The sequence below is a fragment of the Schistocerca piceifrons genome, chromosome 2, assembly GCF_021461385.2.
Source record: "Schistocerca piceifrons isolate TAMUIC-IGC-003096 chromosome 2, iqSchPice1.1, whole genome shotgun sequence".
In the NCBI taxonomy this organism is placed as follows: domain Eukaryota; kingdom Metazoa; phylum Arthropoda; class Insecta; order Orthoptera; family Acrididae; genus Schistocerca; species Schistocerca piceifrons.
Window position 1 is genome coordinate 738,372,893 of NC_060139.1, and position 144,179 is coordinate 738,517,071.

The 144,179-nt window shown below is 41.6% G+C and overlaps 1 protein-coding gene across 1 annotated transcript; it reads right to left on the reverse strand.

Annotated features, from left to right (window-relative positions):
* Positions 1-300: 300 nt before the first annotated feature.
* Positions 301-79,462, reverse strand: LOC124776717 (protein takeout-like). The gene is made up of 4 exons (XM_047251831.1): positions 79,314-79,462; positions 55,650-55,742; positions 6,035-6,184; positions 301-877 (listed from the first exon to the last, which is right to left on the reverse strand). The coding sequence occupies exons 1-4, from the start codon at positions 79,399-79,401 to the stop codon at positions 726-728; spliced, it is 483 nt and encodes a 160-aa protein (XP_047107787.1). The 5' UTR covers positions 79,402-79,462; the 3' UTR covers positions 301-725.
* Positions 79,463-144,179: the final 64,717 nt, after the last annotated feature.

A 144,179-nucleotide genomic window follows, 5' to 3' on the forward strand; every position in this document is an offset into this window, starting at 1 on the left:
ACATTCATCCTCCTGTACTGGTATTATGCGTTTCTGTCATGTGTGACTTCTTACATTCGACAGGCACATAAATAGGAAATTGCTTACTGTTAATAACACTGATGTCTCTTAAAATCACATTTTCCTGATTATACAAAATATGATTATTACTGTTACTATTATATGTTACTCACGTAACACACTGTAATGTTTACTCACAGTGGAAGCGCAATTACACGTGAAATAACTGCATAAACAAATGAAACTTAGGTGTGGCATCCAGGAAATTGTTTAGGGAAAATAAAATGTAATTACAGTGTATCGATTACAACAATTTGCATACTTCATATTTTTATTTATACAATTAGCACATTTAAACACCCATATTAAACTAAGTTTTATGTAATTGGTCTGTTTGTCTGAATATCTCATGTTCATTCACTGAACTGACCACTACATAACTTGCTATCCAACGTGACGTGTAAATAAATCGAATATTGCATCAGGATGCAATAAGATTTACAAATTCTTTAGCTTTTTTATTTGTGGCGATAATCGCTTTTACTATTTAGGTATCTCAGGTATACGTCTTCATAGCCAATTACGACTTTCTTTAAAGATACTCATTCCAAAGCTTCTTTCAATTCCGCGCCAAGAGCACATCCTCTCATTCAGTAATGTCGCAGGGAATTTTCTTGACGTAGCCGCCTCACACCTGTGGAACGTGACCGCAGGTGGTGGGCGACTTACTCGAGGACCACCTTCCTGTATGGCACCCCGTCAAACAACGTGTCCACCAGGTTCTGTGCTATGGCTCGGTCCGATTCGTACATTGCCGGACCTACCTCTTCAACGAGTGCTTTCCAGTTCTCGTTCAGAACTTTGTTGGTGTTTTCACCTGAAATGAAATCAAATACATTTCAAACTGAAAAAACACTTATTTGTCAACAGCAAACAATACATTTTAGTAAGAGAGGAAATGTTAATGCAGCTTCTACGAGTATGTCATCTTTTAATCCATGCGCTGAGAATCCTACCGCTGCGAAACTAAATTAAATTTGTGCCGAGTACACGGTTACGTAACGTAAAAACAATCCAACGTCGAAAGTGAATGAAATTATAGAGAATGTTTTACCAAGTGTTCAAAAACGGTTCAAATGGCTCTGAGCACTATGGGACTTAACTTCTAGGGTCATCAGTCCCCTAGAACTTAGAACTAATTAAACCTACCTAATCTAAGGACGTCACACACATCCATGCCCGAGGCAGGATTCGAACCTGCGACCGTAGCGGTCGCGTGGTTCCAGACTGTAGCGCCTAGAACCGCTCGGCCACCCCGGCCGGCTACTAAGTGTAGTGAAATATGTTGGGTCTATTATTATACAGTTTTTGTTGCGATCAGTATTTCGCAAACTGTTAAAGCTGTAGGGTAGACGTAATTGTGTTTTCAAACGGGGTTCACATTCAGTGGTACAGCGAATTGGTGGTATCTGTGAAGGAAGGAAACAAGGAAGGTTAGAGTTTCGCGACATGTCAAAACGAAGTCGTTAGAGACTGGGAATAAGCTCGAATTAGGAAGGAAAGGGGAAGGAAATCGGCCGTGCTCTTTAAAAAGAACCGTCCCGGCATTTGCCTTAAATGATTTAGGGAAAAACACAGAAAACCAAAATCTGCATGGCCAGACGTTAATTAGAACCGTCGTCCTCCAGAATGTTGGCCCGATGTGGTAGCCACTGCACCAGCGTACTCGGATATTGAGTGTATTAGAGGGGCGAACCTGAATGTAGTCATATACACAGGGCGATTCACCTGCAACCCACAATGTCACATCTGGGCCTTCCCGCTCGCTACGACCAAACCATTACCCTACAGAGAAAAATTAACAGGACCTTTTTGTAGGAAATTAAATGTAGTTAAATTTTTTATTAGAATACGTTTTCTTTAGAGATGGTAGTTTTCGAGTTATTCCAAAAATACGTACATAAGCGATTTTCAAACACTCTCACACTCAGTAAGCTTCGGTCAGCATTTCTAGTAAGTTGTTCATCGCACTTCCTCCTGCCACTGTACAAAAATTTGCTATTCTACGAATTACCTCTCACAGTCCATCGTTCTTGGTCTTCATTGGCTGGCCTTATTGTACCACCGGCTTAGTCGAGCGCTTCCAAATTGTAAAATTGACATTTTTTACAATGTACATAACAGCTTTGTGAATATCAATAAACCATTAAATCGTTGTACTCTTCAGGCCTTCTGACAACGAAACTACATTACTTGTAGAGGTTAAGTTTGAATCGAATTGTCAGCGTCGGTAGTTTTAGTGTTACGTTTACAAAAGTCATTTTTCTTTCATTCCTTTCGCGGCTGCGGTTAAATTAGAAATGCTGACGAAAAAGCCGACTACGCTGGTGGTCTAATAGTCCAGTCATTAGAGACCAAAAAAGGTTCGAATATCAGTAATAGTTCGTATATCCGGAAATTCTTGTTCAATGGTAGAAGGGAATTCCACGACCAACATACTAGATACCGTGACTGATGAGGGATGCGTGTGTGGATGGAGTTGCGTTTCAAGGTCACTTTTGTACGTTTTTCTTGAATAACTCGAAAACCGTGGCCTCCAACGGAACCGCATCCTAGTACAAAACTTAGCTATATAAAATTTCCTACGAAAACGTCCTGGTAACTTTTTTGCAGTAGCTAGTAATAGTCTGCGCGTAGCTTGCGAGAGAATATGAAAATCTCTCGCGTTGTTTCCCAAGGTCAGATATAAAACTGCGGGTTGCAAAAAACGACATCGGTACAGGCAGCTGAATCTCCCTGTATGACACGCATTTCCGGCTTTACTCATCTGCAGAAATAAGCAAGTAATAGGAGAGCACAAAGCCGTACCTTTCCTTCAACACATTTGAGCTTATACACTCCTGGAAATGGAAAAAAGAACACATTGACACCGGTGTGTCAGACCCACCATACTTGCTCCGGACACTGCGAGAGGGCTGTACAAGCAATGATCACACGCACGGCACAGCGGACACACCAGGAACCGCGGTGTTGGCCGTCGAATGGCGCTAGCTGCGCAGCATTTGTGCACCGCCGCCGTCAGTGTCAGCCAGTTTGCCGTGGCATACGGAGCTCCATCGCAGTCTTTAACACTGGTAGCATGCCGCGACAGCGTGGACGTGAACCGTATGTGCAGTTGACGGACTTTGAGCGAGGGCGTATAGTGGGCATGCGGGAGGCCGGGTGGACGTACCGCCGAATTGCTCAACACGTGGGGCGTGAGGTCTCCACAGTGCATCGATGTTGTCGCCAGTGGTCGGCGGAAGGTGCACGTGCCCGTCGACCTGGGACCGGACCGCAGCGACGCACAGGTGCACGCCAAGACCGTAGGATCCTACGCAGTGCCGTAGGGGACCGCACCGCCACTTCCCAGCAAATTAGGGACACTGTTGCTCCTGGGGTATCGGCGAGGACCATTCGCAACCGTCTCCATGAAGCTGGGCTACGGTCCCGCACACCGTTAGGCCGTCTTCCGCTCACGCCCCAACATCGTGCAGCCCGCCTCCAGTGGTGTCGCGACAGGCGTGAATGGAGGGACGAATGGAGACGTGTCGTCTTCAGCGATGAGAGTCGCTTCTGCCTTGGTGCCAATGATGGTCGTATGCGTGTTTGGCGCCGTGCAGGTGAGCGCCACAATCAGGACTGCATACGACCGAGGCACACAGGGCCAACACCCGGCATCATGGTGTGGGGAGCGATCTCCTACACTGGCCGTACACCACTGGTGATCGTCGAGGGGACACTGAATAGTGCACGGTACATCCAAACCGTCATCGAACCCATCGTTCTACCATTCCTAGACCGGCAAGGGAACTTGCTGTTCCAACAGGACAATGCACGTCCGCATGTATCCCGTGTCACCCAACGTGCTCTAGAAGGTGTAAGTCAACTACCCCGGCCAGCAAGATCTCCGGATCTGTCCCCCATTGAGCATGTTTGGGACTGGATGAAGCGTCGTCTCACGCGGTCTGCACGTCCAGCACGAACGCTGGTCCAACTGAGGCGCCAGGTGGAAATGGCATGGCAAGCCGTTCCACAGGACTACATCCAGCATCTCTATGATCGTCTCCATGGGAGATTAGCAGCCTGCATTGCTGCGAAAGGTGGATATACACTGTACTAGTGCCGACATTGTGCATGCTCTGTTGCCTGTGTCTATGTGCCTGTGGTTCTGTCAGTGTGATCATGTGATGTATCTGACCCCAGGAATGTGTCAATAAAGTTTCCCCTTCCTGGGACAATGAATTCACGGTGTTCTTATTTCAATTTCCAGGAGTGTAGTTCAACGATCATTCCCTGTATATTCATCCGGGAGCTTCTCCACTAAAAGCAAGTTTAGCTTTTCCCGTTCTATTGACTGACTTTTTTGATAAGACTGCTTGATGTTGAAAGTCACAGACATTGAGAGAATATGGTTATATTGATACTACAGGGGCTGAGTATATTTATCAGATTCACGTCTTTCACATTTATGGCCAAAGCCTCCAGAAAATCACCGTGGCAAATTAACAGTCGCCTTTCAGTGACTGGAATTCAATGTGTTCTGTAGAACGCATTTCCAGTTCGAAAATATCTGTGTTTCGACCTTAACGTAGTTGTACAGTGTGCGGCAGTGTTCATAGTAGGATATTAAAAACACACCGTCAGGCATCAACTATAATTTATTTGTTACGTCTTATGTCAATTAATAGTTAAAGGTATGCCATTTACTAATGTGTAGGTCATTGTCCATTGCGTGGATTACTTTTTGAATATGACTCCTGTCAAATGACGCCCCCTCTGCACAACACATTCCTCTAGGCGGCGTTGGAAGTTTTCCATAACTCGGCGTAACGTATTCCCTGGGACATTGCCGACAGCAGTTCTGATGCAGTGCGTCAGCTCAAGAATGGAGGCACAACGTTTTCGAAACACTTCTTGCTTCAGGTAGCCCCAAATTAAAACGTCTGCACGTGAAAGGTCAGGTGAGCGAGGCGGTCAAGAAGTGTCACCAAAACGCGAAATTAATCTACCGGTAAATGTCTGTCGCAAGAAATCCATGCAATTCTGTCACCATTTCTGAGTTGAAGGATCGCATCAGAACTGCCGTCGGCAATGTTCCAGGGAATACGTTACGCCGAGTTATGGAAAGCTTCCAACGCCGCCTAGATGAATATGTTGTGCAGAGGGGGCAACATGTGACAGGAGTCATATTCAAAAAGTAATCCACGCAATGGACAATGACTTACACATTAGTAAATGGCATACCTTTAACTGTTTATTGACATAAGAGGTAATACATAAATTACAGTAGCTGCCTGATGGTGTGCTTTTAATACACTACTATTAACGCTGCCGCACACTGTATTATATTAAATCCTAACAGCACAGTTTAATTATTATTAATTATTCTTATGTAAATGTCTTAATAATGATTGAATTTTAATTCGGAGGGCGAGATGGGATAAGTACCCTGCACAATAGTTTCAGCGGGCTATTTCAGTAGACTTACTGTTGACATTGACGACACAGGGCGTGAGGTGCTGCCTGCTTGGGAGATTCAGAAACCAAACACGTGTGATTTCTGTCCCACACAACCATCTGATTTCAAAGCGTATGATTGTTAATGATGCGTCAATTAACTGCGACTAATTTACGGTAACATACTTTTCAGAATCTTAATGGAACAAGTACACTGAAAATCATGGATTTGTCGGTCGAATAAATGTTTGTGTAAGAGGATCAAATTATAGTAAGCATCTGCATAACGGAACAGTGTTGTGTTTCACAATTTAATGTACGTTGAATAGACGCTATGAGATTATTTTTATGTACCAAACTTAACCTCATGTACCAAACTTAACCTCATGTATCAGCATGTAATTTGTCTGATGAGCTAAATTTTCAAAGTTTTTGATGTGTCGGAGTAATTCCACATGCAGTTTATTACCACAAGCTATTTCTTAAAACGATATCATTACATAAGTTATTATTTATACTTTTTTTGAGCACTCACCAAGAAATTTGTCACCGTTGAATAAATTCTGCAGGTTTATTGTCAAGTGCCCAACTTCACCTCTGGAATCCACCACTGTTGCCTTCATATAGTCAGTGCCACCCTTATTAAAAGGTTCATAGTTTATTATGTAACTGACGGTCAGATTTTCTGGAAAAATTGCAGAACTGCAGATTATATTCTGACAATGATTGTACTGTAGAAGGCAAAGATAACATGAACGGGAAGACAATGTTGTGCTGGTTATGTAGAATGTACATATGCAGGCACTGAAGTGAATGAGGATGGTCAGGTAAATGAAAAGATGTTAAAGAGTAAATATTAAAGTACAGCATTACGTATAATCGTGAAAATTACACTACGACTTTCAGAGAGGCAGTACAACACAAAGAGATTTTTAGCAACATTAATCACTGTTTGTATGAGATCCGTAAAAGTGATCACCACGTATCTCTTCGTACATCAAGGTGTTGGACAGAGCTGTGTGAGAGGAACATGTCTCTAGCAAACATCGCATCTCGTGGTAGTAATTGGAACCTACAGTACCAGTTTCAGAAGTTGTCATGGTCCTGTCCTATAGTACCACTACCACTGATTTCTATTGGATATTTGGGAATTCTAGCTTTTCTGACTATCAAATTGTGTCTGCTACCACTTCCCAAGATGAAAGGGTGCCTCCGGTTAAATGAACGACCTTCTAGTAGTTGGCAGTCATATATACATATTAATGTTAGAACGTTTCAGAAGTTTTCCTTACATAATATTACGTGATATCAATAACGGTAAGAAATGGATATGTTCGATTCTTCTACGAAATTTGCGTGGAATTAGTCGGATGAGCTTCAGTGGAACCAAGAAAAAATATGCCAGCGGTGAAAACGCTAGGACGCAAATTCAAAATGAGAGCGCTTCATTCTTATTTTAAACGTTTGCGCTATTGGTGTCTGACGCTTTTAGGTTAAGAAGTAACAATACTAAAATTTTGTAAGAAAATGAAACACATGATAGATTCGTTTATTAAAAGTAAAGAGTAATTGAGTGTGTGGGGGAGGGGAGGGTGGGGGGCAGAGTGGTGGAACTGACGCCATAGAAGTCGTCTTTCACCGAATGCAAGAAGTTACCAGTCTGTGGAACGAAACATGGGCAGTGAGGGCACTTAGCGGAACGCCGAATGTACCACAAGGACTGATTTTTTTCTTTTGTAATCCATTTTCTTTCCCACTTCAATATAATTCTCTTTTTTTAATTTCATTTTTTATTAAGGGACTTCTTATCACTCCTTGAGCCCTGTCTCGCATTCACCGTAACATACACCTTCTTCGGATCGGGAATGTAGCCTATAGCAATTTTTTTCAAAAGCATCGTCTGTGTTACGAAAGTGACACGTAAATACTGAAGACAGTCCTCTTCTTGATGAATATGGTAATGTTTAATTACCTCTTCAAGAAGCAAAATACTCATTTTGGGAAAAAAGAAGCCTCTTCTTTGAGAAAACTCTTCTTCGTAAACGATTAAGGATCTAGTTTAAAAGACAATAAAAGAACTGAACTTATTGAAGAGTAATGAACCTGTTCTCAGAACCCAGCATCAACTGCCCATGTATAAATATTACTTAAAATCCATGACGATCGCTTTTTAGAAGCTAATGAAATTCCTCCTGCACAACAATAAAATACTATAGAAATAATAAGACTAACATTGGAATTATGGAGGACTACCACAGTCATAAATTGTGAAATTTTGATTTACATTTGTTGCCGAGTTTATCTTCTATGATTTAATGTTGTTGCCGTAAATAGTCTCGACAATCACCTGTAAACATTCATTTTGAACGTAACGTGAAAATGACCAGATGTTCCATTACTCAGGCAAAAGTATTATTTTTGTGTGCCAGGTAGAGAGACCAGTCCGGACCCACCGTAATAAATTCAGCTGTTGACCTAGGTGTATATACCATATTTTACGTGCACAAGCCCACAGCTGATTGTTATCTCTGCAAGTAAAAATATGTTCTGTGTAGCCTATTAATTGAACCGAAAAACAATAAGCCGACGTGGCAAATTTTACCCAAAAAACCTTGTCTCTGTGGTAAAGAGTTAATAACCGTGGTGTACCAATAACTACGTATGATATTTGACATAGACCGCTGGCCGACTGCAGCAAAGATTAAGTCCAAGTAGTACATTTAAGGTGCCAAAGAAAACTGGCCGTTCCTCGAAATTCTAAGTCTGACTAACGGCACTTTTTTGCAGCAAGATAGGATGCAATAGTTTCCGGAGGAATTGTTGTCTTCCCCTCGAGCCGCTGTGGTGCTGTATCTACTCTTGGTCTAGTGGTAAATGTCACACAGTGTGGACACACAGTCGCGATTTCGCGTCCACTCTTTCGTTTAATTTTTAAACAGCATTTCGTCTGTCTGCCACAGATATCAGTCTGATGGAACATCAAAGGTAATTTTCTACTCATTATGACTCACAAATAACCCAGAAACCTGTCTGCACATGTGCTCGGGGCTGCGACGAGATCAGAACAGTGTATGCTCTAGAGTTTCATCGCCGTACAGTGGCCACCAGCCATCCACCACCCGTCAAGGTAAACGCAGCACAACGCACATTATCACTTAAGTTCTAACATTAGCAAGCATGAAATTGTTTATTATTGTGATTCGATTTCCTGCGTGAAGTAACTTCTATAAAACGAACGAACACAGTTGCACTGACACAACGATCATAGGTTGCTGCGAGCGAATTTATTGGCTATGTTCTTTACCTGAAGTGCTGGTGTTTATCTTGCACTTACGTATTGGACTTTGCATACTTTAATCTAAACAACGCTTTCTGAGCGTTGTAACATAAAGTTTCAAGTGAAAAAATGTCTAACCTTAACAATATACATTTTGCTTTAGGTTTAATACAGAGATGAAAGTAGTGGAAGCTGCACGAAACATTAAAAATTTAAATCATGTTTGGGCCAAGTGCCATCGGATAAATCACGTCAAACAAAGAATTTTCGTTTTACAAGAAAAATTAACGATTTTCCAAATTCAGGAAGTCTTGATTACTTATGCCATGAGCTGTAACCATTTAATCTTCGTGAGACAGGTGCATTCAATACGCAAGGCTCAAAATTCTAGCGTGTTCTGATTCAAGGCATCAAAAATCAAACAGTATAAGTTTTATTACATTTAAACATCATCAATTCTCTTATTGAGAATTTCCATAACATACAGGGCTATTACAAATGATTGAAGTGATTTCATAAATTCACTGTAACTCCATTCATTGACATATTGTCACGACACACTACAGATACGTAGAAAAACTCATAAAGTTTTGTTCGGCTGAAGCCGCACTTCAGGTTTCTGCCGGCAGAGCGCTCGAGACCGCAGTGAGACAAAATGGCGACAGGAGCCGAGAAAGCGTATGTCGTGCTTGAAATGCACTCACAACAGTCAGTCATAACAGTGCAACGACACTTCAGGACGAAGTTCAACAAAGATCCACCAACTGCTAACTCCATTTGGCGATGGTGTGCGCAGCTTAAAGCTTCTGGATGCCTCTGTAAGGGGAAATCAACGGGTCGGCCTGCAGTAAGCGAAGAAACGGTTGAACGCGTGCGGGCAAGTTTCACGCGTAGCCCGCGGAAGTCGACGAATAAAGCAAGCAGGCAGCTAAACGTACCACAGCCGACGGTTTGGAAAATCTTACGGAAAAGGCTAAAGCAGAAGCCTTACCGTTTACAATTGCTACAAGCCCTGACACCCGATGACAAAGTCAAACGCTTTGAATTTTCGGCGCGATTGCAACAGCTCATGGAAGAGGATGCGTTCAGTGTGAAACTTGTTTTCAGTGATGAAGCAACATTTTTTCTTAATGGTGAAGTGAACAGACACAATGTGCCAGAACTGCGAGCTCGCATCAACGATGCTTTCGAACTCATTGATGGGGACATGCTGCGCCAAGTGTGGGAGGAACTTGATTATCAGCTTGATGTCTGCCGAACCACTAAAGGGGCACATATCGAACATTTGTGAATGCCCAAAAAAAACTTTTGGAGTTTTTGTATGTGTGTGCAAAGCATTGTGAAAATATCTCAAATAATAAAGTTATTGTAGAGCTGTGAAATCGCTTCAATCATTTGTAATAACCCTGTATTGTTACAAGTAATAATTTTATACATTAGTGTCAGCGTTGTTTCCATCTAACATGTTCTGATGGCAAATGGTTCCCCTTTTTTATTAGCAGAAGCTCAAATAGAACTTGCACTGCACACATTCACTGGTTTCATTATCTTTGCGCCTTTTTCAGTCATCGCATACGGTTCTCTTTCACAGTAGACTTTGATACGGTTACTTTATTACTGGTAGCTTATAAGGTCTGTGAATGTTCATTATTTTGCAACCAATGTTATGTTGTCTTTTCATATATGTTCCTGTGTTTTGGGAATAATACCAATGACATTCTCCAAAAAGCCATCTTTTAAGTTTGTAATGATTGAAAGATGCGTTGCCTACTCACAGTTTTTACAGTGCAGCCACTGTACATTATCCTAATATTTAATGAGATTTCCAGTTATCACTACGCCTAAGATTGAAAAACCAAAATACCAGAGCCATATACCATAAAGCAATAATTGTGGATTGAGTATGTTACCAAATTATGCCTTCATCTTTCATAAATTAATTATGTAACAAAACATCATTTTTCATTCACATGACTAGAACTGGAATAGTTTTTGGGTTTTGTGAGTACACAATTATGAAATTGTAGCTCTAAATAACATATTAAAAGGGTTTCTTTATGTCTGCTCCACCTGCGACATTTCCATACTACATTTGTATGACAGAGAAAAGCACGTAAGCAAGAATTTTTTCTATGTCCAAACTGTATAATATCATGCCAGTTTGTGTGTATTTAGGCTCCCTTATCTAATATGTTATGTATTATTAAAAAAGACTTTCGTGTTAATGTTATTGTGGTAAGCTGTAATTAATTTACCTTCGTATAGTACATATTTCAACTGCGTTTTCCATTAGTTTATTGAGCACTGCAATAATACATACGAGAGAAATTTGTCCGATTATTTAAAACAAGCTGACGACCATGTTGAGGTAGTTTACTGATCCCATTCCTGCGGAATCCTACTGGTTCCGAGTTAATTGTGTCATCAAGCCAGATTTGAAGTATTTTTTGGTCCAGAAAGGAATTTGCTATGTGGTTATTCGATAAGTATTGAGAAGGTAACCATCTGAGGGCCAAGATCGGAAGAATAAGTGCGAAGGGATGACACTGGAAACAAACTCGTGGATAGCTTTTTTCGTGCCATCAGCAGAATGCATGCAAACGTGATCTTGCAGAAGCAACTCTTGATGCAGTTTTGTTGGTCGTTCCTTAGACCCTGTATATTGTTCCATAGCTGCAGCAAATGCCAACTGCAATACGCTAAGGGATGGTTCGAGAACATTTTTCCACACAGCCAACTTATGATTTGATGCCCCTTTTTCCTTCGCACACTTTCACCCACGTCAGTTTTCGCTACTAAGTACGGTACACACTGCACACAAATCTTGCATTTGGGTGCACCAGACGCTCCTGTCAGCCTGGCACCTCAGGCGGCAGTTATTAATAGTCGAGCGTCCCGTATAGAAATCTTACCGTTGTGGCGCCTCTGTTGCCCGTCTCTGCTTGGCGTCCGGAGCGTCAGCTTGTGTTGATTGGGCCTCAATACACACACACATACACACACACACACACACACACACACACACACACACAAACACACACACTGGAACAGTAGTCCGTACGGCGCAACACTCCTTTTATGCCATGGGATGCAAAATATCTGTTCACACTGCCCTTTGGCCAAGATGATCTTTTGTAAGGGTTCAGCCGTTAATTATTCTTTTTTAAGAAGATAAAAAGAAGCATCATAATTCGTGACCAGTAACAATAACACTTAGGGATTCTTGACAAACGAATAGATGACACTGAAAAAAAATCCCGTAACAGTCACCCTTTCAGTTTCTGTTGTCTTGAATCAGGGCATGCAGTGCTCTTACATTCAACTACTAAACTTTACCTATTGATTGAAACTGTCTCACTAAGGTTAAATGTCGCAGTTCACAGATCAGTTATCAAGGCTTACTGGTGTAGGAAATCATTGATGCCATAACAATCTTTCCGTGAAAACTTAAATTCTTTTTTGAAGTGATTTGTTTCATAGCACTAGCCCCACACACGCTATAAATGTTTCGAGCTGCCTGAACTACCTTCACCACTCTATTAAACCCAAAGAAAACAATCTGTTGCTAATGTTAGAACTTTTCCAACTTACAGCTATTTGCCAACGGTTGAACGGCATTCGCAAGATCAAATAAGCAAAATCCAAAACAAATCCGCAAGATGAATACTAGAACTTCAAATTTAAAAATGGCAGTTGATGAATACACTCATAGCAGCCTGCATGTGTTGTGTTACTGCACTGTATTCACTCGTTTCATCGAGGTTATTTCTCGTGGAAAATCAAACTATAACAATAAACCATTTCATGCTTGTCTATGCGAGTGCAGAAACACGCCACAAATGTTTCAAAAGGTTTTTCTATTACTGGTGAGTTTGATACTGATGCAAATTATTCTTGTCGTCCCATCAAACTGATAGTCGCAACAAATATGCGAAATGTAGTTTGAAAAATAAAGCAACGGATGGACTTGAACTTGTGTTTGCTTGTACATTGAGCGGCAATTACCACCGGGCCACAAGCAGATAAAGCAGTGCCACAGCCTGAAAGGAAGACAACACTTCCTTCAGAAACTCAGTTATCCTACACCCTTTCTCGATTGTGCAGATAACCGGAATTAGGTGTCTGTATTATTGGCATCTAAAGTGAATGGCTCAGACTTATAGTCTCAGCGGCAGTTGGCGAGTGGCCAAGTTTCCTGTCAAAGATTCAACATTAGACTGAAGTATCGAAACGTGCCTATTCTTCCAGATTCTTCTCAGTTTCGTGATGGTTGTTTTATGATTCGTCGATGTGGTGGCAGAGCAGTCATCAGTATTCTACAGACCAGAGCTGCCTTGGCCCATAGGGTCCATATCCTTAACAACTACGATCGACATTGCACCGCTTAATGGAACCTCCTCATGTATAATGAAACTTCCAAGGGTTGCTGTAAGGTACTTGCCGAATAAATGGCACAAAATAGAAGACAGACTTGTAACGAATTTCACCATTAAGGCGACCTAAACCTCAAATCTGTACGGGAAGGGCAGTTACAACGAAGGGGACCTTGAAAATGTGATGGCCAGATCACAGTCGGTACGATACTTATTATCATAGGCTTCGGTGGAGGAAGCGTCGCCGCAATGTGATGGAACTTTGACTGTACATAGCAATTAAAAAACTTAAGGATGAAAGAAACTTTCACACAATACGTCATTGCCAAGTAACGTTCGTAGAAGAAACCTGGAGTATACACAGACAGTATGGTCCTGAAGCTAATTGAAAGAAATACCCAATGAAGAGAACCAATTTCTAATGGTTCTCTGGACGTTACAAAGAGCGTGACTTCGCTTATTAGCGTTTATAGTGACCACAGATGGCAACTCATACTCTGCAATGTGGTCCCATGCTGACCACAAAGTTGATAAGTTGTCCTTGCGGTAGGGCGTTCCATTCCTCCAGCCGTGCTGTCTGAAGGCGCCTTACCACGGTTCACGCGCCTACGCCCGTCGGAGGTTCGACTCCTCCCTCGGGCATGGGCATATGTATTGTCCTTAGCGTAGTTAGTTTAAGTTAGATTAAGTAGTGTGTAAGCCTAGGGATCGATGACCTTAGCCGTTTGGTCCCATAGGAACTCACCACAAATTTCCAAATTTTTCCATTCCTCCACTAGGGCGGTTGACAACTGCTGGATGGTCATTGGTGCATATGGACGTGCTGCTACACGTCTCCCCATCTCATCCTACACCTGCTCGATACGATTTAAATCGGGGGAAAGCACGGGCCAGTTCATTTGCCAAATATCCTCTCGTTCCAAGAGTTCCTCTACCTGCACAGTTCCATGTTTGACAATATTCCTGAGTGCATTACATGTTTCCAGCTCTCGCCATGTGAGGGTAGGCCCAGCGTTGTCGAATATGACCGTTTTGGTGGCTCAGGTGCTATGGTGTTGGGAGGAATGATGTATGGCCTTACTGATCTCCAAATCTTTGAGCACAGTATACTCATCCGCAACGTTATTGTGACACTGCAGTCCTTCCTCAGGTGCGTCTCAACATAGATGCTTCACTTTTATGGATGAGAGTTTGCGACCGCATTGAACAGCGCAGTGGAGGAGTTCGTGGAACGAGAGGATATTGGGTAAATGGACCGGCCTGCCAGTTCCCCCGGCCTAATTCCGATCGAGCAAGTGTGGGATGCGTAGGGGAGACATATCGCAGCACGTCCAAATGACCAGCGACCAGTCAGCAGTTGTCAAGCGTTGGCGAGAAATGGAGACCCCTACCACAAGAATTTCTTACCTATCTTATGTCCAGCATGGAATCTTTGTGCAGAGCATGCACTGCCGTCCGTGATGACAATACACCCGATTAAGAATTATGTCCATTTATAATATCCATGACACGATAAAAATAAAATGTAAATGTTGTGTGACTAGTGCCTCCCGTCAGGTAGACCATTCGCCGCGTGAAAGTCTTTCGATTTGACGCCACTTCGGAGACTTGCGCGTCGATGGGGATGAAATATGATAATTAGGACAACACAACACACAGTCCCTGAGCGGAGAAAATCTTCGACCCAGCCAGGAATCGAACCCGGGCCCTTGTGATTGACATCCTGTCGCGCTGACCCCTTTTTTTCCCCCAATGATCTTTACTGCACAAACTAACAGTACATATATATACACTATGCAAGAGTTCTTCAAAGTACCATTTAAGCATATACAAATGACTGTTAATTAAGAAAAAAATATTTCATAAACATTAAATACAACAAAATATAACATATTCTGTCTTCTTCCTTTTTTTTTTTTTTTTTTTTTTTTTTGGTAGATGCATGAAACGTAGAGAAGGGTGTTGCATCATGTGACAGGTAGGCATGGCACACCCCAACTTTGAGGGGTACCGAGGAAGACGCTGCGGAGATAACCGGCAAAAGTTTGTCGGTAAGATGGTTTTCGGGTGAGGGTGCTATGTACTTTCACAACTTTGTACCAGAAGTCGAGCACTGTATGCGGACCACTCTGAAAGAGGTATTCTAAAGCCTGTCCTCGAAACCAGATTAGGGTATGGTGCTTAGCAAGAGGGCAGTGAAATGTCTGGGGCAACAACAAGAAATCCGGGGCTACCATCGTTGGCGGGGCACGGAGGTAAAAGCCCACGATTCGTTGGATGAGGAGCCATATGTTTCGTTTCAGGGGGCACGTAAGACGGTACTCGTCGGTGTCTTCGAGCTGACAGTCAGGGCAGAGTGGGGAGGTGGCCAGTCCTATGCTATAAAGTCGGCTATTAGTCGGGAATTTTCCATAGACTAAAACATACCAGAGTGCAGACACAGACGACGGTAAAAAGGGTGCATGCACACACCCCCAAACCGTTCGCCAGTTAATGTCAGGGTGCTGTAGCACCATGGGGTCACAAGGGTTCGACAGCATGAACAAACGATAGTAATCTTTTGTATGGGGAGGACAGGTGAATCGAAGACCGGCCCGAACATAGCTGAGTTCTATGAAACAATTGCCGACGTGGCACTATAATGGAGAAATAGGTGCCACATTGATCGGTGGATCGAGAGAAGCTGGTCGGAGGATGTCTAAGAGACTGCGTGTTAAGGACGGGACCGGCCCCTGCCAGTGCCGCAACAGTGTGTGGACAAAGAGTGCAGAAGATCGTGCCCGCACGTTGACGAGTCCAAGGCCACCTTTTGCAGGAGGCAGTATTAGAGTGTTGTAGCGGACTTTGAGAAGTGCCCCTGCTGACACGAAATATCCAAAGGCTGATTGGATGCGGCGGCCATGGAGTAATGGCATTGGGAGGCTCTGGGCGACGTGTACCAGTTTAGGGGCGACACACATGTTGACGTAGGACACACGTTGGAGTTGGTTTAAATTACGGCGCACTTGACCGCGGACATGGTGCCGAATCGACTGCAAAAGCCGTGGGTAAGCGAGGGCCACTGTGCGGTGTGTGGAGCTCGTAAATTCGATACCCAAGTAACGAAGGGTGGTACTGACTGGGAGTGGGGTCGGCACCATGGCCGGGAGGCCACGCCCAATGTGCACCATAGTCGATTTACGGACATTAAGAATGCTACCAGAAAGACGTCCATACTGGTGGATCCATTGGATGGCGTCATTGAGTTCCGTGGAGGAGCAGTTGAGAAAGAGGAGGTCGTCCGCATAAGCCCTGCAGTGAAAGGTGTAGTCACGCAAAGTGAGACCCTGCAGTCTAGAGGTAAGACCAGTGACGAGGGGCTCAAGTGCAATGGCATATAGTAAGGTAGACATAGGGAATCCTTGACGCACAGAGCGGCGTATAGGAATCGGTCCTACAAGCCTCCCATTGACTTGTACCATCGAGACTGCGGGAAGTAGTAACCGGCGAATGGCATCGACAAAAGGTAATGGGAACCCCATACGTGTCGCCACCATGAGGAGGAATGGATGTTGAACGCGATCAAAGGCACTCGTGAAATCGATGGATACCAGTGCTGCACAAAGGCGACAAACCGACGCCAGCGCGATGAGGTCACGGCATTCTCTTAGGGCTGTTTGTAGGGTGGCCCCACAACTACGTGCAGTCTGCTCCGGTGAAAGGACCGTAGGTAAGACGGCGCGTATGCGCGCTGCTAAGAGGCGTGCATAGATTTTATAGTCTGCATTCATCAGTGTAAGGGGGCGATATGCAGTGACATGAGACCGTCCCTTCGGCTTAGGCACAGGTAGAAGAATGCCAGTGACGAATTCAGGTGGAATTGGGAAGGACGGAGTAAAGAGTTCCCGAATCATTTCCGTCCAGCGAGGAAGCATCTGGTCCTGGGGATTTGTTCTTGGTCCCCTTGTTGATCGCATCTACCACCTCTTCTGCGGTGATTGCAGACATCATGGACGTTCACTCCGCTACGGTGAGGGTCCGATCAGGGGAAGGACGGAGATCATCAGGAATTGGCGTTGCCATCGTTTCATCATCATAAAATTGGCGATAATGTTCAGCAAAGGCAGACACCACTGCCGCCTGTGTTGTGTGGTTAAAACCGTCGGAGGTCGTGATGTTGGGGACGAAAAGTCGACGTCGACGACTATGGTCGGATGCGGCATGGATTGTGGATGGAGTTTCGTCGTGGAGGAGGTCTTGTCGACGGGAACGCACCACGACACCATGCAGTCGTGCACGTTGGAGAGAAAGGAGACGAGCTTTAATACGCTGTCGTTCCCTATGGGTGTCAGGCGATGGAGGGAGCGCATCGAGCTCACGGAGGACGGCGTAGTGAAAATTTGTGGTGTCTCGATGCCATGCTGCTGCTTCCTTCCCACATTGCATGAAGACGTTTCTGATCGCAGGTTTGGCACATGTGAGCCACCAATGGAATGTGGATGTGTACTGCGAGAGGCGTCTTTCGCAAGACGCCCATGTAGTGGCAATACATTGTCGGCAGTGTGGATCATTAAGGAGAGAGGTATTAAGCTTCCAGTAACCTCTGCTGCGATACACTGACTGAGGTGGCAGAGCCAGGGAGTAAATGACGGCGCAGTGGTCCGAAAATGCAAGGGGCCATCGTTCAGCTGGGGCGACTTGGTTGCCAAGGTGGGCACAGACATAAAACCGGTCCAGTCTGCTCTCAGAATGTGCTGTATAATGGGTAAAACCGGGGGTATTTCCATGAATTTTCTCCCAAACGTCCACTAGATGGAAATCTTCGATGAAGGTGAGCAGCGCCGGGCATGGCGAATAACCAGGCATTTGGTCATGCGGATGGAGGACGCAGTTGAAATCGCCTCCCATGATAAGGCGATCATAGCGTCCAGAAAACAGGGGCGCCACGTCATGTCCGAAGAAAGTGGACCGCTGCCGACGGTTCGTGGAGCCAGACGGAGCGTAGATATTGGTGACGCGCGTGTCGAAGATGGTAACAGCCATGCCCCTTCCACAGGGAAGGATTGTCGTGTCCTTCAGGGGGATTCCTTCGCGTATGTAGAAAGCCACTCACGCCCTGATTGATCACATGTGCACGTGTATGGGTCGTACCCGTAGGCTGGTGGTAGTGTGGCAACGTGTACTTCCTGAAGAAGGGCGACGTCGACGTCAGAGACCCGAAGCATGTAACATAGGAGCTGCAGCTTGGGTGCAGTGCCAATCATGCTGATGTTCAGTGTGGCGAACCGGTACGTTTGTTTCAGTGGTGGTGGACGCGCATCTACCATCACCAAGGGAAGTATGAGGAGGGCACCGACAGGAAGTCCCGTCTCATCAGCTGCAGTGCCTCGCTTTTGATGTTAACAGGCAGCCTCGTCCGGCGGAGGCAACTCATCCGGAGGAGGGGGCATATCTTCCTCAATGTCGTCGGCCAATGCTCCGGTGCCGTGTGTCTGTCCAATGTCCATGGGAATTGCGTCGTGGTGAGAGAGATCTGGAGTTGTCGGCGGGGAGACAGGCGTCTCAACCAGCGCACCGATCGTTGCATTGTGCGTGGCGACCTCCATGGTGGTCCCATCCTGCAAAGCGTCTTGTTCATCTTGAAAGCTGTCCGCCGACCTCTGTGTGGAAATGTCGGCTAGTTGGGTGTCGTCTTCGTCGTCGCTGGTGGCGACGCTTTGAGAGCCCGTCGGTGAACGGCGGCGGTGTTTGCGCCTACGTGGAGAGCGTTGTTTGCTCACGTGTACCTCAGTGTCGGACGATGGCAAGGAGGAGCGTCGACCTGGTTCGAAGGCGTCGGTGGGTACAATGAAATTGTCAAACAGGTGCTGTGAAGAAGTACTGGTCTCCTCAGCGTCCGGTGCGGGAGCCTGTTCGGCGGCAAGGTTGTCAGGTGGGACGTCTGCACCGTCCGTAGGTGACTGAGGCGGTGGGACATGCCGATCGGAGGGACCGGGCGACGGGCTGGACGAAACTGTAGACGTGGCAAGTAAGTGACCGGTAGGGCGGTCATCGTGGGTGTGACGGACGCTTCCGACAACGGGACCTGAGCGAAACGTCGTTGAATGCATTCAGACCGTAGGTGACCTTCTTTCCCGCAACCGGAACAGACCGAGGTTGACCGTCGTACATTATAATGGCACGGCAGCCTCCGATACGTAGATAGGAAGGTACGTGTTTCTGCGACTCGATGCGGACCTGTCTAACACCGTTTAAAACGGGATAGGTTTGAAATTGTACCCATCGTTCGCCAACATGTTCCAGAACGTTGCCATAGGGAAGGAGCGCCTCGATGACGACGTCTGCAGGTAGTTCGAACGGCAGTTCGAAGATCCTTATCGTTCGTGTGCCGAGACCTGCGTGATCGACGGTAAAGGGTCCGACGTTGCCGTCGGAATGACAGAAGCGCAGTCCACGTTTTGCCTCTAGAACACCTTGTCGCACGCCGCATCGTTGATCATTTTGACGTAGACGGTACTTCTATGGACAAGTGGATACCAATTAGATCCGTTGGTGGTATTTTAACTTCATCACGGATAAATCGTTCTACCTCGAGGGCCTTGGGTCGGGCGAAGTCGGAACAAAAGTTGAAACACAATGTCTTCTTCCGATAGTTGTGCGCCATGGTGGTCTAGAAAGAAAACGGCTCTTACAGCGGCCGAAGTAAACACAAACACACCGTGCGCGCCTCGCCCGTAGCGCTCTGGCACGTGACCGCCTCGCAGCACTGCAGGCGGCAGACTGTTGACCACTCGGCTACCGGGGGCGTACATGACAGGATCATGAACCGCAGTGACTGAATTCAGTTACCGTCTCTGAATAAAAGTGCTTCTGTTCGGCTCACTGAGTATTCCTTTCAGTTATCATCTGTACTGTCCTATATTGTATCCATCTTTTCTATGTATGGTCCCGGTTTAGTCTAGCTAAGTTACTTCGCAGTGACACGCCATACGAAAGTTACTTTCTTTCTTAAATTTCGCACACTGTGTATAAAACGCTGCTTGTAGCTTGTCGATTGATCTCGTCTTCTGCTCTGTAAGAGTACCCAAACTAAGTTCGCTTCGTTGCTCCAGTTAGCCTGAACCAGTGTTAGTAACCAGAATGAGATTTTCGCTCTGCAGCGGAGTGTGCGCTGATATGAAACTTCCTGGAAGATTAAAACTGTGTGCCGGACCGAGACTCGGACTCGGGACCTTTGCCTTTCGCGGGCAAGTGCTCTACCATCTGAGCTATCCAAGCATGACTCACGCCCCGTCCTCAAAGCTTTACTTCTGCCAGTACCTCGTCTCCTACCTTCCAAATTTTACGGAAGCTCTCCTGCGAACCTTGCAAAAAAATGGCTCTGAGCACTATGGGACTTAACTTATAAGGTCATCAGTCCCCTAGAACTTAGAACTACTTAAACCTAACTAACCTAAGGACATCAAACACATCCATGTCCGAGGCAGGATTCGAACCTGCGACCGCAGCAGTCGCGCGGTTCCAGACTGTAGCGCCTTTAACCGCTTGGCCACTCCGGCCGGCGAACCTTGCACAACTAGCACTCCCGGAAGAAAGGATATTGGGGAGACATGGCTTAGCCACAGCCTGGGGGATGTTTCCAGAATGCGATTTTGACTCTGCAATGGAGTGTGCGCTGATATGAAACTTTCTGGCAGATTAAAACTGTGTGCCAGACCGAGACTCGAACTCGGGACCTTTACCTTTGGCGGGCAAGTGCTCTACCACCTAAACTACCCAAACACAAGCAGTAGAGCAACGCCAGTGGGTAACTCAGATGGTAGAGCACTTGCCCGCGAAAGGCTAAGGCCCCGAGTTTGATTCTCGGTTCGGCACACAGTTTTAATCTGCCAGGAAGTTTCAGTGTTAGTACGTTTGCCATAGTCCTCATTCCTAGTTGCTTTCTTTCATCCAGCCGCCATAGCTATTGCTGATTTATACGGCCGTGTGCTCATACTGTTCCGGCGTAACTGCCGCCGGCACGACCATGAAGAACGGAAGAGCAGAGATGGCTCTGGGACGACGTTAACCACAGTACGCTCTCTAGGATGACACCGAGACAGGAGCGGCCCTACACGAAGAGAATGTAAGCGCCGCGCCGCCTAGCCGCGGCCTGAGTGGAAGACCGGCCGTCATACATACGCTACAGCAGTGACTTTTGAACTACATTATTTTGCCTGCAATGAAATTGTATTTACGGAAGCACACTGATTATTTGCAAGTTGCCATGTGCTTGCAACACACCTTTTTGAATACCCAAAGCTAAGTATTGTCAGTTTAACTTATTGTAATAAACTCCACTAATACGATTTGCTTGAATTGTTTCCTAACGATCCGGGAACACAGCTCCGTAGGCACCCTAAATTAGACGAGTGGGCAGAATACAAAACATACTAATTTTGATATAGTAAATTTCTAATCATTGAGTTTAACCTATGTTGCAAATATTCGATGATTATTTCTTACGGCGCTGTTAATTCCTCTTGCTTCTTAATGACAATGCTTACGTTATCTGTGTAGACTTGTACCACTGTATGTGAACTGCGAAAGCTAAGATGTGGTAATTTGGAATTCAAGAGAAAAGGATTTCCGAGCCTATGGCACACAACGTGGCAGACAAAGGGCACCCCTGTTTGAGCCGTCTGTGTAGGTGGATTGAGCTTTCGCGGGTGTGGTTAATTGTAATTCTGCTTTTGGTGTCCCGGAAGCAGTTCTCAATGTCGCTCAGTACCGCATTAGAGCTCTCAACAGCTTTCTCGGAGACACGTTTAGGCCTCTTCTTTGTAGCGATTTTTCGCGATTTGTCAGCCCGGTCGTAGTCGTATCGGTTTCTGGCCTACCTGTTGTAGAAACGGTCTCATATTTTTGCCATGCCCGTCATCTTCGACAGAACTTAGTCTTGGTGTCAATATTAATTCTAGTTGCCACTGCTTTGATTCTGTCAGGTAAGTACTTCTGGTATTACAGGAATGTAAGCACCTCACCACGTATTTGACGAATTCAGCCTCTGACTTGGTAGTTTGTGCTCCCTTGTACGATTATTTATCTGATGGATTACCTTTCCTTAATGGTGCTCTGCAAGTTTAACTGAAGGTGGTGACTTCCCAGTCAATTTAACGGTTGTCCAACACTACTGTTGCATGTTGTCTGTTTAAGTCTGTAACCAACAGCCAGTTTCTTATTTTCCTTGCCTTCAATATGTTTCAAGTCGCCACAGAGTCAGAACGCAATGTATCGTCCTTACAACAAAACCATGAGTGCGTGAAAATGGTGATTTTGACTTATATCTCTCGGCGAGTTTCATTTTTCTAGCTCTCTGTTACGGTGAAACCTCTAATGAGTTGTTTTGGTACTGTAAGTAAAAATTCAAGATATATTACCACGAACGTGTGAAATGAGCATGTTTAATAAAGCCACAATATTGGATATGCCTCATTCGCGAATTTAGCACTCCGCTATGAGCTCTCACTGCTCTGTGCGGACTTGAATATGCCACATAATTTTTTTGGTACCCTTAAAACTTTAAATGTGCGATTATAATCCGGTATTTCGTCATAATTTACAAGACTTTGCCCGTAACAACGTGCCTGATAAACTGCAGTTTTTTGCTTGATGAAACCTTTGCTAGATAAAAATATATTTCAGCAGAGCAACTAGGAATAATACTACACATTATTTGCTATTCTTTCACTAAGAGCAGTAGGAAAGTCTTAACACGATGAGTGGAAGATGGACGCTTGGGTTAACAGAAGAACTATACGTTTACGTTAGTGTGTGTCTCTGTACAAGAAAATTCCAAACTTAGAATCGATCGATTTATCACGAATTTTTTGAAACAGGTCATGCGAAAATGTAGTGTGTGACTATCAGTTTCACAATAGAGAAGACAGGTACATATGTACCACCGTAAAGGATGGGCACAAATAATTCGGAGTATCAGGTGGAATCCGCAAAGTTCCGTCAACAGCACTGTGCAGTACAACGATTTTCTAAACTTCCAAATGATGAGACAGAAACACCCAAAATTGCAGCGCACAATGTTTGTCCCACTATGAAAAAATACATCTCTTTCAGTGTTTTACTAGGCCAAATTTAAAGGTGCTTTTAGTATATTAACCTTGAGGAGGAAGAGACGACCTGCTGCAAATACGTATTCTCCCAAGGCATGCACGAGAAATCGTCTGACGGAAGCAGGAAAGTTAAGGGGCGCATTGTTTGTTCAGTTTTATTGTTGACTCTTTCAATTGCAGTCCTTTTTTTCCTGAAGCAGTAAAGTTAATATTGGCATCTGATAATGTGATTTACTTTCAGTGCATATGATAACCTTTTTCCAAACCCCCCCCCCCCCCCCCCCCCCCCCGCCCCTCTCCCCCGCAGGAGAAGGAAAGAAGAAAGAAAAATTTTTGAATGTATAAAACAATAAATGAGAAAAAATCGATTTTTAAGTTATTATACTTGATTTCTAAGACGTTCTGAAACATTACATCAAATGTATCGCAGATCTAGAGTGATACACATTCATTTTTGTAGCATAAAGGTGCGGTGTGCCCTGTCACGGAGTACTATATTTCTGTATTAAAACACACACCTCTCGCATTCTAGACGTCAAACATTAATACTGAGGTGACAAAAGTCATGGATACCTCCCAATATCGAGTCGGACCTCCTTTTCCCTCCGCATTGCAGCAACTCGGCGTGGAACGGACCCAAAAAGTCCTTGGAAGTTCCCTGCAGAAATATTAAGCCAAGCTGTTTCTACAGCAGTCTGTAATTGCGAAAGTGTTGCCGGTGCAGGTTGTTGAGCATGAACTGACCTCTCCTTTATGACCCATGAATGTTCGATGGGATTGATGCAGAACGATCTGGGTGGCCAAATCATTCGCTCGAACTGTCCAAAATGTTCTTCAAACCAATCTCGAACATGTGTGGCCCAGTGACATGCCGCATTGTCACCCATAAAAATTCCATCGTTACTTGGAAACATGAAGGCCATGAATGGTTGCAAATGGTGTTCTATTAGCTGTAAATACAGCCTCTAACATAATGGAGCCACTACCAGCTTGCACAGTGCCTTGTTGACAACTTGGGTCGATGGCTTCGAGGGATCTGTGCCACACTCAAACCCTGCCACTGGCTCTTACCAACGGAATCGTGACTCATCGACCAGCCCAGGTTTTCTAGTCATCTAGGACCCAGCCGATGTGAGCACGAGCTCCTGGGCGATGTCATGTTGTTAGCAAAGGAAGTCACGTTGGCCGTCTACTGTCATACCTCATTAATGCTAAATTTCGTCGCATTGTCGTAACGGATCCGTTCATCGTACGTCTCACGTTGATTTTTGCGGCTATATCCTGCTGTGTTGCTTGTCTGTTAGCCCTGACAACTCTAAGCAAAGACCGATGCTCTCGGTCGTTAACTGAAGGCTGAGGGCCACTGCGTTATCCATTGTGAAAGGTAACGCCTGAAATTCGGTATTCTTGGCACACTCTTGACACTGTGGGTCTCATAACAACGAATTCTCTAACGATTTCCTAAATGGAATGTTCCATGCATATAGCTGTAACTACGATTCCGCATTCTAAGTCTATTAATTCCCGTCGTGCGGCCATAATCGCGTCCGAGACCCTTTCACATGAATCACCTGAATACAAATGATAGCTCCGCCAATGCACAGACGTTTACACCTTGTATACACGATACTACGCCATCTGAATACGAGCCTATCGCTGTCCCATGACTTTTGCCACCTCAATGTGTATCCTCTAATGCACAAGCTTGCAGAATTTCCTTGCGCAGTATCTGTGAACCTTACATGTACGCTTACTCGACCAGAACTGCCAGCGGCACTCACCGAGTTTCATTGTGCCTGTGCCCGAACCATCCAGTGGCAGCACCAGTACCTTACCAGACACATTGTACTTGAAGCTCATGTCCAGCATAGGGAAAAACAGGTCCATCTCCAAGCGTCTCTCTTTGAGAAGCACTCTGTAACACACGATATAGTGATAATCCGAGCATATGATAATATCCTATTTCAAAACTTGTTAAATACACAGGACTGTACATCTCATCACTTCTCACATAATTATGATGCAACTACATTGCTCAGTATATGCTATGAACTATTGCAAACGTTGATCAATGAAGAATACACCGAGTGTTCATTTTCAATGAAGACATTTAAATATCTCGAAACCTACAGTTCGGATCAGAGACGGTATAATTCCAGTTTGTTTGCCTTAGAGGGGGTCATGCAGCTAGACCAACCACCCCACCTCGTTCGTCGGTGACGGGGGATAACTTTGAAGTTTTCAGTGGGACCCCCGTTATTTATTGCATATTACGATTCTACGACAAAATTGATATATGTTTTGTTTAAACCATTTTCTTCGTTTCGCTGTAATCGTAGCAATAAAAATGGGTACATAATAGTGATTTACTACTTTCAACTCAATGGCCCTTGAATATCCTATGACAAGTGGGGCCCTCCATGCACCCCATTCGCCATGTTGTATTCCTCCGCTATTTCGAACTCGACGCGCCACCGTGGTCGTGTAGCGAGCAACGACGCGTCGTAACATGCAGTACACTGAAACCGGGCCTCACGTATCTTGCAGTCATAGAACAGATAGCGATTCTAGGTATTACAATACTTGCACAGTGTTTACTGCCTGCATACTTACCTGTCATTTGGAGAACAGACGTGCAAGTGGACGATGAATGTAGCAACTACAGAAGAAGAAACTGAAATGATCCTGATTTACGGAGAATGTAGGAGAAATTTTGAGGCTGCTGTTGCCTTGTATGAGATTGAGATTGAAAAACACTGCAATAATTTAATAGAAAAGATGAAGGTATTTAGCTGGATAAAATATGGATGTCAACATTGCAGTAACAGCGTGACAATAGATTAATTTCAACTGAGAAATTTGGCAATATCAGAGATCATAGCACAGCCGACGTCAAGTGATTGACAGCGGCGCCATCTGGTTGGCTTATATATACGGCGCTCACTCGTGCTCTCGTTGCAGTTCGCCGATTGTTCTCGGAGGATGCCTTCCGCAGTCGAAGGCGAAACGTCAGAGGAGAGTCTTATGTATGGACCATGGCATCTCAGCCTAGAAGTGTTAAGTGATGACAACACCTGCCATGCAAGGCCTTCATTTTGTGTAGGAACTGCTATTTAACGGGAAACATTGTAACATTTACCATTTTGGAAATGTTGTTGTAATGGGAATAGAAATTGACCTCCTTGTACTCACGACTCGTTTACAGCAAGGCATCGAAAACTTATTGTTTTCTAAAACCGAGAAGAGAAAGTGCAGAAGTCAAGTGGTTTTGCACTGCTTCCTACAAATTCATCAGTGAACATATTCTGTTCACTTCCTCCGTCTGTGGATGTGATATAATATCCGCTTTTTCCGGCAAAGGCATAACGAAGTTCTGCAACGTTATTAAAAATAATGAACACCTAAGCTCAGCATCTGGTTCAAAATGGCTCTGAGCACTATGGGACGTAACATCTATGGTCATCAGTCCCCTAGAACTTAGAAATACTTAAACCTAACTAACCTAAGGACATCACACAACACCCAGTCATCACGAGGCAGAGAAAATCCCTGACCCCGCCGGGAATCGAACCCGGGAACCCGGGCGCGGGAAGCGAGAATGCTACCTCACGACCACGAGCTGCGGACTCCAGTATCTGGCATGTACAAGAAATCGGACGCTACCCGTGAAGAAATAAAAACAGCTCCTGAGCTGTTTATTATCGCACTGTATAATGGAAGTGATAGCATTTCCCATACGCTGGATAATTTGCGTTACCAGTTATTTGTCAAGTCTGCCACAAAAAGCAAATTGAAACTTGCAAGGTGACCCTCCTCCCCCCCCCCCCCCCCACCAGAAAGATGCTGCGCGACATAATTCGTAACGGAGTTTCCAGCAAGCCCAGAGTTGGATGAGAAACTGCAAATCTCTTAAGAAATGGGGCTGGACTGAGGGTAATCAGGGTCCGAAGCCTGTTGTGATGAGCCAAAGTCCAGCACCTCAATCAGTTCTTAACGTTGTTCCGTGCTCATGTAAGCTGAGCTGTTGTGGAGCTCACACCTACAAAAAAGCAGGTTTGAATTGATCTCCAATCTGCAAAAACAGCAGTGGAGTCAAATGTGAAAACTTGCCAGAATTTTTATATGAAGAAAGAGAAGAAGAAATAAATTTATATAAATTTTTGAGGAAACAGACGTCCAAACTAACGATCTGGAAGCGGCTGACTCACTGCTGGAAGAACACATCGAATACACTCGATCTACTTATCCGCCACACACCGTTGGGTGGCTTGCGGAGTATCAATGTAGATGTAGATGTAGATTCTACTACTCAAGGCATTTCTGGGAACACAGTGGAACTTGGTGCATGAAAACGTCGGAAGTGACTGATACATCCACCTCAATTGCAGCAGAAGTTGAAACACTCTATCACAAGCACTGCGAATCCAAGTGTTTTTTAACTGTAATAAAGCTACTTATGTTTCATTTGTATTGCTTGGCTTCTTTATACAAGCATAATTAGTTACCTACATCATTTCACCTATTTCAGCTAATACTAGTAGTCCAATTTTCCGTCACTACCTATTTGATAAATATAACATAATGAGTAAATGATGTAATTTATTATAGATGCACGTAAGTCATGGCTGAAATGTCCTGGGGCAAACTTCAGTTACTGATGCAAGAATCACAACGCCGCACCTCGGCAAGAAACGAAAAAACGGGAATGTTCAGTTTTTTTCACTGAAAAATACGTCTGAAGTGCCCCAGTGTGCATGAAAAACGTCAAATCTTTATCCGGAGTTTGTCCACCTTAGTACGGTTGTGTCAGTCTTGTTGTAGACTACTTCATGGTCCGTGACGGCAAGAACAGTGTCACTTCCTCATTGTCACTGGCAGGTGTACATGGGTCATTAAGAAGAGAAGCACATTCTGAGTTGTGAAACTTTTCATTTTATATATATATATATATGAGGTAAGCTGAACGTCATTTTTAAGATAACTCATTATTATTACGTGTGTGTTTATGCAGGCTCTGTATCTTACGTTACAATGTTCTTCAGACATGTATGAACGCCTGAAGGAACAGACACTGTTCTGACGATTACAGCTCTTAGAAATATTACGATATTTCGTGTGTTTCGGAGTACAGAAACTCCTGCTATAAAGAACTTAATACTGAATCCCTTTTGTCGGCGAAAAGTATTCCTACATCATTTAAGGCCATTTACCATTTATGATTCTGTTTTTCGTAAATTGTGTCCCTTAAATCGTACCTAATTAATGTAGCTTATTAAATTGTTTTAATTTTCACAAATTCAGTTTTGCATTTAGTACTTTTCTATTACAACAGTTTCAACTTAATTTTCATTTTTAATTTTAACTTAAGTTCTAAATTCGCTTGATGGAGGTTCTAATGTCGTATTACAGTGAAGCGCGAAACAAACTGGTATTGGCATGCGTATTCTCGTAGAAACGTATGTAAATAGCAGGATACAGCGCTGAGGTCGGCCACGTCTATATAAGACCTCAAGTGTCTGGTGCAGTTGTTGGATCGGTTACTGCTACTACAATGGCAGGTTATCAAGATATATATATATATATATATATATATATATATATATATATATATATATATATATATATCTGCGCTCGCGCGCGCGCGTGCGGGCGTTTGAGACGTAACACCCCTTTAATTTTGTGAGCGGTTGCACATATCGAAACACGGTTTTCGACAAATGTTATGTACGTCTAGGGGCAAGCATGTTTTTGTTTGGTTAATGTTTAACGTAAAAAAAATTCCAGAAATATTCCAGAATGAGAGAGCATCGTGGCCCGGAATGGCATTTGCGGTGCAAGTACATACAAGCTGGCGTCTCGGACCAGACTGCGTAGATGTACACCGCATGGAAGGTCTGCTCTGCCACAATAAAGCTGTATTTCCCCTTGAACCAACTTGCCATCTAACTGCAGGCTCACCTACGAACGTTTCATAATGATGTATGACATAACCTAGAATCTAGCGTATCACAAAGGGGCTTTGGAAAACTATTTCACAATTATGTACACTTCCATATTTACGTGAGCTGCAAAAAGCATCTTCTGTATTAAATATCTGAATATAAGAAGAAAGATTTGACCTATCTTTTCCTGTACGTGCTTCTTAGAGGTAAAATACATGCGATCGGACAACTGTCTCTGTTAACACTGCTCTGACTTATATCATTTGGGATAGATTCGTTGAACCAAACATTTTACTATACATACTTTGGTGACTACCTGTTCACTGCAAAATAAATTCTTCTTAACGAAACCCAGTTTCATGCTGAACGTAAGCGCGTAATGACAGTGCTACCATCTACGTGCAATACAAACTGCCGACTTATTTGACATTGCAACGCAATATCATACACACGTATATGAAATAAACAATTCACTAACAATTATACTTATCCTTTATTTAAGCATATAGTCAGTCTGTTGACCATGGACTGAAAGGCACATTTGCAATCGCCGTTCGACAGAACGATGAACAGATGTAATTACAACAGATGATAGGCAGAGCACGCACTGGCGATTCGACGACACACATCATTAGGCTTCGTGGGGCTTCGTCATGGACAGAATCGTTGTTACCCAAAGAAAGAAATGAAGAGGTGTCAAATCGCGGGACCTCGCACGCCATGACAATAGAATTTCGTCCTATTCAACGTCCAGGAAAGTTCTCATTCAGCATTTGTGTTGCAACACGGGACGAGTAAGCTGGTCAACCGTAGCATTGCAGTCACATACACCGTCGAATATTCAGTGGTACTTTTTCTAGAAGAACTGGCAGAATGTTCGTCAGAAAGTGTGCCTACGAATGTCCATTTAGAACGCCTGATATGAAGTAAGGATCTAAAATGTAATTTCCTATAATGGCGCACCGTACGTTTACACTCTACGGCCGTTGATGTTGCACCTAACGAAGCCAGTGTGGATTTTCGGTTGCCCAGTACTGTATGCAATGCAAATTTACATTAGCGTGTTTAGAAAACGTTGCTTCATCGGTTGAGAAAATGTGAGGTCGTCCCTCGGTTGCTGAAGGGCAAACCGACAAAATTCTGCGCGACGTTCGAAATCACAGACGTCGAATACCTGATGTAGAAACGGATGTTAGGGATGGCAATATTGTCCATGCAGAATGCAAATGACACTCGTCTTGCTGATTCCATATTACCTGGTAATATGTCTTGTACCACTGTGCGGATTTTTCGTTACTGTTGCAGTTTTCTTTCGTGTCCTCTTTTTGACGTTCAAGCAGCCTGCCAACTCTAGCGTCTTAATAATTCGTGCAATCGCGTGGCGCGTCGACACTGGCGAACCGAATATTTAGCCGTATACCTCTGTACTGCTTTACGGCATTTCTTTTATAGTCACCATATAAAGTGGTAAATCCAGCCACTCCTCGTTGCGGTACGTGCCTGTATGCAACGCATGTTGAAGCAGTAATGTGCGGCCTGCAGTGCGGACAAGAAAACAGGCAAGTGTGTAGACGTTCTGACACACAGTAGCACAAGAGCTCTGCTTGGTGGTGTTTGCATCGCTAATGGCGATTCCGGTCACTGTGCTCTTGAGTTCTAGGACATTTCTCAAAATTTTTACGACACGTTTCAACGAAAATATTAACAAATGCTAAATCACTGTAATTGTCTTCTCAAGATCTATCGAACGCAGTTGTAAAGAGCATACGGTTCAATTAAAAAAGCCCTGTTGATACCAGCGCCAGAAACATTAACCAAACAAAAAATACGTGCAGCTCGACGCTCTAACATTTGGCACTTGACTCACGAAAAAATGGCGAAAGTATTACATCAGCTTTTAGGAAATCGGGAAATCAAGCAAAGTACCACAGCTCAAAGAGTTATTTAATAATTAGCTAATAACACCTCATATTCGATGAGTACATAACAAAGTGTCCATATTACTGTTTACTGACTATAAAGTAATTTACTGCCAAATTACTACTTAATATTTAAAGGGCGCTTATATTATTTCAAAACAAGTTTAAAGAATATTTTCTCAAATATTTTACTTCTGTGTCACTGTTCTTGACAATATATACACTCCTGGAAATGGAAAAAAGAACACATTGACACCGGTGTGTCAGACCCACCATACTTGCTCCGGACACTGCGAGAGGGCTGTACAAGCAATGATCACACGCACGGCACAGCGGACACACCAGGAACCGCGGTGTTGGCCGTCGAATGGCGCTAGCTGCGCAGCATTTGTGCACCGCCGCCGTCAGTGTCAGCCAGTTTGCCGTGGGATACGGAGCTCCATCGCAGTCTTTAACACTGGTAGCATGCCGCGACAGCGCGGACGTGAACCGTATGTGCAGTTGACGGACTTTGAGCGAGGGCGTATAGTGGGCATGCTGGAGGCCGGGTGGACGTACCGCCGAATTGCTCAACACGTGGGGCGTGAGGTCTCCACAGTACATCGATGTTGTCGCCAGTGGTCGGCGGAAGGTGCACGTGCCCGTCGACCTGGGACCGGACCGCAGCGAGGCACGGATGCACGCCAAGACCGTAGGATCCTACGCAGTGCCGTAGGGGACCGCACCGCCACTTCCCAGCAAATTAGGGACACTGTTGCTCCTGGGGTATCGGCGAGGACCATTCGCAACCGACTCCATGAAGCTGGGCTACGGTCCCGCACACCGTTAGGCCGTCTTCCGCTCACGCCCCAACACCGTGCAGCCCGCCTCCAGTGGTGTCGCGACAGGCGTGAATGGAGGGACGAATGGAGACGTGTCGTCTTCAGCGATGAGAGTCGCTTCTGCCTTGGTGCCAATGATGGTCGTATGCGTGTTTGGCGCCGTGCTGGTGAGCGCCACAATCAGGACTGCATACGACCGAGGCACACAGGGCCAACACCCGGCATCATGGTGTGGGGAGCGATCTCCTACACTGGCCGTACACCACTGGTGATCGTCGAGGGGACACTGAATAGTGCACGGTACATCCAAACCGTCATCGAACCCATCGCTCTACCATTCCTAGACCGGCAAGGGAACTTGCTGTTCCAACAGGACAATGCACGTCCGCATGCATCCCGTGCCACCCAACGTGCTCTAGAAGGTGTAAGTCAACTACCCTGGCCAGCAAGATCTCCGGATCTGTCCCCCATTGAGCATGTTTGGGACTGGATGAAGCGTCGTCTCACGCGGTCTGCACGTCCAGCACGAACGCTGGTCCAACTGAGGCGCCAGGTGGAAATGGCATGGCAAGCCGTTCCACAGGACTACATCCAGCATCTCTACGATCGTCTCCATGGGAGAATAGCAGCCTGCATTGCTGCGAAAGGTGGATATACACTGTACTAGTGCCGACATTGTGCATGCTCTGTTGCCTGTGTCTATGTGCCTGTGGTTCTGTCAGTGTGATCATGTGATGTATCTGACCCCAGGAATATGTCAATAAAGTTTCCCCTTCCTGGGACAATGAATTCACGATGTTCTTATTTCAATTTCCAGGAGTGTAGATACATAGATGCGTATTCCTGCGATGTATAGATGCCCTGGAATCACACGAGTCCAGAGAGAGTAATTGAATACCGCATGGTGAGATGTTCAGATCAAATTTATAACGTAAAATCTGATACATTTCTGATATATAAACAGAAACTGAAATAAATGTTCATAAAAACTAGAAATTTTGCTAATTTTTGACGAACTGTAGCGCCCTTGGTATTCCGTAAGTTGTAGCAATCGAATTTGTAGAGAATTTTTTGCTCTTTTTAAGAAAGGAAACAGTCATGAAAGCTCTAGGAGCACAAGAGATTGACTTTTTTGGACAAAACTGAAATAGGTACGAAATTTTCAAAGTTTTTAGACTAAATTATTTTGGTAAAACTTTGGTTTTTCAATTTCTCCAACAATATAAATGGGTTAAAAGAATAAAATCTTCCGCTCCAGCTTTTGCGAGATATACCTGCTATTTGACAGGACTACAGATACGAACCACAGCCCAGCAAGGTAGGCAGCCGACAGCAAAAGAGTCAGCCGGTCGGAAGGCACTGGGACTCAGCATAGGCGGCGGCCTGCAGCTAGCGAAGAACTTGTCAGATCGCTGACTCGTCTTAACAAACGGACTGGCGTCGAGCTCCTTTCGTGGCTAATGGCTGGTTATTCAGACTGGATGTCAAAATTTGGTGCTAAGTACAGTGTGGACACCAATAACACCAGACAAACTGCAGAGATGGATTTCTGACTGGAAACAGAGGAAAAAGGTCCCATGAATATGTGTCCGGAAATGGACCCGGAACACAGTACAGAGCTGCGTCGCGTCCTCGTCACAACAGATGTTCAAAGTGGCCTCCATGGGATGCAATGCACGCGTTCACACGTCGCTTTATGGATTGCCACACTCTTCTGCACGTTCCGGTTTCTCTCCGAATAGCGTCACAGGCGTCTTGAACAAGCTTTTGAAGGGTCTGCACATTAGGAAGCGGTTCAGCACACACAACGCTTTTCAAATGCCTCCAGATGTAAAAATCCAGGGCGTCCGATTATTTAGCAGGTGAATCTGTAGGGCCTCCGCGACCTATCCAGCTTCAGAGAATGGTGTTGCTGAGAAGTAGGCGAACTTTAATGCGGATGTGGGGCGGTGCTCAGTCATGCAGAAACCACGTAACCTGTCGTATTGCCAAAGACACATTCTCAAGCAGCCCACACATAGTATTCCGCAGGAAGTCCATGTACGTCCCTCTGTCGAGGTGTTGTGGAATAATAACAGGTCTAAGTATGTGGTCGACAAGAATCCCTGCCCACACTCTGATGCTGAACCGTGGGTTGTCTGCAGCCTGTAGATGACGATTATGCAGATTGATGTCGCCAGTTCTGGTAAAGGTTGCTTCATCGGTAAAGAAGACCGATGATATAAATCCCATAATCGTGATGGTCTAGTTTAAAAAAAAAATCTACAAAATCCTCCCTGCAGAGGGACATTCGCTTGCACTTGCTGCACGTGGAGGGATAGTAGCAGTTGTCATCCAGGATACACATAATCCTATTTTGCCTTATGCCATGTTCGCGGGCAACGTGCGTGCAGCTTGTACTAAGGTTCGTCTCAATGTTGTATAGAACCCGGTCCTCCAGACCTGGTGTACGCACACAGAAACTTCCTAAAGGCCTTGAAATGTTGTGTGACGTGGGTGATGTCTGTGAGGGTATTCGTTTTGTCATAGCCTCACCGCCTCTCGACCATTGCTATCTGCCTTGTTCCCGGCATTAATACTGGACCATTCTGCCATTCGTCAGCGCCATGTACCGAGGCAACGACGCATTTCCGGATACATGTTCCTAAGACCTTTTTCTTCCTTTCCACTCAGGAACCTGTTCCTACAGTATGTCGGTTTGGTGAATGCTCACCCTGTATATGAGAGCCTGCTCTGCTCTGCTTTCGCTTCTGCCCTCTAACTGATGTGGTGAGGTCATATCCTTGAACAGCCATGGCATTACTGCTTCAGTGTTTCCGTCATGTCACTAGCTTCCGAGTCTTGGCGGTACTGTATTGGTGTCGCAGCTTCTCCATTCAGAAGAGAATTCTCCATTCAGAACCTTGTAAGGGGCTCACCACTATGCTGGAGCAAATGTAATCTCGATATATTGCTCACTTCCTAGAACGACAATTCACAGGTGCTGCCTGAGACATAAAATATCTTTGCCCCTGTTAAAAGAGAGCTACAATTGAATCGCAGGTCAGAGCAGTCTCTGCCGCAGTTGCAGTCGCTCGCTGCTACAGTGTAGTTGTAGTCCGTCGCTGGTACTGCGCAGTTTATAGTTAGTAGTTGTTAAAGTCGCAGTGCAGAACAAATTGTAAAGTTTTATTATATGGAACTGAATAACAATTGTGATCAGCCGCAGAGCTAAATGATACCATGGAATGAGAAGATGATGAACAAATGATTAATTGTTAATACAGGGTGTTACAAAAAGGTACGGCCAGACTTTCAGGAAACATTCCTCACACACAAAGAAAGAAAATATATTATGTGGACATGTGTCCGGAAACGCTTACTTTCCATGTTAGAGCTCACTTTATTACTTCTCTTCAAATCACATTAATCATGGAATGGAAACACACAGCAACAGAACGTACCAGCGTGAATTCACTTTGTTACAGGAAATGTTCAAAATATCCTCCGTTAGCAAGGATACATGCATCCACCCTCCGTCGCATGGAATCCCTGTTGCGCTGATGCAGCCCTGGAGAATGGCGTATTGTATCACAGCCGTCCACAATACGAGCACGAAGAGTCTCTACAATTCGTACCGGGGTTGCGTAGACAAGAGCTTTCAAATGCCCCCACAAAGGAAAGTCAAGAGGGTTGAGGTCAGGAGAGCGTGGAGACCATGGAATTGGTCCGCCTCTACCAATCCATCGCTCACCGAATCTGTTGTTGAGAAGCGTACGAACACTTCGACTGAAATGTGCAGGAGCTCCATCGTGCATGAACCACATGTTGTGTAGTACTTGTAAAGGCACATGTTCTAGCAGCACAGGTAGAGTATGCCGTATGAAATCATGATAACGTGCTCCATTGAGCGTAGATGGACGAAACTAAAATGAGCTCTAACATGGAAATTAAGCGTTTCCGGACACATGTCCACATAACATCTTTCCTTTATTTGTGTGTGAGGAATGTTTCCTGAAAGTTTGGCCGTACCTTTTTGTAACACCCTGTATAATGAATAATCAAGTGTACTTAAGTCAACCATCTATTGTAAGGTAAATTTTATTATTTTTATTGGCATGCGCGTAGTTAAGTCACTTGTCTGAGATGTTAATATTAATTTGTTTCAATCTTTTTTTGTGATTCGTCAGCACCAGGTGACAAGAGTTGTATTATATTCAGTTTTCTCGTGTAACGGATTGTAGATCTTTATCAATAACGTAAAAATTTTTTAGAATACAATTGTTTTTACCAGTCAACAATAAAAGTATAATTTCCCCTTAAGTCAATGCCAGTCCCAATCCAGTCATTTATCTAAATTAAAATATTCCAGAATTTTTCTCTAGTGCTTTTTCGTAATCAGACGACCAGCTGTGCAGCTACGTCACTACGTAAAGTCAGTTTTTCTAGTAATTCAGCTCTCAGACAAATGTCATCCAGTATCAGTAGATAAGCCAGCATTGCACTAACCTGTGCCATTTATGAGCAGATATATAGACAGCGCTATCCGTCGACACCATCACGAGGTAAGAATTTTTCACTTTATTTTTCACGGACAGATTCAGATTGATTTCACAGGGCCATGGCGTAGCGCTACTTACGTCAAAATTTGTCAGTTTTTCGTGAGTTAAGATTTATCGGTTTTCAAACGTCAGGATTTAATTATCCAAATTTAATTATTTTATTTTTATTTTCTGTTCGGGAAGATTACACATCATGATTTCATACAGGAAGGTTACAACCTCTCCATTCAGAAGAGAATTTTATTATGTCTGTAGTTTTTAATACAAAAAGTGTTTTATACGGAGTAGCTTAAATTATAAGCAGATTTCAGTTTTTTATTTTAGATCTGAAGATGGTCATTTGTGAAAGTCGAAATTGATAATCTGGAAAAGTAGTCGTGATTGTGTCCGAAAATTAAAAGAAGTTGATTATACATTTTATTTACGTTACTGCAACACAGTTCAATCGTGTGTTCTACTTCCAAATACTGCTCTCGTGTCTATATTAGCAGCAGTCATCAAAGCAAAATTAATGTTGACTCTCCATTATTAGAGTGTTTGGGAGAACTAGTCATCACAAAACTATTCCGTCTGGTATACGACTGGCAAAGTATCTTCAGACTTAAAGAAGAACGTAATGATTACAGCTGTACAGGAAGTACATCCTGACAAGTACGCATTTTACAGAAACGTCGGTTTAATTAATCATCGTTGAAAAATGCTGCCACTAATTATCTCCATAAAAACAGGATCACTAGTAGAAAGCGACCGCAATACAGCGACTTTCAGTGAAAAATGTCCTCCCCTGTATTAGAATTACGTATTGTGTATACGAGCACAGGTTGTGATGGAGTAACGTCAACGTACGGTCCTGAGTCGCGCACAAATAGCCAAAGTGGTGAAAGCGACCGCCACCGTAAACCACGAAGGCCGGGTTCGTTGCCGTCATCCCCTTATACAGCTGATGGTGGTCCATATTCGCAACTGCGAATACAGTTTATGTACTTCATAATGGCTGTACTGGTTGCAGTGCCTGCATGTCGGAAGGAACATTGCATCGTTCTTCTTAACAACACATGCTCTGCAATATAGTATCGAAGATAAGTTTATCTTCCAGAGAAATGGAGAAATATGTCTGGCTAAATTGACCTTACGACTTGTCTCAGAAGACGGACTGACAAACGTAAGAGGTACGGTTACACTACTTGTAGATTTAGAGAGAACTTTTGGCACTGTTGACTGGAACACACTCTACGAAATTCTGAAACAAGGATGAAATACTGGGAGCTTAAAGTTATCTGACAATTGTACAGAAACCATACTAAACGTTTGAAAGTAGAAAAACATGAAAGATGTGTAGTAGTTCAGAAGGGAATACCACAGGGTTGCAGCCGATTCATAACGTTATTATCTAAGTATACTACCAAAGATAAATAGGAAAGCGAATACAGACAGAATAAAAAATGAGTTGATGGTATTGTAATTCTAACACCACCATAAACGACATTTCTTGAAAAATAGATTATAAGATTAACATCTACAAAATAAAAAAAAAGAGAGTGGAGGTTTGTACAATTAAACCAGGACGTTGCTGAGGAAATCAGACTTGAGAATGACAGGCTATAAATAGTAGATGAATTCTGCTGTATGAGCATCAAAAAAATTGAAGATGGAAGAATTTTGGAGAATGTAAAATGCGACTAGCAGCATCAAGGAAGCTGTTTTTGGAAAAGACAAAATTGTAACGTGGAATATAAGTTTAAGAGATGGGAAGTCTCTTCTGAAGGCGTATTTTTCTGCCATGTACAGAAACAAAACGTGGACGTTACGCGAATCCAAGTCAAGAATGTAGAAGATTAGATCGGAAGAGGAAACTAAAAGTGAAGAAATGGTGCATCGAATTGGGAAAAAAGAAATTTATGACAGAATTTGACTAAAAGAAGTGACTGATTGATGGGACACATCCTGAGGCATTAAGAAACAGTCTACTTGGGTCGATCCAGAAATTATGCCTCTCATTCATGGAAACTTCAGGAGATAAATAAATCATAACAGCACAGCTAAATAGAGCCATATTTTATTTGCATTTTCACACATAATCACCACCATTCGTTATCACTTTTGTCAAAGATCAACCAGAGCCTGCATACCGCGCTTGTAAAAATTGGAACCAACTGAGGCTAACTACTTCCTCACAGTTTTGATCACAGCATCCGATTCTTGAAATTGTTCGCCACGTAGTCCATCTTTCAGAGACCTAAAGAGATGGAAGTCTGAAGGCGCTAAATCGGGACTGTACGGTGGATACGGTAAGACAGTCGAGCCGAATTTTGCAATGAGTTGCGTGGTTGCAAAACTGATGTGGGATCTGGCGTTATAATGTTGCAAGTGAAAGTTGGTGTTCTTCTCTGGCCTCACACTCGAATTTCGGGTTTCCAGCTTAGCCAGTGTCGTCTTGTAGCATGCTGAAATGACAGTTTCTCCAGTCAACAAATCATCCAAAAGAACTACACCCTGACTACCCAATTGGACTGTGCACATCACTTTGCCTGCAGAATGCTGTGTCTTCAATTTCTTCTCTGACGGAGGATTCGAATGTCGCGATTCCGGGGATTCTCTTTTGGATTCCGGCTCCTAGTGGTGACACCACGTCTCGTCTCCGGTGCTGTTCAGAAAATTGTCACCTTCGGCTTCAAACTGGTCCAGCAGGTTCCTGACAAATTTTCATTCGATGAGTTTTTTGTTCTTCTGTAAGCATCCGCTGGACCTATCTCGCACAGACTTTGCAATAACCGATCTTTTCCAACATTGTTTCCAAGTCGTTACAGCCAACATTCAGCTTTGCAGATAATTCTCTGTCATTATCCGCCGATGAGGATGGATGAGTCTATCAAGACCCTCTTCATTGTGAGAAATGACAGCTGTGAAGGGTCGACCAAACCGTGAATTTTAACCACCTTGAAAAAGCCGTATCCATCACCTCACATTGCTCACGTATATGTTATCGTCTCCATACACCTTTACCGAGCGTCGATGGATTTCAATCGGTGCAACTTCTTCAGCAGTGAGTAATTCAATCACACTTCCCTGTTTTATACGCGCGTGCATATCAGACTCCATTTTGTAACACTCCTTTCCTGGTGTCATCTAACGCAGGGCAACGGAACCATCTGCAAATGAAAGAGGAAGGTTCAAACATTAGCACTACACCATCGACATCTGGCGCGAACATCCAAAGTCACCACGAAAAACAGGCGGCATTACTTTCGGAGCGATCCTCGTATTTGGTAATGGAGGGAAGTTTGATGGGTCGAAAGTGTAGCACACGTAGACATGAATACAGTAAGCAAGATCGAATGGACGTAGGGTTGCAGTAACTATGCAGAGACGAAAAGCCTTGCACATGATCAGGACGGTAGACCACAACATAAAGACCGCACGCAGATTCCAGTTCGCAATACTCCGTGAATGTATGTGTATTCTCATAACAGCAGCCGTACCATAGCATAAGCCTCTGATATCACCACTTGTCATGAAGCTTGTCGCTTCAGGAGACTCCCCATCCGATTTCTGATATATGTCAGCTTCCGGTTTCAAAACAAATCAAAACCATTTGCTGTCATTTTCTAAACAGAGAGCTTAAGACGATAATCAAACGACAGTGGGCCTTAGAAGGCCGAAATCCATATCAGTAAAATCAGATATTAAGATATTCACGACAACATTATGAAAACGGACTAAATTTTTCCTTTTGTTCACTTGGGTTAGTGATAGTAATCCATTACTATAACTGGCTCAATCGAAGATCCAAACAACAATGTTTCAGTGTAGTTTTTATAGTGCTGAATCTATTCTATATAAATGAGTTTTCACAGGTCTAGAAGCTGAGACGAAAGTAGCACATTTACATGAACAATAATGTCGGCACAGCATTATAGTAATCCATTTCATCAGGAAACTTATGATATGAATACTGTTGAATGATCCTCTGTGTAATATAGCAGCGCCAGTTAAATCCAAACTCTCTGAAGAGCTGTGATGTATAATGATAATGTCTGAGGACAGGTTGATGCAGCTCTCCATGCTCCTCTATCCTGTGCAAGCCTTTTCATCTCAGAACAACTACTGCAACCTAAATCCTTCTGAATCTGCTTACTGTATTCACCTCTTAGTCTCTCTCTACGATTTGTAGCCCCCTCCCCCCTCTTCCATCCCCCCTCCTTCCCCCACACACACTTCCCTCGAGTACTAAACTGCTGATCCGTTGCTCAAAATTTCTTCCAGTAGTCGTTCCCTTCTTCTATCAGTACCTCCTCATTAGTTATGTGACCTATATATCTAATCTTCAGCATTTCAAAAACTTACGTTCTCTTCTTGTCTAAACTGTTTGTCGTCCATTGTCACTTCCATGCATGGCTACATTCCATACATTCAGAAAAGACTTTCTAACATAGATCTATATACTATTTTAACAAATTTCTCTTCTTCAGAAGTATAATGTAGCAAATTTAATTGTAATTCAAAGATATCTTCTTTGAAAGTTAGTGAGATCTGTGTTAATTAGCATTTGTTAAGTAACTGATTCTTTTCAAGGAAACAGGACAGTAAAAGCCAGCAGTAAAATTCTAAATACTAATAATTGTAGCTCATTAACTTCATTTAGGTATCAAAAATATGTTCTATGTGTTTGATTTATACCTAGACGTAATATGGCCCTAAAGGCAACAATAACAACATTGCACTACGTACACAGATTGTGTAGTGAAGTTTATCGTAGCCGCTGCTCATGGAATGCAGTACACATGTTGGTACAGCTATCACAAACGCAACTCCACTAGTCACATCATTCAGAGCATTTGAATGAGTGCAGCTGTTGTACACATCCCATTTCGTCATTAGTGTTCCAATCGCTGACCGGTTTGAAGTTGCCATTTGCAACAACAGAAACTGCAGCACTTATTGTTAGTTTGTACAGAGCTGTTAGTTTAGCTGCTTTGTTCTGTGCTTCTGAGTGGAATTGCATAATAGCTATTTATTTCTCTTTCTACTTCTTCATTTGTAATTATTTGTGTATTTCATGAGCTATATTGTTGTATTATCCTAATAAGGCGTTGTTTTGTCCGAACAAAGGATGAGGGGTGTACTTCAGAATGCTGTTGACCGTGGCGTCGATCATTTGGCAGACGTAGCAAATGGTAGGGAAATATAAACTTCGCAGCCGACGACACCCAGTGAATACAGAGCAATTCCACTTGCTGACTGCCCAACACCAAATTTTAAAACGAAATCGTGGACTTAGTAATCAACATAACTTGATGCACAATTCAGCTGAGATGAACATGAATCAGATATTTCCAACAGCGCGTCTCATCAAAAAGTAGAATGCACTCCTAATGGATGTTAAAGCATGCTGTTGAGAATATTGTAGACTTCTTCAGTGATAGATAATGCTTTATCTTTTACCTGATGTTTCTCAAACGTACCACCAGTTAGAAACTCTTGGCGTATATTTATCCGAAATGCTCTGTCACTGTATTCAATGAGCCAGTACAATTTAACTACGAAAATAGATCGAAACAGTCATAGAGAAAAGTTGTGCAGCAAGTAATTCACTAACTCTCATCGTACGAAGTTGTGTTCATATTCTGATTCAGCCACTCAGATGCAGACTTTCTGTTGTTTTGCTAACCGGCTTGCAGCAATTGCTGAGGTGGCTATACAGAAACTCCCCGGCCATATGCTTGTCACACCTATCGATACTGGTAATTTCAATGTGGTTCATTGCTTGTCAATTTCTGTATAAGATGTATATACAGATCTTTTGAACACTAACGCACTAATTTCTAGGTGTCTCCTAGATTTACTGCCTTTAATATTTCACAATTATTTAGCTGTGTTGTCAGTTCGACTAATATGTATAGTTTAATTAGAAGTCAGTTTAGATTTTAAATAGTTAGTAAGAGTGTTACCGAAGAAAGGTAATGTTGCAGGTTAATCTTAGTTTAGCACACAATTTTAATCTGTCATGAAATTTTAAAAAAAACACGCGCTCCGCTGAAGACTAAAAGATTGGTTCTGAGAACTTGCTTACTAAACGTATTAAATGCGATGTACTAAGAAGAAGAGCAGGGAGCTTTTTCTTCATTATTATTTTCCAGCAGCGATTCAAGAATTGTCAGCAAATCTTAAATGTCAAACGTGCGTAAATCCTTCTACCTTTAGCCTTAGTAACATGGTTACCGCCAGAGAGACGAGCTTTGGAACTAAAAGTGTTCGCATTGTTGATGATGACTAGATTGTAGAAAAAAACTATTGACATCGTCCTCATGATTCCATAGCTTTTTCTCTTCTTGAGCCTCTTTTTCACCACTCTTTTAGCTCAGGAAATCGCTATGTAATGAAAGCAAACGGACACCAATATTCTCAGGGAATTTCAGTAAAGCACTGTCTCGTCAATCGCATTCGCGGCAATGCGGATTCATCGTTCTGTATAGTCCCCGAACGGTCATTTTATTCTTAGAATGTATACACACTATCATTTACGATAAGAGTTGTCATCAAGGATTATTCTCTGTCGACCCAGTGACATAATTTGAACATTCAACCGTTATCGAGAAACACATAACACTAGAGACATACAGTATGTCGCAGTTTTCGCCTGCCGTGGAAAATACCAGCTGCTGATTGCTACCAGCAGGTCGTGCCTCATGGTACGGCTACAGGAATGAAGCAGAAGTGTGCGCTTTCATTTTTGGAACTGTGTCCACACAGACAGTGCGAACAGTCTCCACAAAAATAATATCTTCTCTTGGGGTCCATTACGCAGAACAGTAAACAAAAGAAGAACGATTGGTCAAGTGCGAGTGGGAGTCCAGAATCTCAATGATGTTTGCCTGTTATCGATATCGATACTGACAAGATATTGGTCCTAGGAATTCCTAGATCGTATGAAAATGTCTACTGTAATTCTTTAGACTAGCCCATACTTACAAAAGAAGCGAGCAGGGGATTTCAGAGAGAGAGAGAGAGAGAGAGAGAGAGAGAGAAAGAGAAGATTTAATGAACTTTTATTAAGTAACTAAAAAGTGACTACAACTTACATTTTACGTTTGCATGCAGTAATGTTTGACAGATGATGAATGCAATGTATATTCAAAAAGCAAAAGATATTTTTATGTGATGTAATCACACATTAACAAGTTTCATACTTTTCGCTATACTTGTACCGTGCAACCTTGCTTCCTGCCGAAGTTCATGATTCTAGATCAACGAGAAACAAGGCTACTTCCGTAGGTTTTGATGAAAGAGTTTGCAAGTATCAAAATATGTGACATAATGACCGAATCTTTTGACTACATTGACAAAAACTTACATTTTTTCACCACCAGTGGACCATAGACCTTAGTATGTCACATAAATTTGAAATTGCTACGTCTACCTGTTCTTAACAGATGGATAGACACATAGATAAACAGTTAAAAACCATTTTTTCGTGTTATATAATTACAAATTAACCATTTGAGAGTTTTTTTTCTTAACTTTTATTGTGAAACCGTGCTTCTCGCCAAATTTTATGGTTCTGGGTCAACGGGGAACACGTTATACGTTTTGATGAGAGAGTTTTCGAGCATCAAAGTATGTGACATAAACTGATTGCATTGAATTAGAAGCTTAAACATCTTACACCGCCAAGGAACAATAAACTTTAATATTTGACATAAATGTGAGCGTGATACGTCTATGAGTTGCTGAGAAAAAGGGTTCTTGACAGTCGGACTGACAGACAGACAGACAGACAGACAGATGGACTATATCTTATAAGGGTTGCGTTTTTACAGATTGGGAAACGGAATCGTATAAACAGGACTTTAGTGTGGGAAGTAGCTGGGATAGGCAATACCAAGAATAAAAAGTTACTGTAATGCAATCGGCGAAAGCTGATCCCTGACAGTTGCAGTGGGAAGCACAAGTCTACCTCAATCAATAATGTAACGGGATTTTGCAAACGTCTCCATGGCAACGCCACAGTGTTGCCTCTGCTCGGTAGACGGCTTCTGTTTTCGCCTGCAGCTGAAAGCTGGTAACACTGCTGTGAGCTGTCAGCGACCTTCTTACGCCGTCTCGACTATAGATCCCATCGGAATCTCTTCACTTTAGTGTGACGCCTGATTATTGCACTAAAGGAATACGATGGCGCCGGTGTACCAATACAAGTATTGGGCTCTCAGTCCCACAGGTTCAGCAGGAGCATGGAGCAGTGATATTTCGAACCAGTTTCTTGCACAGATGTCAAATGCCTGCCATTGCTATTGAAGTTAAGGCCAGTTAGTTCGTGATAGGTTCTTCCAAACGTCTGACCAGCCCTAAAACTTTTCGGCGATGATCTGTCCAGACTAACACATGAGAACATATCGTCCATTTCGTTAACACTTTCCTGTAGAAGGGATGAACTGACTGACTGGGATAGAATCCAGTATTAGCTGACATGTACATGACTGCAATGATTGACAGATGAAACCTGTAGTGTATCGTCACAAGAACATCGCCATACATATTTCTCGATCGATGTTTGAGCAGCAATCTCTGGACCATTTTGTAGGTAGCATGCCAAGGAGGACCCCAGAGTGTTACATGGCTCATTTAGACTTATTTTTCGATATAATAGTGGCTGGTGAACAATGGACCTTGCTGTTGGTGGGGAGGCTTGAGTGCCTCAGTGATACACATACCTGTACCGCAGGTGCAACCACAGCGGAGGGGTATCTGTTGACAAACTTGTGATTTCTAAAGAGGGGAAGCGGCCTTTTCAGTAGTTGCAGGGGCCACAGTCTGGATGACTTACTGACCTGGCCGTGTAATGTTAACCAAAACGACCTTGCTGTGCTGGTACTGCGAATATCTGAAAGCAAGAGGAAACTACAACCGTAAATTTTCCCGAGGGCTTGCAACTTTACTGTGTGGTTAAATGATGATGGCGTCCTCTTGGATAAAATATTCCGGAGGTAAAATAGTCCCCCATTCGGATCTCCGCGCGGGGACCACTCAGGAGGATGTCGTTATCAGGAGAAAGAAAACTGGCGTTCTACGGATCGGAGCGTGGAATGTCAGATGCCTTATTCGGGCAGGTAGGTTAGAAAATTTAAAAACGGAAACGAATAGGTTAAAGTTATATATACTGGGAATTAGTGAAATTCGGTGGCAGGAGGAACAAGACTTCTGGTCAGGTGAATACAAGGTTATAAATACAAAATCAAATAGGGGTAATGCAGGAGTAGGTTTAATAATGAATAAAAAAATAGGGGGTCAGCTACTACGAACAGAACAGTGAACGCATTATTGTAGCCAAGATAGACACGAAGCCCACAACTACCACGGTTTATATGCCACCTAACTCAGGAGATGATGAAGACAGTGAAGAAATGTATGATGAGATAAAAGAAATTATTCAGATTGTGAAGGGAAACGAAAATTTAATAGTCATGGGGGACTGAAATTCGATAGTAGGAAAAGCAAGAGAAGGCAAAGTAGTAGGTGAATATGGAATGGGGATAAGGATCGAAATAGGAAGCCGCCCGGTAGAATTTTGCACAGATCAAAACTTGATCATAGCTAACACTTGGTTTAAGAATCATGAAAGAAGGTTGTATACATGGAAGAGGCCTGGAGACACTGGAAGGTTTGAGATAGATTATATAAGACAGAGATTTAGGAACCAGGTTTTAAATTGTAAGACATTTCCAGGGGCAAATGAGGCCTCTGATCACAACTTATTGGTTATGAACTGTAGAGTAAAACTGAATAAACTGCAAAGAGGTGCGAATTTAAGAAGATGGGACCTGGATAAACAGAAAGAACCAGAGGTTGTATAGAGTTTCAGAGAGAGCATTACGGAACGATTGACAGGTGCAGGGGAAATAAATACGGTAGAAGAAGAATTGGTAGCTTTGAGAAATGAAACAGTGAAGGCAGCAGAGGATCAAGTAGGAAAAAAGCCGAGGGCTGGTAGAAATCCTTGGGTAACGGAAGAGATATTGAATTTAGTTGATTAAATGAGAAAATATAAAAATGCACTAAATGAAGCAGGCAAAAACGAATACAAACGTCTCAAAAATGAGGTCGACAGGAAGTGTAAAATGGCTTAAGCTGGGATGGCTAGAGGACAAATGTAAGGATGTAGAGGCATATATCACTAAGGGTAAGATAGAAATTGCCTACAGGAAAATTGAAGAGACCTTTGGAGAAAAAAAAACACTTGTATGAATATCATGAGCTCAGATAAAAAACCAGCTCTAAGCAAATAAGCGAAAACAGAAAGAAGGTCTATACAAGGGCGATGTACTTGAGGGCAATGTTATGGAATTGGAAGAGGGCGTAAGTGAAGATGAAATGGGAGATGTGGTACTGCGTGATGAGTTTGACAGAGCACTGAAAGACCTAAGTCGGAACAAGGCCCCAGGAGTAGACAACATTCCATTAGAACTTGGTAGAGCCAGCCATGACATAACTCTACCATCTGGGGAGCAAGATGTATGAGACAGGTGAAATACTCTGACTTCAAGAAGAATTTAATAATTCCAATCCCAAAGAAAGCAGGTGATGACAGGTGTGAAAATTACCGAACTATCAGCTTAATAAGTCACAGCAGCAAAATACTTACATGAATTCATTACGGACGAATGGAAGGACTAATAGTAGACGACCTTGGGGAAGATCAGTTCGGATTCCGTAGATATGTAGGAATACGTGAATCAATACTGACCCTACGACTTATGTTAGAAGATAGATTAAGGAAAGGCAAACCTACGTTTCTAGTATTTTTATACTTACAAGGGGACCCTCCGTGCTGTAAATCACGGATTTTTGTGCGCTTAAAATATGCTGTAGAGGCACTTACCCTGAGTACATTACTATCCGGTTTTTTAGCGACGGGCCTTGGTTTTTGAAAAAATCGCTTTTGAAGTTCATTCCGCATTCTGTATACCCGTAACATTACCTCTGCTTCGAGCAAGTCAGCGTAGAACAGCGGTGAAAGTTCACTGCTAACACGCTGGAGGTACCGTGTTCGAATCTTGCTCTTGTACTTTTTTTTCAGAATCGACCGAATTTTTCAATTTTATTTCAAAGAATATCAACAAACAGAGTAAGGCGTGCGAAATAATAAAGATATATTCAGTTATTAAATTTTACTTTCACACAATATTACAAAATCTTAGTTTTCATCGTCCACATTGCTTGATGTGCCAGAACAATATTGTGGGTGATATTTATCATAGAAACAACAGAAGCACAAATTTTCGCAGTACCACCCGCATTTTATGAGCGATACCGGGAAACACAATTCTTCTGCATTCAAAAATATTTCTCTTTCATCGGCTAATTTCGATGCGAACGATCAGTATCTAATCATGCTTTCAAATTTAGGTGCACTGAATAGATGTAGGATCAGCGACTGTAAGTTTATTGAATCTTCCCTAGAAGCTATCTCTCTATTGTCTTTCGTCAAGTCTGGAGCATTTATAATTTCGCACACCTTATACTGTTTGTTTATATTCTTTGAAACAAAAATTGAAAATTCGGTCTATTTTGAAAAAAAAGTAACGAGAAGCATTCGAACACGGTACCTCCAGTGTGGTAGCCGTGAACCTTTACCATTGCCCGACGTTGACTTGCTCGAAACATGTGTAATGTTACCGGTATAAAAATCGCGAAATGAACTTCAAAATCGATTTTCTCAAACATCAAGCCCGTCGCGAAAAAACCGGATAGCCAGGTACTCAGGGTAAGTGCCTCTACAACATATTTCAAGCGCATCAAAATCCATGATCTACATTATGGAGGGCCCCCTTGTTAGAGAAAGCTTTTGACAGCGTTGGCTGGAACACTTACAAATTCTGAAGGTGGCAGGGGTCAAATACAGGGAGCGAAAGGCTATTTACAATTTGTACAAGAACCAGATGGCAGTTATAAGAATCGAGGGGCATCAAAGGAAAGCAGCGACTGGGAAGGGAGTGAGACAGAGTTGTAGCCTATCCCCGAAGTTATTCAAATGGTTCAAATGGCTCTAAGCAGTATGGGACTTAACATCTGAGGTCATCAGTCCCCTAGACATAGAACTACTTAAACCTAACTAACCTGAGGACATCACACACATCCGTGTCCGAGGCAGGATTCGAACCTGGAACCGTAGCAGCAGCGCGGTTCCGGACTGAAAGGCCTAGAACTGCTCGGCCACAGCGGCCGGCCAATGTTATTCAATATGTAAATTGAGCAAGCAGTAAAGGAAAAAAAAGAAGAATTTGGAGCAGGAATTAAAATCCATGGAGAAGAAATAAAAACTTTGAGGTTTGTAATTCTGTCAGAGACAGCAAAGGACCTGGAAGAGTAGCTGAACGGAATGGACAGTGTCTTGAAAGGAGGATATAAGATGAACATCAACAAATGCAAAACGAGGATAATGGAATGTAGGCTAATGAAATCAGGTGATGCTAAGGGAATTAGATTAGGAAATGAGACACTTAAAGCAGTAGATGAGTTCTGCTAATTGGGGAGCAAAATAACTGATGATGGTCGAAGTAGAGAGGATATAAAATGTAGACTAGCAATGGCAAGGAAATTGTTTCTGAAGAAGAGAAATTTGTTAACATCGAGTATAGATGTAAGTGTCAGGAAGTCGTTTCTGAAAGTATTTGTATGGAGTTTAGCCATATATGGAAGTGAAACATGGACGATAAATGGTTTAGACAAGAAAAGAGAAGCTTCCGAAATGTGGTGCTACAGAAGAATGCTTAATATTTGATAACTAATGAGGAGGTACCGAATAGAATCGGGGAGAAGAGGAATTTATGGCACAACTTGACTAGAAGATGGGATCGGTTAGTAGGACACGTCTTGCGGCAACAATGGGTCACCAATTCAGCGATGGACGGAAACGTGGAGGGCAAAAATCGCAGAGGGACACCAAGAAATGAATACACTAAGCAGATTCAGGGGGATGTAGGTTGCAGTAGTTACTCAGAGATGGAGAAGCTTGCACGGGATTGAGTAGCATGGAGAGCTGCATCAAACCAGTCTCTGGACTGGAGCCCACAACAGCATAGTGACTGATATCGGTGTAGAAATCTGAACTAGCTAACATACATGATGTGTATGTAACACAACCGTGGACCTTAGTGTGTTACTGCTGTCCTCTATTCCATGAATAAGGATCTCGTTTAGACTGAATATTAAATCCTAATCTCGCTTCCTTTGAGACTGTCTGGTATGTGCGGTCTGAAACATGAAACATTTTTAGTGTTCTATTGTCCCAGTTATACAGTTATATAAAAAGGCATTCGAAGCATCTCCATAAAATAGCTTTTCTTTTTAATTCTATGATATGGATTATTTATAGTGTTGGAGAAGTTTTGTCCGCCATGAAATAGATCGTATCATTTTCCTTTGAAACATTTGAGACAATAACTCTATGGTTCTGAGAAGCATAATTCCTCACATTGAAAATTTGTCATCATCAATGTAATATATTAATTTCCGTTTTCTGCTTTTAAATAGACGACGCCGTACCTGACATCTTGGAGCTGTACGTTTGCTTGTCCCAGTACGACGATGTCTCTCATGCGAGAGGGCTGTACAAGCAATGATCACACGCACGGCACAGCGGACACACCAGGAACCGCGGTGTTGGCCGTCGAATGGCGCTAGCTGCGCAGCATTTGTGCACCGCCGCCGTCAGTGTCAGCCAGTTTGCCGTGGCATACGGAGCTCCATCGCAGTCTTTAACATTGGTAGCATGCCGCGACAGCGTGGACGTGAACCGTATGTGCAGTTGACGGACTTTGAGCGAGGGCGTATAGTGGGCATGCGGGAGGCCGGGTGGACGTACTACCGAATTGCTCAACACGTGGGGCGTGAGGTCTCCACAGTACATCGATGTTGTCGCCAGTGGTCGGCGGAAGGTGCACGTGCCGTCGACCTGGAACCGGACCGCAGCGACGCGCGGATGCACGCCAAGACCGTAGGATCCTACGCAGTGCCGTAGGGGACCGCACCGCCACTTCCCAGCAAATTAGGGACACTGTTGCTCCTGGGGTATCGGCGAGGACCATTCGCAACCGTCTCCATGAAGCTGGGCTACGGTCCCGCACACCGTTAGGCCGTCTTCCGCTCACGCCCCAACATCGTGCAGCCCGCCTCCAGTGGTGTCGCGACAGGCGTGAATGGAGGGACGAATGGAGACGTGTCGTCTTCAGCGATGAGAGTCGCTTCTGCCTTGGTGCCAATGATGGTCGTATGCGTGTTTGGCGCCGTGCAGGTGAGCGCCACAATCAGGACTGCATACGACCGAGGCACACAGGGCCAACACCCGGCATCATGGTGTGGGGAGCGATCTCCTACACTGGCCGTACACCACTGGTGATCGTCGAGGGGACACTGAATAGTGCACGGTACATCCAAACCGTCATCGAACCCATCGTTCTACCATTTCTAGACCGGCAAGGGAACTTGCTGTTCCAACAGGTCAACGCACGTCCGCATGTATCCCATGCCACCCAACGTGCTCTAGAAGGTGTAAGTCAACTACCCGGGCCAGCAAGATCTCCGGATCTGTCCCCCATTGAGCATGTTTGGGACTGGATGAAGCGTCGTCTCACGCGGTCTGCACGTCCAGCACGAACGCTGGTCCAACTGAGGCGCCAGGTGGAAATGGCATGGCAAGCCGTTCCACAGGACTACATCCAGCATCTCTACGATCGTCTCCATGGGAGAATAGCAGCCTGCATTGCTGCGAAAGGTGGATATACACTGTACTAGTGCTGACGTTGTGCATGCTCTGTTGCCTGTGTCTATGTGCCTGTGGTTCCGTCAGTGTGATCATGTGATGTATCTGACCCCAGGAATGTGTCAATAAAGTTCCCCCTTCCTGGGACAATGAATTCACGGTGTCCTTATTTCAATTTCCAGGAGTGTATATATATATATATATATATATATATATATATATATATATATATATATATATACGTGATTACTCTGCCATTCACAATAAAGTGGCTGGCAGAGGGTTCAATGGACCACCTTCAAGCTGTCTATCACGGGAAAAAACGAGCACTTAAATTTTTCTGTTCGATGCCTGATTTCTCTTATTGCATCGTGATCATCATTTCTTCCTACGTAGGTAGGTGCCAACAAATGTTTTCGCAATCGGAGGAGAAAACTGGTGATTTAAATTTCATGAGAAGATCCCTTTGCAACGAAACACGCCTTTGTTTTAATGACTACCACTCCAATTTATGTATCACATCTGTGGCACTATCTCCTCTATTTCGCGATAATACAAAACGAGCTACCCTTCTTTGTACTTTTTCGATGTCATCCGTCAGTCCCATCTGATGCGGATCCCACACCGCACAGCAATACTCCAGAATAGGGCGGACAAGCGTGGTGTAAGCAGTCTCTTTAGTAGACCTGTTGCACCTTTTAAGAGTTCTGCCAATGAATCGCAGTCTTTGGTTGGCTCTACCCACAACATTATCTATGTGATCGTTCCAATTTATTGTATTTATAATTGTAATCCCTATGTGTTTAGTTCAATTTACAGCCTTCATATTTGTGTGACTTATCGTGTAATCGAAATTTAGCGGATTCCTTTTAGTACTCAAGTGAATAACTTCACACTTTTTCTTATTCAGGGTCAATTGCCACTTGTCGCACCATTTTGCAATTCGTTTTCGCCATCTGATGACTTTACAAGACGGTAAATGGCAGTATCATCTGCAAACAATCTATAGGACTACTCAGATTGTCTCCTGTGTCGTTAATATAGATCAGGAACGATAGAGGGCCTATAAAACTTTCTTGGGGAACGCCGGATATTACTTCTGCTTTACTCGATGACTTTCCGTCTATTACTACAAACTGAGATCTTTCTGACAGGAAATCACGAATCCAGTCGCACAACTGCGGTGATATTCCATAGACACGCAGTTTGGTTAGAAGACGCTTGTGAGGAACAGTGTCACAAAAAGCCTTCTAGAAATCTAAAAATACGGAATCAATTTGACACCCCCTGTCGATAGCACTTATTACTTAATGAGTACAAAGAGCTAGTAGTGTTTCGCAAGAACGATATTTTCTGAATCCGTGCTGACTACGTGTCAATAAATCGTTTTCTTCGAGTTACTTCATAATGTTCGAATACAGTATATGTTCCAAAACCCTACTGTAAATCGATGTTAGTGATATGGGTCTGTAATTCAGCGGATTACTCCTACTTCCCTTTTTGGGTTTGGAGTGACTTGAGCAATTTTCCAGTCTTTAGGTACGGATCATTCTGTGAGCGAGCGGTTGTATTGCTAAATATGGAGCTATTGTGTCAGCATACTCTGAGAGGAACCTGACTGGTATACAATGTGGACCGGAAGCCTTGCTTTTATTAAGTGAATTAAGCTGCTTTGCAACCCCGAGGATATCTATTTCTATGTTTCTCGTCCAGGCAGTTGTTCTTGATTGGAATTCAGGATCACATTACATATAATAAAATTACTGTCAGATGCTTAAGTTCTGAAACAATGCTTCATGTGCGACTTCACGACTGAAAGATGAACGAAATGTGGTATCATAAACCAACATGTTCACTGAGGCGGAATAAGTCACTGGGTACCTCCTAACACCGTGCCGTACCTCCTTTTGCCCCTAGATTATGTCCCAAAAATTTTCGATAAGTGGCCATATCACTCGCTAGATCTGTCCAGAATGTACTTCAGATCAATCGCGAACATTCGTGGCCCAGCGAAACGTCACATTGTCATCTGTAAAAATTCCGTCGTTGTTTGGGAACACAAAGTACATGGATGGTTGCAAATGGTTTACAATTAGTCGAACATAATCATTTCCAGTCAATGATCGCTTCAATTAGACCACGTAAACACAGCCCCCACCATTATAGGGCACCCACCAGCTTGCACTGTGCCTTGTTAGCATCTTTGGTCCTTGGCTTCGTAGGTTCTGCTCCACACTGGAGCTCTACCATCAGCTCTTATCAACTGAAATCGGGACTCGTCTGAACAGGCCACGGTTTTCCAGTGGTCTAGGGTCCAACCGGTATGGTCACGAGCCCAGGAGGGGGGCGGCAGGCGATGTCGTGCTGTTAGCCAAGGCACTCGCGTCGGTCGTCAGCTGTCACTTCCCGTTAACGCCAAATTTCGCCGCACTATCCTAACGGATATGTTCGTCGTACGTCCCACATCGATTTCTGCGCTTGTTTCACGCAGTCTTGTTTGTGTGTTAGCGCTCACAACTCTGCGCAAATGCCAATGCTTTCGGTCGTTAAGTGAGAGCCATCGGTCACTACGCCGTCCATGATAATAAGTAATGCCTAAAATTTGGTATTCCCGGCCCTCTTCACACTGTGATATCGGTATATTGAATGCCCTAACGGTTTCGGAAATGGAATGTCCCATGCATTTAGCTCAAACTACCATCCCGCATACAAAATCTGTTAATATCCGTCGTGCGGCCATAATCACGTCGGAAACCATTTTCACATATATCACCTGAGTACAAATGACACCTCCGCCAATGCGCTACCCTTTTGTACCTTGTGTACGAGACACTACCGCAATCTGTATACATGCAGACATGTCGCTATCCCGTGGCTTTTGTCACCTCATTGTAGTAACACCAATCATATCATAGAATCGCAACTACCAAAATTCTCTTGTATGTATTGTGTATAGTACTGTAAAACAGAAAATTCATAATTTTACGATATTGTTATAACGACTGTGATTTAGAAACAATGCGAAAACAATAAGTTGTTGCCAAAAAATTCGAATAGTTCTTGACCGATTTACTTCAGATTTTTACGTAATACTCTAAAAACATTCATACAGACATAAGCTTTATATTCTTTAAAACAGCAGTGTACAGGCTTTCAGTAAAACCCGAATACAATAAAAAGAATGCTGTGCCGTGCCGTGAAAATGGGCAGTTTGGTTCAAATGGCTCTGAGCACTATGGGACTTAACATCTGTGGTCATCAGTTCCCTAGAACTTAGAACTAATTAAACCTAACTAACCTAAGGACATCACACACATCCATGCCCGAGGCAGGATTCGAACCCTCGACCGTAGCGGCCACGCGGTTCCAGACTGAAGCGCCTTTAACCGCACGGCCACACCGGCCGGCCTAAATGGGCAGTTTAAGTTTCTTTCTCATAGTCAGCTTTAACTACGATGGGAGGCATTTAAACCAGTAGACAAACTGTTTCTCCAATGTATATTCTCAGACCATACACATACTATTTTTAAAAAATTGTATAGACAATAATGTGATGTTTTGGTTTCTGCCTTGCGGTTGCTTGTAAGAACAAGCAGGAAAGTCGTATTTATAGCTTATCGGACTGCGTTTAGAATACTACCACGGATTCCGAATCGTCCGAAACTTTGAAATTCTTCCCATTCGCAGACTGAAACAATATGGAAAACAATCACTGAACTTACTATAGTCACGACCCAGCAGCTCTCATACCCCCATATGCCAACGATCCCAGCCGATTTACGTACTCATTTCTATCGACTTCAGTTTCCATCCAAGGTTCTGTGTACAATGACAAAAGGTTCAACGTTAGAGAGTGGGGGGGGGGGGGGGGGGGGAAGAGAAGACGCACAAAGAGGGGTGGAAGAAATCGACATAGTGAGGGAGGAGGAGACTACCTATGCAAACCAGTGTAGTGAGGGGATCAAGTGCATTGAGATGAAGTAGAACGAACCTGAAAACGAATATTGAGCTTGTTATGTCTGCGTAAACCACAAAACCGTCATTCTGGAACGGGTTATATCAGAGTTCTCCTTAGAGACGAGTAAGTAGAATTGTCAATATTGTCGCAAAGTCTTGTAATGTCAGTGTGTGGTAAAGTATCTATAAACTACAGATATAATGATTTTGGAACGTTGTTCTGGAGTTCTTGCCAACCTTATTAGTTAATGTGGAAGTGCAACGAAGATTTATAGATATCAGTATTAAACGCGGAAAGTACTAAGATGTTAGACGTGTAGAAACTGTTGGGAAGAATCGAAGAGCACGTATTTTTTTCACATAAACCGGTATTGCATCAAGTACACCATATTACAGGAGAGGTTAGGCTGCATACCAAGCAGTTTGTATTTCTGTTCTTTCATCGTTATATTCAAAAATGTAATCAATTATACTCACCTTTCACAAGATAGGGAATTGCAGCGCGACCATTCTTCAGAGCACATTCATTTACGTTTGGGTCCTTCTCGCTGCAGGCTTTGAGGTATTGTGCTGAAACAGAAAGGTCTTATGTGGTACAAGAGCATTTTTCCATTGATACTACAAGATATAAACAAAAAATGCATCAAGGAACTATTGTTATGGTCTTCAGTCATGAGACTGTTTTGATGCATCTCTATATGCCAGTCTGTCCTGTGCAGGCCTCCCCATCTCTTTATAACTACTGTAACGTGCATCCATTTGCACCTGCTAACTACATTCGACTCCCTATGCAGCCCCCCCCCCCCATTCCACCCCCCCCCCCTCCCCACACACACACACACACACACACACATCAAACTCGCCTACTACTTTTATTCTTATATTCTAGTAGTTCATTCTGATATTCTAGTGGTTGATACTTGATAAAACGATTACGCCCCCCCCCCCCCCCCCCCGATCTATCATAGCCACCTAGGAACCATGGACCATGCCAAAGTGGGTGGCTTTCGTTGCTCTATGACACAGATACAGATGTAGAGATGAATCTATGGAGAGTCCTTAGTAGCCTGTGATGCTGAAGAGGGACATTAGCCTCTACACTGAGGCAACAGTGTAGCTGATTGACTGATCTGGCCTTGTAACTTTGTCAACATAGCCTTTCTATATTGGTACTATCAATGGCTGAAAGAAAAGGGAAATGACTGCTATTATATTTAGTTCAAAACAGATAGCTCTCGTGTGTGGGTTATGGGATGATGTCCTCGTGGGTAAATTATTCCGGAGGTAAAATAGCCCGGAGGTCTGGTACCATGCCCCACGGAATTTGAATCAGCGCCAGACATCATGGACGTCAAAGACCCCTAGATGTCTCTCCACCATCGCGCCATAAGCCGTGGCGGCGTGCGCCTCCTGGCCTGCATTAATAGTGTGAGGGCGCCACAGTGGAACACGTGGTTCCAGCAGCCAATAGCGACACCCCTGATTCTGTATTTAAGCGCCTGCCTCTCGCTCAGCCGGATGGATCTCCGCCCCCACCTGCTTTTACAAGGCCCTCCAAATCCTTGAACGCCATGCGCTCCGCCTTGCCTTCCGTATCCGCCTTCCTTCCCCCACACGGCTCCTGTAGGAACTGATCCCCTTCCCCCACCTCCTCCGGTTCCTCCAACATCTCCGCATACTTTGCATTGTCCACAGGCTTGACCCCCCCCCACCCTCTGGTTTCCTCCTTCCTCTCCAACCCCCGCCCATTGCTGCGCCTCTATCGCTGTATCCCTCCTTCTCTCCACCTCCACACCCTCCATCTCCTTCATCAGGGCAATTTCCAACGCCTCCCCCTACCGGATGACGAACTTCGCCGTGACATCTACCCTTCCTTCCAACTATAACCTGGCCTTGTCCCCCCCCCCTCCCCAGGGCCCCCCTTTTTTCCTCTTCCCTCCTTCTCCCAGAGAGGATTTTCCTCCTTCCCTCCCCCCCCACCCCTGAGACCCTGCACCCTCTTTCCTTCCCACATCCCTCCCCGCCTGGCCCTCTTCAGTGCACCCCCCGCTCATCTCCCCCATCTCTTCCCCTCCCTCCCTTCTTCCAGTCTCCCTCATCTCCTTGCGCCTGGCAGATCCTCTGTTTTGATCATCATCGGTGTGGCACATCAGTGTTGTGTTTAGTGCTGTTTCTCCTGTGCATCAAGAGGTGTGATTTTAGTTGTATACTGCCTTGAGGTTCGCCATCAGTGTTTGTTATGTGCTACGCCATCTGTCGATATCTTTTATGCTCCAGTCATACTGTGCCTTGTGTTCTTTTAATTGTCACAGTGTGTGGCTTTTTGTGTGTGCTACTTTTAAACAGTTTTAACAGTTTTTTATCTCCATTTTACCGTCACCCCCGTTTTTTGTCTATTGCCTTCCATGATGTTCCCCCTTTTTTATATCTATGTTCACCGTATTCTCTCCTTTGTTCTTTTTAAATGTCTTCTATTGTTTGTTCTGTGTCTTTCGGCTAAAGAGCAGCGCATATGCTGCTGCCAGCCCGCCCCGATGGGGAATTGAAATACAATAAAGAAAAAAAAAAAGCTCAGCCGGCGAGTCTAATCGTTGCATGAGTAATGACAGTAGTGACATATTGCCTCGACAACAGACTGCTTGTTTACCGTTCTTTGTTTTCATTACTAGTGGACGTGTTGGATTCGTTTGGTTGCCCCTGTCACTCCGTTGCTTCTTGCGTGTTGTCGTTGTAAGGTCTCTCTTGGTCGTCCGTTGTCGTTGTTTCATGTCCGTCCTTTCTGTTCGTTTGTTTGTTCACGGGCTGCTCTCCATTTGGTCCCGACGCGATTTCTCGGCCACCCCGCGGTTACAATAGGAGGTAAAATCGTCCATTCATATACTCAGGAAGATATTGGCCATCAGGTAAGCTAGCGTCCTACGAGTCAGAGCGTTCCACACTTGATGCTTTAAGAGGGTAGGTAGGTTAAAGGAATTAAAAATAGAGTTTGGATGGGCTGAAATGAAAGGTAGTGGTAATTAGAGATACGCAGCGGCAGGAAGAACGGATTTTTGGACAGGTCAGTACACGCTTTTCAACACAGAATCAAATAGATGTATTGCAGAACGAGGTCTCACAATAAATACAAAAATAGAAATGCAGCAAACTACCATAAACAAAATAGTGAATCCATAATTACACTATATACAAGTCGACACTAACTATGGTTGTAAAAGTTTGTGTGCTGAGTAGCTCCACACCTAAAAGATGGTAAGAATGTTTGATGCCATAAAAGAAATTATTTAGATCGTTAAACCAGATGAAAATTTAATACTAATGAGGACTGAAATGCGATAGTGAGAAAGGGAAGAGAAGGAAAAGTTGTAGCAGAACACAAAATGGGGGAGAGGAGTGTAACCTTCCGGCGGAGGTTCGAGTCCTCCCTCGGGCATGGGTGTGTGTGTTTGTCCTTAGGATAATTTAGGTTAGGTGGTGTGTAAGTTTAGGGACTGATGACCTTAGCAGTTAAGTTCCATAAGATTTCATACACATTTGACTACTTTTTTTTTTTTTTTTTTTTTTTTTTATTTTTTTGGATCCTTCGAAACCAGACTGTACACTGTAAAACATTATAAACTACGGATTAAAACTGAATAAATTGCTGAATGGTAGGACTTTTAGGACATGGGACCTGGTTAATTTGAAAGAATCAGTGTTTGGGGAGTGCTTCAAGGAAGTATTAGGGAAAGAGTGACTGAAACAGGTGAAAGCAATACAGTAGAAGACTGACGTATAGGTTTCACAGATTATGCTGAGGGAATTGAATGAGGAAATGAATACAGGTCAAGGTAAAGTCTTTGGTGCGTACCCCATCACGGGGCTACTGGCCTCACTGCAGACAGAGCACAGCTTTTCTTCGCCACAGCGTCTGCAGCTCGTGGTCGTGCGGTAGCGTTCTCGCTTCCCAAGCCCGGGTTCCCAGGTTCGATTCCCGCCGGGGTCAGGGATTTTCTCTGCCTCGTGATGACTGGGTGTTGTGTGCCGTCCTTAGGTTAGTTATGTGTAAGTAGTTCTAAATTCTAGGGGACTGATGACCATAGATATTAAGTCTCATAGTGCTCAGAGCCATTTCTTCGCCGCAGCACTAAGAAGGGGGTTGTTGCGTGCCCACAGCGCTGGCGCCCTTCTACCTCGGGGAACGATCCCCGGTACTCATTGGGAAGGCTTGGGGGTCTACCGGAGAGAATGGAATGGAAAAAACCCATGACTCTGTCTGGGACTGAATTACTGACTGCTAAATGGCAGTCTAAACATTTGCCTCTGCTGACAGATGATCAGGAAGCTAACTATTATGATGATTCCCTGTTTAGACGTTTACAAGAACTTAGACCTGAACTGAGACAGCTTTGAGCATAGAGCTGCTAGGTGTCATGCTGTTCATGTATCTTGCCTGCTTTTTGGACCATTCACGGTAATGTATCTTAAGCAAGGATTTTTGGAATCCCGGTTTCCGTTACTGAGTTTCTGAGACAATCTTTCACTTGAACGATTATTTCTGTGACTTATGTAACAGATTCAGGTCATAGTGCCTGACTAAAAAGGTTTGTGCACACGCTAGCACAACATACAGCAAAAAGAACAGTAGAGAGGGCATTAGATATCCGTTTCTGCAACATTTTATTTAATAAGATTAATTCCCAAGTCTTTACCGTCTGATGATACGTTGGTGGAATTAGAGCACCATTAAATAATATCAAGTGAGATGCAAGAAAACGTGAAGAAAAAACGATTAAGTACAACTCAAATTAAGTTGTATGTTTCACTGCGAAGAAATTAAGTTCAGACGAAAACTTCGTATTACGGTTTGCTGTACACAAGAAAATTACAAGAAAATGTTAGAGCTATCTAATGAATTTCAGACTGATTAAAAAAATTCTTTTAAAAGTAAGAAAAATATACTGAATGGAAATCATTCCAAGCAATGACGAGTAATCAGAAGACATACTGAAGTGTGACAGAAACTGATAAATGATAGAAAATCCTGCAAGGAAATGGTGTGGATTTTTTATACTAAAGAACAGTTCTTTGGTGGATATGTTACCACAAATAACAGAGGTCACACGTCTCAGAATTGCTGAAAACAATAACAATCGTGCATGAGAAAAACAAATAGCAAATTCTTATTTTTTAGTACGAAAATAAAATAAAGCGTACTATATTTTATCAAACAATAAAGAGGCGGGCTTCACGTAAAGAACGAATCCAACTTCTAAATTTCAAGTTGTTGTGGAATACGAAGATGCAGACTAAAAGTAGGAATGAAGACAATAGACAAGTAGTCTCTTAGGAAGGTCATGTGACAGTATTCAAGGACAAGGACATATAACAGTTAAATTAACCAATAAATGAAGCACCTGAGGGAATGTAGTTACGGCAGTGAGAACTCACAATGGAAAACTGACATCAACAAGAGCAGGAACAGAACAAAATAGAAACATGTATTGTGTAGTTACTGTACTGGCACACATCAATCAATGAGATAAATTTGAACAAACATTCAAACGTTTCTTTAAATAGCCGTATGTCACTAAATGTGAATCAGAAACACACAATAACGACAGAAGCCATTCTGGAAGTTCAGAGTGACAATTATTGAACTGCATGAAATAAAATTGTCATAATTTCTGAACGGTTTACGTTAGGACGTGCAAACTGCACGGTTGGCCGCAAGGTATGATTGGGATCAGTATGTGCCGTATGGTTTGGTTTAGCGACAAAGCCCACTTTCATTTGGACGGGTTCGTCAGTCAGCAACACTGGCGCGTTTGGGGGAAAGAGAATCCGCATTTGCGATCGAGAATTCTCTTCACCCTCAACGGGTGACTGTGGTGTGCAATGTCCTGAGACGGAGTAATCAGTGTGTTATTCCTTAATGGAATGGAGACTACCAAACGGTACGTGAAGGTTTTGGAAGATGATTTCATCCCCATTATCCAAGGTAACCCTGGTTTCCACAGGAGGCGGAGCTAGACCCCGTCGAAGCAGGAGAGCGTTTAATGTTCTGGAGGAGGACTTTGGGGACCGTATTCTGGTTCTGGGGTACCTAGAGGCCACTGGCTTGGGGATCGATTGGCCTCCATTTTCTGCGGATCTGAATACACTACTGGCCGTTAAAATAGTTACACCAAGAAGATATGCAGATGATAAACGGGTATATTGTACTAGAACTGACATGTGATTACATTTTCACGAAATTTGGTGCATAGATCCTGAGAAATCAGTACACAGAACAACTACCTCTGGCCTTGATACGCCTGGGCATTGAGTCAAACAGAGCTTGGATGGCGTGTACAGGTACAGCTGCCCATGCAGCTTCAACATGATACCACAGTTCATCAAGAATAGTGACTGGTGTATTGTGATGAGCCAGTTGCTCGGCCACCATTGACCAGGCATTTTCAATTGGTGAGAGATCTGGAGAATGTGCTGGCCAGGGTAGCAGTCGAACATTTTCTGTATCCAGAAAGGTTCGTACAGGACCTCCAACAAACGGTCGTGCATTATCGTGCTGAAATGTAGGGTTTCTCGGGGATCGAATGAAGGGTAGAGCCACGGGTCGTAACACATCTGAAATGTAACGTCCACTGTTCAAAGTTCCGTCAATGCGAACAAGAGGTGACCGAGACGGGTAACCAATGACACCTCATACCATCATGCCGGGTAATACGCCAGGATGGCGATGACGAATACACGCTTCCAATGTGCGTTCACCGCGATGTCACCAAACACGGATGCGACCATCATGATGCTGTAAACAGAACCTGGATTCATCCGAAAAAATGGCGTTTTGCCATTCGTGCACCCAGGTCCGTCATTGAGTACACCACCGCAGACGCTCCTGTCTGTGATGCAGCCATGGTAACCGCAGCTATGGTCACCGAGCTGATAGTCTATGCTGCTGCAAAGGTCGTAGAACTGTTCGTGCAGATGGCTGTTGTCTTGCAAACGTCCCCATCTGTTGACTCAGGGATCGAAGCGTGGCTGCACGATCCGTTACAGCCATGTGGGTAAGATGCCTGTTACCTCGACTGCTAGTGATACGAGGCCGTTGGGATCCAGCACGGCGTTCCGTATTACCCTCCTGAACCCACCGATTCCATATTCTGCTAACAGTTATTAGATCTCGACCAACGAGAGCAGCAATGTCGCGATACGATAAACCGCAATCGCGATAGGCTACGACCCTACCTTTATCAAATTCGGAAACGTGATGGTACGCATTTCTCCTCCTTACACGAGGAATCACAACAACGTTTTGCCGGCCGGAGTGGCCGAGTGGTTCTAGGTGCTACAGTCTCGAACCGCGCGACCGCTACGGTCGCAGGTTCGAATCCTGCTTCGGGCATGGATGTGTGTGATGTCCTTAGGTTAGTTAGGTTTAAGTAGTTCTAAGTTCTAGGGGACTGATGACCTCAGACGTTAAGTCCCATAGTGCTCAGAGCCATTTGAACAACAACGTTTCACCAGGCAACGCCGGTCAGTTGCAGTTTGTGTATTTGAAATCGGTTGGAATCTTTCCTCATGTCAGCACGTTGTAGGTGTCGCCACCGGCGCCAACCTTGTGTGAATGCTCTGAAAAGCTAATCATTTGCATATCACAGCATCTTCTTCCTGTCGGTTAAATTACGCGTCCGTAACACGTCATCTTCGTGGTGTAGCAATTTTAATGGCCAATAGTGTACATGCGACTCGTTTTTGTGGGGTTATATTAAAGCCAAGTGTACAGCAATAACGCCAAAACTATTCCTCAACTGAAAACAGGGATTCAGGAGTTCGTCGACAGCATCGATATTCCGACTCCTCAGCGGGTCATGTAGAATTTCACTATTCCTCAGCTCCACATCATCGCCAATGATGGCAGTCACAACGAATATGTCATAACCTAAATCCGAATATCTGTAGTGACGTTTAAATGTTGAATGACGTCTGTGGACGCCTTAGTTTGCGGGTCATATGTGTATATCTATTTTTTGTCATTTTTATTTGTAGTTAACTGTTGCTATTTGAGTTTACAGATTGTCATTTTGTCACTTAGAGATAGTCGAGCTGTGGACGCTAGGAAATGGAACGCCAAGTGGAGAAATCGTAACAGTTGTTTGAACTTAATAGAAGGGTGTCAGCAGCGGTGGCAGTCTGAAGCATTTGCGCTGTGTATGGGACAATGCTATTAAACAGACCACGAAAAGGAAATTGTTTTCTCGTCTTAAGTGGGGTCGTTTCGACATTACTGACTGTCCACATTCTGGATGACATTTGGGGTCTGATGGAGATCGTTTGAACCCATTAATCTACAATGGTCCACGTCAGTGTCCTCGAGAACTGGAAAATGTAGTGAACTGTGATCTTTCTACCATCATACAACATTTGCATGCGTGGAGAAGATTCAAAAATTGCGTGAATTTGTACTGCATACTCTAAGCGAAAATTAAGGAAACCAGCAGGTGGCCATATGTGCATCTCTTCTTGCTCGTCATCAATTCGATAGTGAACAACACTGAAATTCTTATCCTGAATTGTTATTGATGAAAAGAAAATATACATTTATCTTAATATAACAAATAGAAGGAGTGGTTGAGCACAAACAAAGCAGCAACATCCAGTACATAAAACTTTGTGCATGCACGAAAGATAATGTTATGCATTTGGTGGAACAGTGATGGTGTGGTGTACCACGAACTGCTTCCCTGAGATGTAACCATCTCTGCTGACATTTATTTTCAACAACTGAGACGTAATCCAAGAACAATGATCAGGAAGACGCTACTCCACCACGATAACGCCCGCCCGCCTTCTGCTAGACTGACAAAAAAGGGTAAAAAAGCACTATGAAGGATCTGGGTTGGGAAGTCATTCCACATAACATTACTTACCTGATTTTGCGTCCTCAGATTATTACACCTTCTGCCCTCTCCCGAACAATCGTCAAGGAAATTCCTTTCTGGGCGAAAATGCCTTCCAACAGATACATCGAAAAAGATCAACAACAAATGATCCATTATCTCAAGGGCTTCTCAGTCACACTGAATTCAACGTAAATAATTTTGCTTTGAAGTACCATGTCTGCCGACCAGTATCTTCGGAAGATTGACGAAAACGATGACAACGAAATTCGCATATCTAACTTGGTCAAAAATGGGAAAAACTGGAGATGGCCAGATGAAGATTATTCAATCAAATACAATCGAAGTAAAATAGTGCAGAATTTGAATCCACCTATGAAAATAAATGAGCGTCCTACTCCTACATTCGTGTTCGATTCAAAACTTTGAATGTATTCTATCTGAATAGGTGTAGGTAGATGTAGTAATAAGCAGACCTTATTTTTCTTGAAGAATTCATTGTTTGTTCATACATTTAAGATCACACTGATGTTATACACTCAAGTACAATTTATTTTGCTCAAATGTTATTTCTTCATTCCAATTTATCTTTGGAAAATTTAGTCTCTGAAAAGGAAGAAACCCCAAGTTTCGACAAAATAAAATGTTTTTCATCGACAGTTGCTGTATTCTGCATAAGTAACCCTATTCAGTCAGGTTATGCCAACTCACCCCCAGGGTATGCCAATTGCCAGTTTTTAAGAAATGTTGTTTTGGGGTGACCTAAACTCTTATTTTGTAATCAAAAACTTAAGCTGTCTGCTGCAGTCACCAGTATCTCTTCACTTAACAAAAAATCAAAAGCCAAGATCTTCGCCAAGTAGCCCAATTATCCTCTAAAAATGTTTGTAGAATGACATCACTTCTTTAAACTGCAACAACCTGCTGTAATTATTGTTCTTTACAAGAGTAGATGCAGGCAAGGTATCAACTTCCTCTGTGTAATATGCAAACTATTCGCTAAGCTTTTCACAAAATAGTACAGAAATGAGTACAAATGTTGGTTGGCTTAGAATTCATAGCTTTAAGTTCAACACCAACAGCTGTTATCAAAAACAGGCGTTGATTCAACCTACATGTGGATGGAAGATTGTTTATGTCAATGATACAGTTTGTTTTAGACGCCTACACCCTACATAGAATTCAAGGTACAGCTACATAAAACATGTCATTTCGGCAGAATTGTTTTCAGTTGCCCCCTGGAAGCTATCCAATGTATTGAACTATGAAATTGTAGAAAGAATATTGATTAATCGAACATTTCTCCAACACTTCTGATTTCCAAGTGACATTATGCTCTTTGCTTATTGTGCAGATGATCTTCATCTATTAGTAGAAACACTATATAGGTCAAGTTTGGAATTAGGCCTGATTTGCATAATGAACAAATTAGAAGAATGCTACTAATTTACAATAGTCATAGAACAGTTGATGGGTATCTGCGTATGAGGTAATTAAAGACGTTGACTGAATGGATAGCAAAGTAAATAATCGAGTAATAGCTTGTAGCAAACTAAATACAATGTTTGAAACAATGCTCCTGTTTTGTTTCATACTGTAATTTAAAAGACAGTATGTAATTTCATTTTGCAATCACAGCAGTGAGGTTTGAACTTTCCATCTAGAGATAACTGAAGAAACGAAATTTTTTCAGTGAGTAATAGATACATCCACATTGAGAAATTCTAGAAGAAAGAAGAGAGGATAGAAATGTAACAGGGACAGATTAGAATGGAAGACATAATTATCATGTCAGTGAAAATTAAATAGAAGTGTGCAGGTCATATAGACAGACAAATATATGTAATATTAACAAAATAAATTTTTTTCTTTATTCCAATAGTTAGTAAGGTTCCACATTTATGTATATGATACTAGAAAACATGGTGAATCAACATGGATCTATGCAGCCAAAAAGTGTAATGGTTTGAAAGTCTAGAATACGCTTTTCCTACCAATGGATATCGAATGAATTATGATGATGAGCATGTTGGACAGCATATGCACATACCTACAAATTTTGTTCCTATATTTTGAAACTGAAGTATTGGAGATGGCATAGATTAAGTAATCAGTAGGGGTTACATAGCTTCCTCACTGGCATGTATTTGACTTTCATTCTAATTATATTCACATATATGATTGTTATTTAAACGTAAATTTCATTTAAAGTTCTATGCTGTAGTTAGAAAAGTCATTATCCTTTAGCAAAACATCAGTTTCCTATTCGACCTACAAACAGCCAAAGTTGCAAAATTAACATTTTTTTTTAAGTTGATGGCTACTTTTAGATTACTTGGACCCAGTTTCAAACCATCCAGGCAGATGAATCAGTGTTTTCTGAAATAGCATTTAATACAGCATGCTGGAAACCTATCATTAGTCATCTGTAAGGATGTAAGAAGCATAATATTTGCATCTACCTCTGAGTTCAAGTTCATATTGCTGTAATTGATATTGTAATTAATATTGTAGTACAAAGAATACGTTTTCTGGCACAAATCAACTATTTTGATGTGAGCAAAAGGGGAAAAGTGTTAAATGAAATGTCAGTTACCTGTGTCAAATTTCTTTAATTAAATACTGCCCTTTGGTTATCCATAACAACCATGGATCACATTGCAAGTGTATCATTAGTGCCAGAATCTCTGTAGGAATATTAGAACTGATAACATTATACTTCAAAACTGACACATTGTAAAACATAGGATTTTCGCTATTTATCTTTCATAAATTTTACAAACTTCTGCACAGAATAGGTATCGACAGAAAACCAAACTCAGACTGTTTCTCTTAATAAAGGCCATTTTTCTGAAACAGATTACACTGAAACAAGAGAAAAGCAATACAGGTACAATTTATATGTTTAATTTTAACAAACGACAGGAAAAACAAAAAACAATATCACATAATTTTATAAAAGAAAAATTAAGTTTAAATGGTTTGTTCCATAATGCCTTTGATTATGAACATTTAGTTTATTGAATTTTATAAGCCAGAGTGCTAACACCTTTGATATTTTAAACAGCTAAATTCTTCTATTTGAAGAAACATGTGCAACAACACAAGTAATTTGCTTTTCTAAAACAACTTGGAGTGATTACATTATAAATACCAAACCAATGATGAATATCTTTATTTTTGAAACAATGTACAATTAGGAAATATTTTTAGAATTGTGTTGTTGTGGTCTTCAGTTCTAAAACTGGTTTGATGCATCTCTCCATGCTACTCTATCCTGTAAAAGATTCTACATCTCCCAGTACCTATTGCAACCTGCACCCTTCTGAATCTGCTTAGTGTATTCATCACTTGGTCTCCTCTACAATTTTTACCCTCCACACTGCCCTCCAATATTAAATTGGTGATCCCTTGACGCCTCTGAAGATGTCCTACCAACCGATCCCTTCTTCTTGTCAAATTGTGCCACAAACTCCTCTTCTTCCCAATTCTATTCAGTACCTCCTCATTAGTTATGTGATCTAATCTTCAGCATTCTTCTGTAGCACCACATTTCGAAAACTTCTATTCTCTTCTTGTCCAAACTATTTATCGCCCACATTTCACTTCCATACATGGCTACGCTCCATACATATACTTTCAGGAAAGGCTTCCTGACACTTAAATCTATACTCGATGTTAACAAATTTCTTTTCTTCAGAAATGCTTTCCTTGCCATTGCCAGTCTACATTTTATATCCTCTTTACTTTGTCCATAGTCAGTTACATAGTCAGTTACAAAAGTTGTATTATTTATCAAAATTAACTTAAAGTTTTAGGTATTTTCCAAAATACTGTTTTCAAATTTGCCTCATCGAATTCTCATATACAGATGGCAACTTCACAAAAGTTACCTTTATTAAAATGGTATTCCATTTGCACCTCTAATCTTTGCTTTATGTAGAGGAACAACACTTTCTCGAACTTCAAAAGGAAAAGTAATATAGGAAGGAAGTTTACATTTGGACAACAAGTAAAAGAAAGCTAAGTTGCAAAAATTTGGTTGTATTACCTAAAGAGAGTTATAAATGATACTATTTTATTTATTTTTCAAAACATGAAGGAATTTTCAAAAAACTGAGTATTATCTACTTATAACACTTTCTGAGAATATTTCATTCAAAGTATACAGTAAGTATATTAAAGCAATATGAAAAAACTATCTTAAATCATATTGAATAGAATGGCATAAAAATATTTTCCATCTCGAATTTTGAAACATATAAAATACCACTGCGATGTTTGTATTCAATCAAAATTTGGCAGGAAACCAGCAAAAACCAGAAGAATGAAATAGCACTCTAGTAACATTCAGGTAACAATGGGTTTAAAACTAAGCATAAGAGCTATGTGTACAAGTACAAAATATGTACAAGAAGTCATGATAATTTTATTGAACATACCACAAATAATGTGTACCAAAATTAATTTATTTATCTTAAAGAAATTCAGTGAATGATAAATTTAAACAATGAATTTTTAAGGAAGTTTTTTAAGGAAGCTTCTACAGCAGCTGGTCTAAAATTACTTTTAGTCATTTGCCATTGAGTTTGTTACCATTTCCTCAATTATTAGTTATAGTTTTTTTAATGTGACAATCTGAGATGTAAAATGTAGGAAAAGGCTCCCATAACATAGTAAGAATGGCTGTAAGGGGAATGCTAATCTCACAGAATGACACATACATGGGTGAAAGCTGGTAAAGTGGTCACCCTAAGGAAACTGTGGCTTCTGATCCCAGTTCTTTGGCTGGCACATGAAATACTTCTTTATAAACTGTAGCTATTCTGCAACTGAAAGAACTCCACTATTATTCAGCTCTCCAAAACGACCACTTTGTGCAGCTGGTGGGGAAAAGTTGTCAAAGACTGACAGCAACAAAAATAATACTCAGATGACTAGCAAGAAATTGTCACATGAAAAAGATAGAATTGTATACAATGAAGTATATTTAAATTTGAAAAATATTATGCAGAATTTTCATTGATTCTTCAGTTTCCAACTTGCTTCATAATGCTTGTCAAAAGGAAAGGTTAAATTATGTTCAAGAGTCAGGTATTAATACAATATTTACACACAAACATGTTCTCATCCTCTTCACAACCAACACATTGATCATTATGCCACAGTTTGCAGTTGGATCATTTAATATAGCATTCATTGTCATTGATATGGAAAGTTTCACTGCAATACAAATGTACAGTGTCCTTGTGTTCTTCACTTTATTCTCCAAAAAGTTGCTTCTTGTTATTTACTGGGTCCTTTCCTTGTGTCATTGTTTTATTATTCAGTTCAACAGGTTTGGATGTACTGAACAGTTTTTTCAGTTTCTACTGGTTTTCTTACTCTGCTATTTACCTGCTCATCTATCTTCAACTTACCTACCAACAGGTTAGTGGTATATAGGCTCAACATTATTACTGTTGCCTTCCCATCTCTATAGCTTTAGCTTTGGCTTTCTTTCCTTCTTGTTGTTGTTGGCCTAATTTAAGTTTTGATTAACATATGATATGTATTCGACTTGCTGCTAGTAATCTCAGCTGTGTTCCCATTGTATTTACAAAAGTTTTTACTAGGTTATACACAGCTTCATTCTCTGGTATCTTTTTTTCTTACTGTATCTAACATTATTGTTGTTGTAATTTTCTTATGTAATATAGTGGAATCTTAACAGACTGCTGTAAAAACAATGTATAGCTTTTTGGCAAAATGTAATATACTAATGCTGTAATATACTCATTATGTGAAAAACTACTGTCCTATCATCAACTCGGTTGTCTTGAAATAAGGTAAACACATTACAAAACATGTGTTTGATTAGTTTGCCTTGTTAGGTAAATGGCCACTAGGACTGACTGTATGTCATTATGCTAAATGACGTTTATATAGATAATTACATAACCATAGCAATTTACAAATGGAGTGTTTCAAAAGCTAAAATATAACGTTTTACCAGCATTGTAGCAGTTAACTGTCATTATATATACAATTATATATTTCATACATGCAAATAAATTTTTTACTTTCGTTACAAAAGACATCTAGAAAACACACAAATGCCTGCAACTGTCAACAGTAAACTCACTCTCTGAACAGTTTTAATTGTTCACCACTAGGCTGCTGCAACAGAATGAAAGGGAGCTGCCACCATACTTATCCTGGCCAGTACAACCATTTGTACTCTTCATCCATATTCTTTTTATTCCTCTAGCAGCTTTCTAAACATTGCTTGTGGGTTTTGAAAATCCAGATATAATCATTTGTTGAAAGTATGCCTTCGCATTATACATCGGTTTAAATGAGTCTTTTTCTTAATTTCAGTGCATAGTTTTTTTAACTGTTTATTGATTAATTTATTAACACATTCCATTGAATGACTTCCATTTTTTTAATACTTGACTTATATGTAGTCCTATTGTGATTACTACAAGGAGCTGTACGCAAATGAGTAGTTCTGCAAATTGTTGGACTGAAACATTGGCTTACCACAATGAAAAATGCTCTTATCACAGTACAAGAAAGGTGAATATGTGCTGGGCACATTTAGAAACGGAAAAGCGGGGAACGAGCTTTTCGACCTATTTGGCAGCTTCAAAGACTTTGGAATCAAAACACCTGGACATATTCTTACTTTTTTACTTGTTGGTATTAGTACCAATATCATGTAATATAATGCATTGTGTAAAGTAGAGTAACATAATATGTGATATGTCTTGGAACATGACACATTCCATCAAGTCATCCACCATGGAATTAGTCATCTTGTGCAATATAACACAACACGTCACTAATATTAGGTTGCATGCATACCCACTCTGGGATACTTAGTATTATAAAGGGTGTATCAAAAAGAATCATGTGATTTAAAAAAATCACTACTATAATGTTATTTCAGCTATGTGCGTGAACAGCAAACTGTTGGAAACAGCAAACACTCGAGTTTTCCTTGGTTTGCGCTAGATAGCTGCAGTGGGTGCCCACTTCATTTCTATTAAAAATGGTGTCAGGACAACAGAAAGCATTTTGTGTTTTATGTTCTGCGCAGTGCGGATCAGTAATGACTGTTCAGCGTCAGTTTCGTACCAGGAACGGTGTGGATCCTCCTACTGCATGGAGCATTGGAGGAAGACATGAAACACTCTGAGAAACAGGTTGGTTGTGTAAAGGCAAATCGCCGGGCCGTCCCAGAGTGTCTGACACAGACGTCGAATGCATCAGCCGCAGTTTCACAAGGAGTCCGCAGAAATTCGTTCACTCTGCAGCTCGACAGCTCAACATGCCCACGATGTCCATCTGGCATGTGTGGCTTCGATGTTTACACATGAAACCACACAAAATTCAGCTGCTGCATCCATTTAAATGGAAAGGTGAACCGCCATAATGTGAAAATATCGAGCCGAAACAATCCTATGAAGTTTTACAACATGAGAGGGACTCACAAAAATTTTATGTGTTTGTTGCAGTTTCACGGGAGAACGTGTATGGTCCATTTTTCTTTGCCGAGAACACTGTTACAGAAAGTACATATCTCGATATGCTTGAGAATTTTCTTTTCCCAAAGTTGTAAACTGTTTCGAACGACTTCAATTACCAACAGAATGGGGCACTGCCACAATGTCATCTGTAAGTGCAGGAATTTTTAAATCAAGTGATTCCTGAACGATGGATAGGTCTCAGTTCATCGGACTTGACTGTATGCGATTATTTCTTGCGGGGGCTTATAAAATTTATAAAAGACTGTTTATGTGCCTCCGTTAACAACAACAATGAATGAACTGTGACATCACAACTCGAGACAAGCTCGCTGCAGTGTGGGAACAGTTTGAATATCGCAATGATATATGCCATGCGTCTCAAGGGGGCGTTTCGAACACCTTTGGAAAGGTATGAAAGAAACTTTTTGAGTTTGCAGTTCATCAGAAAACCAAATCCGTTGTATATGTTCATTAGTTTCAGAAATATAGACGTGCCAAATAGGATGATTATTTTTGATACAGCCTGTAGATGTACTTCCACTCCCAGATGCTTCCTATAGTAGATGCATCCCACTCTCTAGAAGCACATAAATTTGTCTATTTGTTCTTACATCCCTCACTACACATGTAATGGGGAGTGTGTTTGAAACTGTCCCGTCATAGAAAAAAATCAACCCTTTCCCCCAACCGGAAATCAAAAAATTACTGTAGCGTTTCTCCAGGAACAAGTTCACCCGTAGAAATTTTACCTGCCATCCCCTGCCCCTCCCCCACGCTGCCAAGAAAAACTTTTTTTACCTATAACATGTGCGCTCTTCAGTCATATCTGATATTATATATTGTTTGCTATGGGTGGAAAATCTTCTGGATTTTGGGTACAGGACCAGGGAGTTTAGCCTATAGATTGCAATAAGAAGGTATGTCAATACCTTACAGTTTAGGCAGCTCACTGCGCTGTGAAAGTAGTGTTAGCTCGTAAACAGTCGCGACTATACCAGTATGTTTCTGAAACAGTCAAGATAGCAAATAATTATTTATTTAAAAATGATGACGGGTTTTGACCTTTATGCTGACAGATCTACGGCATCATTTTTCTGAAGTCAGCAGTGCGCAGAACAGTCCCGTGATGCCAAGGTCATTTACTGGACAGTCGTTTAAGCCGTAAACGACCTTGGCATCACGCAAGTGGCCATCTTCAGAGCTACGGCACCATTTGGCTGTGGTCGGCGATGCACAGGACAGTTGCGTGATGCCGTCTTCACTTATTGCACGGTCGTTTGAGCACTAAACGATCATGCAATCACGCAACTGTTCCGTGCACCACCGACTTCAGACATGTATTGCCGTGGATCTCAAGTTGGCGAGCATAAAAGCTGAAATCGATCATCATTTTCAAATGAATGATTATTTGGGATCTTCACTGTTTCATTATGTCATAACTTGGAATAGGTTGCTGTTTTATCTCCAACCATGCTATCTAAAATTATATATTGATTTAAATGTCTTTCCTGCCGCCGGATATGTCGAAAAGCTAGTGCCCTTCTTTTACATCCCTAACTCTGACCAGGAAGTATTCCCCATTTTTGCTATTATAGGAGCGTTTTTCATTCTGGTTCCCAACACTTACTCTACCATAATATTGTAAGCAGATAACCATAGTTTGGCAACCGATGTAGGTTTTTTTTTAATCGGCCGACAGTTGATTCGGTATAGGTTTTTCTGTTGTCTTTCGAATCATACTGCTTACATTGTGGCAACACATAAAAAAACTGCGGCTCGGAAACAAGATGAGTGCCGCCACATTTGGGAAGTGCAGTGGGGTGACAGAAGTTATATCAGAATGTCGATAGAGTCCACACAGGCTCCTTGGCTTTTCTGATTGAATTACCTGAACGCTAATTAGTTTCTGTGCGGCGCATTTTGTTTTCCGTAAGCAGCCTGAGACCGGGGGAGAACTCCGTGATGTGGTTGTAGCAGCATTCGCATTCCCCTCTGAGAACGACGGGCGTGGGGAGGTTGCAGGGCGCGACATAGGGGCCGATTCCGGATTATCCACATCCATTGAAGTTAGCAAAAGGGAGTCCAGGCATTGTTTCAGATGCGGCAGTACAGCTCATTTGGTATGCTCATGTGATGAGCCTCGTGCTCCAATACATGACGCCGGGTTGGCACGCGAACCCGGGTTCGAACCTTTAGGCCATGGTGTACTCACATGGTCACCCCAGCATCATCCTCTTTGCCTTACGTTTGTTCTCGGCTAGGTGGCGAGCTCGTTTGCTCTCTCTTGGATTCCGGTAGTTCCTTGTCATTATTGAGTTTTGAGTGGTTTTTGGAATTTGGACATGTTACTAGACTTGGTTCAGTCCTGTCTCCGGTGCAGAGATGTGAGGTGGCCAATGGCCAGGTGTTACCTTTGCAGGGTTTGGTCCGGGGCAGTGTATAAGTTGCCGAGTTTTCCTGGCCTGTACCTTTAGCCTCGGTTAAGGGACTGTCTGTTAATCTAATATTGGGGTATGATTTCATTTATAAGACCGGGCTCATCTTGGAGTATTCCAGGCACACCTTGTCCTTTACGTTCTCTCCTGGTGAGACGTTTGGCCTTTGTGAGTGCGCTAAACCTGGTGTATGGCGAACTGCCGGGACCTTTGGCGTACAGGTTGCAGCTAATGAATTTGATCTGGCCGATCTCTTGCCCAATCAGGTGTCTCAGTTACGCGATTTGTTGCACTGTTTTTCTCCACTGGGTGTCGCCAGCGTTCTTGAATATCATATCCATTGTCCGATGACACCCTCGCTAGGCAACCTCCATACCGCCTGTCATCCCCGAATGTTAAGGTACTCAGCACTAAGATATCTCAGATGCTGGAACAAGGAGTCATCAGTCCTTCTACTTCTGCTTATGCTTCTCCAATTTTTCCAGTACCTAAGGATCACGAGCGGGATTTCAGACCTGTCGTTGACTACCGGTGTTTGAATGCCAAGGTTGTACTGGAATCAGTATCTTTGCTGGATATGCATAATCCTTTTACTTGTTTTGTTGGCGATAATTGGCTGCCTGTTCTTGATTTGAATCAGGCCTATTATCAAATTCCGCTGGCTGGAGGATGTAAACATGTCACTGCCTTTTGTACGGATTAGAACTTGTTCGAGTTTAACAGAGTCCCCTTTGGGTTAGCTACCAGAGAGGCGGTGCTTACTCGTTTATTGGATAATATTCTTGGAGACTTAGTATATGTTTATAATTATATAGACGACTTGTATATCTATAGTCGTTCGTTTGAGGATCATTTGGAGCATATGTGGAAAGTTGAGGTTACAGCGAGCTGGTCTAACTGTTAAACCTAGTAAAATTACGCTAGCTAGGCCGGAGGTATCTTTCTTAGGCCATATAGTCTCGGGTCAGAGTATTCGCATTGACCAAGAGCGGATGAAAGCCCTGTGGGCATTGCCTTCTCCTGCTGATAAGCGGGGAATCGCTAGATTTATGGCATGGCAAATTACTTTAGGCGTTTTGTGCCCAATTTTGCTCAGTTGCCGGCAACCTTAAATCAGTTAAGCCGTAAAGGCGTGCGTTTCGAATGGGGACCTGCCCAGGAGGCTGCCTTTGAACAAATTACGACAACGATAGCCAACCCGCCGGTTCTTGGGGTACCCGATTCCAGCAAAAGGTTTATCTTGCAGACTGATGCTACAATTGCCGGTATTTCAGTGGTTCTCCTCCAGGAATTTTAGGGGCAGAGACAACCATTAGCTTACGCGTCTCGGCGGTTAACAGATGCCGAGCTTAAGTACTCTGTCTATGAATGCGAGGCCTTGGCCGTTTTGTTTGCATTAGAGAAGTATCGGTTCTACCTTGAGCATCTGGTTTTCCAATTGGAAACCGACAAGCAAGCGTTGAGCTGGGTACTGGAGAGGCCGCGTAAGACTGGCCGTATTGCCAGGTTGGCAGTACGTATTTCGACTTTTCAGTTCGAAGTTAAACATGTTAAAGGTTCTGAAAATGTCTTGGCGGATGTTCTCAGCCGGATGTTTGCCGAAGACGTGTCTAGTCAGGAAAGCAAGACCAAGTAGATGGCGACAGTCTTAATTGTGTGGTGTTAGGTGAAATTCCCCTTTTGTTTGAAGACATTGCGCACCATCAGGATCAGGACCCTATGTGGGCTGGTATTAAGCAACGTGTGTTGGCAGGAGAGCTCTCGGAAGAAAATGAGATTAAGAGGGATATTCTTTACAGGAAGGTGGGCAATGCTAAGCAGTCTAAGATCTAGAATAAGATTTTCACTCTGCAGCGGAGTGAGCGCTGATATGAAACTTCCTGGCAGATTAAAACTGTGTCCCCGACCGAGACTCGAACTCGGGACCTTTGCCTTTCGCGGGCAAGTGCTCTCCATCTGAGCTACCGAAGCACGACTCACGACCGGTCCTCACAGCTTTACTTCTGCCAGTATCTCGCCTCCTACCTTCCAAATTTTACAGAAGCTCTCCTGCGAGCCTGTTAGAGCACTTGCCCGCGAAAGGCAAAGGTCCCGAGTTCGAGTCTCGGTCGGGCACACAGTTTTAATCTGCCAGGAAGTTTCAGTCTAAGATCTGTTTGCATCCAGTCTTCCGTTATTTTCATCATTCATTGGTGGGTGGCCATTTAGGGACTTATAAGACGCTCCAAAATATCAAGGAGCATTTAACTTGGCCCCCTTTGGACCAGGATGTTAGGCAAATGATAGCTCAATGTCGCTTGTGTAACGCAGCCTAACCCAACAATGCCCTTCAATAAGGCTGGTTGAGTTCTGAACGAGAGTCCTCTCCCATGCACAAGCTCTATATTGATTGTTTGGGGCTTTTATCTCGGACTAAAAGGGGTCATCGATAAGTACTCTTTATGATTGATGCATTTTCTAGGTTTACTTGGCTCCTTCCCAGTCATATCGTTACCGCTACCACCACGATTAATCACTTGGCTAGTGTCTTTAGTGTTTTCGGGCCACGTAAGCAGCTGGTTAGTGATAACGCTCCTGCCTTTCTTTCGCCCCCCTTTAAGACCTTGTGCTTTCAGAATGGTGTTACGCATGTCACCACCACCCTGTATTATCCCCAGGGGCCCTTTGCGGAAAGGGGTTAATCTGAATCTTAAATCCACTTTGATTATTTTTGTCAGAAAATACCAAGCAAACGGGACTCCAGTCTTCCCTGGCTCAGTTTTGCCTTTAATACTGCCAGCCATGAAGCCTCGCGAGTTACGCCTGCACCCTTGATCTCTTCCTACCCATTTAATTCCCCTCTTTCCTACTTGTGGGAAATTCAGGATCTAATTCCACCTGACGTAAATCCGCAGGTCATCAAGGAAAACTGGAACCGGTCCAGGCATAATATACTCAGAGCTCATAATAAGCAAGCCGAGCGTTATAATCGTAATCGGGAAACCCTTAAGGGTAGGCTGGGGAACCAAGTATATGTCCTCAATTTCCAAATGAGGCAGGTGCGCGGCGGTAACCTTAGTAAATTCACCCCTCGTTTTCTGAAGCCTTGCACTATTAGGCGTGTATTAGGCCCGGTAAATCTCTTGGTTAAAGAGAACAGCTCAGGCAAGCAATATCAGGCTCACCTTAGTCAAGTTAAGTTCAAGTAGCTCGGGGTTTGAATTAACCTGTTCCTGGGTTAAGTTTAAGGGGGGAGGTTGAGCAGTGCTCACTCCGAATTATGCGTTTGTTTGAACTTGGTTGTCTATCTGTGTTTGGTTTCCCGTCATTGTTGCGGTTATGCCGTGGTTCTTCCTCCTTCTACATGTGACACAAGCGATGTATATCGATATTTGCACCGTGAACCCTCTTTGTCTTATGCATATAGTTTCCGGCTAGGGGGTGTGCGGGAGTCGGACGGTTGGTGCGGACCAGGGAGGATGTCTCCGTGCAGCACAGTCGGCTGGGTCCGGTGGCGGTCCCTACGAAGTGTCGGAGCATGTCTGGAGCTGTCTGATCGCTACAAGCTTCGTGGCTCACCGACCCAGGACGTCAAAGTTGAGTGGTGTCTTAAGTACCCAAGCCACGTCTATTCATGTTGTGTCGTTCGTTCCGGTGGTTCGCTGTTAGGGAGCTTTTCCTGTGAGCAACACTGAATGTTTGCAGTGGTGAAATCGAGCCGCCGTGATGCGGAATGAATTATATTGCTTCATTACAATTCAAGTGCACCAGCGGAATTTTCTGCCTTGTGGCCGTTAGTGTTCCTGTTACCTGCCCTGGCCACTAACGTAATTTCAGGCGGTGTCCTTTCCTCACCTGTTGTCACTGTCCAACACGGTGTATAGTTTTGACAGCTTAATACATATTTCATTGTGGATAATCACGTCCGTAACAGTTTGGTCTTTATCATGTACCGATTGGCGGCTAGCAACTTGTTTGGTCGGTCGGTCCGTGACTATCTCTTGGTTTGGTTACCGATAGATTAAGTGTAGTTGGGCCCACCACCTATCTCACCTAAGTGAACGTTAATGTTTCGACGGCACCCCCCTCCCCCCCCCCCCCCCCTGTCCGCCGCCCCTCCCCCGGAGGCGTGTGAGTGCTGTTGTCTATATTGTCCTTTTCATGGGTGTTTAATAGTGTTTTGATAATATATTATAGCCAATGCTTAAAAGGAAAACAGATTTTTATTGTGTTTTATGTAAATCAAGGGCCTTCAGCCCGTATAAGTAAGTTTGTATTCTGGCAAGGGGATATTTTGCTGAAAGTTACTGTTGTTGTGCTATCTTTTCATTTAGTGCACTGTCAGCCACTTAAAACTTATAGGTTTAAGGTATTTTGTATTTTTGGAAAATCAATTGTGGGCCTTCAGCCGCTTAAAACCTTATTCTTAAATTTAGTTATTGTCGTTCCGTTGCCTTTTCATTTAGTATGCTTTCGGCCACTTAAAACTTAAAGGTTTAAGTTACTTTTGAATTTTTGTAAAATCAACTGTAGGCCTTCAGTCGCTTAAAGCCTTATTCTTAAAATTTCCCCTTAAGAGAAAACATTGCGGCCTTCTGCCTTAAAAGATAATGGCAATATATTTAAAAATTTTGAAACTTAATTGTGGCCTTCAGCCATTGGTATTGCATCTTGTTTATGTTTGTTCTATCCACTTTTGCCTTGAGGCTTTCAGCCTAGCTGTGATATATACATATATATTTTAATTATTTTATTAGCAATTTTAACTGCTTGTCTTCAGTCACTTGAAATTTATATTGTTGATTTTTAAGATTTCTTGTTTGGAGGCCTTCAGCCATGAAAGAATTGGATTTTGAAACTCGTAGTTGTAAAGGTGCCGTTTTGGTTTAAATGTGTTATTAAATTACGTAAGTTACAATTATGAAGTGAAACTGACCGCCACCTTATTTGACCCTTTCCATAATCCTAATCACCTTTTCTGCCCTGCGGGTTTAGCGGGCGTTTCAATTAGCGTTCTGAAGATCCCAACACCAGTATGCTGTTTCGGAACCATTCTAACGCCATAGTTTAAACTATACCTTTCAAAGTACTCTAACATCGATCAGCAGTTACACAACTTAATCAAAATGGAAACCAACCTTCTCCTAACAACATAACATCGTTCAGAAAATTAATCATGAGCAATGAAGCGCTGGCCATCAACACACGTTTCACATCCAGAGAAATGGCGTAGTTAATATCGAGATCTGGATACAATCTCGGCTAATTCAATGTGAAAATGTTGTCCTATGGAGGCAGTGCTGTTGTTGCCAGTAAGCTACGCAAAGTACTCACGCAAATCGCGGCCTCTGGCTTGATGCGCCGCACACAGCAGCAGCAGCAGCAGCAGCGGCGGCAGAGCGTAGCACACGCGTCGGCACATCGCGTGTGTCTGAGCGGCAGCAACTGGCAAGAGCTCAGAGCCGGTCTCCAGCCGTTCCCGCAGTTAACGCCGCAACGACGCCGATTTCGCAACGCTGTACTTATCCTTCAACAGTCCGTTGCAACTATTAATAAACTGCGATGGCCTTCAGTTTTGTTTTTCATTTTCCAACAAACTTGAATCTCAAGGCCTCCTCGAGCTGAATTCGTGCAATCATCATGCTATTATTTAGGTCCTATACTCTTCGTTACACGCTAAGTTATGAGCAGTAGCCTCCGTTGTCACTTTTATTGCTCACCAGCGTGTCTGATATCATCCGCTCAGTGGATTCACTGGCTACCTTTGATTCGCTCGTGATGCAAGTCAGAGCAAAGATTTAGCTTTTAGGTGGTTCTGAAGTCTATTCTCCTACAATGCCTCAACTGACCTTTTATCTGTCTTAGGGTGTAATTAACACATAAATATATAGTACACTCCAGGAAGAAGACACTCTAAGACAAAAAGTAAAGACGCATCACGAAGGATTTAACCGAATGATAAGGAAATTCGTAGATGTGACGTACATCTACAGTTTCAGAAAAAATGGATGATTTATTCAAGAGAAAAGTCTTCACAAATGGCGCAAGTCAGTAACTCATTGGTCTGTCTCTGGCCCTCATGCAAGAATGTTGGATGCCCTCCGAGGCATGTCATGTTTAATTCTGTCCAACTGGTGCATTTGATCGTCATAATCCCGAACTGCTTGGAGGGCCCTGCCGACAATACTCAGAACATTCTCGACTTGGAAGAGATCCGGTGACAGTACTGGCCAAGGTATGGGTCAGTAAGCGTAAAGACAAGTAGTAGAAACACACGCTGCGTGCAAGCAGGCATTATCTTGCTGAAATGTAAGCCCAGGATAGCTTGCCATTAAGGGACACAAAGCGAGGCGTAGAAAGTCGTCGACGTACCGCTGTTCTGTGAAGGTACTGCGGATGACAACCAAAGAGGTCCTCTGTCCAGTGCGTCTCCAGGCATGTCTTCGGCCTGGAATCTCATTGAAGATGAATTATCCTCAGTGGTGAGCCCCACTTCGAAACGAGCCCAGATAACCTGCGAAGACGTGGCTGGAGACGCCCTGGACGCCAACTGTGTATCGACCTTAGACTCAGCGACAGAAGGTGGCTGTGTAGATTAATTCGAATAAAACATTTCATATAATATACGACTAATTTTTACTGGTTAAACACATGCAGCTGTTAAATATAAACCATAAAAATACTCGCAGAATGCATTAAGCAAAGGCAAATGATTATGTTCAAAGTCAATTTAAAAAATGGTTCAGATGGCTCTAAGCACTATTGGACTTAACAACTGAGGTCATCAGTCCCCTAGACTTAGAACTACTTAGACCAGGGCTTAACAATTGGCCGGTTTTGAGCGCGAGTACTCGCGTCTGCTCAGGCACGGGCTCGCGAGCAGGTGCAAGGTCGTGGAGTAGGGAGGAAGGGGAAATGCGCGCGCACTTTTGAATAGGGCCGCAGCGTGCCTATTGAATTCGCGCCGACTTTGTAACGTTTAAAGTATTACGATCAGCTCTAACAGTCACTTCGCTGGTTAAGAATCATGTCAAGTCGCCGTTGTGTAACCCCAACCATGCTTTCGCAGTTCAACCCCCATTGGCAGGAATTGTATCTGTTTACAGAAAAAGATGGTGTTGCAGAATGTTTAGTATGTCACAAAACGCTGAATTCTTTTAGGAAATTTAATTTGCAGCGACATTATATGTCGTACCACGCGAAAGACTACGGAAGTGGAAAATGTGATGGACCAGACCGTACACAGGAAGTTATTAAACTTAAAACGAAGCTATCCGAAGAAGATCTGGACGACAAAGAAAAATCAACTGAGGCAGCTTTCAGAGTGAGTTACAAAATTGCTTTGCTTTTAGGGAAATCCTTGCGCCCCTTCACTGATGGCGATTTAATAAAAGAATGTTTGGTAGTTGCAGCGGAAGATTTGTGTCCATCACAAGTCGAACAGTTTCGGATTGTGCCATTATCTAACATGACCATTATGCGTCGTATACAGGACATGGCAGACGACGTCCAGAGCCAGGTTGCAAATATCTGTAAATATTTTATGGCGTGTTCTCTAGCTCTGGACGAAAGTGTTGATATCACTGGAACAGCGCAGCTTGCCATATTTATTAGAGGTGTTAATAGAGATCTTCAGGTGAGGGAGGAGCTCCTCGATGTAGTAGCCATGAAGAACACTACAACCGGAGGTGATATTTTAAGTAGTGTTGAAGAAAGTGTTGAAAACATAGGATTGTCGTGGGATTCTTTAGTTTCAGTGTCTACAGACAATGCACCAGCAATGACAGGGAAAAAATCAGGTTTCGTTGCGATGTTGAAGGAGAAAATGCAAAAACTGACCGTGCCGAATGAAATAAGGGGCGTTCACTGTGTGATCCACCAGCAAAACTTATGTGCAAAGAGTATCACTCTAAAAAATGTGATGAGTGTTGTTGTTCGTGCAACCAATTCTATAAGGAACCATGGGCTACAACACAGGCAGTTTGAAAGCTTTCTTGAGGATGTAGAAAGCCAGTATTGTAGCCTGCCTTATTACAGCGAGGTCCGCTGGCTTAGTCGTGGCGAATTATTAAATCGATTTTTTTGCCTATTAGATGAGATAAATATGTTCATGGAAATAAATAACACGTGTGTTCCTGAATTGAAAGAGCCTTCATGGAAATGTGATCTCGCGTTCTTAGCAGATTTAACTAGCCATCTGAATGCTTTGAACATTTCACTACAAGCTAAAGATCTGCTAATTACTCATTTCATAGATCGAATACGAGCTTTTAAAATGAAGTTGACACTTTGGATGAGTCAGCTGGAAACAGGTAATCTAGCTCATTTTCCTAAATTATCATCCATGCAAGATGTTCACAAAGACTGTGAACGTTATTCACATAGTTTAGTTGCCCTTAAGGAAGAATTTTATCAACGCTTTCAAGATCTGACAGCACTAGACAGTGATTTTGATCTGTTCTCCTCCCCATATTCAGCGAATATTGAAGAGATTCGTCCTGAGCTGCAACTAGAAATTATTGACCTGCAGTGTGACAGAGAATACAGAGACAAATTTCAGAAGAAGAAAAGCATTTTGGAATTCTACAGACACTTACCTCAGGATAGATTTCCTCGTTTGCACAAACTGGCGGCTACAATAATCAATGTTCGGTTCCACGTATGTTTGTGAACAACTGTTTTCTGCAATGAAATGTAACAAGACGCGCCTGAGAAACGCATTGTCTGATCGAAATTTAAACTGCACGCTGCGCACAAGAACAATTACTCCGAACATAGGCGCTATTGTAAAGGGCAAAAAGTACAAGATAACCGAGAATCCCACACTTCAGTGACACCTTTTATTGTGTAACAGTTCATAAATTAATACGAATGTAGAGGCATACACTAAGCTAATAACATTATGTGGCACGTGTACATTCTCCTTTATTTGTTTCATTTATTGCAGTAATAATTCGTGAGTGATGTCCCTGCAGGTGGCCGTGGATGTACATTGACTGGCGGCAGCTGTTGTGTGCCCCACGTGACTCTCCCCACTCTCCGCTCTGATCCGGTAGTGGGGGTACAGTGCTCGCGCTGCTCCGTGCTCGCGCCTTCCTGCTCACAGCTTGCTCTGCGAGCACGTATGTTGTGAAGCCCTGACTTAGACCTAACTAACCTAAGGACATCACACACATCCATGCCCGAGGCAGGATTCGAACCTGCGACCGTAGCGGTCGCGCGGTGACAGAATGAAGCGCCTAGAGCCGCTCGGTCACAGAGGCCGGCCGATTTTGATGAATTCTGTGCACTTTGGAGCACTCTCCACAACTTACGTTCACTTTTGTGAGTCGAATTAACATTCTTTTATGAGGACAGCACCTTTTATAAAACGAATTATCACGTCACTACCGCCGATGTATCTTCTGGGAATGTTGGGTCACTAGAATATACAGACCTGAAAGACCATGAGGTAACAAAACAGGCCCAGTCAACTGATTATCATACCAAACTACATATTTACTCGTACATAGTGTGCCTTGATAGTGTGTGTAGACAAAGGCACATGTGTTTTCATCGTTCCGCATATGTGAGTTATGAATGTTATTGATACAGTCACGAGTGAAAGTGGCCACTTCAGTAAACGATTTTATTATGATTACTCGGCGATTTGCAATTAGCCAACGAGAAAATTTCAATCGATTACCTTCATCAGCTTCTTGAAAGTGTCGAATCCATTGTAAATCAGTACGGCAGAGGCCGTACATTCGTAATATCCCCCATATTCATAAATGTGGAACACTAGTGCGTGTAGAAGTTCTGCAATTGCTGAAGCACCAGCAAGAAGAATTGAAACTGATCTCTGTAACCATCTGTATCTCAGTAACAAAAATTAGACACATATTATATGGCATGTTTTAAACGAATTAGTCTGCAATACTACCTCCTGTAGGATAAACTGGCACCCAGTCTCTTCATTTCTGAAGAAAGGAAGGTGGGAACACAGCAAGAAGGGAAGCCACATACAGCAAAGACGTATTCAAATACCAATGGTGGTAGATGAAATTCCATTTTTTAACATAACGTATTCATGTTTATCGTTAGACATATCGCTGACCCTACGACAGAAACAAACGTGTCCATCCAATCAGCCAAGACTCATGCGTAATTCGTAAATATATGTCTCCGCAGAAATAAATATTTTTGCCACTAACTGTTAATTAAATGTCACGAATTAAGACTGACTGGTAGTAAGTTACTGTTCAATGCATAACTGGGATCATACGTATTAACCTGTAACACTACAAAACATTTCAAAAATGAGTCTGGTGGCTGAAATCTGTTTTCCATGTGGTATAATTTGCTAGTCTGTCACCAGCGTTTTGGGTTGTTGTTATACATTTTTCCTAAACATAGTGTTGTGATGCGTTCTGCTGGCCCCTGACTGGATAACAGTTACGTAGCCACCCTCTCGTTCTATCAACCATCTGATATAACGATTTCTGAGCGTCAGATGAAGGAAAATCAACCACGACAGGATTGGGAATAGATTTTATGGAGGAAAAGTGTCTGATTGGTATTCATCTTAAAAAATAAATAATGCCCTATACATGTTTACTTTCAATGAAACAATGTCATTAATCAGTATCCTAATGAAGCTCAGGACATACACAATACGATCAAAAGTATCCTGTCACTCGAATGTAATGCGAAATTGACCACCAGATGTTATGAGAGGCGGGCTCGTCAGTAATGAAAGGGGTGGGCATGGGAGCGGGAACGGCTATTTTGTTGTCAGCCGCCGAAGTGCCATCAACTCCAAAAGACTTGCACCTGGCGACCGGTGTACCCGACAGGAGGCCCTAGCCACACGACATTTCATTTCTGTACAGAAGCGATAACAGCAGAATGGCTCGGTCAGGAAAGCTCAGTTGATAGTTAATTGAAAAAAAATATATATTTATATATTTACTATGTAAAAAAATGAATGAAATGAAAATGGGGAAGAAATGGCTTTAAATATTTTTGTTATTTGCTCTTTCAGTACGAACTTTGTTGTAGAACCCCTTATTTACGTGTGGTAATAAAAATTCATTTAGACAGAATTAAGCACATTTAAAATTACGTGAACCTTAGCAACCCTCTCATGCTGATAAATTCATACTAACTGATTAAGAACGTTTAGTTGAAAATTGTATAAATTAAATTTTTTGTTACATATTTCGGCCTTGGAAAACACTTCCTAAATGCAGTGGTTTTTTAAATAGTTACTGAATTCTTTCCCGGCGTTAGCTATGGAACACAAGACTGTCTGTGTTAGCATAAAATGGTTAAATAATGCCAAGCCGACCTGAACGTTTAATAATCATTGACAAAACACACTTCACTATACGTTTAAGTTATTTGCTTTAGAAATTGAAAGAACCAACAGATTAACAACTTCAACGTTAATTATCCGCCTATGAATGCACAAAAGTAAAACCAGTAATAAATTCCGTCAGCCTCAGGATCGCTGTAAAAGAAAAATATTTCGTAATTCACTGCTAATTTTATCTGCTCCCGATTTACGGGTTTGGTTAATTTTTTAGCGGAACAATTTTTTTAAATGTGCCGCCGCTGCAAATCGTTCGGTCGCGGCACAGCCCAGCAACACCAACGATAATCGCTAAAAATGCTGAAAATTCTTTAAAGAAATATTATAGATGAAATGGGCAATCTAATTTACATTAGTAATACACAATTTTGATAAATTATAATGTATTTGGACCACAACAATAATTAGACTTGCATTACTTTGTAATTTCTCCTCTAATGGCGGCTAAAGATAGATGTAGACAAAAGAAGTCTACTCATTCATAAAATGTTACGTCACAGGTTCCTCTCTCTCTCAGCTCTCGAGGAAGACGACAAAAAACGTACACCATCCAGTGCTATTTATATTATTGCTGACCATTAACATCTCTTTGTAATCTTACAACATTATTTTCCTCTGTGGCTGTATTTTACATTTTTCTTATCGCAGATATTAACATATTTCATAATTACATTATGAGTATAGAAATATTACAATCATAAATACATCGAGAATATTATTACAGAAAATATTATAATGATAACGAATGTCCTTTATACAAAATTAAATAATATATTTTTGTTAAAAAATTACAGTACATACGAATTGCTTCATAGTGGCGTACATAGTACAATTAAATGTCATTTCATTTTATTAATAGTGTGTGTGCTGCCTGGGAACGTGACATTGCCCCCTGGCAGCATTTGACAAAGAGTTTCTATATTTTGACACAATGGTGCCAGTAACGTTCTTTACAATTCTGTTTTTTTTTATTTTTTATGGAATGGCTCTTTTAATTAGTCCCAGGGTTATATATGTTCATGGCTCCCCCATTTGGGAGAAGGCAGACAGGAAACCTGGGAAAAACTGTGCTGGAGCCCAGCCATCCCAGTTGGTTCATGATTAATCTTGTCTCTTTAACAGTCATTGTTTTGAAATGATTTAGCAGTTTGTCATCAACGGTAACATAATATCACAGTCACATTCAGTTAAACGAAAGTTTGTTGTGTGTGTTTAACAACTCGTAATTATCATTTTTGCGATATACTGCAAGGTCACTTGTCCTAGGATATATCACTTAGTTTTTTGAAATCATTTAGTACAACGTCACTTTTCATAATGTTCTCACTACCTACGTGTTACAAATCCATCTCCTACACTTGTTAGTGTTCATTTTCTCTCGTCAATTTGCGGGTATACATAATAAGTGGTCAATGTTTGTCAAAAATCGAGTTCATTGACAAGTTATGCAGTTTGTGTAAATATTTTGGAATATGTCAATAATGCTGTAGTTGGTGAGCGGTGCGGAGTGATTACTGAGCGGCGCTCGGCGCGACGCGTCGGCTCCGTGTAGGTCACCGCCCCCGGTGTTGACAGCTACGGCGCGGAGAGGCGTGTGGCTGTCTGGTCTGCTACGGGTTGCTGCGGCCGCTGCATGGCTGAAGTAGCCGGATGCGCGTTGTATATCAGCTCCCCCGTGTGACATCTTCTTGCAGTGCTCCAGCAGACATGCAACAAGTTCACAAACAGTGTACTATCCTTATGGGCATTTTTCCTGCTGTGGGAAAGAATGCACATAGTTATTGGCAATTATTATTCAGTAGGCCTTCACTATTCTGGTTTGAACAATGTTTCGTTGTCACAGTAACGCGTTTTATGGGCACACAATATTTTTTCACTATGTCATGACTTGTCATTAGTCACACGCAAGTTTTCACCTTAGAATAAAATGTATCTCTGTAGTCAATGCGCTTTCCTGGCGTCCCTTGACACACAAAGAGTTATAGTTTGACACTAGCTTGGTCCACCATCTGTTATTGGCTCACTGTTCGTGTCGTGTTAGTTCTTTGTCCACTTGCACACACGGCGATGATACAGTTTCTTATTGCTCGTTCAAAACAACCTCGTGACGTATTGCTGCAGTTTTAACAGTCACTGTCTGTCTCTGCCGCACAATACTGCACTTTTGTTTAAGTTTTTTTTTCAGTTACAATGTCCGTTGTGCAATGTTTTGTAACAGCACATTCGTAACTTCTTTGTTCGCTCGTTACCAAGGTGTGTGATAATTGCGTACATGGTAACAAATACTAAAATTTCGTATTAGTTTGGCAAAAAATCATCTATATTTATGTTCGAGTAGATTTTATTTGTGCATTCCAGCCGGATTCAGGCATATTGTTCAATAACTCCTTTGAAATTATGTCTCACTTTACTTGCAAGGTCCTACGTAACTACAGTGTAGTCTCTGTAGGCTAAAATTGACTTGGACTGTATCAGGCTAGCTCTTTTTACTGATTCGATCTGCACATGCTTCAATTGAAGCTTCTTTGTGCGTAACTTTGCGTTACTTAAATTTGCAATAAGTTTGCCTCCCATGGTGCCCTCGGGTCACTACTGGGTCCATTACTCTCTTTGATAATACTGGTTTGAAAATAAAGTTTTCAGGGTCTCATATTATTAATATTATTCTGGGTTCGAACCTGTCAATCTGACAGCTGCACACACACACACACACACATACATATATATATATATATATATATATATATATATATATATATATATATATACAATAGAAAAGACTGTACCAAGAAATATTTCAAGTGTAACACACATATAGAATATCATGCAGTACACAAACTAATCACTACTAAAATGTTCCTCCTGACTGATCTCTGTCACAATTTAACACTACAAATAATTGCACTAATCAGGTTATCTGTGCAGACATTTAGAGCATGTTTAAGCTAACACTAATTAAAAAGAAGACATATCACAAATAATCATAAACAAAAGAGAAAGTCAATCATATTCTTATAACTAAATACTTCTACACTAGTACTTTATCTCTACAGATAACACATCATTAATGTTCATTCATTTCCAAAAGAATGACGTACCTTTTTACACATAAAACATAGGACTATTAGTCATTTACTGTAAGAATATTTTCACATCCTTACGCGGATACAGTCCCCGTACTCTCCCTGAGTGGGGATCTGCTAAGAGATAGCTACTATTTCCTTCTTGGACCAAGGAATGGAGTATGAGGCTCGACAGTACGTTTTGTGAGGCTTCACCTCGATATTGTATTGATATCCCTTAACAATTCCTGGTCGTTCTGAAAATACATCTGCATAGTTAGATAATAACTGTACCAAATCCTGCTGTTGCATTGAGTTCAAATTTTCGGACTGTGATACTTTGTTCACAAGTGCGTCCATATTTGCTTTTAATTGATCACTTTGTACGTCTGGATAATAGAGACTTTGTCCTAGAGAATGATTGTCTAAATGTAGTATCCACTGATTCCTACATTTTATGTTAATAGCATTACAATTAGGCACAGGTGTAACTACCCACGTTACTACGGGTTATTCCTTATTATTGGGAATGGAAATACTTATTGCTTATGAAATCAACGTGAGAAGAATAGGGTCGCCACCGACTCAAACCATACAACTAATCAAAGATTTGGTCGAGTCGGAAAATAAATTAATTTGATCACAGACCAAAAACTCACAAAAATGCACACGTTGTGAGGTCGCTCACAGCGGATACGATGTAATTAATAGTATTGCCCGTGCGCTGTTCACGACAATCAAACATTTAAAATAAAATAGAAAATGCATGAACACTGTATAAGATCAGCTCCCAGCAACACACCTGAAAATATGACTTAATCTAAAGCATTTGTTATAAAATACAAGAGGAGACTAATCACTGGACCTGTGCATAAGGAAACGCATTGAATGTGCTAATGGGAAAGCTACGAGGTGAGTGGCTTAGGCGCAAAAACGTAATCTCGGAACACAAGAGAAAATTGTAGATAAAATCATTTATTCCTAAACTAAGGATGTGAGGCATGTACACGATTCCTGATAACACGTGGTTTGTGGAGGCACAATTTCTAGGATAGTGCCAAATTCCAACAATATCACATCATACATCATGTTAACATTTTGTAAAACAAACATGCGATCGGAAAGTTAGTGATGCCGGTAGCCCAACAACTATAATGTTCTACCACGTGGTTGGCTCCCCACGGACGAAAGACACGGAAAGTAAGGAAAATTTACGAGAAGGCAAGGCTCTAAATATTTAGAAAGGTGAAAGCTTATACAGCCACAGCTGAAGGCAAACAGACATTCATACAGAAGCGAGTGCTCACTTCTTATCGACACCTTTGTGTGGCGCTCTTCCGGCGGATCCAAGTCTGCTACAGAAATTTGCTAAAAGAAAAATCTGCCAAAGTTTTGCATTCCTTGCTGCGACAAGGCAAAGCAATCTTCCAGATTTGAAAAGCGAGACCAAAGGCTAACAGCTCTCCCCTCGCCAAGTAACAACGCCCCACGCGGTCAGTCTAACTCACCCTTCTTCGACTGGAGCACAGCTGTGGACGCTTCCCGTACCGGCGGCAGACTGCCTCCCGCTTCTCCAGCCTCTTCCACGCTCCGCGTGGACCGGAAAACCCCAAGATGCCATTTCCGCCACCAGCCTAACGCAGGTGGATTTCTCACAAGTAGCCGACTTGACCACTACGAGAGTCGGCTATTCTGTGCAACTGCTGCTGAATCTGTACGACTATCGCAGACTTTCTGCAGCAGACTACGCCACCGTCTAGCAACGTGACACACAACCACATTTATTCAATCACACTACTATGAGAGTAAAGAGAATAGAGAAACAAGGAAAAGAAAGAGAAATGGTATTGAAAATGGGCTACCGGACTAATGAAAGGTGGCTACAGGACCCTTTCACAGGTACCTCTTCAGATCTGAGCATGGACAATTCTATCCTACTACCCGTGTTCATCAAACTTAATTTTCCCCGAGAAAGGTCGATTACTGCGTCCCTTTCTCTCAAAAAATCTACCCCCAAAATGCAGGCTACCATTAAACCCTTTACTACCAGGAACGAGCACGCTATGGCTTCTCCCCCTATATACATCTCTACCTGCACTTGGAGTTTAATTATTTGTCGCTGTGCACTGATGGCTCCAGTGACTTTACAATTGTTCACAGGAAAAGTAAGCATACGCTTTTCTTTCCCGAGTACTCTGAATAAGTCCATACTCATGACTCTGACAGTAGCACCTGTATCTACGATTGCTTGCACATCAATATTGTTAATTTTGATCTCTATTATCGCTTGTACTTTGTCTTTGTGCTCCTTTGTGCACGTGGGTGGTTCAGTTATTAATTCATGTCCCATCTGTACCCCGTCATTATACCAGAGGATACAGATTTCCGATGTTTTGTTCTGTGTCGGGCTGCTCTCACTCCAAACCTCAGCCGACGATGGAGAGCGTATCTCGGCTGAATCTAGTTTGTTGGATTATTACTGGTGGATGGGTGTGGCTGCTCTGTGTCGCTGACCTCCACTATGTGTAAGTTGTGTTGCGTCGGCCGCCACGGTTGCGCAATTGGCGCATTTTGTGGTGGCGGTCGGTTATTGTCATATCTTTCACTGTTTTGCCGGTCCGGACTGGGCCTCTGGTTCTGTGGCCAAGTTCGGTTTGCATCATCATAGGTATTGGTGTTCCACGGCCCCCTGGCATTTTTCCATCTACTATTGCTTGGTGGGCCTGTTTCATATCGGTCATCGAACCTCCTTTTCCGGTCATTGTTCACCGGTGGACTATTGCCTTTCCAGTCTCCACCTCTATTCCCGTTTAGTACATAATCTTGTTTCCTATTGTTACCTCCGCCGTTTCCATTATTTGGTGGAGGCGTGTTATTTCGACCATTTCTGTAACCGTTTCCGTTACTTCTAGCCTGTTCAAAGGCTGCCTTAACATCCTCCTGAATCAGGTCAATTGAGTCCAGAACAGACAAGAAATGTTCCATGTCTTTCTCCGGTACGTGTATAAGTTTTTCCTTTACATGTATCGGCAAGTGTGATTTCAAAAGTCTGATCAAATCCCGGGATGAAATCTGCTCGTCCCAGTAACGGGTCTTATTAATGTGTTTCTCAAAATATTTTCGCAAATTGCCTAATCGTAGAGAATACGGCTCTGGATTATATACCTCTTTCCGTAATCTCTCCTGAATACAAGTTGACCAATATTTGGCCAAGAATGCCTTTTCGAATTGCTCATATGTGTCGCAATTGTCAGCTGCTTCGGTTGCCCATAATGCAGCATCTCCTTGTATGTAAGACATAACGAACTGTATTTTCTGTGTATGACTCCAAACGCTAGGCAAAATGTTTCTAAATCCCTTGATAAATACTACAGGGTGAACAGATTTCTTCTCCGTTGTAAAAACCTGAAACTGTCGGTTTTTAATCAGGCTTTCTTCAATCACTATTTTGGAATGACATTTGTTTGTTTCGCTAACATTGGTTGCCTATTCTGTCTCGCAGTCGCAATTTTTCACTGTTGTGTTTATAGGCCTATCATTGTTGGACCTGGCTGGCGTCACACACGCCTGTGCGTCGCCGTGCAACAAGCTGTTTTCCAGCTCCGCAAGACGACGGTTGACATTCCGCTGCCACAGCGGTATGTCAGTGTGCACCGCTCTTTTTAGGTCCTGCACTTCCGCACTGGAGCCCCAGTCCTTGGCATCAATCGCGACGTGCACCTTCTCGTCTATTTTTTTTGTAAATTCGTTTTCAATTTTGTTCGCCTGTTCGGACATTTTCTGCTCTATTGCTTGACTTGTGTCAATTTCTAATTTTTCCATCCTGTTAGTCAGTACACTGATTTCATCTACGATACTGGCGTTGGCCACCTGGATATAATCTACTCTTTCGCTCAATTCTTGCACCGCTTTGGGTATGGTTTCATAGTTGTCTCTCAAACTAACAAGCTCACTTTGCATAGCTTCCAAAGATTGCATTAACTGCAAATCTCCCTCATGCTGGCGTCGATCACGCTCTGCTTGTTCATGCATAAACATAGCTTGGAAATTGAGCATGCTCTCGAACATAACTCTTAATAATTGCACTTCTGACACCTCACCACTCTCTGGTCCGTGTCTAGTGCTTGTGGGTGGCACAGTATTTCTACTTTCAACTGAATCACTGGCTGGCAGTGGCAACATTTCTTGCCCTTCTGCCCCCAGATTCTCACATTGTACTACGATACTAACATTACTTTGTTCCCCACTTTCTAACTCGGTATCACTGCTTGCTAACTGTTGTTCATTATCCGTGTTTATATTTTTCTGACTACGCAATCTAACCATAGTCAACAAAAGAAACAGAATCTGAACTAAATATCCTAACACTCAGGTTTCACTGACATAATCACTCAAGACATGGTCATTTGTTAAAACACACTTATTATATACTACAATGACTAACTACTCAAATGTCCTGTTATTTTAAAACAAAGCACTAACAACAAGCACACCACTGCACTGCACTGAGGCTACTTTACTACCCACAGGACAACTACACAGAGGCTACACTGTAGCTTTACCTTTTGGTGACCTATCTTGGGTGCAACTGCCCCCTGGTATTGTGGTAGGTAATTGATTTTTTGATGCAATGAGCTCTCTTCTTCAGCTTGCCTCTGGGTATATAGTGTTCTGATGCAAAAAAAAAAAATCATATACAGGTATTACCACACAATATTGGTTAGGCAATTCATACAATACATGAAAACACTATTAATTATTCTCCAACAAATTTCGACTACAATAATTCCCTAGTTATCTCATGGGTATTTTGTGGCCACTGCTTATTCGAGCCCCACGTTGGGCGCCAATTTAATGAAAAAAAATTAATATTTATATATTTCTTATGTAAAAAAAATGAATGAAATGAAAATGGGGAAGAAATGGCTTTAAATATTTTTGTTATTTGCTCTTTCAGTACGAACTTTGTTGTAGAACCCCTTATTTACGTGTGGTAAATAAAATTCATTTAGACAGAATTAAGCACATTTAAAATTACGTGAACCTTAGCAACCCTCTCATGCTGATAAATTCATACTAACTGATTAAGAACATTTAGTTGAAAATTGTATAAATTAAATTTCTTTTACGTATTTCGGCCTTGGCACATATTTTCTAAATGCAGTGGTTTTTTAAATAGTTACTGAATTCTTTCCCGGCGTTAGCTATGGAACACAAGGCTGTCTGTGTTAGCATAAAATGGTTAAATAATGCCAAGCCGACCTGAAAGTTTAATTATCATTGACAAAACACACTTCACTATACGTTTAAGTTATTTGCTTTAGAAATTGAAAGAACCAACAGATTAACAACTTCAACGTTAATTATCCGCCTATGAATGCACAAATATAAAACCAGTAATAAATTCCGTCAGCCTCACGATCGCTGTAAAAAACAAATATTTCGTAATTCACTGCTAATTTTATCTGCTCCCGATTTACGGGTTTGGTTAATTTTTTAGCGGAACAATTTTTTTAAATGTGCCGCCGCTGCAAATCGTTCGGTCGTGGCACAGCCGAGCAACACCAACGATAATCGCTAAAAATGATGAAAATTCTTTAAAGAAATATTATAGATGACATGGGCAATCTAATTTACATTAGTAATACACTATTTTGATAAATTATAATGTATTTAGACCACAACAATAATTAAACTTACATTACTTTGTAATTTCTCCTCTAATGGCGGCTAAAGATAGATATAGACAAAAGAAGTCTACTCATTCATAAAATGCTACGTCACAGGTCCCTTTCTCTCTCAGCTCTCGAGGAAGACGACAAAGAACGCACACCATGCAGTGCTATTTATATTATTGCTGACCATTAAGATCTCTTTGTAATCTTACAACATTATTTTCCTCTGTGGCTGTATTTTACATTTTTCTTATCGCAGATATTAACATATTTCGTAATTACATTATGAGTATAGAAATATTACAATGATAAATGCATCGAGAATATTATTACAGAAAATATTATAATAATAACGAATGTCCTTTATACAAAATTAAATAATATTTTTGTTAAACAATGCAGTACATATGAATTGCTTCATAGTGGCGTACATAGTACAATTAAATGTCATTTTATTTTATTAATAGTGTTTGTGCAGCCAGGGAACGTTACAATAGGTGTCTTGTATAATTTTTGATACATAAAATTTTTGGTATCTGAATCGATTGTGCGCGAGCAGCGATGATGTAAGCTTTATCGCGGAAGTTAATCAAGTATCTTTGAGTTGCGCGGGGGGGCAGTGGAGTAGACAATGTTTAGCTCTGGCAGAGACAGAGTCGAAGTTCAATCGCTTTACAGTTAGGCTGATAATGGTAAGCAGTGTTAGTTAGGAAGTTATGGCAATATTATGATTCAAATTTAGTGCCTCGTTTATCATTTTCTCCAATCAACGTGATTATGAAACTGATTTGTGAAGGTATAAATGAAATAGAATGTCAGGTAAATACAATTATGATGTTAATTTTTTTTCACTATTGCTGCGCTATCGAACGAACTTGGTTACTGTACTGAAAGTCGTTAGATTTGAGAGATAGGAAAGTGTATTGTTTGGATGTTAAGAAGTACATTAAATATAAAATCTACCCTGAGTACTTGCTCTCAATATATATATCGACCTTTTCTGCAATTGGTAAACGGTCTATTTTAACACAGGTAATGTATCACGAAGCAAATACCGTCCGCACTGGCGGAATGTTACGTGATACCACGTACTTATACGTTTCTAACTATTACAATGCCATCTACCAGAAAGCGAAAAAAGTGATCCAACTAAAACATTCATATTTCTTTACGTACTAGACGAATATGTAATAAAAAATGGGGGTTCCTATTTAAAAAAAGGCAGCTGATTTCCGTTTGACCTATGGCAGCGCCATCTAGCGGGCCAATCATAGCGCCATCTGGTTTCCCCCTCCAAGCTAGACAAGTTTCGTCTTTGTATTTTTTTCGTTTGGCGCTTATTTTGTGAGATATTTGGCCCCCGGTCACGATAAGTGGACCGCCCTGTGTATATAATGAAAGAGTGTTGTCATTTATGTGCATATTTCATTTTCTTACCAACCGCTCACTTGCAATTCTTTTTAATGGATGATCCAACCAAGTATGTTCGATTTGCTATTAACAGAGAACTCATTGCACAGCTCGAGTTTCTCTATGTATGTTGCGCAGATACTTCGATTTGCAACTAACAGAGAACTCATTGCACCTCACGAGTGTCTCTGTGTAGATATAGTAATTTGCAGCTTCAGCATAGCGGCGCGCAAGACAAAGCACTATGGGAACGCGTTATCCAGATTTGCAGTGATTAGAGGTAAAGAGAAAATATTTCGATTGTTATATTTATTCAATCAGGGTCAACTTATGGAATTCAGAGACAGTTTTTGTGATCAATTTTTGCAAAGCCTGTTAGTCTGTGTTTCATGTTCATGTTATTTAGGCAATTTATACCGTTCAAAATTCTTGCAATCAGATTGCTAATTTCCACAACATGAAACAATTCCCTTTTGATTATTTGAATAAATCACTTTTAAGTGCAGCTTGTCTTTCATATTACGACAGTACAAGTCACAATACGATAGCTGATTTATTATCTCAGCTAAGGCTTACAGTCAGAAACAGAGTACTTCAGATCATATTTTTATCAATTTAGATAACTTTCAGGTCATATTTTTATTTATTTATATAACTTTCGTAGTGACATTGGAACTGAACTAGTCATTGCGTGTCACCTGAATAACCGATCCATCACGAACATTTCAGTGATTTCAAAACTGACCAGGTCGAATGTTGCTGTTGCGACTATGAAGTGGAAATGCGAAGAAACAACACTTGAACCGAGAACAGGCAGACCTCATATACTGACGGACAGGGTCCGTCGGGCATTACGGAAGGTGCCTGTAAAGAATCCCATGAAATCAGCGGACGGAATCACTCGGTAGTGCTACCAGCAGTCCAGCTGGCACAATGACTGTGCGTAGTGAGTTAAAAAGAATGGGGTACGAGGGTCGAGCAGCTCTTCATTAGCCACCCATTTCTGTAGCCAGTTCCAAGCGGCTCACGAGGTGGTGAAAATAGCAACACCATTGGACAGGGGATGACTGGAAACGAGTGACTTGAAGTGATAGATCAGGCCATACACTGTGTCAATCCGGTGGAAGCGTCTGGGTTTGCAGAATGCCTGGAAAACATTACCTGCCATCATGTGCCAGTAGTGCAGCACAGAGGAGGTGGCGTTGTGGTGTGTGTGTGGGGAGGGGGGGGGGGGGTTCTCATGGTTCTGGTGTAGTCCCCTTATTGCGCTTACGAGAACGCTGAAGTTGGAATGATGAGAACGTTTTACAGCAATGTGTACGCCAGCAGTAAAGGAGCAGTTGGGAGACGATGAGAGTATCAGCATGCTAATGCATTCTGCCATAAGGCAACGGTTTGTGGACAATAACAATCCTAAAATGATCTGGCCTGTCCAGAGGCCCCATCTGAATCCAACGGATGTTCATCGAGCATTTGACTCGAAAGATGTGTTGTGTCCAGGGGAAACCTGGAATTGCTTATCAGCCACTCTGGTGACAGCTGGCCAGACTAACAAGGTGAGGCCACGACGTTTGGAACGCGAATTTACTGTGAACTTCGTACACTCGTAGTACTCCATGAGGACAACAAAATGTGTAAGCAGTAGCGCATACTTCTCAAGCGTTATTGAGGAAATCGCAAGATAATTTCGGTCGTCAAGTATATACCTGTGCGTGACCATTTTTATCATCAAACGGCTGCAGCCAAGTGGTTAGCATTTAAGCCCCGTAATCGCTCGACCGAGTCCCGTTCGTCAGTTTTTTTTTTTAATTTTCAACACATTTGTCATTTTATTTACTATTTATATCGCAATTGATAAACGGGAAAAAATACGTGTAATCGGATGAACTTTTATTAATTTTACGATGTTATTTGGCAGTTTACAAATTTTTATTATCACAAATAATATAATATTCATAACTATCGACTAGTGAACGACCAAACGCATAAAGTGATACTGAAAATGTATGCTTGCCCGTGTCTTCAAAACTGTTCGTATTTAATCGAAAAGAGAACGAGAAATTGCTTCTCGTGAAGACGCTATTAAAATACAGTCGATACTGCATGACCAATTATCAGCGCCGGTATTTAAGGAAATACTGCGTTATGCATTGTTTGCTTCCAAATTATCGGCTGAAAGAGACGTTTTTGAAAATGTAACGAGGTTTGTTTTTCCACGGAAAACCTCAAAAACCTTGCGTATGCAGAAACATAGCATTTATTCAATGGAGCTGGCGCCGTTTAACTTTATGTTTTCCATGCTGTTACGAAAAATAAGATCCTGCAACTTGTACTAGTAATTTCTAAAGCGATGATTAATTGTACATCTTTGGAAAGCCGTGTGTGCCGGTCAAAACTTGGAGGTAACAACTCGTTTCGAGCTCCTTCCAGGTATAAGGGATTTCTCAAATCACGGACAAGCATACATTTTCAGTATCACTTTATGCGTTTGGTCGTTTACTAATAGGTAGTTATGAATATTATATTATTTCTGATAGTAAAAATTTGTAAACTGCCAAGTAACATTGTAAATTTAATAAAAGTTCATCCGATTACACGTACTTTTCCCATTATATCAATTGTAATATGAACAGTAAAGAAAATGACTATGTTGAAAATAAAAAAAAAAAAACTGACGAACGGCACTCGATCCAGCGACCCCGCGATTACAGGGTTTGAACACTAACCTATCGGCTGCCGCCGGTTCTTGGTAAAAACGGCCACGCACAGGTATATATTTGACGATCGAAATTATCTTGCAATTTTCTCAATAACGCTTGAGAAGCACGCGGTACTGCTTACACGTTTTGTTGTCCTCATGGAGTACTACGAGTGTACGAAATTTGAAATAAATCCGCGTTCCAAACGTCGTGGTCTCCCCTTGTAAATACAGAAAGAACTAATTTGGCGTAGTGCAGCAGGTAGGACTGTCTTCTGGAAGGCCTTCAGGAGGCTGTCCAGCAGGGCAGTTTTTGTACATTTTTGTTCTACTGGTCAGACTTAATATATATTGTTCTTGGGATGATGGCAACTGAATCTCTCCGTTAAAGTACTTACCTCCTCCAATTGCATCGGCGATTCTCTTCCACCCCCATTGTTTGTCTGGTTGTATTTTGGAGTCTAAAAAATTCCACCCTACGCAGTTTCCTTTAGTTGTCAAGCGTCATATATCTTCTGGTACAGTGAACTTGTCTCGAATCAAGCATTTTTCAGGAAACACAATACTATAAGGGACAGGGTGCAGCGCAAACAGGGCAGTGTGTCTGCTGTACTGAAATCTGTCCACACTACAACAAATGCCTGTTTTACTGAAAGAAGTAATCACATCATCTCAGAATTTCATCGTAAACGTCTTATCACCACTACAAGTGTTTCCTATAACAAAGCCATTGCTATAACAACATTTGTTACAAGATCGATAGGCTTCAACCAGTGTACGGTCTAGCATTCTGTGTAGCATAGTCACTTGATGGTGTACATTTCGTGAATGATAATGTATTTTTTGCTCATCGCAAATTCAACTGTGTTGTAAAAATGTAATCAACCGCCAGTTCAGCATTTTCGGCGATTTGATAGGGCGCAGTGCCTCCATTCCACATTTTGTGAGGCCTGTGTAAATAACTCACACTTACGCATCAATTAGCTCGTTGGTATTCCAGCGCGGATGCCGTCGTGAGGTATGTAAAGGCATTAAAAGTCTTCTCTGCTTTTACCAGTCAGCGTGCTGGATATTTAAACCATGTATCCTTCTTTCAGATCTCATTGTACAACGTTTTCTCTCCCATTCGTGCTGTTGCTGTTGTCGTTCGTATGCGCTGGAATAAAACTGGAATTTACTTAGTGGGCTGCTGATAAGTCCGCCGCTCCTGGTCTCGCTGTAGCGTTTTCACTTCCCGAGCAGGGGTCCCGCGTTCGATTTCCGGCGGGGTCAGGGGTTTTTACCTGCCCCGAGATGACTGGATGTTGTGTCGTGTTCATCATCATCGTACCCCATTATGGTCGGAAGAAGGCAACGGCGAACCACCTACATTAGGATCTTGCCTAGGACGGCGGTGTGGGTCTCCCGCATCGTTCCCCTACGCTCTGTTAAGAAGCACGGGACTTTATTTCCATTTCCTGTTGATAAACACAGATGCGGAAAACCGTTAGAAATCAGTGAAAAATGAGTCGTCCTTGCTTAATGTCTTCGAGAAGGACTTCATAAGTGTGTGAAAATCCGTCGCTACCAATACGAGAGATTTCAGACACAGGATCTGTATTTTCGGAGTTTGTGTGTCACGCGTATTAGATTCATGGATAGAAAAGCAGAACACAGGTAATCTACACCAGAAATGTCGACAAGACGGTAGTCAAATGTGTTAGGCAAAGTAGACGATTTCGAGAAAATATGCTGGGAGGCAGTAAACTGTAATAAACAAAGTATAGCTACACTACAACTAGTCTTCCTGAACTGAATATTTTGAGAAAATGTGCTGGGAGGCACTAAACTGTAATAAACAGAGTATAGCTACACTACAGCTAGTCGTCCTGAACTGAATATTTCGTTCTAGCCATTAAAATCGATACACCCTGAAGGCAACATGCAACAGAAATCAAACTATCAAGAAGTGCACCGCGTGCTAGAATTTTCAAATTATTAGCAGGCTGCTACATGCTATACAGGGAAAAACTATGCAGAAGAATTCTTATTTAGAAATCACGTCTGATTCTTGGTTGTAAGTGAAAAAATGTGTTGTATATCGTGAAAGGCGAGTCAGGTCTACCTGCACGTAGTGCAATTTCACAGCATCAGGATCGTGGGCTACCGACACTGCAGTTTATCGTCCCACAATATTGCTTCTTGCATAGGGCAGGAGCTCACAACTGCCACGCAAATACGAAATCGATGAGTTTAGGGGAGCCTTTCTCAACGCCATGCAGGATCTCAATGGCCTCATGTAACTAATGCTCTAGAGGTCTGACATAGCATTCACTCAACCCTGCTGATCGTACAGAAATTTTATGGACCTTGAATCGGGAAATTAGCTTGTTTTGTTGGAAGAAGGGTATTGACGCAGAAAATGTTATGACGCCTGGAATACGAAGTAGAAAAAAGAAAAGTCCGCACAGGATACTCTGGTCGGCGCGAAGTGGCCAATTTTCGGCCTTCGGGAAAACTTCCGAATTTATTTTGTTGCTCTGGGTTGCTCCGGGTTGCTCTGAGGCTGCTCAACTTTCCTCCAGAAGGACACATCTGTAAATTTAAAAACAAGGAAACAAATAAAAAAAACAAAGTTTTCCACCAGCCCCCACCTTTTGAAAAATTGGATTTTTTATACTTGCTCTGAGTTCCTCTAGTTCTCTGAGCATTGCTTCAGAACAATGATGTCCTCAGACAAACAGTTTTCAAATGGAAAGCTAAAACAAATTTTCCACAGTCTTCCACTTTTTGAAAAATCAGATGTTTTATGCTTGCTCTTTGTTGCTCTGGTTGCTCTGAACGTTGCTTCAGAACAACACCGTCCTCAGAAAAACAGTTTTCAGATGGGAAGCGAAAACATATTTTCCAAAATCCTCCACTTTTTGAAAAATACAATTTCTTGTGGTTGCTCTGAGTTGCTCTAGTTGCTCTGAACGTTGTTCCAGACCAAAAATGCCCTCAGACAACTAACTCTTAAATGGGGAGCAAAAACAGATTATCAGCAAAATCCAACTTCCTAAAAAATCGGATTTTTTATGCATGGTCTGAGTTGCTGTCGCTACTCTGAACGTTACTTCACAACAACAATGTCAACCTACTAGTAGTCTAGAATTGGTAACCAAAACAATTTTTTTCCGACTAGAGCTCTTTTATTGAAAAGCTGGTGTCTTTAAAGTGTGCTTTGCGTTGCTCTACGTATTCCTAACATTGCTCCAGAACGGCTATCCCGACATACAAATGGTACTGAAATAGAAATTAAAACCATTTTTTTATCAGCTATTCTTTTCACACTTTCGTCTTTTTTTTCCTTGCTATGTGTCTCTGTAGTTGTTCTGGACATAATATCTTCACAGCAACAGTGCTGACTAGTAAACAGTATTCAGGTGGGAAGTATAACCATTTTCTTAACAGCCTCCTATTCTGGAAAAAAATAGTTTTTAAGCTTGTTGTGACTTGCTCTAGTTCTCAACATTACTACAGAACGACATTTTCCACAATAATAATAATAATAATAATAATAATATGGAAACGAGATAAAAATTTGCTTCTGAATTTAGACACCCCCCCATACCGAATTAAAAATTAACGTTTTTGATTTCCTTAGAACGTTTCAGTCTTCGTCTGTATTACTCCAATATAGTATTTTACAGAATTACAAGCGTTGGAAATCAGCTACAACATTTCCTTCAACTTATCACTTTAGAAAAGGAAATTCTCGTAAGAGAGCGCTGAGCAGATTTACTTGAGCTTGCAGGCACGAGTAGCTTGTTCCCTTTGGATTTCCTGACAGCATCTCGTCGCAAGGTTTCGGAAAGTGCCTTGTGATTTACAACAGCACCCAACCTGTTCAATGAACAGCTCATGAGCCACAGTAGCCATGACGCTGTGCAGGATGTGAAGACAAAAAAACATAAGCGTCTCTTCGAGATTGTAGTACGCTTTAATAGAACTTTGATATTTATATGACTTATTTCAGCCACAGCAAGAGTTCGGTACAAAGCACACGAATTTCCATGTTACTAACTCTTTCTCGTTGTTGTGGTTTTGAAACGTCCCCTTTGAAAAATTATACATGACTGTGCTTAAACTGACACACAATATTTTTAGCGCAACGCTATCTGACTTTCAAAAATCCCTACAAAAGAATGGCCCTGACTAACATTAACCTATACGTTTCACAAATCACTTACCTCACAAAAATCTTGGTTACTCGAACTACTGCAATACAGCGAGCGCCACTACTGCCAGCTAAATAAAAGATCCAAACTACGGAAGGCACTAACTACTGATAGGCATAGTTAGCAAATGAAAGATTTTAATAGAGAACAAACGATGTATTTACCTTAATAGTGTTGAAAAATCGTAATATACATAGCAGTTCATGACATCCAGTCTTACAAATTTCAAAACTCCGCCATTTCTCTCCCCACATCCACCACTACTGGCGGCTCACCTCCAACTGCGCAACGCTACGCGCTGTTCACATCCAGCTGCCCAACACTACAATGGCAGACAACAATGTAAACTAGCCGCAGACTGCACACAGCACAGCCAGTGATTTTCATACAGAGCGCTACATAACGTTGCCAATAAGAAAACATAAACAGCCTACTTACATAGCCCCCATGCTCCCTACAAAAAATTTTACAAGTTGTTTTGGGCAGTGGCCAATAATGATTTGATAAAATTTTTCATAATTAGAACAACAAAGAAATCAAATGCACACACTTATTGATACAATGTTGGTCAAAAGCTAGAATTTTTTCACAGTCCATAAAGTCAGTCCTGATCAGCCATCATAGTATAATTGCAGTTTTTTTTTCTCAAAGTCTGAGCAGTAAAAAAAAATGCTCACGAAGGTAGTGGATTTCCATGCAGTCTGGAAGCAATAGTGTTGTCTTTCCTAGGGAAAAACAGTGCTGACTATTGACATGCAGACAGGCAATGGGCCACAACAGAGCAAACCCACAGTAGAGTCATTCGAAGTTTTGAAGAATATCGTTTGGTAGGTCATCACAGAGCAGACCCACTGTAGTCCTGGTAGAGATTATGGTATTGGTGGGCCACCAGAGGTGCAGACCCACTGCAGTCCTTGTAGAAATAATGGTACTGGCGAGTCAGAAAAGGTGTAGACCAACTGCAGTCCTTGTAGAACTAATGGTATTGGCGGGTCATCAAAGATGCAGACCCACTGTAGTCCTTTTAGAGATGGCCAGGAGCCATCTGTTGTGACTGTGCAGGTGCACAATCACCATTGAAGAGTCTTGTGGATAATATAGAAAGTCTATAACCACCACTTGTGCACTCACAAAGTTTTTGGAATTGTCCTTAGAACCAGCAATGCTGTTACCCAGTCCCTTGCTGAATTATTAACACACGTGCAACCACTAACAGTCCCTACTTCTCACATATTGTCCATATACTATGACCAACAGAAACGTGCACAGGGAAATGGAACTTACAAGTTAATAATTTGATGAACTGGTGTCAATTACAATTTTATAACATAAGAATACAATTACAAAGGTACAAAATACATCATTAAGGAACATAACAATACAGATAACATTTGTGGTAATACGTGCTTTACAAAAGAATCGAAATAACATATACATCAGTGTTACAGGAATTATGACATAAGTACATACATAAAAGATCGGAATAACTTACGAAACATTAACTTCACACATGAGCATTAAAACAAAACAGAACAAATAATGTCTAAACATCTTTACAAAGTAAATAACATAATATTAGAAAAATTCTACAATATAACAATATCAGCTAAACACATAAAGACAGGAAAAACACAAATACACAAGAGTACACAAACACATAAAGGGATAAGACAAAAGGAAAGGACAGGGTTTGTTTTACTGCAGTATTTTGCATGGAGATCTCCCTTCGTTCATCATTATTCTCAGAAAGTCCTATCTAAGCCAGCTTTCTGTATTCTGTTCACATCCTCTTTTAAAAATAGTTTTTCTCCACTATACACTACTTTTTTGGCCAAATCATTTTCTTACAGATTCTCAATGCATTTCTTCCAATTCATCATAGTTAGTTTCTTATATAGTCTACCCCCTCTTAAGCTAACTTAAATCTACTGAGCTCAGCTATATATACCAAGGGACGAGGCAATGCAGCAGCACATAACAAATTAACACAAACAGCAATGACAAAAAAATGGGAATTGGCAAAGCAAGCAGCAGTAAATATAATAACTTATATCTAAACATGACAAATCCACAAGCAAAAAAAATATTACGGTAAAGATAACCATGTCTAATACTTATGTGAGATCTTCACACTAGAGTGATGCATCACAAAATCTTACTCTGCAAGAAAGTTACCAAGTTGTTAAAAAAATTATTTATGCCATTCCTGTGAAGGGAAATGTCTATTTGTGCTCTCTTTTCTAAGAAAGTACATTATAAACATATTCTTTACTGGGTCTGTAGACAGAAAATAGTGATATTAGTACATCTATTAAATTTTATTTTAACCAATGCTGCAGTGCTAGAAACTAGATATTACATGAAATGAGCAAATATATATACAAAGCAACATATGAAACGTCGTTCACTAGGCAAATGGCGTCTCCAAGGGCAAAAAAAAAAAATCTCTCAACTAGATAGACAATAGATGTAAAATGTTTCTCATCATTCCATTAGGCAATTTGTTAAATATCATAAATTAAGTGCTGCACAGTGTAATCATATATTTTCAAGTTTGAGCGTGTCGTATTTAGGATGCTTTCTACAAAGAAATGGCAATAGCAACGATAATTGCCTCCTTCTTTCTCCACCTGTGCCTCTGAAAGGCACACACTAATGGCTTTTTTTTCCAGGCGACTGTCGCGCAGCTGGGTGCTTACAGTGACCTACCAAAATACTTACGACATCAGTTTCCGCTACAGTGACAGTTGGATACAAATAAAATTTCACAGGTCGAAATATTTGCATTACAAATCTGTAGAAACAAAATCTTATAAATATAACAGTGCCCAAAAAATTTTCGGCGGCATTGTGATACATTCATGCATTTACACACATTTCATAACTCTTAAAATACGATTCTTGGTTTCCAACATCATTTTTTCACACACCAGAGTCCCTAACCACTACTCATTACTCCTTACCTTATTACACAAATACATATTCGTCGACACGTAAATCTTGCGACGACACGTCAATATTCCATCATAACAATTACATAGCATAATCAAATTCCACATATAGCATCAGCTTATTGATCATAAACATACCTCAACAGCATAATACACATTGTCATCGTAATAAAACAACATAACACCTCAGTCAAATCTGAAAATCGTCGTAGCTTTCTGCAATAATTTCAAAACCTAAAAAAAAATTCTCTGCTCATTTCAATAGTGTCATCTATCTCAAACGTACTTTAAAAATAATGATCTCATACCAAATACATCATTCAAAGCTCTCATAGTATCACAATGGTTCTGAAAAAATATGAACAGTTCACAAAGTACAGACAAAATACAGTTTCATAAGTGTGAAGTTATCCAACTGTATAATTACGTAAACATCTGTCACTGATGTAGTAAAAAAAATGTTTGTCTCTCAGTTAAATGATCAGATACCTGTGTAATTTATGTGTTAGAGAAATATGGTACTGATGTGTAAAGTTGTATAAGCAAATACCATATTAGCTAGGGCTCCTTGTGTTTGCCAAACACATGGTACACAAAGTAGGCGTGTACCCCCTGAGGATTAATGTAATTATACCGTCAGGTGTTACAGATTACAGCAATGGAATGAAATGTATCACGGAAAACTTTCTTTGTATGTCAAAAATTTTGAAAAGTAAATGATCTAAGTACAAAAATAATCACTCAAATGCGTGTCCTGTAGCGCTAAATTGTGCGTCTTGTTGTAACATAATCTCTGTCATTACTTAATGGTAAAAAATGTGCCAAGTGTCGTAATTACTGTCGTCCATAAGCAAAGTTCTGTGGAAGTCAATGTACTTACCTCGTAATAAACAAAAGCGAAATGCTATGAGTATAGATATCGTAGTTATTACGCTTATTGCCGTGATGAAGAAAGTACTGTGCTGTAACGTATTGTTGTGCTATGGAAAAGGCTGTCTCATTGTAGCTATACCACAAAAGTTACTACTAAAACATGTCTTACTTTCCAGAATAATACAGAAAAACTGTGCAGATATAAAACAGAAACACTGCAAAAGCAACATTGTAAATTGTCACTCATTAGAAGCGTCATGATAAAATCGTGTAACTGTCACATAAACTAACCACTGTGTCATCTGGTATCTCACTGAAAGTACTTTAAATCCAGAATGTATTTTCAAGTAAGCCAAAATGTTGCAATAAAATCTCATTAGCAGTACCGGTAAATGTCCTAAGTATGTGAGCCTTACAGTCGTTACGTGATCGTGCAACTAACAAGCAAGAATGTACACACACAATAACACTGTGTCATCTGTTCACTATAACAATGCATTCGTAATTACTGTCTAAATATGTTCTCTTGGTTCTTGACTGGGTAGTTAACTTTAAAACATAGTTGCATGTTAACAGTTTCTAAGATTGAAAAAGAGTACTAGTATGCAGAGTTTCAACTTTAACGCAATTATCATGTGGTATGCGTCGGTGAAGAATGCTAAAATTTTTCTCAAGGTTAGTGTCTTTGTTATTTTTCTGTGATCCAGCCGGCGCACGTAGCTGCCTGCGGTGCGAGTCATTGTCTGCTATCTCTTTGTTGGCGTGCGTCGTTATAGGGATTTGGAGACCTAACTTCTACAAATTCACTTTGCCTAGAGGGCCCAGCCCTGTTTAAATCCCGCCAGTTCTGATGAAATTCAGGTCTGTCATTATGATTATATCGTCTGTCGTCATGTCGGTAGTTCTTGTAGTTTCCTTCTTGTCGGTTAAGTGGTGGAGAATTTCTCCCTGAATTATCACTGCACGGTGGACAGTTGCGTCTGAGGTTATTCTTTCTCCCGTGATAATAAATGTTCTGGTTGCCAAATTGTCTGTTTCTATGATTGTCTCTGTGACATTCATTACTACGGAAATGCGATCTTTCTCTGTAACTATTACTCTGCCAGTGGTTGTCATATGGGTGGTGTCTGCTTTGGTCACGATTTGTGTTGTGAGAATAGCCTTGTCATGTCCAGTTATTATTTCTTTCATCGTGGAATTGCGACAGATGTGACCTGTAATTGTTGTTTTCCTGTTTCCGCGTTCCGCGATTGTCAGTGTCAATTTCCAAGTCTTGTAACAGTCCCTGAAAAGCTTCAATGTCATCGTTGCAACGTCCTGCCAAAATAATATGTCGTAAATGTTCAGGTAATTTGATTAAGCAAATGCGGATGAGTTCTGAGGGGCTGTATGGGTTTGACAGGTACTGCTTCTTGTGCAACATGTTTTCAAAATATTTCACAAGACTGGAAAATTCAGATTGTTCAAAATGTTTCATCATTATGATGCTATGTTTTACTCGCTCTTCTGTAGCTTGAGACCAATATGCTGAGAGGAAGGCATGGTAAAATTCTCCTTCACTGTGACAATCCTGAATGACCGATCGCATTCTTACAGCTGGTTCATTCTCTAAGTAGCCACACATAAATTCTAATCTGTGCTCTAATGACCAGTTGGGAGGAAAACAATGAGAGAATTGATGGAGCCACGCTTGTGGATGAATGTCGTTCCCAGAATTCTTAAATGTTTTAAATTTACGTGTGGTAATGAACAGCTTATAGTCAAAATCATCATGTCGGCGAGTCGTATATCGGTCATTGTTACGTTGTTTCGGCGGTTCCATTTCAAAATTCGGTGCACCTTGCCAATTCCTTTCATAATTTCCGAAATGCGCTGTGTTATTATTTTGTGGCTGTTCCATATTTCTATGTCCCTCTCCCCGTATTGGGGCGCGAGTGTCTTCTGAAATAAGTAATTTTTGTATTACCTGTGTCAGCTGATCTTGTACTTCCCGGATTTCTCTTTGGTGTTGCATATTAATTTGATTCTGATTTTGTTTGAATTTCCTAATTTGTTCACACTCTTCTGTGTCATTAAACACTACTGGTTTTGTGTCATTCAGATTATCATCTACCTTCATAGATAAATTATTTAGCTGATCTGAAAGTTCAACTACTTTCTCTGATAATGTACTAATTTCCTCCGTGTGTCTTTCTGAACCAATTTTCAGAGTATCTACTGTGTCCTTTAAGTTTTCCTGAGTTTTTGCCAGTTGTGTAACCGAATCGGTTGATGCAACTGAGTCAGTTTTAGCTTGCAAGGTCTCATGATTTTCATGAACAATAGTTTGCAGTTCTTTTATGGCTGCTTCGTGATTCTGTAATGCATTTTCATGCCGCGAAAAAATAGGTTGAAAATGCTCACAAATTTGTGTTTTTACGTCATTACAGACTTTTTGACATTTTGATTCAATGTTATGTAACTCAGTAGTTAAATCTTCACGTGTTTGTTCAGGCGTGGTGTCTAACTTCCGAAGATTTTGTTCCATTGTGTCTAACTTTTGAAGCTTTTGCTGTATTTGTCTCTGATTTTGTTCCATTGTGTCTAACTTTTGAAGCTTTTGCTGTTTGTCCCATTTGTTGTATTAATTGTAATAACAATGCACTGGTGTCTGAAACATGTTCGTCAATGCTTTTCGGCAGTGAATTTGCACCGGCAACATTCACATTTTGACAAGCAGAAAATGTGTCTTGACTTATTTGAGAGAACGGTGAGGATCCAAAACCTGAATGTACAGTATTTGTGAGATTGTGTCCTGTCATTTGGGATTCCTGAGGCGAGCTATTGCCGACCGATCGATTGATAATGCATCCCTGTTCACTAATTGTTTCACTGTCTACGCCATTATTTGCCGCCCACTCTATTTCCCTATGCACAATTACCAAATTACTACTTTGAATGTCTGTTAATTCATTACACAGTGGTGCTGATAAACTACGCTCGTCATCACTATTATTTCGCAATTTACTTTGGGGCCTAGTATTACGTTTTTCACACGCCATTATTGTCACAATATTTCACACAACACAGAAAAGCACAATTTGAAGAACAAAATAAGAAAACACATTAACATAGCACTGAAAATAATATCTAGTTAATTGCAAGCGCTGCTGCGAAATACTTGGTGCAAATCTACATGCATGCCACAACTGTTTTACTGTACAACAAAGGAGATTCTCTCTACAATTATGCGCTAGCAATAAACAATAGCTACACTAATTACACAAACTACAAGAAAAAATCAGAAGATTCCAGTAAGGTATCCTGGCAGGGTCGCCATATGAAACGTCCCCTTTGAAAAATTATACATGACTGTGCTTAAACTGACACACAATATTTTTAGTGCAATGCTATCTGACTTTCAAAAATCCCTACAAAAGAATGGCCCTGACTAACATTAACCTATATGTTTCACAAATCACTTACCTCACAAAAATCTTGGTTCTCAAACTACTGCAATACAGCGAGCGCCACTACTGCCAGCTAAATAAAAGATTCAAACTACGGAAGGCACTAACTACTGATAGGCATAGTTAGCAAATGAAAGATTTTAATAGAGAACAAACAATGTATTTACCTTAATAGTGTTGAAAAATCATAATATACAATAGCAGTTCATGACATCCAGTCTTACAAATTTCAAAACTCCGCCATTTCTCCCCCCACATCCACCACTGCTGGCGGCTCACCTCCAACTGCGCAACACTACGCACTGTTCACATCCAGCTGCCCAACACTACAATGGCAGACAACAATGCAAACTAGCCACAGACTGCACACAGCACAGCCAGTGATTTTCATACAGAGCACTATGTAACGTTGCCAATAAGAAAACATAAACTGCCTACTTACAGTTTTACGGCTTAGTGACACTTAGTGCGCAAGTGACATCAAACGTCAGAATATGGAATGTACGTTAAGGAGATACGGACTCGCCTATCCCCACAATGTTATATTATGCCTACTATAGGGAACATTTTCTTTCGAACTACTAAAGCTAAAGAGATAAAATTTTTGCTGTATGGTCATTGATGTGTTTTAACAGTACTGAAATAACAATTTTTTTATTAAATTAATTACTTAGAAAGATATTTTATATTTACCTTACAATAAACTTTTTCTATCAGTTTTCACTATATTATCACCTCTGAATCTTTTGTAAATTAAGTAATTCAGAAATCATTATTTCAGTATGTATACAAGAAGCCCATGTGACTATGTCATAAAAATTTAAGACTTCTAAGTTCAACAGTAGCTGAAATAATGTTCGTAGGAGCGGTAAAAAGTAACCTTACGGGTAGTGGAGAAAGAAGATTAAAACATTCCTGATCCAAAAGTAACACCTCTTTAACAGTCTTCATAATCATCTTAAAGCATTATTTTGGCACCCCTTTGCACCTGCCTTGATTTTTCGCTAATATCTTGATTATACTGTCTGCACACCTTAGTCTATGCCGGTCTATATCCAGTATAGCATGTACTATGGGGGGTTCCCATTTTAAATTTTAAAGTTGCCTCCCGCCTTAACCCCAAGGGGGTTTGGGGTGGCGGGCTAACTTTAGCACTAGCAGATGTCTCTCTCGAAAAAAAAAAATGAACTCTGGATTCTACACATTTTTTCGTGTGAAGCTTATTTTTCGAGTTATTCTGGTTTGTCAACTTAAAATTTACACCCTGTATAGTAGACTCCTGATCGATTTTTTGTAGTTTATGTATGATATATGTGTATAATATGCATCAAAATAATCGTCATAGCATTGTCTATTACCTAATACACTGAGGTGACAAAAGTCATATGCTTCCCTCTTCTATCGGTCGTACCTTCTTTTACCAGACGTGGTGCAGGAACTCGACTTGGCATGGACTCAACATGTCGTTGGAAGTCGCGTGCAGAAACACTGAGCCATGCTGCCTCTATTGCCATCCATAATTGCGAAAGTGTTGCCGGCGAAAGATCTTGTGCACGAACTGACTCGAGTGTGTCCCATAAATTTTCGACGAGATTCATATCTGGTGATTTGAGTGGTCAAATTATTCGCTCGAAATGTCCAGAATGTTCCTCAAGCCAATCTCGAACAATTGTCGCCCAGTGACACGGCGCATTGTACTCCATAAAATTTCCATCGTAATTCGGGAACATGAAATTCATGGATGGCTGCAGATGGTCTCCTAGGAGCTGAAACAGCAATTTCCAACCAATGTTCGGTTCAGTTGGACCAGATGATACGGTCCATTCCATATAAACGTAGGCCCCACCATAATAGAGCACCCACCAGCTTGCTCAGTGCCTTGTTGACAACTTGGGTCCATTGCTTCATGGGGTCTGCACAACACTCGAACCCTTACATCAGCTCTTTCCAACTGAAATTGGGGCTGATCTGACCAGACTGTGGTTTTCCAGTCATCTAGAGTATGGTCACGGGCCCAGGAGAGGCGATGTCGTGCTGATAGCAAAGGCACTCGCGTCGATCGCACGTTCGTCGAACGTCCCACATTGATTTCTGTAGCTGTTTCACGCAGTGTTTTTTATCTGTTAATATTGGCAACTCTGTGCAGACGTCGCTGCTCTCGGTCGTTAAGTGGAGCGCTCTGGCCACTGTGTTGTCCATAGTGAGCGGTAATGCCTGAAATTTGGTATTCTAGGCACACTCTTGACACTGTTGATCTCGGAATTTTGAATTCCGTAACGATTTCCAAAAAGGATTGTACCATGTGTGTAGCTCCAACTGCCGTTCCTCATCCAAAGTCTTTTAATTTCCGTCATACAGCCATAATCACTTCGGAAACCTTTCCACATGAAGCACCTGAGTGCAAATGACAGCTCCACCAGTTCACTGCCCTTTTATACATTGAGCTTGCGATCTTAGGCTGTCTGTATAAGTGCATATCGCTGTCACGTGACTTTTGTCGCCTCTGTGATGTTTTCTGAAATTATCTTGCAGTTTAAGTTTTTATGCACCTCATTGGATGTTTTCTGAAATTGTCTTGCAGTTCAAGTTTTTATGATGAAATGTGCATTAAGTACTTTTAAATGTGACACAGATGTAAACATCAGACTGCGCTATAGGTCCATCTACAAGGACAACCTTTATTTGGCATTCACATTCGTTTGTATCACCAACTCTCAACCGAATTATCACCTTCCAACCTAACCATGAACTCGCGGTTGGGGTTAGGTTGTTTGGAAGAAAAGACCAAACAGCGAGGTCATCGGTCTCATCGGATTAGGGAAGGATGGGGAAGGAAGTCGGCCGTGTCCTTTCAAAGGAACCATCCCGGCATTTGCCTGGAGCGATGTAGGGAAATCCCAGAAAACCTAAATCAGGATGGCCGGACGCGGGATTGAACCGCCGTCTTCCCGAATGCGAGGCCTGAACTCGGCCTTTGATGGGGAGGGAGAGGGATAGGGTATCCAATATAACACAGTTTAACACAGTTTAGCCAAACATTTCAGTGCTACTGGCAGGTAGAACACAAAGTATAAAATTATTCTCAGAGCAAATTAGTTTCTTGCTTAATTTCTTCGACCATGATTTTAGGTTATACAATCATAGTGTAAGACGAAAGTTTCTTAGAGAGAAGTACGAATTATGAACTTCGGCTAACAGATGGAACATGGCGTTAATTTTTAAATGCTACTTGCGACTTCCAATTGCGACTAAAATCATCGCCAGATTCTGTGAAGTGGTTATTGTGATATCTGCAACTTCTCAGTTACAATGATGTATATGAGAGACGCCATTTTTTGGCCATCCCTACTTCAGAGGCCAATGCGGCGTACAGATAAGTGGTCACGCAGCGGCCAGCATCCTCGCTCAAACCAAGTCATATACTACCTCTTTTTTTTGGCCTGTCGTGTCACACAGCGCATTCACAGAATTTACTAAATGCTAATTATATGTGTAGATTACAACTTCTTAAAAGTTAAAATGTAATCTCCTTGCGGGACTGCAATATGGATTTTTTAATCTTGTACCATTTGTCACTACCATTTGTTTGAGTTCTTCATTTACCTCCGATATTTTGACCTAGGTACTGGCTAAAGACGGCATTCACATTTCTTAACAATATCATGTCATTTGATGAGAAGTTACACTGGGCATATTTCTATTCTTGGTTGTACATAGCATTGAAGTGATATGAATCGTTAACTTCCTCGTCAGTTACTTCTAAACATACAGTTTCACTCATTGTGCCATACGTATTTCTTTTGGTGCAATATCTGTTTCTTGCAATTATCACAGAACGTTCCGTGTAAGGCGTTGGATCTTAAGAGATCAACCTCAACACCATCTCTAGCATACATTGCCAACTTTCCGGCCTGGAAGTCCATCTGCGCAGCTTTCGTCTGCAAAAAAATCAGTCCCCAAACGAAGTCCACTAAGAAGTCTTGAGCCACCAAAAGCGCTATGTTCCACTCTGTTATCATTCAACATTAACTATGTTTGGTCTTGGAACTTAACTGGCTTCGCCCTCTATCCAACGGATCCTACTAATATGATGCTACTTACTGGCAGAGGTAAAAGCTTCTCCTCTTGTCATATTCTGCGAAATAACACGGTTAAAATAATATTTAAATCAGCGTCTGTATTCATAACAGCTACGACCATTAACCAGCTCGCGTAGGCATTAATACCTGACTGTTTCCTGGGCTATGCACTTGGTTCTGCCTGTTCTCAATTCGATCTCGATTTTCTTCTCGTTTTTACACCGTAAAAGTTTTATTGCCCTTGTTTTGTCCCTTAGTGTACGTTCGATCCGCAATTCAGAGCAATAACTGATCGTCCTTGGTTTTTCCATTCATTAAACATGGGTACACTTTCATTCCTGTTTCTTTCATCCGTATTTCGTCCTTAGACCATCGTTTTTTTTCCATTTTCCGATCGTGTCCTTCGTTCGTATCTCCAGTGCCTGTAATCTGTAATTTAGATAGTCAGGTTGGTCCCGGTGATTACGTAACGATTTCCAAATGTATTTTGCCTTTATTTTTTGCCTTGAGTACGTCCAACCGTTTCTCCCTTCCACTCATCGAATATTGCATTTGTTAAAGGGTGTTGGCAGCACTAAGCGTCTCAGCTGCATCTAAATACTGGAAGAAATTAGATTAGAAATTCCATGATGCTTTTGTAAGTTTTTTCGTTCTCTAATGTGAGAATTGTGGAGATATTGATGCGTCATTGGTGTTTCAATTCGTTTAACCTTTTGAACAAAGTTACTTGCATAGCGCCCTAACACTGGCGCGAAAACAATATGTGACTTAATCAACTGATGAAGGGTCGCTCAGAACGTGGGGGATTCTGTCAAGCCTATCCTTCCTAGGCGACTGCAGAAGTTTCAGTCACGGAACCACATTCGTATTGTTGACGTCAGATATTGTTGTCTCAGCCAATTACTCTTGGCGTCCAATATAAATGTATGAGGAAAAGAAAGCAGTTGCTGTTACTGACGAAGCTGGCTTGCACGTGGCAACCACACTGCTTCGTCACAGGACCAAACAAGTGCAGGCAAACTACTGTAAAAATTGTGGTAACTCAGATTATCAACAATCTACAATAATCGACTGAACTAAATTACACTTTACATAACTTGAGTTTGCAAATGATAAATGAAATGTAATGCTATGTTCACTTCTGTTGATCTGTTTCTGAACGCTTGTCTAGTCCTGGATCCGCTCAACAGGGAAAGCACACTGAATAGAAGGATGTCGAGGTCCATATACAAGACACTTATTAGAGCTCTGATGACGTACGCAGCTCCCGTCTGGGGATATGCAGCACCTACACGACTGCGCCGCCTGCATATCATACAGAACAAAGTGCTACGAATCATCAGCAACGCTCCACGCTACACAGGCACCGTGGATCTTCACCAAGAATTTCGCCTTGATACGCTCAAGGAAGTAATCAAAAAACACGCCACGCGACTATACAGGAACTCCAGACACTCGAACAATCCTTTCACTCTCACTCTGGGAAACTACGATCACAACCATAGGTAGAAGCACAAGCGGCCAAAGACACTACTAGGTAGGGCATAGCCACCTATGGTAAACTAACATACACTAACATGCGACAAACGTCGGCAAGCCCCTGCATATCAGCAACACTGACAGGTAATTACCAGCTGCTACTACAGCCGATCAACAGGCCACAGCAGGGACACCGACGAGCTTGCTCACTGACGCACAAACAATCCGCGCACACCAACCTACACCGTGCATCCGATATAAAACGATAATAGACCTAACTGTTGCAGGTTTCTGACGTTGCACGAGAGCTCAACACCGGCACCCAGCGGCAGCGGCAACCTCCGAGCAACACCACCGCACAACGTCAAAGGTATCGACATGCACGATACCCACTACTAACAAAGCCTACCCTTGCACGACCTATTGCAGGCAGCAAGACATCCGCTACTGCTCTTACCACCCTATCTAAGTATCGCAGAGGTTTTTTTCCCTTGGCTCTTGCCTTGGCATTTTTTTCCTCTGCCCTTCAAACCGCTACCCTTCGTTCGACTTTGACCCAATCTATCTCCAGATGAGCGCGTATTAATGGTTAACCTTAACCAGACGTACGCAATCATCGCAGCACCCACATCCTGTGACAACTCACTTTAGTGAAAATTAACCCTTATGCAGAGATGGCAGTGGACCTATTGAGTTGGCCATCATGCCGGTGTGGGCGTGGAGGGCTCCACCTCTGTAAAAGAAATCCTGGGTCCAGTGAGCAAGGACTACAATAACTAGTAGAATGTCCAGGTGTGATCTTTTGGGAGCTACTATAGGTTAGTACAGATGGGGTCCGGGGGTATGTTACTGACGCTATCGATACACTCTGGCTGACAATGGTCCATACGAAACTCCCTCATTCATTTGATTCACACTGACAGGATGTGCTCAAAATTACTTATATGTTTTTCGTGGTCGCATCTATCCAAAGAGCCCACAGCAGAGCGTTCCATAAGCGTGAGGTCTCTAGATCGAATCTTGGTGCTGGTCCTTTTCCTCATTACCACATAAATCTAACAAAAGATTTATTATGACTGTGCAGATTAAAAGTAATGAATAATTTATTATTTGCATAATCTTTATACTGAAAAAAGAAAAACAATTTTTCGAACGAGATTGTAAATAAAGAAAACATAGTAGAGGACATTCGATCAAATCAGCACTGTCATTTTATTTATATTACTGTATCTACATTTGTGACAAATATAATCCGTAACCTGTGGGACACTGCACGAATCAGCATTATACTGATCGCAGAAACATGGGAAACAATAATTATTGCGACATACAGCCCATGTAATGAAAGCCGAAATTTTGCGAGTGCATAGGTTTTTCTGTTGCAAAGTAAACTTGGTTTACTCTTGTAAACGGTTCTTGGTTATCACATAATTTCGGGGCGTACCAAGCTCATCGAAGAATTTCACCAAAGACTGGTGCAGATAACTGATGGAGTGTGGTTGATGGAATTTGTATGCAGTCTTCTCTAGGCGCCGTTTCTCTCTTCCTTTCCGTGGCGTGCGAGCAATTTAGTAGTCGTTTTATAAGGTTTTTCACACATCTGTAAAAGTAAACATCGCAAGGCTACACAGCGGAGTACATTTTGGAGGGATTACTTTAATACTTCATGTTGCCAGAACATCTCCGAACGTGAAAATTGGAATGATACACAAAATTAGTGTCGGTGGCGCAATTCAATCCGAAATCCTCACATTTATGTAACTAAATGCTTACAGGCCCTGTTACGGGCTCCTTGAATGGCAGCGACCATACATCGTATGTAGACATGCCTAAAATTTTCATAGTCGATTTTCTCGAAAACGGTTGAGAGTTGGTCTCCCTGCTGACAAATGTGTAAGGCCCAACGTTCCATCCATACCCTGTCGATATCAATCAAATCGGTAAGGAGAAATTAGTGCGCACCCAATGTGAGTGGAGCCATGTGACTGCTTACATCCGCGTTTGGCGAATGAATATTCCCCTGGGACTTATTTTGGTTACTTAAGACCCAAGCAAAACACACATCTGTGTTGTGTGCAACCTCTACGGCTTCGGACTACAACAATGTTAACGCTTCTCTGGAATCAGAGGGCTGCGTCTCGCATCTACTGGACGGCACAGCAGATATTGTCTGCTGCATATCCGGTGCGTAAACCACAGTTTTCTGGCTGGAGATGGTTTCATATCGCAGTACTGGTGGCGTGTCAGTCATTCGCCCTTATTTTCACTCTTTGTTCCATACATTAAGTGCCCTCAATTTAACTTACAGGCGGTGGTTGACATTGTCTCCTTTGTGAGAAACTTCATTTAGTTGTTTTCGCGGAGGCCTAGATGACACGGAATCCATTCCGCTGCAGCTCAAGCACCTTCTGCGCTACGTTCGTGAGACAAACGTTGTGGTGTGTCGACATGTCTTGGCGTTGCTGAGAGCTGGCAGTACACTTAAAGCGTCAGGTATGAAATAGGTCACGTTCAGCGCAAGTAGAGAACTTACATGGCTCCCACTGCCTCTGCAGTAAAAATTGACCTGCTCTGAGCGACGGAGTACGACGTTCTTATTAGACGTCGGGGCAAAAGAAGAAAGCACCCACATGGATTTGATCAGCTAATTCAGTCCCGTCAGTGAATTTGAGTCATCAGTCTTATGATTGGTTGGATGCTGCCCACTACGTATTCCTCTCCTGTGCCTACCTTTCCCTTGCCATGAGAAATGGACTTTGCCGTCGGTGGGGTGGCTTGCGTGCCGCAGCTATTCGTATAGGCATACCGTAGATGTAACCACAACGGAGGAGTGTCTGTTGAGAGGCCAGACAAATGTGTGGTTCCAGAACAGAGGCAGCAGCCTTTTCAGTAGTTGCAGGGGCAACTGTCTGGATGACTGATCTGGCCTTGTAACATCAACCAAAACGGCTCTGTTGTACTGGTACTATGAACGGCTGAAAGCAAGGGGAAACTACAACCATAATTTTACGCAACGGCATGCACCACTGCTGTATGGCTCCCACTTGAGTAAAAGGTTCTGGATGTAAGGCAGTCCCCCATTCGGTTCTCCGGGCCGGGACTACTCAAGAGCATGTCGTCATCAGGAGAAACAAAACTGGCTTTCTAAGGAACTAAGCGAGGAATGTTAGATCCATTAATCTGGCAGCTACGCATGAAAATTTAAAAAGGGAAATGGATAGGTTAAAGTTCGGTGACAGCAGGAATAGGACTCCTGGTCAGTTGAAAACAGGGCCGCAAGTACAAAATGGAATAGCGGTAAAGCAGGAGTAGGTTTAATAATAAATAAGAAAATGGAATTGCGGGAAACCTGCTATGACCAGCTTAGTGAATGCATTATCGTAGCCAAGATAGACACGTAGTACAAGTTTTATTGCCAACTAGCTTCACAGATGAAGATTTGTTTGATGAGATAAAAGAAATTATTCACATAGATAAAGGGGGACTGTAATTCGACAGTAGGAAAAGGAAGAGAAGGAAACATAGTAGGTGAGTATGGACTCGGGGGAAGGAATGAAACAGGAAGTCGCGTGGTAGAATTTTGCACTGAGCATAGTTTACACATCCCTAACACTTGTTTTAATAATTATAAAAGAAGGTGCTATACATGAAAGAGACCTGGAGTCACCAAAAGATATCAAATTGGTTGTATAATACTAAGACAGAGATTTAGGGACCAGATTTTAAGCTGCGAGACATTTCTAGTAGTAGATGTGGACTCTGACCACAATTTATTGGCTATGAAGCGTAGATTAAAACTGAAGAAATTTCAGGAAGATAGAAAATTGAGGACACGTTGAAAGACCCAGAGGTCACTGGGTGCTTCAGAGGAAGCATCATGCAACGGTTGACTAGAACAGGGGAAAGGAATACGGTAGAAGAAGAACGAATAGCTTAAAGTGACGAAATAGTGAAGGCAGCAGAGAATCAAACAGGTAAAAAGACAAGGGATAGCAGAAATCCTTGGATAACACAAGACATAGCGAATTTAACTAATGAAAGAAGAAAATATAAAAATTCAGAAAATGAAGCAGGTTAAAGGAATACAAACGTTTAAAAATCAGTCTCATAGGAAGTACAAAATATTAATGCAGGAATGACTAGATGATAAATGTAAGGATTTGGAGTCATATTTCGCTAGTGGAAAGACAGATAGTGCCTATAGGAAAATAAAAGAGGCCTTTGGGAAAAGAGAAGCAGCTGTATGAATATTAAGCACTCAGATGGAAAATCAGTCCTAAGCAAAGAATGAGGTGGAGTGAATATGTAGAGGTTCTGTACAAGGGAGATGAACTTGAAAGCAATATTATAGAAATGGAAGTGGACGTAGATGAAAATGAGATGGGAAATATGATACTGAGAGAAGAATTTAACAGAGCTCGGAAAGATTTCAGTCAAAATAATGTCCCAGGAGTATATGATCAGAACTAGTGATAGATTTGGGAGAGCCCATCATGACAAAACTCTTCCATCTGGTGTGCAAGATTATGCAACGAGCGAAACACCCCCAGACTTCAAGATCAATGTAATAATTCCAAATGCAAAGAAAGCAGTTGCTGATAGGTATGAAGATTAGCAAACTATCAATAAGTCATGGTTGCAAAATACTAACACGAATGTTTTACGCAAGAATGCAAAAACTGTTGGAATATGTCATCAAGAAAGATCCATGTGGATTCCGGAGAAATCTAGGAACACGCTGGGCAACATAGACCCTACGAATCCAATTAAAAGATATGTTAAGGAAGACAAACCTACGTTTATAGCGTTTGTAGACTCAGAGAAATCTTTTGACAATCTTGACTGGAGTACTCTCTTTGAAATTCCGAAGGTAGCAGGGGTAAAATACAGGGAATAAAAGGCTGCTTACAACTTGCACAAAACTAGATGGTAGTTATGAGTCGAGGGGAATGAAAGGGAAGCATTGGTTGGGAAGGGAGTGAGATAGGGTTGTAGTCTATCCCCGATATTATTAAATCTGTATATTGAGCGAGCAGTAAAGCAAACAAAATGAAAAAATTGGAGTAGGAATTAAAATCCATGGAGAAGAAATAAAAACTTTGAGGTTTCCGAATGACACTGTAATTCTGTCAGGAAGAGCAGTTGAACGGAATAGATAGTGTCTTAAAAGGAGGATGTAAGTTGAACATCAACATAAGCAAAACGAGGATAATGGAATGTAGTCGAATGAAATCAGGTGATGCTGCGGGAATTAGATTAGGAAATGAGACACTTAAAGGAATAGACGAATTTTGCTATTTGTGCAGCAAGGCAACTGATGATGGCCAAAGTACAAAGGATATAAAATATAGAACGGCAATGGCAAAAAAAGGAATGCTGAAGAAAAGAAATTTATTAAGATCACATATTGATTTCAGTGACAGGAAGTCTTCTCTGAGGGTATTTATCTGGAGTGTAGCCATGTATGGAAGTGAAACATGGACGATAAATGGTTTAGACAAAAAGAGAAAAGAAGCTTGTAACACAATTGTCAATATTATCTACGAGGGTGAGTGCAACGAAAACCTAAAATTTGTAATAACAAATCGAAATTTCACGCCGCTATCCTGTAAGTTTGTAAGCGTGCGACAAAGAGCGTGCAGAGTGGCCTGTGGGTGGCAGCATAGTGCAGGTGCACACATACCGTCGCAGTATCAGTGTAAAGATGGCCGCTCCACTTGCGACTTGCACCAGGGAAGAACAGCGTTCTGTTAATGTCGCTTTTTGCGTAGTGAAGGTGTGTAACCTACTGAAATTCATCGAGTACGTGATGCATGTTTGTCACAGCAGAAAGTCTACAAATGGAGTAGGAAGTTCGCAAATGGTGTGGCTTCTGTGGAAGATGGTCCTCGTCCAGGTCAGGCACAACGAGTTGTGACTCCACAGAACACTGCAGCAGTAGAAGCCATAGTGAAGGAAAACCGCTGAGTGACGCTGAATGACATTGCAGTATGCTTACAGATTAGTCTTGGGTCAGCACACCACATTGTGCATGATGTGCTCCAGTTTCACAAAGTGTCTGCAAGATGGGTGCCACGGCAGCTGACTACTGAAATGAGAGAACGACATGTTGATGCTTGTGAACGAGAAGGTGATGGCTTCCTTGCAAGAATCGTTACTGGGGACGAAACCTGAGTTTACTTCCACCAACTGGAAACGAAGAGAGCGAGCAACTAATGGCGCCATTCCTCGTCACCAAAATCAAAGAAGTTTCGAAAAGAACCATCAGCAGGAAAGGTTATGCTGACTCTCTTTTGGAACGAAAAAGGCGTCATTTTGGAGCATTACATGCCTGGAAGGACCACTGTCACCAGTGCATCACACACAGATCTCCTAAGAAATCATCTGAGGCCTCCAATCAAATCAAAGCGAGGTGAATTGCTGTCAGAAGGTGTCCTTTTGCAACATGACAATGCAAGGTCCCACACTGCCTGTACAACAGTTGCAACAATCACAGACCTGCGTTTTGAGTGTCTTCCTCATCCACCATACTCACCAGACCTTGCCCCAAGTGATTTCCATATGTTTGGACCACTCAAAGACGCAATGAGAGGAAAGAAGTTTCGCTCTGATGAAGAAGAGAGGTACGCCACGCGGTGCATGAGAGATTGTGCAGACTGCCAAACGAATTTTTTTCTAAAGGAATTTATGCACTTTGTAAGCGCTGGAGGACTTGCATTGAGCTTGGGGGAGATTATGTTGAAAATTGACACAATTTTGTACCACATCTGCACAATACATAATATTTAAAAAAATATTTAAGGTTTCCATTTGACTCACCCTCGTACAATAGTCTGATATAGCTTCTTTGTTTTTACTTAATGTGGTTTCTGTATAACTATGCTCTTCTATGTAACATCCATGGAAGCTTTTTATTAGTTATATATAATAATTTGTGTAATTAATCTATGAATGTAATTTAAAAAGCAATGGGCTGTAAAGGAATGTTAGAATCTAAAAATTTAATTATAGTAGTGGTTCATGCATAGAGAAAGTAGGTTTGTAATCATGTAAATCTTGGAGATAAGTCCCCCCCCTCTCCCCCCACCCCCTCCCCGATGGAACTGTCTAGGCGGGAACACAAAAGGTGGATTTGGCCATCGAACTGCAAGGTTCTTGTGTGGCATGAGTCAGTCTGTGGCTAGCGGGCGATGGGTGCGCATCTTCTAAACTGAAAGAAGTGGGAAGAACTGCAAGATTATATAATATAGCCTCGGATGCGGATGTGACCCTGCTTGTTATTCATGGCATGTTTTTTGTTAGCTCTGTACTATGAGAGCCTGACGCTGAGGTTTCTCAGAGCTCGTGCACAGGAAGAACCATGGATACTTTCGCCACCGTTTTTGAATATCACAGGGGATCGACGCTGCCACCACCTTCACTTCAAATTGTCAGTTGACTACTGTATAACTGCATGGACCGGTTATGTGGTTTCGTTTTCAGTAATATGTTTGTGTTCTGTAATCCACTGTGTTTTTCCCTTAGTCATTTACCTAGACAGAGTACTATCCCAAGTGCTAAGATAAATCAGAGTGTCCTGTTTTACTGAAATAAAACGCAGTTATCTTCTTCAACAAACGTTAGTAAGCTTTGTGCAGTTGTAAAGTACATAATTACTTAGTGAGCAGGAGTTTTGAAATACTCGACGTAATTTGCATAAATGACAGTTAAAGTCATCAAAGTACAAATACTAAGAGGAGATTTAAAGTATTTAGTTCAAAGATGTTTTTAAATAATAGTGTTTACAATTTCGTGTGTTATATTAATAGTGTTCCCCATTTTATATGGTGACGAAAGTGGGTTAGTTTCTGACTCCTCATCCTAATATTGTGCCCGCATTAAATCTCATATTACAGTAACTGGATACAGTAATGTTATTCAAACTATACCAGATCCAGGTGTCAAATGTTCCATTTCAGCTAAATGATATAAGGCAGTGATGTTCATTGAGAATACAAATAGTAATCAGTACAAAAGATACAGTTACTTTATAATTACTTCCATAGTAGCGATTTTCCATAATTAAACTGACTAAAGAACCTTTTGTCCATGTCAATAGTGTCACCATTAGCAATTATTTAGTTATAATTATCATTATCTTCCTACTGTAATCTACAGATAGTAAGTGTTACTGACAGCCAGTTGTTGCCTAAATGCATAATACTCCTCCTGTGTGGTTCAAGTCAAATCACTGGTAAATTACTTGCTAAATTGTGCTACTGTCTTGTATCATATCAACAAAGCAGAATTTTAGTATCAAGTGAAACCAACTTCATAAGCAAACTAGTTCTTGGTACAACTTTGCCTAATTAGGATGGCAACCTTTTACTTTTACATAATTACAGTTTACTCAATTACTAATAAAACCTTGGTTCGGTTACAATTTATCTTCCTACTTCCTTCCAATACAAATCCTTAGGAAACAAAATAAGTCCAATACCTTAACTATTACACGCCATCACATTCACAAAATATAATTCGTTTCACAGGAGTAACATTATCGGTATGTTGATAATTTAGTAGTAGCCAGTAGTGTTATAAACTTTCCAAATGTGGTGCTACAGAAGGATATTGAAGCTTAAATGGGTAGATCATATAGCTAACGAGAAGGTACTAAATAGAATCGGGGAGACAAGGAATTTGTGCCACAACTTGACCAAAAGAAGGGATCGGTTGACAGGATACATTCTGTGACTTCAACGCATCACCAATTTAGTACTGGAGGGAAGTGTGGTGCGTGAAAGTCGTAGTAGGAGATCAAGAGATGTATAAAGAAAACAGATTCAGAAGGATATAAGTTACAGTAGCTATCCGGAGATGAAGACGCTCGCACAAGATAAAAGAGCATGGAAAGTTGCATGAAACTAGTCTTCAGGCTGAAGGCCACAACAACAAAACACGCAAACTTTTTCATCGCAAAGTATCACTTGCAAACTAGGTCTACAGTTATGTTCTAGATGTATCTCTGTCGTTGTCTACCTCTACAGTTTTTACTCCTTACAGCTTCCTCTAGTAGTGTGGAAGGTATTCCCTCATGTCTTAACAGATGCCCTGTCATCCTGTCCCTTTTTCTTGTCAGTGTTTTCCATATATTTCTTTCCTCCCCGATTCTGCAGATAACCTCCTCATCTCATATCTTTTTAGTCGACGTAATTTTCAGTATTCTTCTGCAGCACCACATCTCAAACGCTTCTGATCTCTTCTGTTCCAGTTTTCCCAAAATCCATGTGTCATTGCCATGCTCCAAACGTACATTCTCATACATTTCTTCCTCAAATTAAGACTTATGTTTGATCTAATACCATTTTCTTGGCCAGGAATGCCCTTTTTACCAGTGCTAGTTTGCATTTTATGTCCTACTTGCACTTTCTGTCATGGTTTATTTTGTTGTCGATGTAGCAGAACTCTCTAACTTCATCTACTGCGTAACACCAACTATGATTTAAGTTTATCACTGTTCTCTTTTCTTTTACTTCTCATTACTTCTGTCTTCCTTCGATTTACTCTCAGTCGATATACTGTATTCATTAAAATGTTCATTTCGTTAAACAGGTCCTGTAATTGGTCTTCATTTTCACTGACGATAGCATCACCATCAGTGAATCTTATCATTGATGTCGTTTCGCCTTGAAGTTTAATCCCTTTTTTGAAACTGTCTTTTATTTCCGTCATTAATTCTTCAACGTGTGGATTCAACAGCAAGATAGAAGGATTTCATCCCTGATCTGAACCCATTTCAATCCGTGCTCTTCATACTTGATGTCCCATTCTTACTGTTCCCTCGTAGTTCTTGTGCATATTGTATGTTACCCGTCTTTCGCTAGCTTGCCCCTATTTTTCTCAGGATGTCGAACATCTTGCACCATTTTACACCGTTGAACGGTTTTTCCAGGTCGACAGATCGTGTGCACATGTCTTAATTTTTCTTCACTCTTGCTTCGATTATCAGTTTCAACATCAGAACTGCCTCTCTGGTGCCTTTTCCTAAAACCAAACTGATCATCATCTTACAGGTCCTCAACTTTCTTTCCCAGTTTTCTGTGTGTTATTCTTGTCAACAAATGAGCTGTTAAGTTGATTGTGTCAGCTATTGCAGTCTTTCGAACTGTTTGGATGATATTTTTCCGAAAGTCTGATGATATATACCCAATCTCATGCACTCTACAAATCAACGTGAATAATCGTTTTGTTGCCACTTCTCCCAATGGAATGTTATGCAGCCTTTCTCCTTTATTCGATTTCAAATCTTCCAAAAGTCTCTTAAATTCTAAGACTGGATCCCCTATCTCTTCTATATCGACTCATGTTTCTTCTTCTAGCACGTCATCAGGTAAGTCTTCCCCCACACAGAGGTCTTCCTGTATTTTTTCCATCTATTCGCTCTCTCCTCTGCATTTAACAGTAGAATTTCCACTGCATTCTTAACGTTACTATCCTTATTTTTAATTTAACCGAAGGGTGTTTTGGCTTCTCTGAATTCGGAGTCAGTGTTTTCGACACTTATTTCTTTTTCGATTTCTTCACTTTTTTCATGCAGCCATATCGCCTTTGGTTCCCTGAACTTCATATTTATTTCATTTCTAAGTCATATTATTTTATCAAGAATTTGCCTGGACGTTTTCGTACTTCCTTCTTTCGTAGATGAACTCAAATATTTCTTTTCTTACCCATGGTTTCTTCGCAATTATCTTTCTTGTACCTACGCTTTTCTCTCTAACTGAAGCGGTTTCCCTGTAAAGAGATGTCCATTCATCTTCAACTGAACTGCCTTCTAAGCTATTCATTATCTAGTATCCATAGCCTTCAAGCCTATCTCTTCGTTCCTTAGTATTTCCGTAGCCAATTCTTTCTGCATTGGTTCTTCCACTCTAGTCTCTTAAACGTAGCCTACCCTTCATCATAGCCCAATTGTGATCTGAATCTGTATCTGGGCATGCATTACATTTCAGTATCTAATTTTGGAATCTCTGCCTGGCCATGATGTAATCTAACTGAAATGTTTCAATGTCTCCCAGTCTTCTCCAAGTATACATTCTCCTCTTATGATCCTTGAGCAGAGTATTACCTACCACTAGCAGAAATTTATTTCAGAACTTAATTAATGTTTCTCCTCTCTAATTTCTAGTACCAATTCCTTACTCTCCTGTGACCCTTTCTTCTACTCCTTCCTGCACGCGCACTGCAATCCCCAATGACTATTAGATTTTGACAGCCCTGTACGCACAGAATTAACCGTTCAATATCCTGATATATTTTCTTTATCTCTTCATCTTTGGCTCGCGGCATTGGCCTGTACTGAAATATCGTTGTCGGTGTTGGTTTGCTGTCGATACTGATGAGAACAACACTGTCACTGAACTGTTCACAGTAACTCACTTGCGGCCCTACCATGCTATTCACTTCGAATCCTACTGTTTTCTTCTGCTATTGGTACTCATCTGACCAGAAACTCTTTCCACTTCACTTCCCTGAACACGACTATACCTAGATTGAGCCTCAGCCTTTTCCCTTTTCGAATTATCTAGCTTCCTTACCACATTCATACTTCTGACATTCCACACCCCGACTCATAGAACATCGTTTCATTCGTTATTCAATCATTTTCTCATAGTCACCTCCCCTTTGGCAATCCCTTTCCAGAGATCCCAATGAGGGATGATTCCACGCATGATGGCATCGACGCATACAAGGTGCGAATGGCGTCCTGTGGTATAGCCATCCATCCTGCAGTCACCTGGTTCCAAAGTTCATCTTTGTTGGTTGGCATTGGGACACAGCATTGCACCCATTGTTTCACTGTAGCCCACACATTTTCGATTGGTGACACATGTCCACAGTCAACGTCTATCTTCAGAAGTTCTGGGAACTGAGGTGATGCAAAACTTTTTTTGATTTGTGCACAAAAGGTATAATACATTGAAAATAGACGAATAGACGCAGATGTATAAGTAAGATGAACCAGTGTACTGGGAGAGATGGCCTATATAAAATTACTACACATGAAGAAAAGAGTCAATTAAAATCGTATATTTTTATTTAGAATCTGCTGTTATGAATGCAGAATAATATTATTCAATCCTTTACGGTTCACTGTAAATCTTGTTTGAACATTGGCTTTCCCAATGGGCTGTTGGTTTTGTCAATCTCTCACCACAGCAGTTACAGTTATTACCAAATATTGAAAAAACATTAATGTGATCATCGTGAACAGAAAATGTACTGAATCCTATCACCGTTTTAATTAGTTTCATAATAGATGTTATCACACCAAACACATTCACCATCATTTGATTCATCAAAGCTATTTTCATAATCTTTTACAATGTCTGCATCTGATGAACACAGTGAGCTATTTGCAGTGGTTTTCGTTTGTAGCTTCTTCAGTCTGTTTCCTTCTTCACTAACATTACCCTTTGGTGATCTTCGTGTGCCTTATTTGTGTTTCCTTTGTTTATGTTTTGCTCTTTTTCTTTAGAGTATCATTGTTTTTTGCAGGGTTTAGCCCTTTGGATGTAGTTGCTGCATTCCTCTTAAAATTCACGGGTTTGTCAATAGATGGCACAGGTGGTATTTCCTCCAGATTGTTCCAGATGTTTCGTCTCTGTTGGTTTAGGAGCAGAAAGAAGTGAGATGATGATCTTGGAAGTTTTATATTTTGCAGGATTGGAGTCCGAAGTTGTGTCTGTGTAGAAATTTAACTTGAGCAGAAGTCTCTGCTCTTTTGATGTTTTTGGATTCACAAGCTCTTTTGATGAGCTTTGAAGAGGTTTGTTGGCCTCTCCTGTGCTTGAGATTATGCTCTGCCATTTGTTGGGAAATATGTAAACATAGTCTGTTATTGTAGCCATCTTCGTGGGAATTATTCCAAAAGCCTTGAAGCTAAATCTAGTACTACTCCATCTCTCACACACTAAAACAAGTAGACTACCAATCCCAAATAACACCGGCCCATCTCTTCCACTCCTCTAGCACAGTTGGACCACCCAGCGAAATAGGCAGTATTTAAGGATAGTTTCATGCCTATACCCTTCTCAAGCTTGCAGTAAAAAAAACTGCATCAGTATTGGGTAAACTAAGCCTTAATACTAAAATTATGTAGCTACACGATCAAACTTTTCGGCCTGCGAAAACAGAGAACATGATTTTTCTCCGGAATTGACATGAACATGTTGGCAACACTTTTACGCCACTTTTTTCTCAAAACAGATTCGTCACAAGTAAGAGGAAACAGCGCATTTGTGAAATACGCTACTGGTCCATCTCACACAGTGGTCAAACTCTCCCAGACTTACGCTACTTAGGTCTGCATGATGAAACACAGTAAAGTTCCAGGGCCTCAGAGATTCATTATTATAATTCTTGTACTATGTGTGGGTAAAGGGCGACAGCCAAGGAGAGAATGTATGGTAGTAAGAAGATGTCCAACATTTAAGATCTTGAATAGACAACCTACAGAGGAAAGAGAGATGATGCATCACATTGAAAGTGTTCATAATGCATATGAGGTGAGGTATAAAGAGAATTGGTAAAGGTTACAGTATTGATCAAAATAGTCTACAGCTAGTGGAAGTTAACACGAATAGAATAATTATTATTGTCATATTTACTTGTCTTATTTTATTTTTATACAGTGTATTGCTAGCTGTGCACCATGTTGTGCAATGTAACACATTTATGAATGAATCAACTCAGGTCATACAAAACTTGCGGAGGAAGAGATACATCAGCGGTTGAAGTACGTAAAAGGCAAGAAATGTATTCGCATAATCTTGTCTGTTATTTTGTATACTAATTGTGATACATCAATTTTCATTATAGGAACTGTCGAGAGATGAGGAGAAAGGTGTACGGTAATGCACTGTGCATTACTTACTGAAGGAGAAAGGCTATTTAATCTTGCAGAAACCACATGTCATACAAAAGCCAGTCCCAACATGGAGAGAACAATTTAACTGCATTTATAATGTTCAGTTCCTTGATTTCCATTGTTGATATTAATGTGTGCTTTGGTTTGTGTTATCTGTTTGTTCAGTAGATGCACATACTCTCATGTTCAGAAAAAACAAAACACACCGAACAACTAGAGATAGGACGTTCATATTCACAGGTCATGTACAATGGTATGTTCTGCAGAAAAGCCTAGTATTTGAACCACGTCAGTCTGAGGGATCAAGGTCAACATCGATACCGCGGCGCAACATCATCTACCGTTAAAATGTTCCTGCGGCTCTCTTTGACCCTATAAACTGAAGGTAATGGATCAGTCTGACTTGAGGTGATGTGCAGGTTGCCTTGCAGATGTATGCGCGAACTGTACCATCAAATCAGTGAGTTTGAAAAAGGGCGCATTATTAGCATGAAAGAATTTGATGCATCCATCTGGGAAACTGCTGCTCATGTGGGCTAAAGTGTTTGGCAGTGAAACGGGTGTGCGCAGAATCGTTCACAGTGGGCCATAGAATGCAACGAGATGCGTCTGGTCGCACCAGCCAGACCACTCCACGAGAAGATCAACACCTCATCCGAATGGCATTGCAGGACAGATCTACATTCTCGTCGACTCTGGCGCAACAGTGGAACAGTGTAACACACTATACACTACCAGAGGTAACCGTTCGTCTCTGCTGATTATGACAAGAGCTACGTGCGCGTCATCCTCTTCTCTGCCTACCTTTGACGAATGTGCAGAAAAATGCTATATGACAATGGTGTATGGAGTGACATTACTGATGACAGGAATGGCATCAGACGTGTTTTCGGACAAATCCAGGTTCTGTTTGTTTGAAAATGATGGCCACATTTTGGTTCGCAGCAGAGATGGGGAGCAGCATCACAGTGAATGCATTCACACAAGACATACAGCGTCAACGTAAGGCCTCATGGCATGGGGCGCTATTGGGTGTAGCCACAAAACACAATTGGCGCATGGCCGGGGCATTATGACCATTGTCAACTAAGCGAATGACATCCTGCAACCCATGCTTTCTGCACAATACCCCAGCCGCCATTTTTCAGCAATACAATGCACTACCACATGTTTCTGCATGAACGTATGCCTTCTTAACCGCAAAGGATGTCAGCCTTTTGCCCTGAACGGATCTAAACAGAACAACTTCAGTGAGTTATTTCAATCTTGATGGATTAAGTGGAAATAAAGGTGCATGACGTAATACTGTTGGCTATTTCGCCTTTTGACATCACTTACACAAAGCTATTACTTTGCAGATGCATTTCTCCATATTGAGGAAATAATATGTTCCACAAAGTTCCTGAAAACACATGTTTGCAGCAAACTGCACATAACGCAGATGTGTATGCTAGATTAATCGAATTGCTAATTCATCAGGGATACAGACAACTATCTCAGAGGTAGTTGTACAATACATATTATAAATCTTGAAAGAAAAAAATAGGTGGTAAAGAAACGAAAGAGCAACTAAACAAACATCGTTCAAGTTGCCGTATTTAGCTTTAGTCAGATATTGTATATTTCATTGTACGTCAAGCCAGTCACAATCTGTTAGCAAAATTGTGTGACATGGGGTATGACGTTAATTGCAACCCAAGAATGTGTGTTTAACTCTGCATGTTCTCTCTCTCATTTTGCCAACTAAACAAACAACGGCCACTATATGTTTAGCAGTTTAATTATGTTGTGTCTTACATGTATTACAGATGCTTAAGAATGTCTATGTAGCGGAATGTATTTGTTAGTGAACGATATAAAATGCAATGATGGTTCTGTCCCATCAATAACAGCCAGTGCAGCAAATTGATATGTTTCGAGAAATTTGTCACAATTGGTACTAAAATATTCTAATGACCTCGTTGTAGACATGATGTTAGACTTTAATCTTTCTTCCACTCGAGGGATGAATTAAAAAACGCCTTCAGTCACAACTTTTTGTGTTTTATTCAGTACACGATAAATTTCAGACCCTATAGGTCCATCTTCAGGTGTAATTCGTTTTAATACATACTTTATTTGTTCTCTTGAATGAGATGAAATACATATTCCTGTCACGAAAAGGTATGATGTTAGGTTACGAATTTCGTAAGTCAGACGCGGAAAATATGTGTGAAATAGTGGAAAAGATGAATAGTGTAAACTTAGCAAATAATCGAAGAAAAGCGTTTTAACGTTTTAGTAACAGCATAAGTTTTTCCTTCATCGTTTTCAAGCGTATCGCTTCATCCAAGAAGCACATTCTCAAACACATGTTTGAAAACACTTCACAGATGTTTTTTTACTTGGTGTGGTCAAAGATGAATTTTTCATAGTGCTAAAGATATATGCAGGAAACAATTGACATAAGCAGGAAGCAATTGACATGTTCAGGAAACAACTTTAGAACAGATCTTTAAGATTACTGAAATAGCTGTGGCTTGCGAAATCTGTTTGTTCATTTAACATCGATTCTGGTTTTTTGATTTTGTGGAGATATATCTCCAGTTGTTCTAACAGGTTTAGGACCTTGAGGGAGCATTTTGTTGATACCGCCTCTGTAGAATATTTGACTTTATTGACGAAGTCACAACCTTAACACTGCTTACAACGCTGCCTCACTACCAGAGTGAAGTCATCGTTGGTGCTTTTTAAGTTTTGGAAACAGATGAAAATGGGGCCAAGTCGGGACAGTATGAAAAATGACCGAAAATAGTCAACCCAAGGCATCGGATTGTTACACTCCATGTGTGGACGAACTGTCCGAATTCTAAATTCGATTACAGCATGCCATTTCTCATCCAATGACGTAGTTGCATTACACACCACCGTGCCGGAATTTAGCAGGCTCGGTGAAGATATTTGTTATTCTGAGATTTATTCCACCTAACTACCATGGTGACTAAACCAAATGCTGTATTACGATTGAAAATTGCTATGATTGTTATTGCCATGTATCGCTGCCAGTGGTTACTCACTCGAGAGCAGAGGTGCCAAACAAATTACATTAATTAGGGCGTGCAGTGCTCTAACGGCCATCTAACGTTTGTTAAGTGTCGTGAGAACCACAGACCAAAGCCTTTATACTTCACGAAGATGCGTTGACCTCAAAAATAGCCATGGTCTTCCGCTCTCGATGTACTCACTGTAATCTTTCGTTGGAAGAAAGAAAGAAATAATTTAGGAAATGAAAAAGTTCGTTGTTAAGTAGTTAATATATCTAACATAATAACTGAATTGTAACTGAGAGGCGCATTGTCGTGTAAGGGATCACATGTTACATCTGCAGGGGATTGCTATTATAGTAGTATTTGGCACCTATTGTTGAATCTGAGAACACACAATCGACAGAGTATCAGGCTTCGCTTCCGCGTCACTTCCACCATTCATGATGATATTACTCTTCACTATGAATAGGGCCCCACTGCCTAGATACATTTGGTGTACATTAGCCGCGTCTAGAACAATACGTCTATCCTGGATGCACATAGACTCTGTATACCGGCTTCATTCAGTGTAACCGCAGATAGTTAATTTTGCACTGCCACGTGGACCCTTTAATAATGAAACTACAATTGCACTCCTTCACCTACACATTCAAACATGAAACAATGAACTGGTATTCTGTTACACACATTTGACTAGTACTTTTGAAGACGTAACAGAAATTCAGACCAATGCTGAGCCAGCATGAAATCACTTACTCATGACGAAGAACACCATCTTGATTGCGGTATGCGGTTCTACCGTTGTTCAAATGTTTGTCACAGTTTCATGAAATTGTACCACACAATCAAAGTCGTTTCCTCACGTACACGCCTACTGGTGTGTGTTAATAGTTGAATAACCTGTTGCTACTCAACTGCTGTCCCTGATAACCGCAGCAGTGTCTGGAGAGCTTTTGTACTTTGATAGTACTTAACGACGGCATAAACTGAACATTTTAGCGGAGCGCTCTGATTGGGGTGAGGACTCAGTGACGGGCCGAAAGCGACTCTCTGAATCGAGCGCGCCAATCCCTAGCCTCTCATCCCCTTCACCGTACCTATACCTCCGCGCCGATGAGTAATCGGATAGTCACTGAGTTTAAAAACCGAATTAAAGGATGTGAAATGTAAGAAAGGAAAACGTTTTCACAGGCACTACCCTCTATTACCTTCTTTAGATAGTTTTCAAATTACTTTTTCTTAACCTGCGGGACTAAGAATAATTGGGAATATTTTGGCTCGATGACGATAACTCGCAATATTGCTCATCAAAGTCGTAAGCGGTTTCCCGAGCGCTTTCTTGGTAGCGGAAAGGTATTCTTACGCTTGAGTTTGTTCTAGAAGCTGCTAGAAGCTTTTTACTTTCCCGCGCATTTGGCACTCCCTAATACTTCCGCCCACGTCAATCAGTGCTCCGGCCCGCTCAGCGTGACTCAGGGCCTTTTTGACGTACGCCTGCCTAATGTCATTGGAATACTCTCGTTTACGTTTGTTTGGACAATACAGCAAATAAAACAATTCATGTCGCCTTATGGGTGGCGTGAATTGTTTCCGGTTAGTTATGGGTGTAGACCTTATGATCTTATTATTTTAAAAATTATTCTTCAAGTTTTCAAATTAAACTGAAAGTGAAACTTAGAGTGGGTACATTTACACAGTACTACGTAACGTCATTGCTACGTTATAATATTTTACACGCTGCAATTCGGAGCCCTCTAGCGGCAGAGGCTGCAAATATGTAGATGTACAGAATAATGGTGCTCCAGAACTTGACATACCCACAACATAAATTTTTCCGCCGGCAACTTGTAACAAATTCGACCAGATATCTCCACTGCTTTCCGACATTGTTTAGTGCAGAGTTTTGTCTAGCTTGGTCAGTGCTGTCTTGACGTCGCTTTGATAAAGATCACACTGGTACAGGACGAGCGCTATGGCGCTATGTGTGACCCACCGTGTATGGACTAAATCTGTTCATCAGTTGCTCTACTCACGGAAAAGTCTGATGTGATATATTGCTTTAGATGCACGTCATAATTTAAAAACAGGAACTGTCTGGTCGTATGTTCCCGCAACTTCAACTGAGGTAGGAGATGCCGCACGAGTTTGGGAATAATCGCCAAATACTTGTAATTCGCAGGACAGTTTTGTTAGCCCACCGTTTTTCAGCGAGCCATCAAGAAACATGGCAGCATGATTGAGAATAAGGCAGATTATCTGGAAAGATGTGGTCGTTGAACATATGAAAAAACTCACTGCTTAGTCTAAGAATTAATGGTGAAGAAGTTTCAAATTAATCTCCACAGTATATCTTATACACTGAAGCGCCAAGGAAACTGGTATGGGCTTACGTACAGAAATACAGAGATATGTCACGGTCGGCAACGCCCATACAAGACAAGTGTCTGGCGCAGTTGTTAGATCGGTTACTGGTGCTACAATGGCAGGTTGTCAAGATTCAAGTGACTTTGAATGTGATGTTATAGTCGGCGCACGAGCGATGGGACACAACATATCCGAGTTAGCGATGAAGTGGGGATTTTCCCGTACGACTATTTCACAAGTGTACCGCGAATATCAGGAAGTCAGTGAAACATCAAATCTCCAACTTGGCTGCGGCCGGAAAAAGATCCTGCGAGAAAGGAACCAACGACTGAAGAGAATTGTTCAACGTAGCAGAATGCAACCCTTCCGCAAATTGTTGCACATTTCAATGCTGGGCCATCAACAGATGTCAGCGTGGGAGCCATTGGTTCAAATGGCTCTGAGCACTATGGGACTCAACTGCTGTGGTCGTAAGTCCCCTAGAACGTAGAACTACTTAAACCTAACTAACCTAAGGACATCACACACATCCATGACCGAGGCAGGATTCGAACCTGCGACCGTAGCGGTCGTGCGGTTCCAGACTGTAGCGCCTTTAACCGCTCGGCCACTCCGGCCGGCGTGGGAGCCATTCATCGAAACATCATCGACATGGGCTTCGAAGCCGAAGGCACACTCATATACCCTTGATGACACAAAGCTTTACCCCTCGCCTGGGCCCGTCAACACCGACATAGGACTGTTGATGACTGGAAACATGTTGCCTGGTCGGACGAGTCTTGTCTCAAATAATATCGATCGGATGGACGTGTACGGGTATGTGGACATCCTCATGAATCCATGGACTCTGCATGTCAGCAGGGGACTGTTCAAGTTGTTGGAGGCTCTGTAACGGTGTGGGGCGTGCGGAGTTGGAGTGATATGGAGCCCCTGATACGTCTAAATACGACTCTAACAGGTGACACGTGTAGTTACTTGCATCTATTCATGTCCATTGTGCATTCCGACGGACATCGGCAATTCCAGCAGGACAATGCGATACTCCACACGTCCATAATTGCTACAGAGTGGCTCCAGGAACACCCTTCTGAGTTTAAACACTTCCGCTTCCCACCAAACTCCGCAGACGTGAAAGTTATTGAATATGTCTGGGATGCCTTGCAACGTGCTGTTTAGATGAGATCTCCACCTCCTCGTACTCTTACGGGTTTATGGACAGACCTGCAGGATGCATGGTGTCACTTCCCTCCAGCACTACTTCGGACATTAGTCGAATCCATTCCACGTAGTGTTGCGTTACTTCTGCTGGGGCCTTACACTGTACTAGAGAGGTGTACCAGTTTCTTTAGCTCTTCAGTGTAATATATTGGGCTAAGGACCTCTTTTTAGGGAGATCTTCAAATAATATTTTGTATGGATCCACCATCTCATTTCTCAACAACGTATAGATTGTGATCCTGTCGATAGATGCCTGTGATTGAAGTATCATCTATTCTAAGAGCGCAAAGCCTTTGTATTAATATGTGGACTTGTACCTTTACATATGCAGCTGAGATATATAGGAAGAGTGTGGTGGAGAAGCTGTGCAAGAGGAACACAGCTATGAACCCACCTGCCAGTATTGTGTGATTCTTATACATTTCCCCTTCCAGTTCTGAAGCCACTCTGGAAGATTAACCATAATTAGTTGTCTTCAGTTTCACTTTATTTGCCTTTGCAAAACTACCACGTTTGTTCCTAAGTAACTTATTCCTGTGTAAACATCATAAAACAGCTTCCTGTGCTCAAAGACACGCAGGACAAATGCTAGCACAAGGTTAAAGGCTCTCCACACTAACCCATTCTGGGCAATCCTCTTCATCTATGAATAACAGCTGCAAATACCATTCGTTTCAATCTGCTTACAGTATTCATGTTCTGGTCTCCCTCAACATTTGCTCCCGAAGCTTCCCTGCATTACCAAGTCAATGACTCCATCATGCCTCTGGATGTGTCCAATCAGCCGATTCAATATTTTAATCAAGTTGTGCCACAAATATTTTTCCAGAGTCCGATTGTATACCTCGTCACTAGTGACTTGATATATCATCAAATCTTCTACAATCTTCTGTAGCACAACATTTAAAAAGCTTCATTTGTGTTCTTGTCTGAACTTCTTATCGTCCTCGTTTTACTTCTGCACAAAGTAACACTCCAGACAGATACAATAAGAAAATATTTCCTAAGATTTACATTCGTATTCGAAGTCAACCAAGTACTTCTTTTCAGAAACTCTTTTCGTGCTAAAGCCAGTCTGCATTTTATGTCCTCTCTCTAATTCATCTACTACATTCAGTTATTTCTTCGAAATCACCGTATTTAATTCGACTACATTCCATTATCTTCTTTTTATTTTGTTATATTCATCTCATAACGTCTTTTCAAGACACTGTCCATATCTTTCTTTTGATCTTCGAAGTTCTTTGCTGTCTTTGACGGAATTAACTCAAAACTATTATTTCTTCTCCCTGAACTTTTATTCTCTCATTTTGTTTTTCTTTACTGCTTACTCAGTGTACATATTGAATAACGTCGAGCTTAGCCTGTAATCCTGTCTCACACTGTTCTCAACCACTGCTTCCCTTCCATGTCCATCAACTGTTATAACTGCAGGCCGTTTTCTGTATATGTTGTAAATATGGTTTCAATTTTTGTGTGATATCCCTGCTACTCTCAGAATTTCAACATTGCCAAAAACTTTATTTCCATGTGTAAACGCTATAAACATAGGTTAATCTTCCATTAACCCATCTTCTAATACAATTCGTAGGGTCAGTACTGCCTCGTGTATTTCTACGTTTCTTCAGAATCCAAACTGATGTTCCGGGAGATCAGACTCAACCAGCTTTTCCATCCTTCTGTAAATTAGTTGTATCAGTATTTCACAGGCATTACTTACTAAACTGATTGTTCAGTAATATTCGCATCTGTCAGCTCATGCTTGAATAGTTCCTGAAATCTAAGATTGTTTCACCTATCTCGAATATCTTATGCATGAGGTGGATTAGTTTTCTCATGGCTGTTGTAATATTTCTGGCTTATTCAGCCATCATATTAGGCTCCAGGGAGCTATTCCCAGGGCAGTGGAGATGCAAGAAGCATAGAGATGACGCAATGTGGGATGAGGTACCGGTGACAAATGTTAGATTCGGTACAATTCCCGCGAGAAAGACCGCCTGCATGATGCTACTGCTCTTTGATTGGCTGCTGTGTTCGGCGGTAGGGAGCCAAAACGTTAAACTTTAGTTGCTATTATTAATTAAACCTGTCATCCAAATTACTTCATTTTTTAAAATAAACATCTCTCAACAGCCAGCTATCAATCAGTCATTTCAAAATTATTAAAATCAAAGAATTACTAAAACAAAAGACTGACGATATTACTGCCAATGCACTTCGGTGGCGTTCAGGTCACGCCTTGCTGGCTTGGCGCGCGAAGTGTCTCGGGCAGTCGGCTCTCCAGTTCTGACCGTTCCAGTAGACAGACATATTGTCTTTTATAGCAGTATTTGTTTCATGCAATTTTATTTACTACAGTTCCGACCGTCGCTAGGTACAGACATGTTGTCTGTAATAGTAGTATTTGATTCATGTAATTTTATTCTTCAGTTCTAACGGTTCCAGTAGACATACATGTTGTCTGTGGCAGGATGTATTTCATGTTATTTTAGCCAGGTATGATGACTGTGGAAAGATGTGTTCAATACATAGTGATCAAGAATAGTTTATCGTGTCTATATCAATAAAAACGCGAGTGGCATCCCAAATGAGTTATTGTTTATTCGTAGCAGCCGTTCCTTGCGAAGTTAATTTCAGCCTCAAGAAAAAGAATCCACGTCCTGCGTGCTGTTTTCTTGCACTGGGTACATCATCATGAAGACAGCAGGTTAGTTAAGTGTACAAGAACTTATGTACTCCACACAGGGAAGTGGAAACAACTAGGCACCTCAAGTGTACTGCATGCACAGTACAAATGTGCTCAGTGACACGTCATCTGCAGTAATGCAGAGGAGGTAAAGAAGGATGAAAGTATTAACACTATCTCACTTTTATTCCTTTTTTCTTGCCGTACTGTCTCAACAAAACGTCTCAATATTTCTGAGGCAATGTCGTGTACTCCTGAGACCTTCTTTCGCCTTAGGTCTTTCAATACTCTTTCAAATTCTTCTCGCATTATCCTGTCACCCAGCTCATTGTCATCTACTTCCCCTTTCCTTCTAAACTATTGTCTTCCAGTTCACTTCCATCCATCAGTTTCCTTCCACTTTTCGCCTTTCTGTTCTATTTTTACTACTGGCTTGCCATCTGACTTCTTAATATTCATTCTGTTGATTCTATTCTCTCCAAAGGTATTTTTTAATAACTTGAGTACTAAGTATTAATGTTCCACAATAATATATATATATATATATATATATATATATATATATATATATATATATATATATATAATGAACTGGCTTCTGGCATCTTAGGCGATCGTCAGATTACTTAATGCTAAGCATATCGTCCAAACAACTTCAGCGAGAATTAATAGCTCTTTTTATTTTATTTTTGTTTATTTATTTAATTTTTGAGTCATGAGTCTTCTGACTGGTCTGATGCGACGTATCACGAAGTCTTCTCCTGTACCAACCTCTCCATGACAAAGGAGCACTTTCAACCTACAGTCTCGATTATTTGCTAGATGTATTCCAATCTCTGTCTTCTTACATACTTTTTATCCTCTACAGCTCCTTCTAGAACTATGGAAGTTATTACCTGATGTCTTTACGCATGACCTGTTATCCTGTCCCTTCTTCTTCTCAGTGTTTTCCACTTATGCCTTTCCTCCCCGATCTGCAGGGAACCTCCTTATTCCTTACCTTATCAGTCTAAATATTTTTCAAAATTCTTCCTTTAGGCAACATATCTCTTTCTTCTCGTTTGAATTCTTCTACACTTTTGTGTTTGTTTCCTAGGCACTCCTACCTAGCTATTTTGCACTTTGATTAAATCTGATTCTTCTACGTATGTTTCCCTTTCGCCTTGTTCAGTTGCAGAATTTTATATATCCTCCTTTCGTCAGTTAAATGCTAAATGCTAGAGATACAATTTGACATGTTACATTAATGATAAAATCATAGAAATTTGTGTTTCTGCATAGAGACTGCTTTTGTAACAGGTTAAAATGGTTAACAAATAAGTAGGTCTACGAACAGATATAGCAACATTACATATAATATCGCACTCAGACACGGTGCATGACTATTCCACTGACTGACATGAGTGGTTGCGCTCTCTTCATACAGAAACACCATTTCTCTAGGGCTGTCTTTTACCAAACAAAATTCAGTTGTGATCACGCTGCTTTGAGTTATATTTCAAACTATATACTGAGAAATTTGCACAGCATAACTGCAGTCCACTGTATTTAATGAATAGTGACACTTCTCTGAGTTTGAATTATAGATACCTTCGTCGCTGATTGACGCTGCTGCAGTTTCAAGCAAAATTCAAATATCATTCGACAAAAAGCGACTTACTGGTACATATTACGCTATATGATCTTACAAAATTAGATAGTAGTTTGCAGTCTTCTCGGGGAAGATTGTACTGGAAACATACTAATATGTACGTCGAAGGCGTCGCACTTTTATTGGTCAGTTTCTTGCGGAGTGTCCGCAACCCCTTCTTGTTTCCGATTTTTGAATTCAGAAACTTGAAGTAAAGGAGACATATTTTCTGTTTCACATTATGAAGATGTGAACAGAGTTCATTTATAGTCTTGTAATGGAAAAACTGGTGCCAGATTAAATGCTCGTCGGTAAGTGTTCATTCTTACGACTTTATATCAGATTGTGTACGATGATGGGGAGGTAGGAGCGTGGACCGGCTTCTGGGAATCATAATTCTGCATTTTACCTGGACAGAACCGAATATCTCGGCCATAAAGCGTCTTTACATATTGGAGAGTTCAGTGCAAAGAGCAAGAGGCATTATATCTTACAATGACAGCAAGTTCATCTCTTAAATTAATTGATCCATGTCCGTCAGTGGCTACCTTCGGTTACTGGGATTGTTTCCGAGAGAGAGTGTGTTCTCAGACAGGTACTTCTCTGAAGCAGTATATCTCTTGAGAAGGGGCATGCAGATGCATTCTGAACAGCGTGTAACGTGAAACCAACTGTTACAAAACACTGAATTATGCTTTGCGTAATTTTCCACGGGGTGGCTTCCCCTTTCGTTCTTTTTCCCCAACCAGTGTTCTCCATGTTCACAGATTCTTCCGTCAGGTCTTGGTAGATCAATATTGTAATAAATGGAAAGCAATATATTGCTTATGTTCCACAGGATTAATTAATCCTGGCGAACATAAACTATAAACATAGCTTTTCATTTAGTACAATGTTCTGCATTTCACATTCTCTTCTCTTTCCTAATGTTAAATTTCAGTCCCCCATCAAAATTAAATTTTCATCTTTTTTGATGATCTGCGATAATTTCCTTTACAGTCTGGTTTAAATCAGTCCGTAACTAATGTTTTATGCTCGAATTAGTGATGTGGTGTGGTAGTGTCTGTTGGCAGCCCACACAGCGCTCCACTGTCAGCGGCTATATAAACTCGCATCGAAGTCTCTGTCTCCCACAAAAATCACGTGAAAAATCTGAAATTCACATACGTTATAGGATTTTGTAATGTGAAAAACCTGTTCTCCATTTTATTTAGATCCGAGTTAAATCAAAATTTGAAATATGAAATTTTCCCGTGCAGAGAAAATGTATCACGTCATTTCTCGAAAACTATTGAACCGATCAAAATAATATCTTCTCGCTCACCAAAGTACCTCGGTTTGCATTTGATCTTTCTAGAGTTTCTTATCGCACGACCTTTGCTAGAAACTTCGAAGTATGCCATTATCTTGCAAAAGTGTGAAGTTGGAAGTTTATACTTCCAACAACACTCGCGTCGAAATTATTGACTTCACCTACGGTGGAGAAAAAAGTGTAAAAACTGACACAGTAATACCCTTCCCAAGGGATGTACGGAAGGTGCTGCAGACTGGCGGCCATGGCCGTAAACAATGCTGCTTCGTGATAGAAAGTAGCAGTCAAAGCCTGGAACCTCTTTTCCAAGTAGTGTGGATGCAGTGTCGGTTATTGTGAAAATTGCTGTTTGTTCCAGACTGCAAAGATGAAATCGTTTTATTTTTAGGTCCTTATGGTTAGCTTGAAGGAACTTCACAGTGATATCCGGAAAGCAGAACACTAAGCTAATTTTAAAAACACGTCTTCAGTCACCCACGTGTTTAAAGCATTTTTTACTGACTCTCTTGCTTAGGTCGGGTTGGTGTAAATATGCCCCCCCCCCCATTTCAGCGCTGCAGTATTATTGTCTCGGGACTTCTAATGCAGTTTTTTAGTTCGACATATCTCCTGCGTCAAAATTTCTTAAGAGGACCACCAATCGGGGATGAAAAACAGCAAGTACCAGTCTCACCATTGGAACGTTACACAATGTTCAGCTGACCAAGTTGCCTGAAAAAGTGCCAAGAAATCTATGAGCTCTTCCAGGGTTGAAGGCCGGCTAGGGAGATTGGGTAGTAAGACCAAAGACCTTCAGAAAAAGAAAATTCCACGCACGAAACGATCCAGTTCTTCACCAACTTACACCAATCTTCTCTCGGTTGACAGCAACAATGAAATGATATGGATATGAAGGACGGGGATACAGGAAATTGAAGCTATGCAACCTGTATCTTTCGTGATGAAAATTTATCTGAGGTCAGCCGCTGAGAATTGTGGGTTAAATTTGTAAATAAGTTTTTATTTGATGTTCATTTACAATAGTCATACACAGAAAATACTTATTATAGACTAGTGTACTGTTTTGTATTGTTTTATCAGTATTATTAAATCGTTTTAAAAGACTTTTAATGCCTTTTTGAGGCAAGCTTCATATCTGCACCTCATTCTAGTGATATTTTACGAGATTCTTGTGAATCTTCGCTATCGAATAGAAATAAGAAAATCAACCATTTTTCGTCTCCTGTCATTAAGGAAATTTGCTATTGTTGCTGATAAAGGGGGAAAAATCTACAATTTCTAAAAACTATAATACTCTCAGCCCGAAAACAAACGAAGGTGTCCTTATACCTTGTCCTCTATAGACATCTATAGTGACTCTAAGCATATCAAAAATCTGTTCACAATTTCGATTAGAGCGAGTCTTTTGTTTTCTCTGGGAACAGGTGACATCTGCACTTCATGAAAGGAACTGGCTGCTACAGTGCTTTAGAATAATACTGAAAACTGAGTGGGAGCCGACAGGCTGGACCAGTCCAGCCCACTAGCTGTAAAAGACCAACTGCTTTAAATCAAACTACTGTTTGCCGTATAAAAACATACATCTACAGCGATAAAATGATGTAATTTATAGGAAGGGTGTACTATAAAAGAACAACGAGACCGCTCAGCATTTTGTGCGCGAGCAATGGGTCATCATTTTTCAGTAGGGGACTCCTCTCAGTAAATGCATAGTTTCGGTGCTGTCTGACGTCCGTATCTGAAAATGGTATCGTCAAAATTTGTTAAGATCGTTTTTGTGTCGTAATTAGTGTGTAAATACTATGTATTATTCTGAGTGCACCACCGTGCGTATTTTGAGGAAGAAACAGATGGAAATTGTGCCCAGAAGTTCATGGTTTTGTCGCCATGTGGCGAAAGCGATGTAGAATTTTCCGTATATGATGTTAGTTCTAGCTGTTCAACATTTTGTTAAGGAACCCAACAAGATTGTCATACGATGCAGAGCATTGCAAAAGTGTTTAAGAATTTTAACCTATAAACTGATTTCAGAGCGTAGATCGCCAGTGCAGGAACTGACGCACATGCAGCCGTAATTGCAGCTGTACGTTCAGTACTTCAGTCGCAGAGAGTGTTAGATCTCTGTTGGCACACTTCTCGCACACAGAAAATATTGAAAAGTTGTAAGACCTGCTGACCGTGGTGGCGCTGGAATAGCTCCTCTGTAACCAATAAGTGTATTTGGCACCCAATGGTGCCACTCACCTGCATCAAAATATGCTGCAGCCCTGTCGTTATGCAGCCAAATTAATTGACAAACATTTAGTGTCACCTCATCCACTACGCCTGAAAGAACATCTCCCGTAAAAATGACGTAGATTGCTTCTGTTGGTCTTGTTGGAGCTACATACGGCCCAAAGATGTAACTGCTATCCCAGCTTCTATGCCATACCGAACCCGTTTTGGCTACTTCTAACCACTTCCGCAAGGGGATTTTCGTCTGCTGAAATACACATGTTGCTCAAGTTCTCAATGCTGTCTCATCAAATAGCAGTAAAATAGTCAGTTGTTTGTGCAATATGCAACACTACTGCGTGACCTGTTCTCGCCGTGGATAGGCCTCCACTGCTGTTGCCTGGACCTCTTGCAGATAAGATGGATGTAGCTTATGGTTAGAAACAAAGCAACACACGTCAGCACGAGACGAGCTATTTCAAAGTGCTCCTAAACGCCCTCTTCAAAAAACCCATTCGAACCGAGCGTGGACAGAAATGCATAATAATAAGTAGAGTTTTCACATGGGCTACCACAGCACCATAGTAGTATATTGGTCACTTCGTTTCGTCCTGCA

Coding starts and splice junctions, on each gene's coding strand:
- LOC124776717 (XM_047251831.1), bottom strand. CDS start 79,401: ATGTGCCGACGCGTGTGCTACGCTCTGCCGCCGCTGCTGCTGCTGCTG. Junction 55,743..79,313: donor AGCCAGAGGCCGCGATTTGC/GTGAGTACTTTG, acceptor TTTCTGTTTCAG/CACAATACCTCAAAGCCTGC. Junction 878..6,034: donor CAACGGTGACAAATTTCTTG/GTGAGTGCTCAA, acceptor ATTTCATTTCAG/GTGAAAACACCAACAAAGTT.